Raw genomic sequence first — 144179 nt, forward strand, 5'->3', positions numbered from 1 at the left:
TTACAAATCTGTTTAACTTTCCGGAGCCAGTTGATATATATAAAAAAAGTTTTTGCCTGGAATACCCCTTTAAAGTTGGATGTGTAAATGTGGTACGCCCTGTGTCCTTAAAGGGTTTGTCCGGTGGTACATTTTTATAGTTATATGGTGCAAATCATTATATTTAGCTGACCAGTTCTGTACCTGGTTTCTTTTTCTTGTCTGGTGTTCTTTTGTAGTTATTTTAAAATCTTACTGGAAGATACTGTTTGTTACTGGCTTCCTGTGACTGGCGCTCACATTTTTCACTCAGTGTTGTCGGCCATGTTGTGAGTGCCACGTCACTTACTCAACTGTGATGTTTTCTGCTGTACCTCCACACTGGGGCCAATAAATTATAAAAAAATATGCACGGGGGCATACATTTAGGGTTAACACAGTAGTAATATAAAAATCCTGCCGGGAGCCCTGAATGGCTCAAACACTAATGTAGCCTCCCCAGATGACGGCAGACTCCAGCAGATGGGGAACTATTAGTCCCATCATGGAAACCAGCCTGTTCCATGATGGGAATAGTAGTAGTCCCTCAGCACTGCAGGAGTCTGCTCAGAAGTAAGTCAGTTGCTAAGGACGCTGCACCACAACAAGGAACAGACATGAGCACAACAAGTAAGAAGATAGGTGCTGCGGAGTCCGTTCTGAACAGCTATTGGCTGATCATTAGCCAATGACTGCCACAACCGATGAATCAGTAAAAAAAAAAATGTGCGAATGTGATTACCATATTCATGAGGGTCAGGGCAGAGCGGCAGCTGGGAGGAGGGGCAGCAGAAAACGTCACAGCTGAGTAAGTGATGTGGCATTCACAACATGGCCGACAAACACTGAGTGAAAAATGTGAGCGCCAGTAACAAACAGTATCTTCCAGGAAGATTTTAAAATAACTACAAAAGAACACCAGAAAAGAAAAAGAAACCAGGCACAGAACTGGTGAGCTAAATATAATGATTTGCACCATATAACTATAAAAAAAGGACCACCGGAAAAACCCTTAAAGTACCAGGACGTCAGGGTATACCTGTACACCCTGTGTCCTTAAGGGGTTAATATAGATCCTTAACTTTAATTTTTTAATCTTCGTTTGCTTAGTTACATATTATTTTTGGAAAACATTGTTAGGGTTTGTTCACACGCCGTAATTTGTGCGGAATGGTTGCACGGATATTTTGCTGCAGCAGAGTCCCGTTGATATCAATGGGATTCTGCTGCACTGTGCACATGGCAGAATTTCTACGCCAGATGTTTCTGCTTCGGAAATTCAGATTCTGGCGTTCATAGAAATAATAGACATATCTATTCTGTTTGCGGATACCGCAAGGAAATGCATTGCCATCTATCAGATGGCACATTTCCGTGCGGTCCTAGCGCCCGCTGGATGTGTGGAATGTCCGCACGTGTTTTCCATATGGGCATTCTGCACAAATTGCCCTGTGTGATCCCGGCCTTAGGGTACATTAACATGGGTGCATTACCCACAAATTTACCACAGCGGGTTTTCCGCATCAGAACTTCCCCAGCAAAAAACTATCAGCAGACCACATTGAGGCAAATTTTCCTCTGCAGAAATTCCACTGCTGCCCCATGTGGACAAGCATAAGAAATAATTTGTTATTATTATTATGTCTCAGGCTGCTAAAGAAGAAATCTGCCTTGGAGAGCTAAATGACAGTATACAGAATAGTTTTAAGGCAGCCATGTTGACTGTACTTCACAAGAACATGTGTAACTAAGTAATAGTGGAATAGAATTATTAAAATGTACCTGTCATATCCGCCCCCCCCCCCCCAAAAAAAACTGTTATATGTTGCTCAGTACCTCATCTTGATCATGTATATCTAGTTTTTATGTGTATAAGACCTATATTTCTCTCAGAACCACCTTTATTTTCTTGCCATCATTTCTCAATCAGGTTTCTGTCAATGCAGAGGCATGGGGCGTGTCCCTCTCTTCTTCTCACTGTGATGACTCCTCCCCCTCCTTCCCTCCCTCTACTCTGACTCACAGAGGGCCCTGAACCTGCCTGCAGGCCTTTCAATCACTCATGGTGTCCATGATGTGTTGAGCACTGGACACTGCAGGACTGGTATGTGTCTCAGGAGGCCGGGGGACCCCTAATGGACACTCTTTCGATTAGCTTTTTTAGTATGAAATAAAGAAAATTTTCTGATGAAAGCAATTGCAAAACATTTTTTGCTTTTGTATGCTTTTTAACATATCAAAAGTTATTGTGTGGTGAGGGTGTTGGAAGGACAGATGTTGTTAACCCTTAGGGAAGATGGTATTAACCCTTAGTGTTCGTGACGCCAAGGCGTGGATATCCTTTACACCACCTGAGGTATGGCCGCTGGTTCCTGGGCCAGGCGAGGGGAAAATAATCACTCCGATGCTAGTTACGGAACAACGGCACTTTACTGAGGCAAACAGATGTTAAAGTCTTTACAGCTCAGTTCAGGCCCAAGGAGATGCTCAAACAGATGATGAAGATCCCGGCACATGGTTACGGCTCCCCCCCCCCAAAAAAAAAAACCTGTTATATTTTGCTCAGTACCACATCTTGCTCATGTATATCTAGTTTTTATGTGTATAAGACCTATATTTCTCTCAGAACCACCTTTATTTTCTTGCCATCATTTCTCAATAAGGTTTCTGTCAATGCAGAGGCATGGGGCGTGTCCCTCTCTTCTTCTCACTGTGATGACTCCTTCCCCTCCTTCACTCCCTCTACTCTGACTCACAGAGGGCCCTGGACCTGCCTGCAGGCCTTTCAATCACTCATGGTGTCCATGATGTGTTGAGCACTGGACACTGCAGGACTGGTATGTGTCTCAGGAATCCGGGGGACCCTTAATGGACACTCTTTTGACTTGCTTTTTTAGTATGAAATAAAGAAAATTTTCTGATGAAAGCAATTGCAAAACATTTTGTGCTTTTGTATGCTTTATAACATATTAAAAGTTATTGTGTGGTGAGGGTGTTGGAAGGACAGATGTTGTTAACCCTTAGGGGAGATGGTATTAACCCTTAGTGTTCGTGACGCCAAGGCGTGGATATCCTTTATACCACCAGAAGTATGGCCGCTGTTTCCTGGGCCAGGCGAGGGGAAAATAATCACTCCGATGCAAGATTACGGAACAACGGCACTTTACTGAGGCAGACAGATGTTAAAGTCTTTACAGCTCAGTTCAGGCCCAAGGAGATGCTCAAACAGATGAAGAAGATCCCGGCACACGGTTAGTAGCTTTTTACTCTTTTTTATTAGAGTTTTTCAGCTTTGCGTTACTGCACGCGTTACGGCTCCACCTGAGCCTTTCTCAACAGCTGATTACACACATTGGAAGTGACATCATATAGCATCACATAGCAAGCATGAAAACATGTACTGGATCAGAAAATATGTACTGGATCAAAAATATATAACTTGCTGTTGAACAAAAAGGAAAACAGTATATACCACTATAATCGGATTTTCTTGTAAAGTATATTCAAGTCATTCTCTGCTGGATCTGGAAGTAAGAATAAGACATAATATATCTGATATCATATACACTGTATAATCTCATAATCTCTGTTCAACCCTTTAGGAGATAATGTATCCAACGTATGTATCCAATATGCCTCTCGGCGAAGAAGTTTTTTTGTATCACCACCCCGTCTGGGGTGTTGCACTTGCTCCAAAATTTGATATCTTAATGTTTTCTGATCCAGTACATGTTTTCATGCTTGCTATGTGATGCTACAAGATGTCACTTCCGATGTGTGCAATCAGCTTTTGAGAAAGGCTCAGGTGGAGCCGTAACGCGTGCAGTAACGCAAAGCTGAAAAACTCTAATAAAAAAAGAGTAAAAAGCTACTAACCGTGTGCCAGGATCTTCTTCATCTGTTCAAGTGTCTTCCTCGTGCACCGGGACTTTGCCGCAGTGCCGACCGTTCGCTAATATTCATTGATTTCTTTGGTCCGTGCACCGGCCAGCGCTCATGTCAGCAACGCTCTCCTATACCCAGGAGGGTGCAACAAGGATCTTGCAGCAAGTCACTGCTTCTACGGATTTTCTAAAGATTCCTGCTTGTGAGTACAAACGCCGGGATCCTGAACATGACTCTAAGAGACTTATTGCCTATGACTTACATGGTACCACTCTTGCTGAATACCATAAGTCAGAGAACATACCGAGAGGTCTGCGAGTAAAATTGAGATTTACATTCTTTTCAGCCGATCCGGAATATTATCAAGATTTTGAAAGGATCATCAATAAATGTTCATTGGATGTAATGCTGTTAGCCATTTCATGTTTGCAACGTGCTATTGGCAATATTAAGGAACAGATTAACAGCATTGAACAAAAGTTGAATGACTCAATGAACAGTGAAGAATTTTCTGCTTTAAAAACCTCTAATGATACTCTGCTCAACACATATCGCAGTGAACTAGAGGCTAAGAAGAGGCAAAAATTCATACGTGATACGGAGGATTACCTTCATAATAGAGTCTATAGATGGCAGGAATCTCAAGACTACTCGAGGAAGAGGGAGACAATCGGGAAGAAGAGCCGGGCAGGACGCCATCACCTGAGATCCTTCCGCTTCAGGGACACTAACCAGATCCCAGGTAGGGATACCTCATTGATTGTGAACATTTCATCTAAAAGTCTGACCCCAGAGCAAATGAAGGTTCTTGAAAAAGGACTTTCATTTAGTATGGACTATAAATTTGATTAATTTCAGATGGACATTGATGTAGCCAGATTATTCAGAAATGTGCGTTTGAAAACATACTTTGCCAATAAGGTCGACATGTTACCAATGGTTACGGTTGATAATATTGATAAGTTATGTTTAGAAGATTTACATCTCAAATTTAAGAGCACTTTTAATCCCCCTAAAAATGATCATGCAGTTGAAACTTTTGTACAGTTTGTGAAACTGGATGTAGGGGTAGTTATGGATCATATTGCTAAGGGAGATTTCTCCATACATCATAACTTGACAGCCAATGAGAAAAGTGCCCTTAAAGGGGTTGTGCGCTGCCCTGCAGTTCGGAGCTCCGAAGTTCATTACTCCGAACGCTGTGTGCGGGCTTCCGTGTTCGCAGCCGCCAGGCGTGACATCACGCCCGGCCCGTTCGTGACGTCTTGCCTGCTCCCTCAACGAAAGCCTATGGGAAGGGGGCGTGACCACTGTCACGCCCCCTTCCCATAGACTTTGGTAGAGGGGGCGGGCAAGACGTCACGCCTGGCGGCTGCGAACACGGAGGCCCGCACACAACGTTTGGAGTAATGAACTTCCGCACGCTGTGAGTGGAGCTCCGAACTGCAGGGCAGCGTACAACCCCTGTTTTGATTGTGAAACCGGCTGACAAGGGCGGTGCGGTAGTTATCATGTACCGCCCCGCCTATGTCAGCGAAATACGTAGACAATTGTCTGATCGAATTACTTACAAGAAAGTTGATTCAGACCCAATTCCTTTGATTAGGAATAAGATCCATACTTTGGTATCACACTACTCAGATTTAGGGGTCATTTACTCCAAATTGTCTACTTTTTTGATAAATCATAATCCGGTTGTTCCTGTCATATATATTCTGCCTAAAATTCATAAACGCCTAGTAGATCCACCTGGCTGTCCCATAGTTGCAATGATTCTATCTTAACCCCACTCTCTCTGACCCTAGAAAAAGCCCTGACTCCATTAGTCAAAACTACTAGATCATTCCTACTGAATACAACACATTTTTTGACCCGTATACAGGACATAGAACCTTTGCAGAAAGATGTATGGCAAATTACAATAGATGTAGAAAGCTTGTATACTTTTATAGAGCATTCTAAAGGGATTCAGGCAGTGCGAGAGTTACTTGAAAAAAGCACCTACACTCAGATACAACAGGAATTTTTTCTGGACATGTTAGACTTGATTTTGCATTATAATTTTTTTCTTTATCAAGATGATTTCTACATACAGCAGCGGGGATCGGCCATGGGCGCGAATGTGGCCCCCCCATACACAAATTGTTATATGTCATATTTCGAGGAACATTTAGTTTACAATAATAACTTCACACAGCATGCCAAAGCTTGGTATCGCTTTATAGATGACATATTTTGCGTTTGGGAGGGGCCACATTCATCGTTACAAGAATTTATTATGGGGATTAACGGAGTATGGCCGGAACTCAACTTTACTATGGTAGCCAGTCAAGAACAGGTTAATTTCTTGGATACCACAGTGAGCATAGATGAGAGGGGTAAATTGACTACCGATCTCTATTTAAAAAGCACAGACAGGAATAGTGTCTTACATTATGAGAGTAATTATGCCCATACCACCAAGCGAGATGATACCAAAATCTCAATTTCAGAGAGTGAGACAAATCGTCTCTAGACCAGGTATACAGGAGATTAGGATTAAAGAGATGAGGACTAAATTCCTCAACAGGGGTTACCCCCCCCCCCCCCCCCGCATCTATTGACCAAGGCAGAACAAAATCACATAAAGAACAACGACCTCACATATATTTTATTCACAAATTCCATCCATTGAATTATAAAATTGATGAGGTAGTTCACAGACACTGGCACATACTTACAGAAGCTCATCCTCAGATTGAAGAGTTTTCACATATGCCCATCTGTTGCAATAAAAAAGATCCTAATATTGGAAACGATTTAGTCAGGGCAGACATTGGAAGTGTTCGTAAAGTTTTGCAACAATAATTCTTAAAGGGGTACTCCGCCCCTAGACATCTTATCCCCTATCCAAAGGATGGGGGATAAGATGTCAGATCGCTGCGGTCCCGCTGCTGGGGACCCCCGGGATTGCCGCTGCGAAACCCTGCTGTCATTACTGCACAGAGCGAGTTCGCTCTGTGCGTAATGACGGGCGATACAGGGGACGGAGCAGCGTGACGTCATGGCTCTGCCCCTCGTGACATCACGGCCCGTCCCCTTAATACAAGTCTATGGCAGGGGCGTGACGACCGCCACGCCCCCTCCCATAGACTCGTATTGAGGGGGGCGGACTGTGATGTCACGAGGGGCGGAGCCATGACGTAACGCTGCTCCGGCCCCTGTACTGCCTGTCATTAGGTGCAGAGCGAACTCGCTCTGTGCAGTAATGACAGAGGGGTGCCGCAGCAGCAATCCCGGGGGTCCCCAGCAGCGGGACCGCAGTGATCTGACATCTTATCTCCTATCCTTTGGATAGGGAATAAGATGTCTAGGGGTGGAGTACCCCTTTAACAGCTAATGGAAATGGCACCTTCCCGTGTCTGCATTGTACACACTGCTCCAGTGTTATTAAGGGAGATCAGATCTTTCTTCCGCACAAAGGAAAACCTTACAAAATTAAAGGTCACTTTACATGTGACTCTTCGAATGATGTGTATGCCTTAAAATTTCCATGTGGACTATTATATATTGGAGAGACCTCACAACGAATGAAAGATCGTTTCAGTAAACACAAATCAACAATTTGTTGTAAACATTTATTACTCCCTGTGCCACACCATTTTCATGACAAAGGACACACAGTGTCACAATTAAGGTATCAAATTTTGGAGCAAGTGCAACACCCCAGATGGTGATACAAAAAAACTTCTTTGCCGAGAGGCATATTGGATACATACGTTGGATACATTATCTCCTAAAGGGTTGAACAGAGATTATGAGATTATACAGTGTATATGATATCTGATATATTATGTCTTATTCTTACTTCCAGATCCAGCAGAGACTTGAATATACTTTACAAGAAAATCCGTTGATGCACCTATGTTTTGTTTGGTATATACTGTTTTCCTTTATGTTTAACAGCAAGTTATATATTTTTGATCCAGTACATGTTTTCTGATCCAGTACATGTTTTCATGCTTGCTATGTGATGCTACAAGATGTCACTTCCGATGTGTGTAATCAGCTGTTGAGAAAGGCTCAGGTGGAGCCGTAACGCGTGTAGTAACGCAAAACTGAAAAACTCTAATAAAAAAGAGTAAAAAGCTACTAACCGTGTGCCGGGATCTTCTTCATCTGTTCAAGTGTCTTCCTCGTGCACAGGGACTTTGCCGCAGTGCCGACCGTTCGCTTATATTCAAGGAGATGCTCAGTGAACTTTAGGGAGCTTGTTGGCTCGCTGGGACTTGTAGTGGATTTGGACTGAATGATGCAACCCATGCTGATTTGTTTAATTGATACTTGACTATCTTGACTAGACTTCTGCCCTGTATTTGTGGCTGCGTGACTAGGCCTTGGTCTCCCCCAGGAACACCAGACAACTCTCAGGTCTTCACTTGACTGTACCTCAGCTAAACTGACTAGGCTAGTTCCTCCCTGGTATATAAGGGAGCAATTTGGAGATGTCCCATTGATCACCAACAAGTCACCTGTTCACTTGCACCTTCCTTGGTAACAGAGGTCTTAAAGGGGTTCTCCGGTGCTTAAACATCTTATCCCCTATCCAAAGGATAGGGGATAAGATGCCTGATCGCGGGAGTCCCGCCGCTGGGGACCGCCAGGATCATGCACGCGGCACCCCGTTTGTAATCAGTCCCCGGAGCGTGTTCGTTCCGGGACTGATTACCGGCGACTACAGGGCAGGCGGCGTGTGACGTCACGCCTGCGCCGGCGTGTGACGTCACGCTCCGCCCCTCAATGCAAGCCTATGGGAGGGGGCGTGATAGCTATCACGCCCCCTCCCGTAGGCTTGCATTGCGGGGCAGAGCGAACACGCTCCGGGGACTGATTACAAACGGGTGCCGCATGCATGATCCCGGGGGTCCCCAGCGGCGGGACTCCCGCGATCAGGCATCTTATCCCCTATCCTTTGGATAGGGGATAAGATGTTTAAGCACCGGAGAACCCCTTTAACAACAATATTTAAAGGCACAAGTACCACAAAAGAGTAACCAGCATATAACATAAGACATTATTAAAACTTAAGAGTCTGTAGGAAGGATGTGGACCCAGGGGAACACTGAAAGGGAATCCGCCACACAGGACGGACAGGTGTTCAGGAGGACATCTCCTGTCTGGGCTACCACAATTGTACCTGACAGTGCCCATTTAACAACTTGACAGAAGTGAATAGTCTAACAGTTTTGATGGTGAATTTGATAATTTTACTGTAATTCTATTTAAGCAGGCTTTCTCATTGTATGTGATAGTTTAGCCAGTATCCAGCATTCAAATAAAACACAGCTTTATAGTTTTTATAGCCTTTTTGATGGAAGGATTCAGGTGTTGTGAACAGTACCAAAACAATGCCTCCTTATCTCAGCTAAAAGCAGTGAAGCATTTAATGGATGCAGTGGAACTGCTGATGTTTGCAAGGCTAATGGTTCAGTAGCTGATAGTGAACCAGGCATGAATTAAATCTGGCACAGCCACTGGCTGTTTTTCCAGGACAGCACAGTCAGAACAAGTTAAAGGACACTTTGACTATCTAAAAGATCAGCATGTTCTGGACATCAAGTAGCAAATATGTGATGAAAATCACAGAAAAAAAATTTTTGAGAAAAAAAATTGTTGATACATATAGTAAATCTGTTAACTGAATAAAATTGAATAAAATGTATGGCATTATTTCCTGATCATTAGATGTGCTATACATAACAAATGATCGAAAAAACTGCTGTATTATACACTGCTCAAAAAATAAAAATAAAGGGAACACTTAAACAACACAATGTAACTCCAAGTCAATCACACTCCTGTGAAATCACACTGTCCACTCAGGAAATAACACTGATTATTGACAATCAATTTCCCATGCTGTTGTGCAAATGGAACCGACAACATGAGGAAATTATAGGGAATTAGCAAGACACCCCCAATAAAGAAGTGGTTTTGCAGGTGGTGACCACAGTCAACTTCTCAGTTCCTATGCTTCCTGGCTGATGTTTTGGTTACTTTTTAATACCGGCGGTGCTTTCACTCTAGTGGTAGCATGATACAGAGTCTACAACCCACACAAGTGGCTCAGGTAGTGCAGCTCATCCAAGATGGCACATCAATGCGAGCTGTGGCAAGAAGGTTTGCTGTGTCTGTCAGAGTAGTGTCCAGAGCATGGAGGCGCTACCAGGACACAGGCCAGTACATCAGGAGATGTGGAGGAGGCCTTGGAGGGCAACAACCCAGCAGCAGGACCACTACCTCCGCCTTTGTGCAAGGAGGAGCAGGAGGAGCACTGCCATAGCCTTGCAAAATGACTTCCAGCAGGCCACAAATGTGCATGTGTCCACTCAAATGGTCAGAAACAGACTCTATGAGGGTGGTATGAGGGCCCGACATCCACAGGTGGGGGTTGTGCTTACAGCCCAACACCGTGCAGGACATTTGGCATTTGCCAGAGAACACAAAGATTAGCAAATTCGCCACTAGCGCCCTATGCTCTTCACAGATGAAAGCAGGTTCACACTGAGCACATGTGACAGACGTGACAGTCAGGAGACACTGTGGAGAACATTGTGCTGCCTGCAACGCAACATCCTCCAGCATGACTGGTTTGGTGGTGGGTCGGTAATGGTGTGCGATGGCATTTTTTGGGGGGCCGCACAGCCCTCCATGTGCTTGCCAGAGGTAGTGTGACTGCCATTAGGTACCGAAATGAGATCCTCAGACCCCTTGTGAGACCATATGCTGGTGTGGTCGACCCTGGATTCCTCCTAATCCAAGACAGTGCTAGACCTCATGTGGATGGAGTGTGTCAGCAGTTCCTGCAAGAGGAAGGCAGACCTGAATCCGATTGAGCACAGGTGGGACATCATGTCATCATGACATCTCGCTCCATCCACCACAGACTGTCCAGGAGTCGGCGGATGCCTTAGTCCAGGTATGGGAGGACATCCCTCAGGAGACCATCCGCCACCTTATCAGGAGCATGCCCAGTCATTGTAGGGAGGTCATACGGGCATGTGGAGGCCACACACACTATTGAGCCTTATTTTGTCTTGTTTTAAGCACATTACATCAAAGTTGGATCAGCCTGTAGTGTGGTTTTCCACTTTGATTTTGAGTGTTACTCCATATCCAGACCTCCATGGGTTGATAGATTTGATTTCCATTGATAATTTTTGTGTGATTTTCTTGTCAGCACATTCAACTATGTAAAGATGAAAGTATTTCATACGATTAGTTCATTCATTCAGATCTAGGATGTGTTACCATTATTTTTTTGAGTAGTGTACTACAGTGAAGACCATACTACAGTGGGATCAGAGAAGAGCGGCCGGCTGCCCGCATCTATACATTATACGGCACGATCGCATCGGGTGTCAGGAGTATCTGCTCCATGCTGGGAGCTATAGTAACTGCATTAATAGACAGATCACATTGGTTGTCAGGAGTGACACGAGAAGCGATCTGTCTATTAGTAAATCCAACAGTCTGTTCCATGCTGGGAGTAGTAGTACTACCTAAAAAATGTAAAAAATAAAGAAAAAAGTGAAAAATATTAAAAACACACACACACTTTATTAAACACATTATTAAAATACATTACTAATAAAAAGTTTAGCAAAATGAATTATAAAAAATATATTATTTTTACATTTAAATGGCCCCTTTCTACATTTTTATTATTGTCAGCTACATTTCTAGTTCTCAGCTCGCCCACATAAATTGATTCCTGTTTAAAAATTAATAAAAATATTGTTATAAAAAATAAACATTTCGTTAAATAAATTTTTTCCATCCCTACGGTATCCTTTTTTTTATTTTTTTTGGTACCCAGCTAATTTTGAAAAAAAAAAAAAAACAAACAAACGCCAAAGGGACAAAAGTCTGCAACATCTGGCAGCATTTGAGCTTATCAGCATTGCTGTTCCACAGACTCTGTGCTGCTATAACACCATTTTAACTCTGCTACTCTGTATTCTGCTGTGCAATGCTAATGCCATCTACTAGCTCCTCCTACCTGTGCGGTGTCCACGGGGTGTTAGTAAGAATACCTGATCACTTCGTGATGCCAGGGCACCGTTATCCTATACACGGTCCAAGGTTGGGGACAGCTTCTTCTGGGCCAGACACAGGGAGTAAATGAACACACTGACGTCAGGTAACGGATAACTGTCTTTACTGAGCTGGTGCAGATGGTAATACACATACAACTGGCTTGGGAGCCCTGTTGCCTTGCTGAGACTTGTGGTGCTTACACCAAACAGATGAATACTAACTTGTGAGATGGAAGTATGAATTCTGGTAGCTATGGTCCTGTCAATGTACTGAAGCCTTCTCCGCAGAGGCATGAACTTCCTTCTTGTGATTAATCCTTGCAAGAAGACCAGTTGAGAAATTAGATTTGAGCTAGACCTCTCCTTAGAACACACAACACACAGCACACCTGAGCTAAGCTGTTGCTCAGGAGCCCCACTAGTGTTAACTGGGGTAACTCCTCCCCCACTACACCATAAGGGTGAGAATTTAGGGGTTCCCATTGGCAGGCAGGGTCACATGGGGTTCACTGCTCTCATTTAAAGGAATAGTAACATAGAAAAAAAAATATATATATATACATACATATAACAGTGGAATAATTAATTTAGAAAAATATAATATTTGTGCAATAAAGTACCAACATAATTAATTTAACAGTAAGTTAGTAATTGGGCCTAACACCGTATGCTACCAAGCTGCCCGAGACAGTTCAAAGCCACAGGACTGCTATTGGTGCTGGGACACCACACCAGAATCCCTGGTGCCTGCCACCTATCTTGCACCACTCTTGCGGTAGGGACCTGATATCTCTTCTGCCGCAGAGGTTCAGCATCCGATGTGGGATAAACGGTGAAACCTAGGGAATACTTAAATGCTGCGCCCAGGTTTCACCCACCACCCTTCATATACAAGAAAACCACAGCAGTGCAAAGATCCGTTATTTCCTGATCTACCCATCTACCTTATAAGGTTTTTTTTTGCCTTCCTCTGGATAAAAACAGTAGATTTACAGGTTGAACTTTATGGACTCATTTTGGACAAAGCCATAGCAAGTGTCACTAAGATCTGCAAATTAAAGAGCATCATGAGGGATGTAGTAACCATTTGTGCAGCTCTGCCCGCATGATAAGTGAGCACCAGGGATACAGGTATTTACCAGCCAAAAAGTTTTTACATTGAACCCAATGTGTGCAAGCAAATTATTATCTCATCTTCCACTGCTTTGATACAGTTGCATGGGATAACATGAAGTATCTAAAAAGAAAAGGAGCCAGCAGCCGAAATAGCAGTAAACAATCTTTAGTTCTTTAGCTGTAATTCCAGGATAAAATATAAACAGGTGACATGTTTCGGTCACAGCATGACTAAATGTGCAAATACATCGTACGTATGGTCTGGTCTGGGGTCTGATAATTTAGAAGTCTGGTCTTGGTTAAAATATTAGTGTTGCCAACGTCTAGGTCAGTGTTTCCCAACCTTTTTCGGGTCGGGGCACACCTCAGAAATTTTTTTTTCCACGGGGCACCGCTACCGAGGTTAACGAGCAAGAAAAAAAAAAAAGGAAAAACGGTAAAAAAACGCAATGCACTATACCTATTTATCTGTGGGTATGTAGTTTAAAGTGCTGCTTTATACAGCAACTCACCAATGACGTCTTCTCTAATTTGCATCATTGCCTTCTCTTCTCCATCTGGTCTATGCTATCATCACGATTTCTTACACACAATTCTTTACCGTTAAACCTGCAAAACAAACCTATTAGGTGCCGAACTTTCTTTTCTTTTTTTTTACATGGGTGACAGAGGGGTGTAGAAGAGTGGGCATGGGTGACAGAGGGGTTTAGAGGGGTGTAGAGGAGTGTACAGAGGGGTGTAGAGGAGTGTACATGGGTGGCAGAGGGGTGTAGAGGAGCGTACATGGGTAACAGGGGTGTAGAAGAGTGTACATGGGTGACAGAGGGGTATAGAGGAGTGTACATGGGTGACAGAGGGGTGCAGAGGAGTGTACATGGGTGACAGGGGTGTAGAGGAGTGTACATGGGTGACAGGGGTGTAGAGGAGTACATGGGTGACAGGGGTGTAGAGGAGCATACATGGGTGAAAGGGGTGTAGAGGAATGTAAAGAGGGGTGTAGAGGAGCGTACATGGGTGACGGGTGTAGAGGAGTGTACAGAGTGGTGTAGAGGAGCATACATGGGTGACAGGGGTGTAGAGGAGTGGACATAGGGATGTAGAGGAGTGGACAGAGGGGTGCAGAGGAGTGGACAGAGGGGTGCAGAGGAGTGGACAGAGGGGTGCAGAGGAGTGGACAGATGGGTGCAGAGGAGTGGACAGATGGGTGCAGAGGAGTGTACATGGATGAAAGAGGGGTGTTGAGAAGTGTACATGGGTGACAGAGGGGTGTTGAGAAGTGTACATGAGTGACAGAGGGGTGTAGAGGAGCGTACATGGATGAAAGAGGGGTGTTGAGAAGTGTACATGGGTGACAGAGGGGTATAGAGGAGTGTACATGGGTGACAGAGGGGTGTTGAGAAGTGTACATGGGTGACAGAGGAGTGTACAAGGGTGACAGAGGGGTATAGAGGAGTGTACATGGGTGACAGAGGGGTGTAGAGGAGTGTACATGGGTGACAGAGGGGTATAGAGGAGTGTACATGGGTGACAGAGGGGTATAGAGGAGTGTACATGGGTGACAGATGGGTGTACATGGGTGACAGAGGGGTATAGAGGAGTGTACATGGGTGACAGATGGGTAAACATGGGTGACAGAGGGGTGTATAGGAGTGTACATGGGTGACTGAGGGGTGTAGAGGAGTGTACATGGGTGACAGAGGGGTGTAGAGGAGTGTACATGGGTGACAGAGGGGTGTAGAGGAGTGTATATGGGTGACAGAGGGGTGTAGAGGAGTGTACATGGGTGACAGAGGGGTGTAGAGAAGTGTACAGAGGGGTGTAGGGAGGTGTACAAGGGTGATAGATGGGTGTAGAAGAGTGAACATGGGTGACGGGGCATAGGGGTGACAGAGGGGTGGACATGGGTGACAGGAGGGTGGACAGGGGAGACAGGGGGTCAGAGGGTAAAAGAGGGACAGGAGTGACAGAGAGGGGTGGACTGGGGTGACAAAGGGACAGATGGGTGAACAGGAGGGTGGACATGGGTGACGGAGTAGACTACGGGGGTAGACAGGGGGATAAACATGAGTGACAGGGATGGACAGGGGAGTGGACAAGGCAGACATGGATGACAGGAGGGTGGACATGGGAGAGAGGGGGGGTAGACATGGGTGACGGGGATGATAGGTGGGGGGACATGTGTGAGTGCGGGTGGACATGAGTGATGGGGGGGTGGACATGGGTGACAGGAAGGTGAACATGGGTGACAGGGGGGTTGTGGACATGGGTGACAGGGAGGGTGGACATGGGTGACAGGGAGGGTGGACATGGGAGAGAGGGGGGGTGGACATGGGTGACGGGGATGATAGGTGGGGGGACATGTGTGAGTGCGGGTGGACATGAGTGATGGGAGGGTGGACATCGGTGACAGGAAGGTGAACATGGGTGACAGGGGGGGGTGTGGACATGGGTGACAGGGAAGGGTGGACATGGGTGACGGGGAGGGTGGACATGGGTGACGGGGAGGGTGGACATGAGTGACAGGGGAGGGTGGACATGAGTGACAGGGGAGGGTGGTCATGGGTGACAGGGGGGGGTGCACATGGGTGACAGGGGGGGGGTGCACATGGGTGACAGGGGGGTGCACATGGGTGACAGGAGGGGTGCACATGGGTGACAGGGGGGGTGCACATGGGTGACAGGGGGGTGAATAGGGGTGGACATGGGTGACAAGGATGTGGTCAGAGGGGTGGACAATGGAGGGTGTACATGGGTGACAGGGATGGGCAGGGGTGACAGAGGGCTGGATTGGGGTGGACATGGATGACAGGAGAGTGGACATGGGAGACAGGGGGTCAGAGGGGTGGACAAGGGGGTAAAAGAGGGACAGGAGTGACAGAGGGGTGGACTGGGGTGACAAAGGGACAGATGGGTGAACAGGAGGGTGGACATGGTTGACAGAGTAGACTACGGGGGTAGACGGGGGGGGGGTAAGGATGAGTGACAGGGATGGACAGGGGAGTGGACAAGGCAGACATGGATGACAGGAGGGTGGACATGGGTGACGGGGATGATAGGTGGGGGAACATGTGTGAGAGGGGGTGGACATGGGTGACAGGAAGGTGAACATGGGTGACAGGGGGTGTGGACATGGGTGACAGGGAGGGTGGACATCAGTGACAGGGAGGGTGGACAGAGGTGACTGGGGGGGTGGACATGGGTGACAGGAAGGTGAACATGGATGACAGGGGGTGTGGACATGGGTGACAGGGAGGGTGGACATCAGTGACAGCGAGGGTGGACAGGGGTGACTGGGGGGTGGACAGGGGTGACTGGGGGGTGGACAGGGGTGACTGGCAGGGTGGACATGGGTGACTGGGAGGGTGGACATGGGTGACTGGGAGGGTGGACATGGGTGACTGGGAGGGTGGACATGGGTGACAGGAAGGGTGGACATGGGTGACGGTGGACATGGGTGACAGGGGAGGGTGGACATGGGTGACAGGAAGGTGAACATGGGTGACAGGGGGTGTGGACATGGGTGACAGGGGGTGTGGACATGGGTGACAGGGAGGGTGGACAGGAGTGACAGGGAGGGTGGACATGGGTGACTGGGAGGGTGGACATGGGTGACAGGAAGGTGAACATGGGTGACAGGGAGGGTGGACAGGGGTTACTGGGAGGGTGGACATGGGTGACTGGGAGGGTGGACATGGGTGACTGGGAGGGTGGACATGGGTGACGGGGAGGGTGGACATGGGTGACGGGGAGGGTGGACATGGGTGACAGGGAGGGTGGACATGGGTGATAGAGTTGGACAGGGAGGTGGACAAGGCGGACATGGCTGACAGGGGGGGTGGACATGAGTAGAGGGTGGACCTGGGTGACGGTGGGGGGGTTTAGACAGGGTTGAGAAGGTGAACAGAGGGGTGGAAAGGGTACGGTACCTTAAGCAAGCCGGCCCGCGCAGCTTGCAGTTCCACAGGAGGCACGGGAGTCCGGCGCAGGTGCAGCTCGTTCCGCCCCAGGGCACCATATCCGGCTCACTGCGCCGCAAGGGAGAGGGGGACGGAGGAGGACGCAGGAGACGGAGAGTGAAGGAGGGGGACGCGGAGGACAAAGGGAACAGAGGGGGAACGCGGGAGACGCAGACTTCCCTTCCCCCCTGCGCGGTCAGGCCAGGGCGGGACATTTAAAAAAATAATAATAATAAAAAATAAATAAAAATCACGGCAAAATCCCGCGGCACCACGGGCAGTGCTGAACGTCACACACGTGTGCCACGGCACCGCGGTTGGGAATCACTGGTCTAGGTGCTAAATACCAAAATTCAACTTCAGAGATTTGGTGGAGCCAAAGCCTGGAATGGTCAGAGCCATAATTCTAAGGCTGGTATATATGCTGTATCTGAATATTTTGTGCGTGTGTACACATAAAGCAGTGGAAATAGAAGAACACAAAACAAAAGAAGGACAATTGTCATAGATGAACAAACTTTAAGCACTTACTACATAGCCAATGCCATTAATGTTTTAGCTTTTGAGTATATGAAAGGGATTTACACAGCTAAATTATTAACAAGCATTTACTGCAAGTCTGCCTCATGAAATGTTTCAATAATTAATGTTTAGCATCGAGAACCTCTCTCATACATTGGCGTGGGGTGATTCTTGTGAGTTTAAACTGCATCTGACTGAAGAAGACAGTATACTTTTCATTAAATATCTGCACTGTGCACAGTCTCATGACATATGAAGACACTTAAATGTCAAGGAAGTATTGGATAGACTTCAGACTAAAGTTAGAATTCATAAGTTCTATACAGGTAAAAGATACACTCTATACTTAACAAAAAACCTATTATGTGAGGGTCCCAAAGGTGTAGGAGTCTGTTATTATATAACCAGACCCATTTAGGTCTATAAAAAGTAGATTTATCCAATCAGGCATTCACTGAGGATGGAATCACTAGAATAGGCCAGATGCTGAATAAATAAAAGGATCTCTAATTGTCTTGTTCTGACAATGTAATGTCTTATATAGTGTAAATGTATAATAATATATATGCTTTTCTTATTAAAGTTATAGCAGATAAGTTATTTCCTGGACATATATCTTATTTCAGGAATATAAAATCATGTAGAGTAAAACCGTGTAAAATGGATTCCAGGCACTTTCCTGACAAAAAGTATTAGTTACAGTCGAATGACTAGAACAAGAATTGAGTTTATTAAAGAGACAAATGATTTTCAGATATCATACCACAGTCATTCAACCTTACATGTTGTGCAGTTCTCACTGTAATAACAGGAAACGATCATTGATTGAGATACGTCCACTTTTTCCCGATTCACCTTCCTTTCTCAAAATGAACAATACAATTCTTATATGCTTAAACAGGCATTACAGTGGCCCTTGAAGTTACAATATTAATTGGTTCCAGGATGACCATTGTATGTTGAAACCATTGTATGTTGAAACCATTGTATGTTGAGACTCTATAGAAACCTGGTAATTGGTTCTGATGCCACCAAAATGTCATCCAAAAATAGGAAAAAGTGAGGATAAAAAAAATAAATAATAATAAGTAGCTGACTAATATAAATAAAGCAAGTCCTTACATATAAAAGTAAGAAAGATCTGCTGGGAGCTGTAAATCACTGTCTATGTAGAGGACGGAGGCTTCTTCAGGGTCCTGTACAGTACACACAATGACCTAAAAATGTAAAATGGAGCCGCCCTTACTTGGTGTCCAAAGGAGCAGCTAACTGTGGCACAGGTTAAGAGTAGTACAGAGCATGTAATACCTCCCTGTACTGTAGGGAGGCGCTACCAGACAGGAATTCAGTGCATACACTTCAGTGATACAGATGTTTACCAGTGAAAGCCCGTTCTAATTGGTCAGTTCTTCCAGCCATTGACATGTTTTGCAGATCTGGACTGTCGTAGCATTGTATGTTGAGTCTGGTTTCAAGTTACAATGGTCCAGAAAAGACAATTGTATGTTGAAACTATTGTATGTTGAGGCCATTGTAAGTTGAGGGATCACTGTACTTGAAAGTTTACAATTGCTAAAAAAAGAAAAGTTGTGTACTACTGAAATGATTGTGATATATAGTGTTTTTTGTACTTTGGAGTAATCTTGATTTTGAAGACATTTCATGTAGGGCCTCCGCAAAGAGCTGAAATGTAACTTTAGTCGCTGCTGTCTATGTCTAGATGCTAGAAACAGGGGAGGGGATGCAGTGGCTTCTAGTCATGCTCTTTCTGTAGGAAAAGAAATTACAACTGCTCTGATTTGTCAGATTTTTCCCAGCTCAAATCCCCCACATTTTATGTGGAAACTTTAGTAAATATGTTTTTCAAAACTGTCAGGGACATGCCCCTTTTGTTGGGAACAAGCCCCCTTTCTCCCGTGACCACACCCCCTTTTCGGATTTTTCATTTGGCTGCAAATTGTGCCGCACGGATTGCGCAACACAATATTGGCACAAAACCCTAGAAAAGAGAGTCGGGATCATATTAGTAAATATCCCCCATTGTGTACAAATGAAGCAAAATCAAGACCATTATTACCCTAACTAGGAATGGTTGACCAACACAGATCATGCCAAGAGAAAGGTGTATAGTAGTTTACAAAGTCAAAAAGGAACCCGAGGTATCCTCTAAGCAATTAAATGCCTTTCTACATTAGCAAATGTTAATGCTCATGAATCCACCATCACAAAGACACTGAACTACAATGGTGTGGATGGCAGAATTGCAAGAAAAAAGCTGTGGTCAAAAAAGAACATTGCTGCCTGTCTGCAGTTTGCTAAAGATTACCTGGACAAGCCAGAAGAAGCCAGAAGACTATTGAAACAATATTTTGGGGATGAGTGAGACCAAATAGAAATGTTCTGTTTGAATAAGAAACCTTATACCATCAGTGAAACAATGTGATGGTAGTGTCAAGGTTTGTTCTTGTCTTGTCAATGAAATCTGAACTATACCAGTAAAAGGAAAATGTCAGGACATCTGTCCATGAGTTGAATTTCAAGAGCATGTGGGTCATGCAGCAAGACAATGAACCCTAAGCAGTTCCCTAAGTTGTTTTGCAAAAGAATGTTTAAAAAAAAAAAAAAAAGTTTAGGTCTCAAGCACAAAACTAATTAAAAGACTGGCTTTCATAGTTTTCTTTTTTCTCATGGCTGCCAGGACAGTTGTTTCTAGACTTATCCCCATTTTAAGAAAATTCTCCATTTGCAGCATAGAAAGGAATAGGTGGCAGAACTCAAGATTAGAAGCCTATATGGTAATTTGGAGGGTCTGCCTTGTTTAGCCTCTTCTTTATACAGACCTATTTAATGAAACGTCAACCTTTGATCTCTTCTTAGACCTCTTTATCACTTGTGCCAGCAACCCTTGTTGTTCAACCCTTCTTTTACATTTTTCTTTTCTTTATAATTTCTATTTTTTACTTACTATTGGTCCTTGTGCTACCGGTGGGCTTTTTTGATTTGAGTGTTTCAAGTATAGTAGGACATCAAGTGCTATGGTGTTATATTCACAGTTTTCTGTATCTCTACTTATATGAATCTTGATATACCTTGTTCCTCATGATTGCTGTTGTTTTCTTTGCTGCTCTAGAAAAGGCTGGGTTCACATTACTATTGTACAAAATGTTACATGTATGTGTTGGCAACCTTTCAAAATTGGATACCTATGTGCAGTGCATTTGGACCCTTTAACTTTTTTCACATTTTGTTATATTGCACCCTTGTGCCAAAATAAACAAAATTCTAATTTCCCTCCATCATTCTACACTCAATATCCCATAATGACAAAGTGACAACAGAATGTTAGAAATATTTGCTAATTTATGGAAAAGTAAAAACTAAAATATTGCATTGACATAAGTATTTACACCCTTTACTCAGTACTTAGTTGAAGCACCTTTGGCAGAGTTGCAGCCTTCAATAGTCATGAATATGATACCACAAGGTTTCAACACCTAGATTTCATCATTCTTCTCTGCAGATTCTTTCTTTTTTTTATCTTTTTGTATAAAAAAAATACAAACAATGGAGCAGTCTCATTAAAGCCCATACAATTACATGTAATTGGAGTATACGGTACAGTATGTATGACAGGTCAGAAGTACATAGTATCGAAGCACCTGGCGGTGACTCATGTGAAACATGGACCCATGATCACAAAAAATACAGTAAAATAAGGTGAGGTATAATGTCTCTGTTAGACAAGATACGATTCAGTAAGCTAATAATGAAGTTATGGGGGGGGGGGGGGGGAGAATATAAAGCCATTTGGCTCGCTAGGCAGATTATTTAGTTTTACCCCGGCAATGAAAGGAATTAAAAACATCTAACAATCAAAAATCCACCATTACCAAGGAGCAAGTCAACTAATGTCTGCTGAATCTGCAGATTCTTTCAAGCTCTGTCAGGTTGGATGGGGACCATTGGTGGAAACAATTTTCAGGAGCCATTGATAGGGTTTAAGTCAGGGCATTTGGCTGGGCCACTCAAGGACATTCACAGAGTTGTCACTAAGTCACTTCTGTGTTGTTGGCTGTGTGATTAGGGTCATTGTCATGTTGAGCGGTGAACCTGCAGCCCAGTCTGAGGTTCAGAGCACTTAAGATCAGGTTTTATTCAGAATATCTCTGTAGTTTGATAATGATGATAATATTAAAATTGCAGATTCCGGGCTCACAGTAGCTGGCACACACTGTGAGCTAGCAGTATATTCAAAGTGATGGTAAGCTAAACACGTTTCAGGGTACTTAGGCAAATCACTCTCGACCCCTTCTTTACCGCTACTGAGGAAGGGGTCGAGAGTGATTTGCCTAAGTACCCTGAAATGCGTTTAGCTTACCATCACTTTGAATATGATGCTAGCTCACAGTGTGTGCCAGCTACTGTGAGCTCAGAAGCTGCAATTTTAATATTATCATCATTCACCGTCCTTGCAATCCACCTACTTGAAGATCCACTTGCCGTGAGATCCTCCGTGCTGATCTGCTGCTAACAGTGATCCTGTGATCCATCTCCTGTGATCCACTAGCTGCTAACACCTTCCTGGCTGACATCAGACACCGCTGCCACGAGGCCAGCTACTGTGTGGCATTTTACTGGGTCCAGCGCAGTCTGGACCAGCCGCACTCAGCACCCGCCAGCGCTCATCGACCAGCGAGAGTACTGTACAGACATCACCATCACAGCACAAGACTAAATTCAGGAACGGGTAATATCCAAATAATATTGCAATAACTTTTATGGACATTTAACCAATCTCACTTCACCATATTTAGACTGTTTAACCATCCGGACGTCCAGTAGCTGAACCTGCAACACACTTTATGTTTTATATGGATCTTTTATATTGTTTTATTGTTGTTATATCCGCTAGTAATTTTTCCTCCCACAAGGGCCCTGTATGAGGAATATACACAATTGAAATGACTTTTTATCTAAATAAAAAATTTGTTTAATTGAAGCATGGTCTTGAAAAAAGATATTTATTCAAAAAATTCATCTTATTCTATTCTCCTTGAGGTTTGGGCCACTTTTGTATAATACTTTAGAATCCTCTCTTATACCCAAAGTGATTGCCCTTACAACTCGGACAGTAGTTAAAGGGGTTATCCAGGAAAAAACTTTTTTTTATATATATCAACTTGCTCCAGAAAGTTAGACAGATTTGTAAATGACTTCTATTAAAAAATCTTAATCCTTCCTGTACTTATGGGCTGCTGAAGTTGAGTTGTTCTTTTCTGTCTAAGTGCTCTCTGATGATACGTGTCTCGGGAACCGCCCAGTTTAGAAGCAAATCCCCATAGCAAACCTCTTCTACTCTGTGCAGTTCCTGAGACAAGCAGAGATGTCAGCAGAGAGCACTGTTGCCAGACAGAAAACAACAACTCATCTTCAGCAGCTGATAATTATTGAAAGGATTAAGATTTTTTAATAGAAGTAATTTACAAATCTGTTTAACTTTCTGGAGCCAGGTTATATATATATATAAAAAAAGTTTTTTTTCCTGGAATACCCCTTTAATTTTGAGATGCACCAATCCTTTTCTTTTTAGTACATTCCTATACCTGCATAAGTATTATCATTCAGATTTTAACTTCTTTGTTTAATGGGTTAGAACAGAAACCAGACTGACATTAAGAACTCATAAAGAAAGCTCTGCTCTTGCCTCCTAGACATCCCCAGGCTTCTTAGCTAGAAGCAGCTAAATGGGGCTAATTGTATTTCAATTCCCATTTTGTTTCATGGGAAAGTTTGTTACTGTTTCTTTACTTTTGTGCAGTATACATAAGTACAATGTCCAATTTAGTAAATTCAGGCTTATTTATGAGTATTTATGTTATTGGGGTTTTCCTAATCATGTGTAGAATACCCAAATATAATTATGCAATGGATGAATAAAATAGAAGGTATCAAGTTACTTACTTTTACAGTTTTTTTTAGGTATATGACTCTGATAGACTCCAGATGTACATGATCTACTGTGTGAAAATTCATATGAAAAAATATTTAATAAAGACCATCAGAGTAATAGGGTGAATTCTACCAAAGGGTTTCTCTAACCCTCAGTTCATGTGATCTTTAGAACTGACATATTTTCATCTACTATGATCCATACCATACCATAGTTTGCACCAAATTCCTCTTTATGGCTTTTTTCCCCTTCTCCTATCTAGGGAGGTGTTTCTCTTAAATAACTGTATGTTACCACAGTAGAAACCACTTACACACTGAGATCGTAAGTTGAACTGAACAGTTGTACACATAAGCTTAAAAGGGTACTTCGCTGGAAAACATTATTTTTTTTTTAAATCAACTGGTGCGAGAAAAGTCAAACAGATTTGTAAATTACTTATATTTAAAAATCTTAATCCTTCCAGTATTTATCAGCTGCTGTATAATACAGAGGAAGTTCTTTTCTTTTTGAATTTCCTTTCTGTCTGACCACAGTGCTCTCTGCTGACACCTCTGTCCATTTTAGGAACTGTCCAGAGTAGGAGCAAATCCCCATAGTAAACCTCTTCTGCTCTGGACAGTTCCTGATATGGACAGAGGTGTCAGCAGAGAGCACTGTGGTCAGGCAGAAAAGAAATTCATAAAGAAAAGAACTTCCTCTGTAGTATACAGAAGCTGATAAGTACTGGAAAGATTAAGATTTTTTTAATAGAAGTAATTTACAAATCTGTTTAACTTTTTGGCACTAGTTGATTTAAATGTTTTCAGGTGGAGTACCCCTTTAACACCTAGAATATACAGGCTTCTGTCAACACAAACCACTCTGCTGTAAAATATTTAGGATACATTCACATTTTCTGTTTTTGTAATTTTACTTGCTTATAATTCCATATATTTATCCCTAGAGCTTAGTAGTAATTCTCTGGAATAAGAATCTCTGTTAAGCAAAAAAAAAAAGTTTTTTCAAGCCCCATTACCTGCTACATTCAAGTAAGCAGTGCGCAGCAAGATGCTCTTATATAAGAGATTTTAAAATGCTGATGCCAGGAAATGTTTACCTCTTAAAGGACAACTGCAGCGCTAATAAAGTAGCACTCTAATGTCATTAAATATGAAGTTTTGCAACTTAGTAATTGAGTTTAATTACCTTATTTGCACTGTTTCACCGATATGCCACCCCCGTAAGTTCCTCCCTGTTCCCCTTATGCTCATAGCGTCGACCTGCTATTCTTTATGGGGCCGCCATCTTGGTCGAAGCTATGTTACGATTTCCCATGAGCCGCCGGGTGATCCGCTCACTCCCCTGGCCGCTCATCGTTCCAGTCCCTCTCCTCCTACCTTATAACTATTCAACAGCTTGTTATTCGCTCAGCCCTAAATGGCTGTAGGGGTGTTTCAGGGCCGCAGCCTATCTGTATAGGTTGAGAGCGCCTGCACACACAGGACCCCTTCTCTGCATCATGTCAACTGCGTGCTCACAGCTTATACCAGCCTGTAGAATTGGCTTTTATGCTATGTTTTAGGTTATTTGTGTAACCTTTACGCAAATAACGTAGCAGCCGGGCATGTTATGGGGGTTGGTACGTAGATTGCGCAGCCAGCCCGACATTTATGCTTCCTTGCGTAGGGCTGGCTGAGCAATCTATGTACCGACCCCCATAACATCCCCGGTGGCTATGATATTTGCGTAAAGGTTATGCAAATAACGTAAAACATAGCGTAAAAGACAGTTCTACAGGCTGGTATGAGCTGTGATCACGCAGCTGCAGCCGAAGCTCCCCTATTGGTCAGGGCAGAATATGCGGTGAGGATGGGAGAGGGTGATGACATAGGAGGGAGAGAATGGGAGGGGGTGATGAGCTGGGAGGGGAAGGACAGGAGGGGATAACCACAAGGTAAGGAGCTGTGGGCATCACTTTATTATAATTTCCTTGGGGGGGAGGGCAGCAGCTCACAGGAAGCAGGCATAGGTGGTCATGGGAAATGTAGTCTCTATGCCATGGCTGATTACTGCTTCAGGAGGCATTTACCGGAGAACGGCTGAACTGATTTGGACCAATGAGGCATGGTTGGAAAGGTCTTTCAAAGAGCTATTGGATGAGGTAAACTTTTTTTTTTTAAGTACCAGCGCTGCAGATGTCCTTTAAAGCTTACCACTGCTTTACAAGACAGCAGTACAAACTAAACCCCAAGCTTACCTGTCATTAAAAAAACACATATCAAAAGCTTTTATCAGTTGGGGTCTCAGTGTTCAGACTCTGATGAATCAGTAGAACAAAAGGGGAAAGGAACACGTTGCCACAAGCTTCTCTCCCTGTTCGGTGTCAATGTGAACAGGACGGTCATAAAGACTTACAGTATGAGACTGTGATGATCACGTGATACAGAGCCAGGAGGAAATATGTCTATGACAAATCATACTTTTTTTTATATTGTACACTTTAAGTCAAACCTGTCAGGTCGAGCAAAAATGCTCTTTAGGAATAAAAATATAACATCAAGCATTTTTTGTAAACAGATTTTATTGTGGATTATTTTCTTTTTTTTTATTTAACATAAATGTTGCCAGTGATAACAAATATTTCTTTTGACTTATAGCCTGGGCATGCATTTAGTGAACACATCTAAGAAATGTCGCCTTGTTCCTCTTTTGCTGAAGCACTTTTCTTTTTATACACAGACCCTGAAGAATATGGGTGGGGATGAGTGGAATACACAAATCTGGACTGCCCGATGACCTTCTATAACATGATTGTTAGCTTACTGCAGTTAAGAAAGATTTTTATGTCCAGAGACAGAATTATGGTCTGCTGGTCATGCATCACAAGGTAAGCTATGTGATTTATACTTCACTTCATGTTATTTCATGTGTGCCTACCCTGAAAAAAGGAACACCAATAAAGCATGTCGGCCAGGCACTGTCCTTTGCTTAACATTCATTAGGCTAATGAAACCATTGTCTGTGACACCCTGAAATTTTATTTTGCAGCTTTAAAAATACCTTTAAATCTACTGAGAGGTGAGAAGTATCCTGGGAAAATAGTAAAAGAAGCATACAGAAACCTTTCGTATCATCTTCAATCAGGTATTGCTATGTTTTACAATGCACCAAGTGTGACATGGGATGCTACATTGGTGAAACCGGACGGAAACTCAACGAAAGGTGGATCTAAACAGACGTTCCATCAACCGCCATAAAGAAAATGACTACTGCTCCCCAGTTGGACACCATTTTACCCAAACAGGCCACTCCATACATGACCTTACGATCAAGATACTGAGAGGGAATTTCAAAAACACACAAGAGAAAAAGACATTTGAAGCTAAAATTATACAGTTTTATTGATTCCAAAAACTGGGGACTCAATGTGGATTTGAGCTTTTTATCTCATTATCAAAACTTCTTATAACCTTTACTGTACTGGATTCTCTTTTGTATCTCACTTTGTCCTGCTTAATTACAGTCTCTCCCCTTCTCCCTCCTCCCTCCCTCCCCCCTTTTCTGATCCTTATCTATTTAGTCTAAACCATCATCAAAACCAGTGTAAAGGAAGAGTGGTGCAGTTGCCCATAGCAACCAATCAAATAGCTTCTTTCATTTTTAACAAGGCCTGAAAAGTGAAAGAAGCAATCTGATTGGTTGCTATGGGCAACTGGGCAACCTTTACTCTTCACAGGTATTGATAAATATCCCATTATGTTCCTATAGCAGGACAATTTATGGCCCATCTTAGTGTGAATTCTCCACATCTATTGTCTTAACCCCTGCATATTTGTGAGATGTAACCTGTGTCTTCTACTTGTGAGCGTAGATTTGCTTTGGACTTTATAAAGGGAGGATCCCGAAAGCTTGTCTACAAAATTCTGTTAGTGCAATAAAAAAAGATATAACAAGATACTGATTTTTTTTTAGTTTGCATCTGCATCATTGGACTAATATGGCTACTCAAATTTACTACATAATGTTTTTCAACAAATATTTGTCTTAATCATGAACTCAACAGTATATCTATAGCCTTATCCACCTAGATCAATTACATTCTACAGTTTTTCTAACACTATTCTTTAAAACATAACCTTTTTGTCTGCAGTCAAACACATATTGCTGTGGTGTCCCAGCACCAAAGGCGGTCCTGTGGCTTCGGACTTCCTCAGACAGACCTGCGGACAGGTGTTGGGCCCACCGAGGGACTGATTATTGCTTCTGTTGTGTTCCAGAACTTTACCAAAAGTTTAATATAATTTCATAGGTATCATGTTATATGTTATTTCTATATATGTTATTTATATTTGTTTTTAAGAGTGGAGATGTGTAAACCCATGTGACCCTGCCGTCCAATGGGAATTCCTAAATTCTTAGCCATATAGAGTAGTGTGGGGAGGAGTTACCGCAGTCTAGCCCTAGTGCTAAGTCTGAGCAAAAGTGTGGTAAAGGTGTGAGGTGTGTGGAGAAGCTCTAAGGGAAGGCCCAGAACAAATCTATCTTATCCAGTCATTCTGCAAGGATCTCCCGCACAGTGGAAGTTCATGCCCTGGCGGAGAAGGCTACAGAACCTTGACAGAACCCTAGCTACCTGGATCAATCTTCAATCCTTTCTCAAGTCAGTATCAATCTATTGGGTGAAAGCACTACAAGTCCCAGCAAGGCAACAGGGCTCCAATGGGGTTACGCTGCATCCTCTCCAATCTGTCTGTGTGTATTAACATCTGCACCTTGCTCAGTAAAGACAGTTGCCCATAACCTGACATCGGTGTGTTCCTTTACTCCCTGTGTCTGGCCCACTAGAAGCTGTGTCCAACCTCGGACTGTGTATAGGCTAACAGTGCCCTAGCGTCATGAAGTGATAAGGTATTTCCCTACACCACCCGTGGTACCACATGACTAACCCAGGAGGCATGATGAAAGGCATGACCAACAATTCAGGTCCCGACCAACCAGTTTTGAGGGTAATAAGCCGAGGTTCATCATGTTTGTTGGACTTTAGACTATAATTTTGATATCACACCTGTTTTTTTTAGGTGGGGAGAAAGAGAAAACAAATTTGTGGTGTCCCGAAACAGGACCTGGTCTTGTCCCTTTGTCTAGAGTCCCCACAGCCAGAGTCCCTCCATGACAATAGGGCTCTCCCTAACCCATAGTCGCCACATGTAAATGTTATTTAATGTACACATAAATATATATTTAATATGTTATATAGGAATACCTCTGTATAGGACCTTAGAGGTCACATGCCTTTAATTAATTGTATTATGGTTCAAGGACCTTTGGGTCATGTGATACCCAGAGTTCACTGGGTTCATAACTGACAGGTTCTGCTGACCAATAGTGTTGAGCGGCATAGGCCATATTCGAATTCGCGAATATTCGCGAATATATGTACGAATATTCGTAATATTCGCGAATATTCGTAATATTCGTAATGTTCTCGTTTTATTTTCGCATACGCGAATATTCACATATGCGAAAATTAACATATGCGAAAATTTACCCATTAAAAAATTAACATAGGCTAAAATTCGCATATGCGAAAATTATTATATGCAAATTTTCGTATATGCGATAATTCGCACACCAGTCTCACACAGTACTATTAGAGCCTTCTTACACCACATAAGCTGGAAGCAGAGAGGGATGATCACTGTGATGTGTACTGTGAAAAAAAAAAAAAACGAATATTCGTAATTACGAATATATAGCGCTATATTCGCGAATATTCGCGAACTCGCGAATATGCGATATTCGCGAATAAAATTCGAATTGCGAATATTCGCGAGCAACACTACTGACCAATGAGCTTTGTCCCGCCCTCTTAATATATAATGGGCTGCTGCCACTAAATTCACTCTCTTCCTGCCAGACTAGCAAGCAGCACTAATCTCAGCACAATTATCAATTCAAGCTAGGCCCAAGGCCTAAGAATCTGCAGCCACTAAACGCAGTGGTGTTGCAACCTGGGTGCGGGGGGTGCGGCCCACACCGGGTGACACCAACCTAATGGGGTGACACCAAGAGGGAGCCCCCCATCTGTGCCCGACCGGCCTCCCGTCCTTCAGCACCCCCCTCCGGCCCGCCTTCACCTGCGCTGTGCGGTGCGCCTGTCAATCAGGCGCACCGCACAGCGCTGCCTCCTGCTCCTTTTTGTGCCCCTGAAGTCGCTGCCTCCTGCTCCTTTTTGTGCCCCGCTCCGCTCTGGCTCACCTTCAGTTGGTCCGGGATTTTTATTTCCGCGCGTCACTGCCATCACATGTCCATCATGACGTAACGTGGAATTCAAGGATGCCGGCCCCAGAGCGTGACGTTTCACGTGATGGTACGCAGCTGGCAGGATTACCGCGCTGAGTAAGTGAATGTTATTTCAACCTGTCTACTGGGTCTGGGGGGAGGGGGTTAATCAGGGGGGTACTACCTTCTAACACGGTGGGGGGGGGGGAGAGGGGGTTAATCTGGGGGGTACTACCTTCCTACAAGAAGGGGTGGGTTTAAACTGGGGGTACTACCATCCTACTGGGGGGGTTAATCTGGGGGTACTACCTGCCTACTGGTGGGAGGGGGTTAACTTGCCCCCCTCCAGTAGGCAGGTAGTACCCCTAGATTAACCCCCTCCCTCCAGCAGGCATGTAGTACCCCCAGATTTACCCCCCCCAGTAGGACGGTAGCACCCCGTGATGAACCCCCCTCCTGGATTAATCTGGGGGTACTACATGCCTGCTGGAGGGAGGGGGTTAATCTGGGGGTTACTACCTGCCTGCTGAGGGGAGAGGGTTAATCTGGGGGTACTACCTGCCTGCTAGGGGAGGGGGTTAATCTGGGGTACTACCGGCCTACCGGGGGGGAGGGGGTTAATCTGTGGCCCCAAGTAGGCAGGTAGTACCCCCAGATTAACCCCCTCCCCCCCAGTAGGATGGTAGTACCCCCAGATTAAACCCCCCCAGTAAGAAGGTAGTACCCTCAAATTAACATCCTCTTCCCCCCAGTAAGAAGGTAGTACCCTCAAATTAACCCCCTCTTCCTGCCAGTACGAAGATAGCACCCCCAGATGCTGGGGGCCTCCATGTCTATTTTGCGGGGAACTGTACTGCACCTAATGTGGGGAATTATACTGCACCTAATGTGGGGGAACTATACTGCACCTAATGTGGGGAACTATACTGCACCTAATGTGGGGAATTATACTGCACATAATGTGGGGGAACTATACTGCACCTAATGTGGGGAACTATACTGCACCTAATGTGGGGAACTATACTGCACCTAATATGGGGCTATACTGCACCTAATGTGGGGAGCTATACTGCACCTAATGTGGGGAACTATACTGCACCTAATGTGGGGAACTATACTGCAACTAATGTGGGGAACTATACTGCAACTAATGTGGGGGAACTATACTGCACCTAATGTGGGGGAAACTATATTGCACCTAATGTGGGGAACTATACTGCACCTAATGTGGGGAACTATACTGCAACTAATGTGGGGGAACTATACTGCACCTAATGTGGGGGAACTGTACTGCACCTAATGTGGGGGAACTATACTGCACCTAATGTGGGGGAACTGTACTGTACCTAATGTGGGGAATTGTAATGCACCTAATGTGGGGAACTGTACAGCACCTAATGTGGGGGAACTATACTGCACCTAATGTGGGGAACTGTACCGCACCTAATGTGGGGGAACTATACCGCACCTAATGTGGGGAAACTATACTGCACCTAATGTGGGGAACTATACTGCCAACCTAATGTGGGGAACTGTGCTGCACCTAATGTGGGGGAACTATACTGCACTTATGTGGGGAACTATACTGCACCTAATGTGGGGGAACTGTACTGCACCTAATGTGGGGAACTATACTGCCAACCTAATGTGTGGAACTATATTGCACCTAATGTGGGGGAACTATACTGCACCTAATGTGGGGGAACTATACAGCACCTACTGTGGGGGAACTGTACTGCACCTAATGTGGGGAACTATACTGCCAACCTAATGTGGGGGAACTATACTGCCAACCTAATGTGGGGAACAGGTTTATGTTTACTGTCTGTTCTATGGTTAGTATGTTATTATGTTTTATCATTTATTTTATGTACATTTTGTACAAAATTTTTTCAATACCCTTTTGCACATTTTATTTATGTTCAGTAGCTCTTTCTAAGGGTACTTTGTAAGGGTATTTTCATGTTCAGTACTAGGGGGGGGGGTGGCGCGGCCGGGGGGGGGGGGGGATGTGGCGTCGGGCTGGGGGGGGGGGGGGTGTAGTCAGGCTGGGGGGGGGGGGGGAGCACCGGCACCTAATAGAGTATTGGCACCTCTTTTGGCCCACTTAAAGTACTGTGTGTGACTCTGTGTGTGTGACTCTGTGTGTGTGTTTGTGTGACTCTGTGTGTATGTGTGACTCTGTGTGTGTGACTCTGTGTGTGTGTGTGTGTGACTGTGTGACTGTGTGTCTGTCTGTGAGTGTGTGTCTCTCTGACTGTGTGTGTTTGTGTGTGTGTGTCTCTATGTGTTGTATGTGGTTTTTTTTTGTGGGGGGGGGGGGCGATCTAATGTGGGGAGACTTTGACCCATTGTGGGGAACCTGCAAGGGAACCTGCAAGGGAACCTGCGGCCTAATGTGAGGAAACTACTACCAAATGTGCGGAGTCTATGCTACCTAATGTGGGGAGTCTATGCTACCTAATGTGGGGAGTCTGTGCTACCGAATGTGGGGAATCTGTGCTACCGAATGTGGGGAATCTGTGCTACCGAATGTGGGGAATCTATGCTACCTAATGTGGGGAAACTGCTACCTAATGTGGGGAATCTGTGCTACCTAATGTGGGGAATCTGTGCTACCTAATGTGGGGCAATTGCTACCTAATGTGAGGTAATGGTACCTACCTAATGTGGGGGAACTGGTACCAAATGTGGGGAATCTATGCTGCCTAATGTGGGGAAAATATGCTACCTAATGTGGGGAAACTGCTACCTACCTAATGTGGGGGAACTGCTGCCTACCTAAAGTGGGGGAACTGCTGCCTACCTAATGCTCCCCCCCTGGCAGTAGCACCCTCATCATCTACCAGCAACACCCCCCCCCCCAGCAGTAGCACCTCCATCAGCAGATCCTGATGGTGGATGATGGCGGTGCTCCTGCCAGGAGGATGATCCTGCCGATGGATGATTGGGGTGATACTGCCTGGGGGGATGGCCAGTAGCACCCTCATCATACTCCAGCAACACCCCCCCTGTAGTAGCACCCCCATCATCCACTAGCAACACCACCAATACCCCCCTCCCGTGGTAATAGCATCAGCTAACTGATGTTGAGGGGTGTTACTGCGGTTGTGGTATTATATTCAGAGGGTGCACTGTATGGCAACATTATATTCAGAGAGCGCAGTTTGTGGTAGTATTATATTCAGAGGGCGCAGTGGGTGGTAGTATTATATTCAGAGGGCGCAGTTTGTAATAGTATTATATTCAGAGGGTACAGTGTGTGACGGTATTATATTCAGGGGTACAGTATGTGGCAGATTTATATTCAGTGGGTACAGTGTGTGTTGGTATTATATTCAGAATGTACAGTGTGTGGTAGTATTATATTCAGTGGGTATGGTGTATGGAAGGTTTATAATTAAAGAGTATAGTGTATAGTAGTATTATATTTAGAGGATACAGTGTCTGGCAGGTTTACAATAATACTTGTTCTCATATAGAGGATGAGAATGCGCTGACATAGTGAGGAGACGTCTGGGCGTCACATTCTGCAGAGAGAAGTTTTAGCTGGAACAAGTCCTGGCGGTATGTACCATCTGAATTAGATAAGGGAAGACTATAGAGGAGACGTCACCTGTAGTCACTGATATCATTGTACATTCTCCTCTCTATGTCCTATCAGAGCTGTAGTCGCTTGTCAGTTCTACAGTTATGGTGAGTGAAACTATAACTCCCAGCATAACCTTACCACTACATAAAGGGGTACTCTACTGGAAAACATTTTTTTTAATCAACTGGTGCTACAAAGTTAAACAGATTTGTAAATTACTTCTATTTAAAAATCTTAATCCTTCCAGTACTTATTAGCTGCTGTATAAGCGATTTACAGGAAGTTCTTTTCTTTTTTAATTTATTTTCTGTCTGACCACAGTGCTCTGTGCTGACACCTCTGTCCATGTCAAGAACTGTCCATAGTAGGAGCAAATCCCCATAGCAAACCTATCCTGCTCTGGACAGTTCCTGACATGGACAGAGGTGTCAGCAAATAGCTCTGTGGTCAGACTGGAAAGAACTACACAACTTCCTGTGGAGCATACACCAGTTTATAAGTACTGTAAGGATTAAGATTTTAAATAGAAGTAATTTAAAAATCTGTTTAACTTTCTGGCACCAGTTGATATAAAAGTAAATGTTTTCCAGTGGAGTACCCCTTTAAGTAATTCTGGGAGCTGTATATTTAAATGGTGAAAACTTCTTCAACACTTTCCTATTCTGTGGCAACTGGTATATCTGATTATTATACTGGAATTTCTCACAATGCGCTACAACAGTGGTGTCTGTCACAACAGGCTAAAAACTTACTGGGGGGAAGGGGTAGGTATGGGGGTGACACCATTTTCTACCGCACCGGGTGACACCAACCCTAGCAACGCCACTGACTAAACGTGAGTTACTCAAGCTCAAATTACTTAATCCTGTGTGACTATTAGAAACTCAAATCTCCTAAAAATAGTAGCACAGTGGCTAGCAATCAAAGCTCATTGATCGGGAGTCCCAGTAAACCTGTGAGGGACATCTATCCCAGTTCACTCTTAATAGACTGTTGTGTTACATGCCGTTGCATAAAATAAACAGTAAAGTTACTTAAAGTTTACTTCAGAGAATCTGCTGTAGACATTCCGTTTTTTCTCCCTGCCGTTTGTGGGACGGTTGGCGGTAGGACCATTACATTGAGGAAACCGCACCCTGGCACAAATAAGGGTTAACACCAACATACCCTACACTATCACCTGCACCACCCAGTCACCCCATATCACTCTATAATATTATTAAAAACTAAAGTCTTTATAATGAAAAGTGAAATCATGGGTTTGGATGTTTTTACCCAACACAGTAAAAATAAAGACTTATTTTTAGGTTGGCATCCATGTAAGAAGGATATTTTAGTCGGTACCTTAAGTATTTTTCTAACCTTTCCATCTAGCCCTAAGATTTACTTTACCAAAGTCGTCGAGAAGAATCAGCTGCACACTTGGTAATACTCCTCTAGCTTTGCTTAAGTTTCTCATCTGAAATGATGTTCATCCCAAGTGACTCTGTATCATTCCCATGGGAAAATGGATAGTGGGAATCCTAAGGGGATCTAACATTGGTGTATTCCTTTACTCCCTGTGTCTGGCCCAGGAGAAGCTGTCTCCAACCTCGGACTGTGTATAGGCTAACAGCGCCCTGGCGTCACAAAGTGATACGGTATTTCCCTTCACCACCTGTGGTATCACATGACTAAACCAGGAGGGATGATGAAAGCCATTACCAACAGTTCAGGTCTCGAACGAGCCAGTTTTAAGGGTAATAAGCTGAGGTTCATCATGTATGTTGGACTGCAGATAGTGATAATTTTGGTATCACACCTGTTTTGTTAGGTGTGGAGCACGAGAAAACAAATTACTCTATAATATAAAAAAATGAAGTCTTTATAATGAAAAATGAAATAATAGGTTAGGATGTTTTTACCCCACACAGTAAAAGTAAAGACTTATTTTTAGGTTGGCATCCATGTAACAAGGATATTTTACTCTGTACCTTAAGTATTTTTCTAACCTTTCCATCTAGCCCTAAGATTTACTTTACCAAAGTTGTCGAGAAGAATCAGCTGCACACTTGGTAATACCCCTCTAGCTTTGCTTAAGTTTCTAATCTGAAATGATGTTCATCCCAAGTGACTCTGTATCATTCCCATGGGAAAATGGATAGTGGGAATCCTAAGGGGATCTGCTCTGTGAGCCCGGTGTATCAGTTGTCTATCTCTGAGTATCTCAGTATAGTGTGTGAGCCTAGGCAGCTAAAAAGATTACAGCAACCTACAATATTAACATACATTGAAAAGTATATATACTAAAAATTATGAAGAAAAATAATGCTTTGGTCTTACTTAAAGGGGGTCTGTACCAACTTTAGATCAAATGATAAATTGTGAGCACATGAAGCTCAAGGATGATTGTTCTTATATTGTATTGATTTCTACAGATAAGCCTTGCAACTGCTTGCATAAAAAGCCTTTAGCCAATGTTGTTACTGCTACTTCTTCACATCTGTGTTCTGTAGCTGCTTTCGGACCCAAAATTGGAACGCAGTGTATATCACTTCATGTACTTACATGTTGTTTGCTAAAGGATTACAGAGCCAGTGAGTAATAATCAGTATTACATTTGAACAATGATAGACAATTACCTAGGCCTTTGAACCAAGTTGGTGATTTGTTCCCCTTAGTATACATTCTATGCATTAAATGTGCTTGGATTACTCTATACATTGTTTTAGGATTACATCCAAGAAGCAGATGCTAATTCAGTCATTTTGCAAACCCTAGTACACCCTTAATGTAAGAACTGCTATCTTTGGATACCGTCGCACCACTATATCTCTGTAACACTATGCCAATCTAATTTTGTAGTCCGCAGCTATTCACTGCTCACTCTCCACATGGTGGCCAAAACATTTATGAACCCAGTGCTGCCCAACAACTTCAGGACCTGCCAACAAGGATCCAGTGCAATAGTATTCGGCACACAGTGACTTGACGAACTGCAACTCCAGATACGTGCTCACAAGTCCTTTACAGTTCTGGCTGTCATTGTCAAGTTTTTTTTTTATTTATTTATTTGAGAATGTGACACTTTATACAATCAGATAACATAAGAAAGCCCTGAACGATATATCACATCAGTGTTACATACAGTTACAGAGGCTGTTACATATAATGAAACACTGGAGACAAGGATGTTGCATTATTCATATCATAATGCATTATATGAAAGGAAATGAAGGTGATGCATTATGTTACACGTATAATGTAAAAGTAGAGTTTAAAGGGATAAGGTTCAGTTGATACTGAAAGTAATATTCACATACACAATGTCTGACAGACAAATAAAGTCTGGGGCATAACTATAGGGGCTGAAGAGATAGCAGTCGCATCTGGGCCCTGGTGCCAAGACTGCACAAAGGCACCTCTGCCCCATAATAAAACATCAGTATTTTAAATGGCACAAGGTAGACATGGGGCCCTATTACAGATTTTGCATTGGGCTACAGAAGTGGCAAGTTATGCCTCTGGTGAAAGTTTACCTGTCATTTCAAAAGATTTTTTTTAATTAATCTGCATGACTGTTTGAGTAACCCTTTAGAGTGGTGACAAGATCATTTTAGTGCTCTCACTGCTCTTACTGAACCCCTGAGAGCCACCTCCATGGTGCACAACTATTTCTTATTTTTTTCGTGAGACCTTTCCCTTGCCTCTTTCTCCAATCTAGGCACATATTCCCCTCTGCTATACCATGACATAGTGCTGGAGAAAGTGCACTGGACTGCACAGGCTGACATTGCGCTGGGCTGATGATTTACACAGTGCACAACATGTTGGGTTACTGATGCAGATCGCAAAGAAAGAGCAGTACCATCACAGCAAGGAAAGGGTTCCACTGAGCACTTAGCTGCTACTGTTACTGATGCTGACAAGCTAAAGAGATGGGGAAATTATACTGCAGCCCTGTGGACATACGGCAAGTACACTGGTATTTACACTAGGGACAGTTGTGTTCTAAGCTTTATAGGTGGTGAGGTATGAGAGGGCACATTTGATTTACCTTTGAGGAACAATGTTTCCCATTTTCAGGAGGTATTATGGCTTAGCGTGCAGGTACACAACCCAGGCTTTCTCAGGATCTCTCCCGTGCACACAGCATATTCTATGCCCCAGTCCCCACTTCCTGCACCGTGTCTTGATCTAGATGTTACTAGAGACAGATTTCCCCTGACAACAGGCAGTGGGCAGCAGATTGCAGAGAAGGGAGACACCAAGTGTCAGTTTTTGGCATAAGGAGTCATTTTTGGTAATTCAAGTGATGTATAAACATCCCTTGAACCATTTTTCTCCTCATGTTCCAGTTTTTGTGTCTTTTCCCCTCAAAAAAAGTGCATATTAGTATAGGAATTTTTATTTGGCATTTTATTCTCTGTGTTTTTCTCATTACAAGTCATTGTGTGCCCCCCCCCCCAAAAAAAAAAAAATATATATAAAACTGCCATGTGCAAATGGTGTTTCTTATTTCTGTATTGACTTCTAGCTAATATCTGACAAGTATGGCTTTTTTGGGCATTTTTTTAATTAAACATAGCATTTACAAATTTCAAGGTGAAGTTTGTTTCCTTTTTTTCAGCAAGAGAATTGGAAAAACCATGGGCATGGAGGATTCTATACACTGTCGATTTGCAGGTATTCCTACTTACAAAGCATGTAGAGGGCTGTAATTTTTTATCATAGGTACTCTTCAACTGTGAGAGACGGATTCTAAAGCAATCCAGAAAATCATATTGTATGATTTTTAAAAATATGATTTGCATTTTATTGCATGAGTATTTAATACGTCAGAAAAGCAAAACTTAATATTTGGTACAGAAACCTTTGTTTGCAATTACAGAGATCAAATGTTTCCTGTATCTCTTGACCAGGTTTGCACACATTGCAGCAGGGATTTTGTCCCACTCCTCCATACAGACCTTCTCCAGATCCTTCAGGTTTTGGGGCTCTGCTCGCTGGGCAATACGGACTTTCAGCTCCTTCAAAGGTTTTCTATTGGGTTCAGACCTAAAGACTGACTAGGCCACCCCAGGACCTTGAACTGTTTCTTACACAGCCACTCCTTAGTTGCCCTGACTGTGTGTTTCGGGTCATTGTCATGCTGGAAGACTAAGCCCCAGCCCATCTTCAATCCTCCTACTGAGGGAAGGAGGTTGTTGGCCAAGATCTCACGATACATGGCCCCATCCATCCTCCCCTCAATATAGTGCAATTGTCCTGTCCCCTTTGCAGAAAAGCATCCCTAAAGAATGATGTTCCCACCTCCATGCTGTTACGCTGAGCGCTCCGGGTCCCTGCTCCTCCCCTGAGCGCTCACGGCGTCTCTCTCCCTGCAGCGCCCCTTTCAGACCCGCTGACCGGGAGCGCTGCACTGACATTGCCGGCGGGGATGCGATTCGCATAGCGGGACGCGCCCGCTCGTGAATCGCATCCCAAGTCACTTCCCCATCCCGGTCCCCGGCTGTCATGTGCTGGCGCGCGCGGCTCCGCTCTCTAGGGCGTGCGCGCGCCAGCTCTCTGAGACTTAAAGGGCCAGTGCACCAATGATTGGTGCCTGGCCCAATTAGCCTGATTAGCTTCCACCTGCTCCCTGGCTATATCACCTCACTTCCCCTGAACTCCCTGGCCGGATCTTGTTGCCTTGTGCCAGTGAAAGCGTTTAGTGTTGTCCAAGCCTGTGTTACCTGATCTCCTGCTATCCATATTGACTACGAACCTTGCCGCCTGCCCCGACCTTCTGCTACGTCTGACCTTGCCTCTGCCTAGTCCTTCTGTCCCACGCCTTCTCAGCAGTCAGCGAGGTTGAGCCGTTGCTAGTGGATACGACCTGGCTGCTACCGCAGCAGCAAGACCATCCCGCTTTGCGGCGGTCTCTGGTGAACACCAGTAGCCACTTAGAACCGGTCCACCAGCACGGTCCACGCCAATCCCTCGCTGACACAGTGGATCCACAACCTGTAAGCCGAATCGTGACAGTAGATCCGGCCCTGGATCCCGCTGAGGTGCCGCTGCCAAGTCTCGCTGACCTTACCACGGTGGTCGCTCAGCAATCGCAGCAAATTGCCCAACAAGGACAGCAGCTGTCGCAGTTGACCGCCACGTTACAGCAACTTCTGCCTCTGCTACAGCAGCAACCATCTCCTCCGCCAGCTCCTGCACCTCCTCCGCAGCGAGTGGCCGCTCCTAACCTCCACTTGTCCCTGCCGGACAAATTTGATGGGGACTCTAGACTCTGCCGTGGATTTTTGTCTCAATGTTCCCTGCATATGGAGATGTTGTCGGACTTGTTTCCTACAGAACGGTCTAAGGTGGCGTTCGTAGTGAGCCTTCTTTCAGGAAAGACCTTGTCTTGGGCCACATCGCTCTGGGACCGCAATGATCCTGCCACAGCCACAGTCCAGTCCTTCTTCGCTGAAGTCCGTAGTGTCTTCGAGGAACCAGCCCGAGCTTCTTCTGCCGAGACTGCCCTGCTGAACCTGGTCCAGGGTAATTCTTCAGTAGGCGAGTACGCCATCCAATTTCGTACTCTCGCTTCCGAATTATCTTGGAATAACGAGGCTCTCTGCGCGACCTTTAAAAATGGCCTATCCAGTAACATCAAGGATGTGCTGGCCGCACGAGAGATTCCTGCCAACCTGCAAGAACTTATCCATTTGGCCACCCGCATTGACATGCGTTTTTCTGAGAGACGCCAGGAAAAAGACTTAGATCTCTGGGCACCTCTCCCACAGTATCCTTTGCAATCTACGCCTGGGCCTCCCGCCGAGGAGGCCATGCAAGTGGATCGGTCTCGCCTGACCCAGGAAGAGAGGAATCGCCGTAGGGAAGAAAATCTTTGTCTATACTGTGCCAGTACCGAACATTTCTTGGTGGATTGCCCTATTCGTCCTCCACGTCTAGGAAACGCACGCACCCAGCTCACGTGGGTGTGGCGTCTCTTGGTTCGAAGTCTGCTTCTCCACGTCTCACGGTGCCCGTGCGGATTTCTCCTTCTGCCAACTCCTCCCTCTCAGCCGTGGCCTGCTTGGACTCTGGTGCCTCTGGGAATTTTATTCTGGATTCTTTGGTGAATAAATTCTGCATCCCGGTGACCCGTCTCGTCAAGCCGCTCTACATTTCCGTGGTCAACGGAGTTAGATTGGATTGCACCGTGCATTACCGCACAAAACCCCTCTTAATGTGCATTGGACCCCATCACGAAATGATTAAATTTTTCGTCCTTCCCAACTGCACCTCTGAGGTCCTCCTCGGTCTGCCATGGCTCCAGCTTCATTCTCCCACCCTTGACTGGACCTCCGGGGAGATCAAGAACTGGGACTCTGCTTGCCACAAGAAATGCCTCTCCCCCCCTCCCAGTCCCGTCAGGCAAGCCTCAGTGCCTCCTCCTACACCTGGTCCCCCCAAGGCTTATCAGGACTGTGCCTTGCCTCCTCATGGCCCCCGTCCTGGTGACACCCTGCCCCGTGCCAAGCTTCACCCTCTGCCCTCCCTCCCCATTCCCACTCCTGCCGTACTGCCTGCCTTTGAGGAAACCCTACATTCACTCCCGGTGTCCTCGTCCCAGGTAAAGCAGTTGCCGGACAAAAAAGGGGGAGACCTAAGGGGGGGGTACTGTTACGCTGAGCGCTCCGGGTCCCTGCTCCTCCCCGAAGCGCTCACGGCGTCTCTCTCCCTGCAGCGCCCCGGTCAGACCCGCTGACCAGGAGCGCTGCACTGACATTGCTGGCGGGGATGCTATTCGCATAGCGGGACCCATCCCGGTCCCCGGCTGTCATGTGCTGACGTGCGTGGCTCCGCTCTCTAGGGCGCGCGCGCGCGCCAGCTCTCTGAGACTTAAAGGGCCAGTGCACCAATGATTGGTGCCTGGCCCAATTAGCCTGATTAGCTTCCACCTGCTCCCTGGCTATATCACCTCACTTCCCCTGCACTCCCTGGCCAGGTCTTGTTGCCTTGTGCCAGTGAAAGCGTTTAGTGTTGTCCAAGCCTGTGTTACCTGATCTCCTGCTATCCATATTGACTACGAACCTTGCCGCCTGCCCCGACCTTCTGCTACGTCTGACCTTGCCTCTGCCTAGTCCTTCTGTCCCACGCCTTCTCAGCAGTCAGCGAGGTTGAGCCGTTGCTAGTGGATACGACCTGGTTGCTACCGCCGCAGCAAGACCATCCCGCTTTGCTGCGGGCTCTGGTGAACACCAGTAGCCACTTAGAACCGGTCCACCAGCACGGTCCACGCCAATCCCTCGCTGATACAGTGGATCCACAACCTGTAAGCCGAATCGTGACACATGCTTCATGGTTGGGATGGTGTTCTTGGGGTTGTATGTATCCTTCTTATTCCAAACACAGCGGGTGGAGTTTAGACCAAAAAGCTCTTTTTTGGTCTCATCAGACCACATGACCTTCTCCCAATCCTCCTCTAGATCCTCCAGATGGTTATTGGCACACTACAGACAGGCCTGGGACATACACTGGCTTGCGTAGGGGGACCTTGTGTGCGCTGCAGGATTTTAATCCGTTACTAATGGTTTTCTTGGAGAAGATGGTCCCAGCTCTCTTCAGGTCATTGACCAGGTCCTGCCATGTAGTTCTCACCTTCCTCATGATCACTGATGCCCCGCGAGGTGAGATCTTGCATGGAGCACCAGACCGAGGGATATTGACCGTCATCTTGAACTTCTTCCATTTTCTAATAATTGCACCAACTGTTGTTGCCTTCTCACCAAGCTGCTTTCCTATTGTCCTGTATGCCATCCCAGCCTTGTGCAGGTACAATTTTATCCCTGTTGTCCTGACACAACTCTCTGGTCTTGGCCCTTGTGGAGAGGTTGGAGTCTGTTTGATTGAGGTTGTGGACAGGTGTCCTTTATACAGGTAATGAGTTCAAACAGGTGCAGTTAATACAGGTAATGAGTGGAGAACAGAAGGGATTCTTAAAGAAAAAAGAACAAGTCTGTGAGAGCCAGAATTCTTACTGGTTGATAGGTGATCAAATACTTATGTTATGCAATAAAATGCAAAATTTTTTTTTTTAAATCATACAATGTGATTTTCTGAATTTTTGTTTGAGATTCTGTCTCTCACAGTTGAAGAGTACCTATGATAAAAATTACAGACCTCTACATGCTTTGTAAGTAGGAAAACCTGCAAAATCTGCAGTATCCGTGTATCAAATACTTGTTCAACCCACTGTTCATACGGTAAAATAAAGATTTGGTACACTGTTTTTTTTTAGATACATCAGTGTGAAATTTATAAGCAATCCAAAACAAGGTAACGTTTCGGTCCAGTGAGGACCTTCTTCAGACCAGATTGCTGCGGAGGCTGTGAATGGAAAGCGTAGAACGGCTCCTAGCATGTGAAAGGCATATGTGTCACACTCCAGTGACTATAGGATGCCTGTCCGTATGCCTTTCACACGGCTAGGAGCCATTCTACGCTTTCCATTCACAGCCTCCGCAGCAATCCGGTCTGAGGATGGTCCTCACTGGACCAAAACGTTACCTTGTTTTGGATTGCTTAATACATTTCACACTGATGTATCAACAAAAACAGCGTCCCAAGTCTTTATTATACTGTATTAAGGATTAGGACTCCTACTTGGGAACACTTCACTACTCAGAAAGTAACGTAACTCTACTTAATGTTCATACGATAAGTTAGACTGCTGCCTGTGCTGTTAGGATCTCCATGAAGCACGCCAGGCTTATCTTTCACACTTAATGAAATATAACATAAACGGGTTATAGCAACCTATGGAGTGGATGAACGCTAGTTATGGTTTTTGGTAGATCTTGCACCTTCACAATGAATTAGAGAATATACAGCTTTCTGTCAGTGCTGTTATCTCCAGCTTCTCTTTTTCTTCATCCTGTATTTTCCTTGTCCTGCAAAATAATGCATTGTCCATGCTCTAGTAATCCCACATTTCACCTCCTATATCATCTTCTGTAGAAATGATCGTATTTTACACACACATAAAACCACCCAGCCTAATCCATGGTAATGGAGATGTTTGTGCTCTGTACTCCAAGGCAGATGGCAAAATAAATAAGAATGCAAATCATATAGTTGCTGTCTACATCAGGCTTCTAGAACACATTGTGGAGTGTAACAGCCTGTGACTTCTATATAGATGGTAGTCAAATAACATATATTTAGATAATTGATATAGAATGAATCATTTATGTTATTACTGACCAAACTACAGGAGGTTTCTAATGAAATCAGGAATTACCTATTAACAAACTAATAAGTCAAACAAGAGGTGCAAAGGCCCTGCTCTCAATAGCTTACAGTCTATGAGGAAGTGAGGTAAATAAGAGGTAAAAGTGCTCGTTCTGTACAGTGGTCCTTCCATCTTTCTTAAAAAATAAAGCTCCGGGGGCCAGGTACTATCATCTGTGTATTTATAGAAATGAAGTGCATACGAGTGCATGGATTGTAGGGTATTGTTGAATGAAGGGAAGGTGGGGGCAGACTGATTTAGGAATTTCATATGCTTGACTAAAGAGATAAAGGTATGCTTAATAGTTTGGATTTTGGGACTTAATATGATTGTCTGGGGCAGTGTTTCCCAAAGGCTTTCCAGGAATGCTGGGAGTTGTAGTTTATCAATAGCTGAAGGCACACTGGTTGGAAAACGCTAGGTAGGGTGGTAAAAAGAGTCTAAAATAAAACTTGCTTTTTGATGATGACAATTAATAATATTGTGATTTTTATATATTTTAGGTTTAGGTTTGATGTGAAATCGGAATGTATATTTTATATGATGTTTTATTTGCAGTACAAACTCAATTATGAAAAAGGTTTTACATTTAAGCCCTGATATATTATTGACTACCATATGTTTTGTCTCCAATTCTTGAGCAGTGAATATAGAGTAGTAAATGTAGTTAAGTATGTGCATCGCACACTCCATAATATTTTATGGTTCAGTATCCGTCAGGTTGTATTGAGTCCCTCAGAGATCTTTTACTCTCCATAATGAGTTCTGTCTCTGTACGCTTTAAAGGTCTGTTTTATAGCTTGGCTTTCAGAGTTAGAGCCTGGTCCCTCTGTTCATATAAATCTAATACTCAAGCACAAATTGGATCTTGATTGCATTAAGCGGAATTCTTCCTATTGTTGACTGTGTAGATTTTATTATAGGGCCATGGTAATGAGAAATATACTATACTTACCTGTAAATGGTATTGTGATCCTGTGATACTCGAATACTGAACTTGACATATTCCTCTTCCTGCATGTTAACACAAACAATATTTCATTCATGTATGAATATTCACCTTCAGGACTTTCTGCAGTGGCTGCTGTTGCCTTACAACAACCTCAACATATGTGGCCACCACTTGGCATCAGACAGCATCAGAAATGTCTCATTAGGGTGCTCTTACACAGTGCAGACTTGAAGCAAGAACCATGGGTGATTTAGATCAAATTTAAAAGCGTGGATTAGATGAAATAAGGAACAGATGCTACTTCTACATTTTTTTTTTAATCCATACCACACCAGTAGTCGAAGTAGTATCTGATCTTTATATTTCCTAACTCATTATGGTCCACGCCTGGTTTTCAAAACTGCTGCAAAAACCACACTATGTAAGAGCACCTTTAGGCACTCTCTTTTAACAGGAACTTTTCTTATAACACAATGGATAATCTATTAGATTGCTGATGTGATCCCAGGAAGAGACAGCTGTGCTGAATTTAAAAAAAAAAAATTGGGAGGGGGGGATTTGTCAAACTGTCTCATAGTAAGATTCCCTATGTTGTCCATATCAACCACATATCAAACTTTTACTTCTCATATTGATCTGGCAAAATAAAAGCCAAGCTAGTATTGCTATGGAATCTTACTATAAGACAGCTTGACCCCCCCCCCCCTCCAATATATTTATAAATCCACCTTTTAGAAAGGTGTTTCTTACTTTTAAAATATATATAAGGAGCACATATATATTAGGAGCACTCTGTATTTTTGCCATCAATAAATATAAATCCAGAGGGTAATAGCAGTAATAACATCAGGAAATTCCTTATAGTTACTATATTTATGTTCCTATATATTTCTCTCATTACACAGCATGACATGACACTGATAGTAAGTCTCCCTGCAGAACCTATAATCTGCCTCAGGGTCATCCATATTTTTCCCATATTTCTTTAATGCCAAGCCTTTATTGTCAGATTAGATGGAAATGGATCCATGCTTCTGAAAAAACACAGAAAACGTACAATATTCCTTATGAATTTAAAGGTATAAGTACTTTTCCTTTTTCCTTTCTATAAAAACAAAAGGAGCATACTTACTTTTAAGTACATTTCTGTCTATAAAAACAAAAGGAGCATACTTACTTTTAAGTACATTTCTGTCTATAAAAACAAAAGGAGCATACTTACTTTTAAGTACATTTCTGTCTATAAAAACAAAAGGAGCATACTTACTTTTAAGTACATTTCTCTCTATAAAAACAAAAGGAGCATACTTACTTTTAAGTACATTTCTGTCAGCTCCTGTGCAGCCTGGCAGGTGATGGCTGACATATTAAGGTCACTTTCCGACAAGCCTAATAGGATTACATCTTGCTTCTGTATTATGACTATTAGCTTCAGTGGTCTAGAGAACCGAACTGACGGCATCATAGATGACCAGACCAGATACAAAAATTACGGTCATATTAAGGATAGAATGTTGATCCAGGGATTTATTCTGATCGACATAATGGTGTCGGTAAGGAATGTTTTCTCTATTATAGGGCTATTGGCATCACCCTAATGTTTTTTTTTTTTTTTTTCCTTCCTCTGGATTAACACAGTAGTAGAACAACTCCCAGCTTGAACTTGATGCATTTTTTTTCAAAGTTACAAACAGGTCTTAGAGTGGGTCATGCCATTTTATATAGCAAAGCACAGAAGGACGGTAATAAAGTTGTGCCTATATCCCCTTGCATTGAGCACTACTCTATTGTTCTATTGTACAGGTAAGGATTGAGTATAATGAAGACAATTCATACAAATATAGAACTAATCACAGTAATATTTACAGTGAAATACCCCATAAAATATTCATCAAATCAGGAGAATATGCCTAATTAAGGTCATGCCCTTAAGATGACACTTCATCATTATAAATGAAAAGAGAAACTCCTAACTCATTGATTCAATTATAGGTGCGATTCCGTGGAATTCCATTAGTGTTCCATGGGATCAAGTGATGTGTGGAGGTCAGATAATCAGTAGTATTATAACCAAAAATTCCTCAAGAAGCTTAGATCCTTGTTTACACTGCTCAAAAAAATATAGGGAACACGTAAACAACACAATGTAACTCCAAGTCAATCACACTTCTGTGAAATCACACTGTCCACTCAGAAAGAAACACTGATTGACAATCAATTTCACATGCTGTTGTGCAAATGGAACAGACAACAGGTGGAAATTATAGGCAATTAGCAAGATACCCCCAATAAAGGAGTGGTTCTGCAGATGGTGACCACAGACCTCTTCTCAGTTCCTATGCTTCCTGGCTGATGTTTTGGTCACTTTTGAATGCTGGCAGTGCTTTCACTCTAGTGGTAGCATGAGACGGAGTCTACAACCTACACAAGTGGCTCAGGTAGTGCAGCTCATCCAGGATGGCACATCAATGCGAGCTGTGGCAAGAAGGTTTGCTGTGTCTGGCAGAGTAGTGTCCAGAGCATGGAGGCAGTACCAGGAGAAAGGCCAGTACATCAGGAGACGTGGAGGAGGCCGTAGGGGGGCAACAACCCAGCAGCAGGACCGCTACCTCTGCCTTTGTGCAAGGAGAAGCACTGCCAGAGCCCTGCAAAATGACCTCCAGTAGGCCACAAATGTGCATGTATCCACTAAAATGGTCAGAAACAGACTCCCTAAGGGTGGTATGAGGGCCCGATGTCCACAGGTGGGGATTGTGCTTACAGCCCAACACCGTGCAGGATGTTTGGCATTTGCCAGAGAACACCAAGATTGTCAAATTCGCCACTGGTGCCCTGTGCTCTTCACAGATGAAAGCAGATTCTCACTTAGCACATGTGACAGACGTGACAGAGTCTGAAGATGCCGTGGAGAACATTCTGCTGCCTGCAACATCCTCCAGCATGACCGGTTTGGTGGTGGGTCAGTAATGGTGTGGCATTTCTTTGGGGGGCCGCAAAGCCCTCCATGTGCTTGCCAGAGGTAGCCTGACTGCCATTAGGTACCAAGATGAGATCCTCAGACCCCTTGTGAGACCATATGCTGGTGCAGTTGGCCCTGGGTTCCTCCTAATGCAAGACAATGCTAGACCTCATGTGGCTGGAGTGTGTCAGCAGTTCCTGCAAGAAGAAGACATTGATGCTATGGACTGGCCCTCCCGTTCCCCAGACCTAAATCCGATTGAGCACATCTGGGACATCATGTCTCGCTCCATCCACCAATGCCACATTGCACCACAGACTGTCCAGGAGTTGGCGGATGCTTTAGTCCAGGTCTTGGAGGACATCCCTAAGGAGACCATCCACCTCATCAGGAGCATGCCCAGGAGTTGTAGGGAGGTCATAAGGGCACGTGGAGGCCACACACACTACTGAGCCTTCTTTTTAGTTGTTTTAAGGACATTACATCAAAGTTGGTTTAGCCTGTAGTGTGGTTTTCCACTTTGATTTTGAGTGTGACTCCATATCCAGACCTCCATGGGGTCATAAATTTGATTTCCATTGATAATTTTTGTATGATTTTGTTTTCAGCACATTCAACTATGTAAAGACGAAACAATTTCATACGATTAGTTCATTCATTCAGATCTAGGATGTGTTATCTTAGTGTTCCCTAAGTTCCCTATGTTTTTTTTTTGAGCATTGTATAACCAACTGCAGTCCACAGTACATTTCTGGTTCAAGAGAATACCCACTAATAATAATAACTTATAACAAAAAGAGAAAAATGCGTCTCACCCACAAAAAATGCTGAGTGTCTGTCCTGGTACTACCTGAAAGAGTACCTTAGAGATGAGCGAAGTTACAGTACTTTGATTCTGCACGAACTTCTCGGCATTTGCTGACTTTAGCCTGTATGAATTTGTTCAGTTTCATGTCCTCCGCTGGGCTGGAAAAGGTGGATACAGTCCTAGGAGAATATATCTATACACCTTTTCCAGCCAGGTCCTTTAAAATACAGTGTGAGTTTGTGCGCTGCTCTATGGGCTCTCTGCAGCCAGGGCACCTACAGGGCCACTCTCACTTTACTGTAGTCTGCCGGAATTTGCATGAATGGAAGTATATAGGAGAGAATGGATCAGAGATAGCACTATATAGTACCATTATCCTTGCGAGGCATATTTAAGAGGTGATATGAATAAAGGATGCTCACCTTCATGTGTTGTGCTATCAGGCACAACACTTTAAAAAGCTCTCGGCATCATATTGTGTGTGGGAATCGCTGGCCTGTTGGTACCGATTCCGTTCTGGAGCGGCTGGTAGCGCTTCACCAAATCAGTATAGGACAATGCATCAAGGTGCAATAGGTAGTGGTGTTTATTCATATACACAGGTTCAGAAAGGACAACACTTTTCTAAAGGTATACTCCTTTCTTAGTCAGGTCCATGACAGAAGTGCCCAGATAAGGACCCATGCACATCACTAGCAAATACAGTATCACAAATATGCATTCAATGAACGGACTATGGTACTATTCTATGATCTCTGTATACAGCAACGTTCAGCATCCACGGCAGGTGTGTCAGTGTGCAGTCCCCAGCCCATATATACACAATCTGAATCAGAAAGCACTGCTAATACTGACCATACAAAAAGGTTCCATTGAAAATGTCTTCACATGCAGGTCTTATGTGTGTAAAGGGTGCCCCAGATTGTCAGAATAACTTGTAGTTGTTCTAGTTGTACCTAGTTCCTAATACTTTGTCTCTGAAAAATATGCTTAGACTAAAGAGTTTACCCAATGCATCACTTCTTGACATCAGGGTTGGTGCCACTATCACAAAGTTGCTGTTCTGTCCTGTTTGAGGCTAATGTGACAACACATGCCATTGTATTGTAGGAATGGGAAATGAAGCTAGAAGCTTTGATCAGCAGTGATTGGGCACGGTCAACATAGTAGCAGCAGCCTGAGCTCTTCAAGGAATACTTTTTGACATTGTATAACTTCTTTAAGTTGTATTTACTTCTATTTAAAAATCTTAATCCTTCCAGTAATTATTAGCTGTCGTATGCTCCACAGGAAATTCTTTTCTTTTTGAATTTCTTTTCTGTCTGACCACAGTGCTCTCTGCTGACACCTCTGTCCATTTTAGAAACTGTCCAGAGTAGGAGCAAATCCCCATAGAATACCTCTCCTGCTCTCGACAGGTCCTGACATGGACAGAGGTGTCAGCAGAGAGCACTGTGGTCAGACAGAAAGGAAATTCAAAAAGAAAAGAACTTCCAGTGAAGCATACAGCAGCTGAGGCCCCTTTCACACTATAAAAACACTTCCGTTATGAACGCCAGTTAGGAAATCGGCCGGTAGAAAATCACTAACCGCCGTTAGAAAATCCCATTATAGTCTATGGGATTTTTCTAATAGCCGTTTTAACCCATTATCGCCCGTTATTAATAATGGACGTTATTTTGTGACGGGCAAATGAACAGGAGAAATAGTGCATGCACTAATTCTCCCGTTACTATCACCCGTCACAAAATAACGGCCGTTATTAATAATGGTCGCTAACGGGTTAAAACGGCTATTAGAAAAATCCCATAGACTATAATGGGATTTTCTAACAGCCGTTAGTGATTTTGTACCGGCCGTACAACTGCCGATTTCCTAACGGGCATTCATAACGGAAGTGTTTTTATAGTGTGAAAGGTGCCTGATAAGTACTGGAAGGATTAAGATTTTGAAAAAGAAGTAATTTAAAAATCAGTTTAAATTAACGTTCTGGCACCTGTTGATTAAAAAAAAAATGTTTTCCAGTGGAGTGCCCCTTTAAAGGTTCATATTTAGAATGAAACATGTAGTTCTCTGGATACCAAGCTAGTAATTCAGCAAGAGGCCACTAGAGGTCAATCCAGTATGAAAGATAAGTCTATAATACTAGCCAGAAATGTCAAGATGCGGACAAACAGCTCGATGCTCCACAAAACAGAAGGAATGAACAGAAGGAATGAACAAGCGGGAAAATCTGGGACAGTACATTGGGCTTAGTGGGACGAACTTACTACACTGCAGGTCCAAAAAGTGTAGGTAAGCACTATCTGGGATCTAGCAGGGACAGGAGGATCCAAGACCATGTGTCTTCTATGTACCCTACCAAAATCTTCAACATCTATAAGGAGTACATACTTATTATGGACTATCTGAAGAAGAACCTTTCTGAACTGCTCATACATCTGTCCCAGAAGAGCACAGGAAGGAAGAAGAGTGGGGAAGTGGAGGAGGCAGGGTTACATATGTAGCAAAAGAGCTAACCACTTAATCTTAAATGTGTTCTACAATAAGGGTTAACCTCTTTGTGTGCTGATAGTAAGGATGCAAGGGAATGGTTGTGCTTTAGAGAGTGTGGTGGTTTTATGGTGCACATTGCAGATCTTACATCATCAGGAGAAGCTCCACATAGACAATAAGCATCCAGAGGAAATTCTTCCATACATATGCTGCCCTGCCACCCTGGAGGCACTTACCTCCTGCTGGAGCTACATACCTCCTCTCTGCCTTCCTCTCTCTGCTGCTCACTAACTTTAGCTGCTCTTATCTATGTGATGCCACAGTCAGATCATCCACCTACCTGCACCTTATAATCTGGATCCTACAGAGTCCATCACCCGACCACCCTGGTGTCTGATGTACCATGGGGGATCTGACCGCCTTGCTTTTCGTGACTTCTCTCCTCATGGTAGACTGTGAGTAATGTAGACTTGTTGTTACTGAGAAGAATGTACAGCAGTGTTTCCCAACCAGGGTGCCTCCAGCTGTTGCAAAATTACAACTCCCAGCATGCCCGGACAGCCAAAGGCTGTCCGGGCATGCAGGGAGTTGTAGTTTTGCAACAGCTGGAGGCACCCTGGTTGGGAAACACTGATGTACAGGGTGTCACATTACTAGTGACATGATCCAAGATTTTTAGGTGAATGAAACAAAGCTATTATTTATGTAGAATGCCAATATACAGAGCATGGAACATGCCAGGGCACATAATTTAGTGGGACACAAAACTGTCTAGCAGGTATGTGATCTGTATTAGGGTTTTTGCTATACAGTGTATGTATATATATATATATATATATATATATATATATATATATATATATATAGTTCCCATATACGGTTTCAAGTAAAAAAAAAAACGTACGGAACCGTATAGAAAACCGTATGCATTGACCTAACATTGTAAACTATGTCAAACGCATCATCCGGTTTAGTCCGTTTTGCGTCTTATACGATTTTGTCCGTTTTTTTTTATCCATATCCCAAAACCATAGACAACCACGTTTTTTGTTCCGGGTGAAAAAACGTATAAAACCGTATACGTTTTTTTTTAAACATGGGAGTCAATGGGAACCGTACAGAAGTGTATGTGCGTACGGTTCCATCCGGTTTTCACTATACACTTTTTGGCTTTGCACAGTTTTTTTTTTCTTGGAAATTCAATCAAACAAGTGAAACATTTTTCAAAATGGAGTGAAAAGTTAAAAACTTATACATTTTTTTCTTAAAAAATGGATGCAACCAGACGTAATTTTTCAAACCGTATACGGTTTTTAACCATATACGGGTTGAAATTTGTACACACGTTTTGATACAGTTTAGTTAGGTTTTGAGGAATCCATTTTTCATCAAAAACCTGATATAGGAACTGTATAGCAAAAACGTGGTGTGCATGCAGCCTTATCAATATTATCATAACTTACAGCCTTAGAATATGATCAACCCTATGTCTGTGTCAGGTATTCTGAGGACATTTAACCTGAAATCTCTACGGCTTGGTTAACACCAGGTTTTGTGTTTATGTTTAATGTTCATGTTTTTATACTTTTGAAAAGTCTTTATGTTAATGTAAACATTGATTTCTATTGTGCAGCATAGAAAAACAAACTGTTTCCATTTGTTTTGTATTATTCAGGTTTTTGTTTTCATTCGGAATAGCATAACCTAGTGGTTTGTGTATTCAGCAAAAATAAGTAACTTGGTAGAGTTAATATACTATTAGTGTGGCTTTGTCTTTTTAAGTATATATGGGTTTTTGCATAGACATTTGATAGATATTAACCAGATGAAACATATTCCACACATACTACAAGGGTTATAAAATGCAGAAGATCAGTGGATACCTTGTTATTATGTGTAGACATCAGAAGGGACATAACATGAGTTGCTATTAATAATGGGTACAGGTATATCATTAGAATTGGTGATCTATATATTAAAGGGGTACTCCGCCCCTAGACATCTTATCCCCTATCCAAAGGATAGGGGATAAAATGTCAGATCGCCGGGGTCCCGCTGCTGGGCACCCCGCTATCATTACTGTGCAGAGCGAGATCGTTCTGCACTTAATGACAGGATTTACAGGGGCTGGAGCATCGTTACGTCATGGCTCCACCCCTCGTGACATCACGGCCCGCCCCCGTCAATACAAGTCTATGGGGGGGGGGGCATGGTGGTCGTCACGCCCCCTGCCATAGACTTGCATTAAGGGGACGGGCCGTGATGTCATGAGGGGCGGAGCCATGATGTCACGCTGCTCCGGCCCCTGTATCGCCCGTCATTACACACAGAGCGAACCCGCTCTGTGCAGTAATGATGGCGGGGTGCCGCAGCGGCGATCCCCGGGGTCCCCAGCAGCGGGACCGTGGCGATCTGACATCTTATCCCCTATCCTTTGGATAGGGGATAAGATGCCAGGGGCGGAGTACCCCTTTAAGTGCTGTCCTGGTATCCTTAATGTCCAGTCTTTGATTCTTCAAACTAATCTTGTTGTTTGTCGTCCTAATTTCCCTTCAACTCTCTTGAGCATAAATGTCTTCTTCAGTGAGCTGAGTGTTAATATAATACAACCAAAAATAAGACAGCTCCACTGTTTTCATTTGAGCTTCATGCAGAAGATTATTCTTAATATGGAAAGAATATATTTGTTTTTCATGCCATCCATGGCACACCCAACAGCATCCAGTAACATTAAAGGGGTATTCCAGGAAAAATCTTTTTTTTCTATATTAAGTGGCTGCAGAAAGTTAAACAGATTTGTAAATTACTTCTATTAAAAAAATCTTAATCCTTTCAATAATTATCAGCTGCTGAAGTTGAGCTGTTGTTTTCTGTCAGGCAACAGTGCTCTCTGCTGACATCTCTGCTTGTCTCGGGAACTGCACAGAGTAGAAGAGGTTTGCTATGGGGATTTGCTTCTAAACTGGGTGGTTCCCGAGACACGTGAGCCCTTAGAGAGCCCTTAGACAGAAAAGAACAACTCAACTTCAGCAGCTCATAAGTACTGAAAGGATTAAGATTTTTTAAGTAATTTACAAATCTGTTTAACTTTCTGGTGCCAGTTGATATATATATAAAATTTTTTTTCCTGGATTACCCCTTTAATGTTAACAAGTCTAATGTGACCGGTACACATACATATACCCAATGCTCGGCACACATTTTACATTAAGAATGAGACATTCATGAGTCATTTAATTTACAATAAAGAAGAATAAAATCTATGAAATACACAGACACACACACACATATATATATATATATATATATATATATATATATATATATATTATATCATTATTTAAATTACTTTGTCACAGAATAAGCCATAAGCTATAATTATTTATTATGACTATGCTAAAAGTAATCAAAATCAATCACATATACTCAATGCTGACATCTAGTGGCTTATAGCATGTACAATGCATTTAAAAAGTCTTCACACCCTTTAACTTTTTTCCCCATTTTGTTATGTTGTGGCTTTAAGCTAAAAATTTAACAATTTAACATTTACTCCCATCATGAATGTGAAAACCAGAATTTCAAAATGTGTTGCAAATTTATTTAAAAGAAAAAACTAAAATGTTGTGTGGACATAAGTATTCAGACCCATTGAAATTTAGCTCTGGGTCCTCCCATTTCTCTTGATCATCTTTGAGATGTTTCTCCATATTGACTGGAGTCACCTTTGGTAAATTCAATAGATTGGACATGATCTGAAAGGACACAGCCCTGTCTATATCTATATAAGGTCTCTCAGCTGACAATGTATATCAGGGCAATGTATATCAAGAACTGCCTGTGGAGCTCAGAGACAGAATTGTAAGGAGGCCCAGAACTGGAGAATGGTATAGAACTTTTCAGCTGCACTTAAAGGTCCCAAGAGTACAATGGCCTCCATAATTCTTAAGTGGAAGAAATCTGAAATGACCGGGTCTCCACCCAACTGACAGAACTGGAGAGAATCTGCCGAGGCAGAAAATCCCCACATCCAAGTGATATCATACACTGGAAGACTGGAGGCTGTAATTGCTGCCAAAGGCGCTTCAACAAAGTACTGAGTAAAGGGTCTGAATACATATGTCAATGCAATATTTAAGTTTTTCATCTTCAATGACTTAAAGGAGTTCTCCAACTGAAATCTTTTATCCCCCACTGTGCCCGGGCTGTAAAACTATACATAAGAAACTTTCACTTACCTGCCTACGATCCCCCGTTGTTCCGATATCGCCGCCCGTGCTCCGGTCCCTGTCAGCTTCCTCTTCCTGCGGGTCGGTGACTTCACTCTGCGCTCAGCTTATCAGTGGCCGCGACGGGACATTGCTGCGGCCGCTGATAGGCTGAGCGCAGAGTGAAGTCACCGACCCGCAGGAAGTGGAAGAGACCGGGACGGCGATATCGGAACAATGGGGGATCGTAGGCAGGTAAGTGAAAGTTTATTATGTATAGTCTTACAGCCCGGGCACAGCGGGGGTTAAAAATTTTAGCTTAGAGAACTCCTTTAACAAAGACTTTTTTTTTACTGTGCTCACAGTGCTCTCTGCTGACACCTCTGTCCATGTCAGGACCTGTCGAGAGCAGGAGAGGTTTTCTATGGGGATTTGCTGCTACTCTGGACAGTTCCTGATATGGATGATATGGACAGAGGTGTCAGCAGAGAGCCCTGTTGTCAGACAGAAAAGAAATTCAAAAAGAAAAGAACTTCCTCTGGAGCATACAGCAGCTGATAAGTACTGGAAGGATTAAGATTTTTATATAGAAGTAATTTACAAATCTTTCTGGAGTCAGTTGACAAGAAAAAAACAAATATGTTTGCCACCAAAATACCCCTTTAAGTGGAGAATGATGGGCGAAGACTATTTAAAAACTTTCCAAATACATTGTATATAAGTAATACAATAACTTTTGAAAGAATTCATTACTTTATGTGTTGTTCAAATATGCATTTTCAATCTAAGGAAGAGGAAAAAGCTTGTGATTTACTGTAGTAAAATTGTAAGGATAATAAAAATAATGATATTTACCTATTTTATTAAAATGAAGGATGTTGCATTAGGCAGGTCATATTTTGTTTTATAACCTTTGACACGGACATTGCCATCACGGACATTGCCATCACGGACATTGCCATCACAGACACTGCCATCACGGACACTACCATCACAGACACTACCATCACAGACACTACCATCACAGACACTACCATCACAGACACTACCATCACAGACATTACCATCACAGACACTACCATCACAGACACTACCATCACAGACACTGCCATCACAGACATTGCCATCACAGACATTGCCATCACAGACATTGCCATCACAGACACTACCATCACAGACACTACCATCACAGACACTACCATCACAGACACTACCATCACAGACACTACCATCACAGACACTACCATCACAGACACTACCATCACAGACACTACCATCACAGACACTACCATCACAGACACTACCATCACAGACACTGCCATCACAGACACTGCCATCACAGACACTACCATCACAGACACTGCCATCACAGACACTGCCATCACAGACACTGCCATCACAGACACTGCCATCACAGACACTGCCATCACAGACACTACCATCACAGACACTACCATCACAGACACTACCATCACAGACATTACCATCACAGACATTACCATCACAGACATTACCATCACAGACATTACCATCACAGACATTACCATCACAGACATTACCATCACAGACACTGCCATCACAGACACTGCCATCACAGACACTGCCATCACAGACATTACCATCACAGACACTACGATCACAGACATTGCCATCACAGACACTACCATCACAGACATTACCATCACAGACACTACGATCACAGACATTGCCATCACAGACACTACCATCACAGACATTACCATCACAGACACTACGATCACAGACATTGCCATCACAGACACTACCATCACAGACATTACCATCACAGACATTGCCATCACAGACATTGCCATCACAGACATTGCCATCACAGACATTGCCATCACAGACATTGCCATCACAGACATTACCATCACAGACATTACCATCACAGACATTACCATCACAGACATTACCATCACAGACATTACCATCACAGACATTACCATCACAGACACTGCCATCACAGACACTGCCATCACAGACATTACCATCACAGACATTACCATCACAGACACTACGATCACAGACATTGCCATCCTTAAATGGTATCTGTCACCATCAATGAAATTTAATATGGTATAGATTAGCCTATTTGAATAACTTTTCTAATATACTTCTTAATAAAAGTTTGTAACTTTGTGTTAAATTAACCCCTAAAAGTTTGGCCACCAGGGGTCCTCCTTCTGGTCCTGCTTGCAGACCTGCTAGCAGATTGTCTCCCACAGCAGCCTGGCAGAGACGAAAGTCAGAGAATGCAGGTGGGACCTCAGCTCAGCACAGTGTATAGAGTGTATAGTGCACAGAGTGCCTCCAGCTGTTGCAAACTCCGAAGGCTGTCCAGACATGCTGGGAGTTGTAGTTTTGCAACAGCTGGAGGAACCCTGGTTGGGAAACACTGCTGTAGAGTCATAATAATAGAGTTAAATATTGTGCTAAACATTATGCTGGATATTTCAGCTCCCTTTTGCAGCTGCTGGGAAGACCTGACACATAGTAGAGACAGTAAAGATCATTGCACAGAGCTGAGGGGTGTGTGCATGGTCTCAGCCAATCACAGTCCATCACAAACTGAACTGCTCTATGCTGTGTGTTCAGAGCAGCATAGCAGATGATGTCACGCCTGCTGGGTAACGCCCCTTCCCAGTCTGTGGAGCTGACTGAGACTGAGCAGAATATACAGCACAATATCAAGGTAGAAAACTAACAAATAATATAAATAAATGGTAGGTGGTGGTTTATCATGAACTGTGAGGTTTAAAATTTTTCATTAAGATCATGACAGGTACTTTTTAATGTGTTATTCCACAGACTAGGTTTCTTTTTGTTTTTTAAGTAATTGTTGTTGTTTTTTTTTAAATAAAGTTATATAACTTTGTAATATATCTTTATTTAAATTTCTTACACCCTTTGTTTAATCTTTATTTAGATGTAGGCTTGCAGTAGTAACACAGGGCTCTCTGCTGCCTGAAAAGTCCATGTTGGAAATGAAAGGGCTGCTCATGCCCTGTCCCCGACACAGTTACTGATCGCTATGCTACAGCGCACACAGCACTAGTGATAGTGAGCCACCCCTAATGTATAGTCAAATGCATTTAGGAATTAGAATATAAATTACATTGTAGGAGACTCTGTGTCCCCAAGGGCACAAAACCAGTATAATATGTGCCACTCCTATGTCACCAAGGGGTTAAGCCAGTATAATCTGAGCCATTTCTTACTACACTGCTTTTTAGTCATCACCTCAGTATATTATGAACAATTTCCCTTCCATGTGAATATCACAGCTAGAATCGAGATTAATCTGACCAGGCAACATTCTTTCAGTCTGGCATTGACCAATTTTGGTGTAGCCTGTTCAAAGTGTAGCCTCAGTTTCTGATGTGGTCTTCTGCCAACAGAAAAAGCCAGTAGTTACATAAACAGCGTAGATCGAAAGGCTACACCGTTTGCACAACTATCATTATAGTCAATTATGGAATTATGGAAATTGACTAATTGTGTAACTTTCCCACTTCAACAGCTTTCAGCTCCCCGACCACCTCCGACAGCTGCAAACAGGCCGGAGGGGGCTGTAAGATATGTTTTAATAAGGTGGAAAGACCCCTTTAAGGAAAGACTTACATTGGTTATCCAGGGGGCAGAAATCACATGCAATCATCACATGCAGCTGAAACTACCCCCACATGCAGTAGACAATATCCGCATGATGACGTATGTTTTGTCTACATGTGATGATCACAATAGAGTACTTGTCCCCTGTCTCAGAAGTTATACTTCAGAGACAACACTGAGGTAGAAATTGAGGGCTATGGAGCTGAAAGGTAATCATTGTCCTGATCCTTGGATCCTTTAAAGAGCTGAAGCCCAGATTTACTAAAACTGTCTAAATTGTACACACTTTATTCATCTGATTTGGCCAGGCAACCAATCACAGCTCAGCTTCTGTTTTATTAGAGCAATTTTAGAAATGAAAGCTGAGCTGTGATTGGTTGCCATGGGATAATCACACATTTAGAAATCTGGGCCACTGTCTTTAGATGCACAAGATTTATCAAAGGGTATTGAGCTGATAAATGTGGCGTATCTGAAGTCCAGCAATCCTTACAAACCAGAATCATGTGCCAACATATTTGCACATTGTTGAAACATTTAGGCCACATCCCTTTTTACAGACACCCTGTCTTGTTTGTCTTGATGGAAATGTGTCCAAAAAGTATCTAAAACTCATAATATATTTGGGGTGAGTCAGGTATAAAAGTTTCTGGTGGATTTGCATTGGTAAATCTGGCCCTTTTTTTCTAAAGAAAACAGGGAAAGGGAGAACATGATTGAAACCTTTGAATATGGTAAAGGTGACCAATCCTTAAAAAAAACAAAAGCAAAAAACAAAACAAAAAAAAAAACAACTTCTGACATGTCATAGCAGCATGTGAAAAATAGTTTTCAGAGGGGGTCCATCTGCTGGAACCCCCAACAATTGCTAAAAGGAATAGGCAGCAGCACCCAGCTGTTTCTTGTAATGGTCGGATATAAACAAAATTGTTCTTACCTGTAATTTTGATTTCCTTGAGTCCTAAGGCAGCACACACCATTGGGATATTTCATCCCCCAGACTCCACCCTAGGACTGTCCACCTAGCAAGATAATCAAGAAATTAGCATAGTTAATTGCTCACCTGATAAGAGCCCTCTCCTACAGATCACACCTGTGTATTAAAATAGAGACGAATTCCATAAAAAACTAGAATTGGGAGGGTATTTGTGTGCTGCCTTAGGACTCAAGGAAATCAAAATTACAGGTAAGAGCAATTTTGTTTTTCCTATTCGTCCTAAGGCAGCACACACCATTTGGATCTAAAATAGAATCCATATGGAGGGTAAATCTTAAATGACAACAGCATTAAAGGCTGAATTCTAAGCCTATACTCAAGAATTTCACACGATAACAGTGGACCAAGAGGCTGCTGTCACGATGCCGGCTGGCAGGTAGTGGATCCTCTGTGCCAGAGAGGGATTGGCGTGGACCGTGCTAGAGGATCGGTTCTAAGTCACTACTGGTTTTCACCAGAGCCCGCCGCAAAGCGGGATGGTCTTGCTGCGGCGGTAGTGACCAGGTCGTATCCCCTAGCAACGGCTCAACCTCTCTGGCTGCTGAAGATAGGCGCGGTACAAGGGAGTAGACAGAAGCAAGGTCGGACGTAGCAGAAGGTCGGGGCAGGCAGCAAGGATCGTAGTCAGGGGCAACGGCAGGAGGTCTGGAACACAGGCTAGGAACACACAAGGAAACGCTTTCACTGGCACTAAGGCAACAAGATCCGGCGAGGGAGTGAAGGGGAAGTGAGGTGATATAGGGAAGTGCACAGGTGTAAAGACTAATTGGAACCACTGCGCCAATCAGCGGCGCAGTGGCCCTTTAAATCGCAAAGACCCGGCGCGCGCGCGCCCTAGGGAGCGGGGCCGCGCGCGCCGGGACAGAACTGACGGAGAGCGAGTCAGGTACGGGAGCCGGGGTGCGCATCGCGAGCGGGCGCTACCCGCATCGCGAATCGCATCCCGGCCAGAGGCGGTATCGCAGCGCCCCGGGTCCGTGGAACCGACCGGAGCGCTGCAGTGAGAGGAGTGTAGCGAGCGCTCCGGGGAGGAGCGGGGACCCGGAGCGCTCGGCGTAACAGTACCCCCCCCCTTGGGTCTCCCCCTCTTCTTGGAGCCTGAGAACCTGAGGACCAGACTTTTGTCCAGGATATTGTCCTCAGGTTCCCAGGACCTCTCTTCTGGACCACAACCCTCCCAATCCACTAAAAAGAAGGTTTTCCCTCTGACCTTTTTAGATGCTAAAATTTCTTTGACGGAGAAGATGTCCGAGGAGCCGGAGACAGGAGTGGGGGGAACAGATTTGGGAGAGAAACGGTTAATGATAAGTGGTTTAAGAAGAGAAACATGAAAGGCATTAGGAATACGAAGAGAAGGAGGAAGAAGAAGTTTGTAAGAGACAGGATTAATCTGGCGCAAAATCTTGAAAGGACCAAGATAGCGTGGTCCCAACTTATAGCTAGGGACACGGAAGCGGACATATTTGGCGGAGAGCCATACCTTGTCTCCAGGGGAAAAAATGGGAGGAGCTCTTCTTTTCTTATCCGCGAATCTCTTCATGCGTGAAGAAGCCTGTAAGAGAGAATTTTGGGTCTCTCTCCATATGATGGAAAGATCACGAGAAATTTCATCCACAGCGGGCAGACCAGAGGGCAAGGGGGTAGGGAGGGGGGGAAGAGGGTGACGGCCGTACACCACAAAAAACGGGGATTTGGAGGAAGATTCAGAGATTCTGAAATTATACGAGAATTCGGCCCAAGGTAGAAGATCTGCCCAGTCATCCTGGCGGGAGGAAACAAAATGTCGTAAATAGTCACCCAAGATCTGGTTAATTCTTTCTACTTGTCCATTGGATTGAGGATGGTATGCAGAAGAAAAATTTAATTTAATCTTGAGTTGTTTACAGAGAGCCCTCCAGAATTTAGACACAAATTGGACGCCTCTATCCGAGACGATCTGCGTAGGCAACCCGTGAAGACGAAAAATGTGTACAAAAAATTGTTTAGCCAACTGAGGCGCTGAAGGAAGACCAGGAAGAGGGATGAAATGTGCCATTTTGGAGAATCGATCAACGACCACCCAAATAACAGTGTTGCCATGGGATGGGGGTAAGTCAGTAATAAAATCCATACCAATCAGAGACCAAGGTTGTTCGGGGACAGGCAGAGGAAGAAGAAAACCAGCGGGCTTCTGGCGAGGAGTCTTATCCCGGGCACAGATAGTGCAGGCTCGCACAAAGTCCACCACATCAGTCTCTAGAGTCGGCCACCAATAGAAGCGAGAGATGAGTTGCACAGATTTCTTGATGCCCGCATGACCTGCGAGATGGGAGGAGTGACCCCATTTGAGGATTCCGAGGCGTTGGCGTGGAGAAACAAAGGTCTTTCCTGGAGGAGTTTGCCTGATGGAGGCTAGAGAAGTGGAAATCAGGCAGTCAGGAGGAATGATGTGTTGAGGAGAGAGTTCAATTTCAGAAGCATCTGAGGAACGAGAGAGAGCATCGGCCCTAATGTTCTTATCAGCAGGCCGAAAGTGAATTTCAAAATTAAATCGGGCAAAGAACAGAGACCACCTGGCCTGACGAGGATTCAGCCGTTGGGCAGACTGGAGGTAGGAGAGGTTCTTGTGATCGGTGTAAATAATAACTGGGAATCTTGATCCCTCCAGCAGATGCCTCCATTCCTCAAGTGCTAATTTAATGGCTAGAAGCTCTCGATCCCCGATGGAGTAGTTCCTCTCCGCCGGAGAGAAGGTCCTAGAAAAAAAACCACAAGTAACAGCATGCCCGGAAGAGTTTTTTTGCAGAAGGACAGCTCCAGCTCCCACTGAGGAGGCATCAACCTCCAATAGGAAGGGTTTAGATGGGTCAGGTCTGGAGAGCACGGGAGCCGAAGAGAAGGCAGACTTGAGTCGTTTAAAGGCGTCTTCCGCTTGAGGAGGCCAAGACTTGGGATCGGCATTTTTTTTGGTTAAAGCCACAATAGGAGCCACAATGGTAGAAAAATGTGGAATAAATTGCCTGTAATAATTGGCGAACCCCAAAAAACGTTGGATGGCACGGAGTCCGGAGGGGCGTGGCCAATCTAAGACGGCAGAGAGTTTATCTGGGTCCATTTGTAGTCCCTGGCCAGAGACCAAGTATCCTAGAAAAGGAAGAGATTGGCATTCAAACAGACATTTCTCAATTTTAGCATAGAGTTGATTGTCACGAAGTCTCTGAAGAACCATACGGACATGCTGGCGGTGTTCTTCTAGATTGGCCGAAAAAATTAGGATATCATCAAGATATACAACAACACAGGAGTATAACAGATCACGAAAAATTTCATTAACAAAGTCTTGGAAGACAGCAGGGGCGTTGCACAGGCCAAAGGGCATGACCAGATACTCAAAGTGTCCATCTCTGGTGTTAAATGCTGTTTTCCACTCATCCCCCTCTCTGATGCGGATGAGGTTATAGGCGCCTCTTAAGTCCAATTTAGTAAAGATGTGGGCACCTTGGAGGCGATCAAAGAGTTCAGAGATGAGGGGTAAGGGGTAGCGGTTCTTAACCGTGATTTTATTAAGTCCGCGGTAGTCAATGCAAGGACGTAGAGAGCCATCTTTTTTGGACACAAAGAAAAATCCGGCTCCGGCAGGAGAGGAGGATTTACGGATAAAGCCCTTTTTTAGATTCTCCTGGACGTATTCAGACATGGCAAGAGTCTCTGGGGCAGAGAGAGGATAAATTCTGCCCCGGGGTGGAGTAGTGCCCGGGAGGAGGTCGATAGGACAATCATAAGGCCTGTGAGGAGGTAGAGTCTCCGCTTGTTTTTTGCAGAAAACATCCGCGAAGTCCATATAGGCCTTAGGGAGGCCGGTTACTGGAGAAAGCACAGAGTCACGGCAAGGGTTACTGGGAACCGGTTTTAGACAGTCCTTGGAACAAGAGGGCCCCCAACTCTTGATCTCCCCAGTGGACCAATCCAGGGTTGGGGAATGAAGTTGAAGCCAGGGAAGTCCAAGGAGAATTTCCGAGGTGCAATTGGGGAGGACCAAAAGTTCAATCCTCTCGTGATGAGATCCGATGCTCATTAGAAGGGGCTCCGTGCGGAAACGTATGGAACAGTCCAATCTTTCATTGTTTATACAATTGATGTAAAGGGGTCTGGTGAGACTGGTCACTGGGATGTTGAACCTGTTGACGAGAGAGGCCAAAATAAAATTTCCTGCAGATCCAGAGTCCAAGAAGGCCACAGAAGAGAAGGAGAAGGCAGAGGCAGACATCCGCACAGGCACAGTAAGACGTGGAGAAGCAGAGTAGACATCAAGGATTGTCTCACCTTTGTGCGGAGTCAGCGTACGTCTTTCCAGGCGGGGAGGGCGGATAGGACAATCCCTCAGGAAGTGTTCGGTACTAGCACAGTACAGGCAGAGGTTCTCCATGCGGCGTCGTGTCCTCTCTTGAGATGTCAGGCGAGACCGGTCGACCTGCATAGCCTCCACGGCGGGAGGCACAGGAACAGATTGCAGGGAACCAGAGGAGAGAGGAGCCGAGGAGAAGAAACGCCTCGTGCGAACAGAGTCCATATCTTGGCGGAGCTCCTGACGCCTTTCGGAAAAACGCATGTCAATGCGAGTGGCTAGGTGAATAAGTTCATGAAGATTAGCAGGCATTTCTCGTGCGGCCAGAACATCTTTAATGTTGCTGGATAGGCCTTTTTTAAAGGTCGCGCAGAGGGCCTCATTGTTCCAGGATAATTCAGAAGCAAGAGTACGGAATTGTACGGCATACTCGCCAACGGAAGAATTACCCTGGACCAGGTTCAACAGGGCAGTCTCAGCAGAAGAGGCTCGGGCAGGTTCCTCAAAGACACTTCGAATTTCCGAGAAGAAGGAGTGTACAGAGGCAGTGACGGGGTCATTGCGGTCCCAGAGTGGTGTGGCCCAAGCCAGGGCTTTTCCAGACAGCAGGCTGACTACGAAAGCCACCTTAGACCTTTCAGTGGGGAACTGGTCCGACATCATCTCCAAGTGTAATGAACATTGGGAAAGGAAGCCACGGCAAAACTTAGAGTCCCCATCAAATTTATCCGGCAAGGATAGTCGTAGTCCAGAAGCGGCCACTCGCTGCGGAGGCGGTGCAGGAGCTGGCGGAGGAGATGATTGCTGGAGCTGTGGTAGTAACTGTTGTAGCATAACAGTCAGTTGAGACAGCTGTTGGCCTTGTTGCGCTATCTGTTGTGACTGCTGGGCGACCACCGTGGTGAGGTCAGCGACAACTGGCAGAGGAACTTCAGCGGGATCCATGGCCGGATCTACTGTCACGATGCCGGCTGGCAGGTAGTGGATCCTCTGTGCCAGAGAGGGATTGGCGTGGACCGTGCTAGAGGATCGGTTCTAAGTCACTACTGGTTTTCACCAGAGCCCGCCGCAAAGCGGGATGGTCTTGCTGCGGCGGTAGTGACCAGGTCGTATCCCCTAGCAACGGCTCAACCTCTCTGGCTGCTGAAGATAGGCGCGGTACAAGGGAGTAGACAGAAGCAAGGTCGGACGTAGCAGAAGGTCGGGGCAGGCAGCAAGGATCGTAGTCAGGGGCAACGGCAGGAGGTCTGGAACACAGGCTAGGAACACACAAGGAAACGCTTTCACTGGCACTAAGGCAACAAGATCCGGCGAGGGAGTGAAGGGGAAGTGAGGTGATATAGGGAAGTGCACAGGTGTAAAGACTAATTGGAACCACTGCGCCAATCAGCGGCGCAGTGGCCCTTTAAATCGCAAAGACCCGGCGCGCGCGCGCCCTAGGGAGCGGGGCCGCGCGCGCCGGGACAGAACTGACGGAGAGCGAGTCAGGTACGGGAGCCGGGGTGCGCATCGCGAGCGGGCGCTACCCGCATCGCGAATCGCATCCCGGCCAGAGGCGGTATCGCAGCGCCCCGGGTCCGTGGAACCGACCGGAGCGCTGCAGTGAGAGGAGTGTAGCGAGCGCTCCGGGGAGGAGCGGGGACCCGGAGCGCTCGGCGTAACAGCTGCATTACAGACTCAAAAATTAGACCCTCCTTGCCGGTAAGGAAGAAGTCGAACTGGCAGAACAATCTGAAGAATATGGAAAAAAATTCCTTTTCTTTTGCTCAAATCCAAGAGATGGAAGAAATCAAATACAATTTGTTCACAAGATTCCATAAGGTGATGAGAAAACATGGAGACTTCACATACTGTAGTCATTGTATGACAAATGGTTCTTCAAGAAAGGAAAACAATTCCTAATGGAGACTCAAGTGTTGCTGAATCTCCTTAGCAAGGGATCAACCATGAAGGGATTTTTTGACTATTAATCAATTGAAGCAAGTTGCAAAGATAATAGGAATCTTGTCTACAGCAAAAATCTTGGTGAAGAAGAAGCGTAGAGAATTCTCTCTCAAATACATAATGGTTTGAAAAACCAGACACTGAAAAGCAGACAGGATGACCATCACGATGGATACAGTGGAAACCAGACAGGACGACCATCACAATGGATACAGTGGAAACCAGACAGGACGACCATCACAATGGATACAGTGGAAACCAGACAGGACGACCATCACAATGGACTCAGTGGGGTCTTCTGTAAGATTTCTTACTGAAGAACATCGGTGAAAAACAATTTCCCTAAGAGAACATCTCGCCCTGGTTGATCGGCATCCTGCGGAGGTGCAATCTCTCCAATAACCGGTTGAACTCAGAGGCACCAGACTATTGATGGTATAGTCTCCTCTGTCACATAAGATCTTCCACTATGTAGCTTTAAGATTCTAGGATAAGCTTTGCTGAATCATAATACACTTGTAGAATGGACTGGTTTTTGTTTTTTTGTATGGATCAGGACTGGATTTCTTTGATACGGTTAAACTGCTACAAAGTCAACCACATCTTCAGTGATGAATGGTTATACCATTTTAGGGATGAAGATAGCATTGCTGAATATTACCGCCTTTCTACATGCCAGAAGGAAAACCAACAACCTGACCTGGAGATCTCTGAAGTGGCTCTTTGTCTAACACACAATCTATGTGGCTGAAGGGAGATGGTGAATGTCTCTTCAATAGAATAGACACTCAAACTGCAATCTTCAATGAGAGACCTGGAGCCGATGGTTGGGATTATTCTGGTGGTAAAAGAAAATAATTAAAGGATCCATTTTCTGGTTAAAGAAGAATTACTGCTTGTAAATAGCCATACTTCAAAGTACATCACCACACGAACGATCTGGAGACAGATCTGCTACTACCACAATAGACACTTCATAAGATCATTGGAATCAGAGACAAGGAAGAGCTTGGACTTATGGAGATGAGTATCACTTAGACAACAAACCTGATCCTTGGGTTTAGGTGACAGATCTTATAGAAACCATCTGAACTTCTTCCTCCAAGTCTGGACCTGGAGACACAGAAGACGACGAAATCTTTTAGTACAGTAAAGTCTAACATATAAAGATGTGAATATCTTCTATCATGTTGACTGCCATGTGCCAACTAGAAGCTGTAGCCTTATCTGATAATGTACAAGTCATCGCCCGATGTAAATCATACCCAAGGGAATGTAACTAATTTAGTTTGATGCCTACAATGTAGTGACATTTCTGGCACATACTACATGCCAAGGATCAGACCTATGTATTCTTACACAGAGGCTCCATCTGAAGTGTCTGATATCTGTAAAATAAACATATATTAGTACATTATAGTGATGACAACCACAGAACCACAAGCAAAAAGGTGGTATAACATATTGATGCCAGGTCCAGCTACAAAAATAAGAGACCCTGCACCAGGGCCTTATACACAAGTCCGTGATACACATAACAGTATACAGAACACTAAAAACAAGGCAATGGCTCCACATGACAGTATACAGAGCACTATACACAAGGCAGTGGATACACACAATGGAAGCGACTACATAACTGTATACAGGGTGCAATGCAATATGTCTCTAGATGTTACGGACACCATAGATCGACAACAAGAGCCGCACTACTGAGTATAGGCAGAGACCTCTCCAAACAAGGGTGATAACAGCTAAAGTTAATAGCTAAATAGCTTGTATCTATAAACCCAATAGATTTATGTAGTCTATGGCCAAGAACATGTATACACAATCCCTACAGGCTTTAACAATTAATGACTGAGAGTAATAATCTGTATATCTAAGTACTAAGCTTCACCCAAGTATATAGCAGACAACCGGAGCAAAGGCTGGAATATACAAGCACTACAGGTTCCATGCAGACTATAAGGCTGACAACAGGAACAGCTTGTATTCACAGGCACTATAGGGTTAATACAGTCTATATAACTACAGTGAGCAGTAGGGAGCAAAGCTTGTATACACGAGCACTACAGGCTCTATGAATCTGACTGACAACAGGGAGCAATAGCTTATATTACCTAGTACAAGAGGCTTCATGCATATATTGCTACCGGAGAGCAATAGCTTATATACAGGCATTACCTGCTTTATACACAAGTACTACATGATATAAGCAGACTAATGGCTGACAACTTATATTTACAAGCACAAAAGGGCTTATGCAGACTATATGGCTGACAACAGAGAGCAATAGCTGGTAACTACAAGCATAACATACTGTATGCAGATAATCTGCCACAAGCATAACAGACGTTATACAGAGTAAATCAGTGTCTCACAACCAGGGCGCCCCCAGATGCCGCAAAACCACAACTCCCAGCATGCCAGGACAGAAAGGCCGTCCCAATACGCCAGGAGCCGCAGTCCAGCAACACCCAGAGGTACCGCAGACTATATGGCTTACACAGAGAGTAACCGCCTGTATCCACAAGCGTTAATACTATATGGTTTACACCGAGAGCAGACTATATGGCTGCAAACAGAGAACAATAGCTTGAATTCACAAGCACTATGGCTTATATAGACTATATAGCTGACAATAGAGAGCAATAGCCTGTATCCACAAGCACCACAGACCCTATGCAGTCCACATGGCTGACATCAGAGAGCAATAGCCCGTATCCACAAGCATTACAGACCCTATGCAGTGCATATGGCTGATATCAGAGCAATAGCTTGTATTCACAAGTATTACAGGATATATACAGACCATATGGCTGACAAGAGAGAGCAACAGCCTGTATTCACAAGCATTACAGACCCTATGAAGTCTATATGGCTGACATCAGAGAGCAATAGCCCGAATCCACAAGCATTACAGGATATATACAGACTATGTGGCTGACAACAGAGAGCAATAGCTTGTAACCACAAGCATTACAGGCCTTATATAGCTTAAATGGCTGACAACAGAGAGCAAAAGCTTGTATCCACAAGCATTACAGGCCTTATATAGCCTATATGGCTGACAACAGAGAGCAATAGCTTGTACTCACAAGCCTTACAGGCCTTATATAGCTTATATGACAGATAGAGAGCAATAGCTTGTACTCACAAGCCTTACAGGCCTTATATAGCTTATATGACAGAGAGCAATAGCTTGTATCCACAAGCATTACAGGCCTTATATAGCCTATATGGCTGACAACAGAGAGCAATAGCTTGTATCCACAAGAATTAAAGGCCTTATATAGCTGATATGACAGACAACAGAGAGCAATTGCTTGTACTCACAAGCGTTACAGGCCTTTTGCAGTCTAAATGGCTGAGAACAGTATAGATAATACCGGATACTTATCTGTATTCCTGACATGACGTCACTGCGTATGTTTTACATACCCAGAATGCAGTGCAAAAAATGGTCGCCATGATTCTAATGCTGGATTTAAACAGCAGCAAGATAGACAGTATATATATAACATATGGTATAGACAGTATATATAACATGTGGTATAGACACAATGTATAACATACTGTACATGTCAGGTAAAGTAATACAGCGACTATAGTCAGAATTCTGGTCAGAGAAATCTGCCAAGGGTTAACACATCTCTGCTGCCCGGACCGCACCTCATGTGATGTACTGGATAAAGCAAATTTTATTTACATATCGCCAGTATATATAATGCCAGGGAACCCCCCAAGCATGAAACATACCTGCATGCGGTGCACTCAGTATTCACCAGGCCCCGCACTGGATATATACTGTAATAACAGGCATGAGGTGCACTCACTCTTCACTAGGCCCCCGCACTGGATATACTGTAATAACAGGCATGAGGTGCACTCACTCTTCACTGAGCCCCGCACTGGATATACTGTGGCAGCAGACATAAGCGTACTCTGTATTTACCAGGACCCTGCACTGGAAATACTGTGGCAGCAGACATAAGCGTACTCTGTATTTACCAGGACCCTGCACTGGAAATACTGTGGCAGCAGACATAAGCGTACTCTGTATTTACCAGGACCCCGCACTGGAAATACTGTGGCAGCAGACATAAGCGTACTCTGTATTTACCAGGACCCCGCACTGGAAATACTGTGGCAGCAGACATAAGCGTACTCTGTATTTACCAGGACCCCGCACTGGATATACTGTGGCAGCAGACATAAGCGTACTCTGTATTTACCAGGACCCCGCACTGGATATACTGTGGCAGCAGACATAAGCGTACTCTGTATTTACCAGGACCCCGCACTGGAAATACTGTGGCAGCAGACATAAGCGTACTCTGTATTTACCAGGACCCCGCACTGGATATACTGTGGCAGCAGACATTAAGCATACTCTGTATTTACCAGGACCCCACACTGGATATACTGTAGTACCAGACATTATGCGCTCTCTGTACTTACCAGGACCCCGCACTGGATATACTGTAGTAGCAGACATTATGCGCTCTCTGTACTTACCAGGACCCCGCACTGGATATACTGTATACAGGCGCCATATACTGGTTATACTTACGGAACCAGTATGAGTTGGCCAGGACCCCGCGCTGGCTTATGACTCATAAGAAGACACTGGTTCAGGTATTACCAGGACCCCGCACTGGCAAGGCATGAAGCTCAGAACATACTCTGAAACCAGGTCACTGCCAGGACCCCACACTGGCACTTCAAACGTTGCAGCCAGGACCCCGCACTGGCACTTCAAATGTTGCAGCCAGGACCCCGCAAGGCTGATCAAAAACATCCAAAACAAAATGGAGACAGGAGCAGGTGGAACACATCCTACTGGTGGAATGAGGACAAAATTAAACACAGGTGTGATCTGTAGGAGAGGGTTCTTATCAGGTGAGCAATTAACTATGCTAATTTATTGATTATCTTGCTCGGTGGACGGTCCTAGGGTGGAGTCTGGGGGATGAAATATCCCAATGGCGTGTGCTGCCTTAGGACGAATAGGAAATATATATATATATATATATAGATATATATATTTTATAATAATTGGTACCCTTAAATAAGATTCAGAAGGAAAGCAGGTTTAATAAGATGATTATTTCAGAGGTATAAAATATATTGATCTAGAACTCCAAATGTACAAAGAATTGTAAAATATGTTATATGTCTTTCTCTGAAACGGGGAATTATTTTATTTATGTAAACTGAATGCATGGCTATGTAAATCTTTTTAAGTGCCCTTTATTGAACTTTGTATAATGTGTGGTGCAAAGGTTACTGAGCTCTTCACGGACCTCTGACTCATTGATTTAGGATAGCCAGACCTTTGTGCACTTTTGGAAAATCCTCATTAAATCTTAGTTTTTATTTATTTATTCCATTGTTACATAAGGGTCATATTTGTGCTACCAAGCAAACAAGCATCTGTTTATTAGAAAGGGGTTTCCAGGTTTTTCTTAAAATAGAGAAAACCCCCCAAAAACCTTTACTAACCTGTAAATCCAACACTACTCTAGTAATCCCCAGCGTTCTGCAGAAAGGGAGACATTTAGGGACATTGAATAAGGGCAAAATGTGTGATGCATATGTTACTACGACTATATAATGAAAACTTCCTTGTCCCTCCCTATAACACACTGGTTAAAGGGGTATTCCAGGAAAAAATATATTTTTATATATCAACTGGCTCCAGAAAGTTAAACAGATTTGTAAATTACTTCTATAAAAAATTCTTAATCCTTCTAATAATTATCAGCTGCTGAGGTTGAGTTGTTCTTTTCTGTCTGACAACAATGCTCTCTGCTGACATCTCTGCTTGTCTTGGGAACTGCACAGAGCAGAAGAGGTTGGCTATGGGGATTTGCTTCTACTCTGGACAGTTCTCGAGACAGGTGTCATCAGAGAGCACTTAGAAAAGAACAACTCAACTTCAGCAGCTTATAAGTATTGAAAGGATTAAGAATTTTCAGTAAAAGTAATTTACAAATGGGTTAAATTTCTGGTGCCAGTTGATATATATATATATATATATATATATATATATATATATATATATAAAAGTTTTTTTCCTGGATAACCCCTTTAAAGAAACCTTTTTATTATGAGTTCACTATATGATATTTTTAACTATTAGGGTATGGTCACACATGCAGTATTTTGCTGCATATTTTCTTCTGCTGACTTTGATAACCATTGACTTTAATGGATAGAAAAACACGCAGCAAAATGCTCAGCAAAAACAGCACGTATGACCCTACCCTAAAGGGAAACTGTGCCCAAACAGATGCAGTAAGCGGGGTTACAGAACACTTTGATCCACTATGGAACGCTCAGGCGTTTCAGAGAAATCATAGTTTAAAAAAGCCGCCTGGACCTGGCAAAGTAGTCACAGGGGGTGGTCCCAGCAGCTGCTCCCCACCCCTCCAGAGTTGGACCACCCCACTATGACTTGCACATAATGTAATGTGTAATAGCAATGAATATTATTTATGTTAAAGTAAATAATAATAATATATTGTTGTTATGTTGTTTCAATATGTAGATAGTAAAGCAGCGGATGCAGAAGAGAGATTAATGGACACCCTTTTAAGGAAAGATAGATATAATAAACTCATCCGCCCGGCTTATAATAATACACAGCGGGTCTCCATCCTGCTCCAGTTGTCACTGGCTCAACTCATCAGCGTGGTAAGATTCTTCATAAGTGTTTTTTTTATGTCTAGAAACACATTACCAATATCTTGTTTTCCTTTTTTATGTATTTATTTATTGTTGTTTTTTAAGTGTCAACAAATTTAACATTGATATACAAAGATTTCACACAAATCTGAATTTGTTACAAATTTCAGGAAAAATTCGATTTATAACGAATGCAAATATCGTCGTGATTCGATCGCGCGAATCGCTTCATTAAACTCCATTTAGTGCAGTCCAGGCTCCAGGGGCCCGGCATCTAAAATGGCAGATCCACATGTGAGGACATGGGGCCAGGAATCCTGGGAAGGTGGGAACAAGGATCGGCAGGATGACCCTGAATCACATGAAGCATGCAGCCTATCAGCAGCCAGCCACCCCTGTGATATCACAGCCCTATATAATCAGCAGCCATCTTGCGGCCAGTCACATCAGCATTCTATTACAGAAAGAGAGGGACAGACAAAAGTGTGTGTTGAACAGAAAAGCATTTTTACAGCAGCGATTCACCTCCCAGTCACATCAACATTCTATTGAACAGAGGGACAGAGAGCAGTGTGTGTTGCACAGAAAAGCTTTTTTTTACAGCAGCGATTCACCTCAAGCCCAAATCCAGCCTAGAAGCACTGATAGGGAAGGGAGTGAGATTGAGAGAGAGTGAAATTTTGGGTGTAGTACCCAGCGACTGTGTGCTGCAGCACTGGTGTGTACAACAACTAAAAAGCTAATAGTAGCCAACAAGTTAGGGTGAGCAGAGCACTAAAAGCGTATTGTCCTCTATTAAGTGTAACCTGTGCGTACATCTAAGTGGTGTACCATTTTGTTCCTGTTAAAGTCTTAAGGGCCTAGATACTTTGAAACGCCAGCCAAAAGTACACACCTGCTGGTGTTGTAGACAACACCAGCAGGTATGCTTACTGGAGCATATTGTATTCCCTTAATATATGCACTAAATATGTCAGGCAGAGAAGTGCAAGGACGTGCACAGAGGAGTGGCAGAGGCCTAAATTCTTCAGGCAGAGGTTGCAGCAGACTAGGGGCGAGTGGCAGCAGGAATCGCAGTGAGAGGCCTGTGCTCCCAGTATCAGCTAACTGTCGTGTCTCGACCAGCAACCCACCTGCCATTGATTGGTTAACACGGTCATCCACTTCATCACAAGTGACATCTGACACACCCAGTCAACAGTCGGTGGGTTCCTAAGACCCAACCCTCAGTTGGCATGGCCCGGGAGCAGTCCCATTGTCTCTGTCCTATGCTGTTCCCTCCCCACAGAAGTATCTTCTGCTGTGGGTTCAGCTATTTAGTGAGGACGATCTTGAGGACAGTCAACAGCTACTGCCTAGCCAAGAAGTGGAGGAGACATCCGCTGCTTCCTCTGCTAGGCGGGCAAGTAGTGATGAGGAGAGTGGCGTGGGAGGTGGTGTTGCGAGTGTTCAGGCTCCTGAAGCAAACACTGTTGAGGAACCTGAGGAGGACATCAGTGACGTACAGACACAACTCGATGATGAAGCTGATCGCACTTGGGAGCCAGGTACAGAAGGGGCTTCATCATCATAAGGAAAAGTGGGTTGCAGGTTGCCCGTGAGGCAGCAGCTGTGCCAGCAAGGTGGTAGCATGGTTGGCAGTCAGCATGGTGGCAGAAGTGGAAGATCTGGAGCCAAACATGCCCAGGGTTGACCACCTGCTTCGCGGCAGCCTACCTTCCCGGGAGGTAGTGGAACAGGGGTTCCTGGAGTCAGCGGCGGTAGCAGTCAATCAGTATGGACTGTTGGTGGGAAAATCAGCTACTCAACGGTGTGGCAGTTTTTACCAAGCATCTGGAGGATGTTAACCTGGCCACATTCAAGATGTGTCGGCAGAAGGTGAAGCGTGGCCAGGGTCCCATTGTTGGCACCACGGCCCTGAGTCAACATATGCAGTGTCACCATAAAGCGACCTAGGAGAACCGTGGCTCCAATGTGGTGGTCCAGCCTGCTGCATCACTTAGTGGCACGCCGCTCCCAGTTTCAGCCAGCCAAGGCTCCACGAAGTCAGCTGAAGGGAGCTGTCTGTCATACCCATCTTCTGTCACTCAAGATGCTCCTGCTCCTCCTACTTCGAGTCAATCATTTCGCCAGCAATCCATCGGCGAAACCATGTCCAAGAGACAACAGTACGCGGCACTCATCCAACGGCACAGAAAATGAATGTGCTCCTGTCCAAGTTGCTGGTGCTGCAGTCCCTCCCTTTTCAAGCGGTGGACTCTGCACCTTTCAGAGAACTGATGGCTTGTGCCGAGCCGAGGTTCCAAGCCATAATTTCTTTGCAAAGAAGGCAGTACCAGCCTTGCACAGTTTTGTGGAGCAGATGGTGGACCAGTCCTTGAGTCTGTTGGGGTGTACCAAAGTGCACAGCAGAGCCGACGTGTGGAGCTGTAACTATCGTCAGTGACAATACATGTCCTTTACGGCCCACTGGGTGAATGTGGTTTCTGCACAGCCACAACAGCAACTTGGACAGGTCACACCGCTTCCGCCTCCACGCTCTCATGCCGTTGGTCCTGTGACAGTGTGCAACTCTGCCTCCTCCGTGTCCTCAGCCTTCACTGCACGGACAAGTCTCAGCCCCTCCAGCATACGATGTGTGCAGGACACGGTGGTGTCATGCTGTTCTTCACATGGTTTGCTTTGGCAAACTGAGTCACACAGGGGAGGAACTGCTAAAAGTCATTCATCAAGAAATCGAATCATGGATTACTCCACGAAAACTGGAAATGGGAACCATGGTGACCAACAACGGGAAGAACATCTTGTCTGCACTATGACAAGGAAGCCTTAGACATGCACACTGCATGGCACACGTGTTCAATCTGGTTGTCAAGCAGTTCCTGAAGTGTTCCCCCATTTACAAGACATTCTAACAATGGGAAGGAAACTTTGCATGCACTTCAGCCACTCGTACACTGCAAAGCCCACCCTCCTTGTGCTGCAGCGTCAGAACAGTGTCCTCCAACATAGTCTGATTTGTGACATTTCCACACGTTGGAATTCCACCATCCATATGTTGGGCCAACTATACGAACAGAGAAAAGTCATCATCAATTTCTTGATGATCCAAGAGGGTAGGGGGACTCCCCTGTGTAACTTCAATGTCAACCAGTGGCAGCTCATACGTGACACCTGCCGTTTGCTCAGGCCCTTTAAGAAAGCCACCTTATTAGTCAGTAGCCAGGATTACGGGAAGAACATCGTCATTTCACTGCCTAGTTTACTAAAACACATGTTGGAAACGATGGCTTGTCAGGGTACTGGAGACATGGCGCCTACATCTCACGGCCACATGAGCCCTGTGGAGGCTGAACTGGAGGAGGAGGGGCACAGGGGAGCACAGTTTATGTTTCGCGAGACGGGTGGTTTTTAAAGTCATCTCACAGGAGAGGAGGAGCAGGAGCAGCTAGAGGAGCTAGAGAGTTATGAGGAAGAGGAAGAGGACCCAGACACATCATGACAGTATGCAGTGGAGATGGAGGCAGGGAGCTCCTCCGAGTCACTTGCACAAATGGCACGATGCATGCTCACTTGCTTGCGTAGTGACCGCCGAATGGTCCCCATTCAGCAGCGGGATGACTTCTGGCTCTCCACCTTATTGGACCCTCGCTACCAACACAAAATGGGGGCCTTTTTTACACCCACTGTGAGGGAGAGCAAACTGACCTACTACAGAGACATCCTACGTAGTCAGTTGGCCGATTATTATCTGCGCCATTGTCCATCCTCTCGCAGGTCTGACTCGGGGAGGGAGGCCCTCTGCGCTCACCTTCCACTGCCATGGCTACTGGGGAGGGGAATGGTGGCAGGAGCAGTACCAGCTCCATCTACAGTTGCTGATGAGTAGCTTTCTTCACACGCATAGTGAAGCAACTCATCAGCAGCAGGTAGACATGGAGCAGGACCTGAACCAGCAGGTGGTGGCATACCTTGACATGGCCATGCCAACAACCATTGAAGATCCACTGGACCTCTTGGCAGCCAAACTTGATTTGTGGTCGCAACTAGCAGAGTTTGCCCTGGAAAAGCTGTCCTGCCCGGCCAGTAGTGTGCCATCAGAGCGGGTGTTTAGTGCGGTGGGGCATTAGTAACCCCAAGGAGAATTCATCTGTCCACGAAAAATGTGGAGAGACTGACCTTTGTGAAGATGAATCAGGCATGGATCAGAAGATATGCATTAGCTAAAACTTAACTTTTCTTAGGATAAAATATGTGTAAAATATGTGTTCTCAAAATTTTTGGGAAATCAAACAAAAGGAAAAGTGTGCAAAAAACAGCATGTGCCACCTACACCACCAATATTAATGTGATGCGAAGACCCCTGAAAGGTGAAAGGGAACAACGTATGGTCCATTGTAACCGGTGGAAAGTGTTACTCGCCCTAAAATAGGTGGCCCCACATAGGAACCTCTCCCTATTTCCAGCTGCAAACACTGCAATTTCAGAGGGTTTTTAGGTGGAAATAGGGAGAGTTTCCTATGTGGGGCCTCCCTTTTTAGGGCAATCCTTTTTCACCCACCTTTGTCACCGGGAACTGGTATTGCCGCTCACTGCCCTACTAGGTCACCGGTTCACTTTCAGGGCTCCTAATGCTGCTGATGCCACCTCCAGGGTGTCTCATGCTGCCACCATATGTTCTCCTCATGCTGATGCCATCTCCAGGCTTTCTTATTCTGTCATCATATGTTCTCCTCATGATGCTGCCACCTCCAGGCTGTCTCATTCTGCAACTATATGGTCTCCTCATACTGCCGCCAACTCCAGGCTGTCATTCAGCCAATATATGGTCTCCTCTTGCTGCCGCCAACTCCAGGCTGTGTCATTAAGCCACTATATAGTCTCCTCATGCTGCTTCCACCTACAGGCTGTATCATTCAGCCACTATATGGTCTCCTCATGCTTCCGCCACCTCCAGGCTTTGTCACTGTACCGCCATGTGGTCTCCTCATGCTGCTGGCACATTAGATAAAACATTTTAGGTTCATCTATTTGAAATCTTCAATTTAAATGTAAAAAAATACCTTTAACCCCTTAAGGACCGGGGGGTTTTCCGTTTTTGCATTTTTGTTTTTTGCTCCTTGCCTTTAAAAAATCATAACTCTTTCAATTTTGCACCTAAAAATCCATATGATTGCTTATTTTTTGCGCCACCAATTCTACTTTGTAATGACGTCAGTCATTTTGCCCAAAAATCTACGGTGAAACGGAAAAAAAAATCATTGTGCGACAAAATTGAAAAAAAAAGGATTTTTTGTAAATTTTGGGGGCTTCCGTTTCTACGTAGTACATTTTTCGGTAAAAATGACACCTTATCTTTATTCTGTAGGTCCATACGATTAAAATGATACCCTACTTATATAGGTTTGATTTTGTCAGACTTCTGGAAAAAATCATAACTACATGCAGGAAAATTAATACGTTTAAAATTGTCATCTTCTGACCCCCTATAACTTTTTTATTTTTCCGTGTATGGGGCGGTATGAGGGCTCATTTTTTGCGCCGTGATCTGAAGTTTTTAACGGTACCATTTTTGCATTGATAGGACTTATTGATCGTCATTTTTAAATTATATAAAAAGTGAACAAAAATGCACTATTTTGGACTTTGGAATTTTTTTGCGCGCACTCCATTGACTGAGCGGTTTAATTAATGATATATTTTTATAGGTCGGACATTTCCGCACGCGGTGATACCATATGTGTTTATTTTTATTTTTATTTACACTGTGTTTTTTTTTATGGAAAAGGGGGGTGATTCAAACTTTTAATAGGGGAGGAGTTAAATGATCTTTATTCACTTTTTTTTTTCACTTTTTTTTTTGCAGTGTTATAGGTCCCATAGGGACCTATAACTCTGCACACACTGATCTTCTATGCTGATCACTGGTTTCTCATAAGAAACCAGTGATCAAAAATTCTGCCGCATGACTGCTCAGGCCTGGATCTCAGGCACTGAGCAGTCATTCGGCGATCGGACAGCGAGGAGGCAGGTAGAGGCCCTCCCGCTGTCCTGTCAGCTGTTCGGGATGCCGCGATTAGCCGCGGCTATCCAGAACAGCCCGACTAAGCTAGCCGACCACTTTCGGTTTCACTTTTAGCCGCGATCGGCGCTGCGCGCTATTAGAGGCGGGTCCCGGCTTCACTATGACGCCGGGCCCGCCGTGATATGACGCGGGGTTACTGTGTAACCCCACATTATATCAGGAGAGCAGTACCAAGGGCGTACCTGTACGCCCTTGGTCCTTAAGGGGTTAATATTTTCAATTGTGAGGCCCTATGGTCTCTTCAGGCTGTTGCCACCTGCAGGCTGGGTCATTCAGCCACTATATGGTCTCCTCATGCTGCTGTCACCTTCACACTGTGTCATTCTGCAAGTATATGGTCTCCTGACACTGATGCCACATCCAGGCTCTGCGATAGTGATTCTAATAGCGACGCCTCAGATCTGCATGTCATACTGAAAAACAGTGTTATTTCACTAATCCAGCACACACCCTATGCGTGCTACAGCAAGGAAAAGTGTTGAGGCTCTCTGTAAGCCAGAAATAGCCATTTTTAATACAGTTTCACCATGAATAAATTCGGACCAAACTGATTTATTTCCGGAAAACTCAACTAATCGGCTGAATCGAATTTTTCAAAAATTCGCTCATCTCTAGTAGAGATCCAGGCAAACCTTCACTTTTCACTACCAATAATCTGACCTTCCTTGGACACAATATTGATTACTTACTTGTATTATTCTACCAGGTAAACAAACAATAGCTCATGACTGAAATAAGCCATATATTTCATATTCAGGTATTTTTTTAACTAATTTAGAGAATCTCATGACCAACGTAAAACTTGAACTCTGCTCACACTTTGTTCTATGCTGTACAGCAGATGTTGCAAGACTGCAACGCCCATCCTGGGAGTTGCAGTTTTGCAACATCTGGAGGTCCACAGTTTAAAGACCACTGTCTTATCCTATTTCATATTTCTATTAAATCTACTGTATTCTTGAAGAAAGAAGAACACAACCTGGTATAAGTGACTAACTGTTTTATCCATGAGAAATGCGTCTAGCAGCATAGGATGAAGAAAAGAATAATTAATATATAAGATTTTTATACCACAAATGCAGTATATTAAGTGTACAGCCTGATGAGTTCATGTGGAAATCTCTGGAAATACACTTTAATGTGTCCCGTATATATGTTGTATGACTCAATGAATGTTATCTGGGCAAGGTATAATCCGATTAGGAGCATCCTTTATTATGTTAGCCTCTAGTACATATTCCACTCAGTGAGAGATTGCATCTGTTTGCTGTCATATTTCGTGTTCTGTTCTTTGCTATCCAGATGTCCATGCTTGTTTCATTCCTGCCTCTGTCACTGATAACTATGTATGTGGTGACAGTGTGCGGTATGAACCTAGATAGAGTCTCCATGTGTCACGTAAACAGAAACCCCGAAGGCATCGGCAAAGAAACATGCTGTGACACTCTGTACCTTCAATAACTTGACACAAAGATAGGGTAGGTTAAAGGCTAAACCCAACTTTCTAAAGGATTATGTCTTACTTCTTTATTTGCCAATAGACTTGTCACTTGTCACAGTTTCAGCATTACAAAATATAGTGGGGATTTTAGGTCTTTTCAATGTCACATTTAAAAGCGCAACTGTTGTGAATTTTGAGACATATAACTTATATGTGAAATGTATTTAAAAATATGAATCCAACATTACCTTTGCCTTACTTATGGTAGGTTTGATGATCCCCAAAAAAGATTTTTTTCTGCAGCCACCAACAGTCGTATAGGCAAGGCCAGGGGTTCGCAATGCCTGGGTGCTGCCACACCTACTACTCCTCTACTTCAGTGCTGGGACCACTGTGTGATTGACATACAGGTCCTCAGCACATGCGCCCTTCATCCAGTCTTTGTGCGCGTGGCCAGTTTGCTGACGGGTGTTTGCTCCCTTCATGATCTGGAAACAGTGCTACAAATGCTTAAATGAATATAGGCCCAGATTTATCAAATCGTGTGATTTTCCCACAGCAACCAATCACAGCTCAGCTAACGAGCTCTGGTAAAGTGAAAGCCGAGCTGTGATTGGTTGCTGTGGAAAAATCACTCTATTTTTTGCTCTCACACAGTTTGATAAATCTGGGCCATAAAGATCCAAACATAACAATTTTCAAGGTATAAACCTCTTCTTCAGATGCATAGGAATACCTACGTACCCCCAACCCCCATCCCACCTGGTGAGAAGTCACTGCGCTAATCACTTCTATGGCTAGGTTTCCACTTTTTTTCAAAAACGTTAATAAGAATGCCCATTCTGCCGCATGGCGTTTTTTTTTGTGAAAAAACGCTGTGGCCAGATGTTAGCTGCAAGTCAATAGGGAACTGCAAAGGGCTATATCCACTTGGTGTTTTTCAGTTTGGCCTATTTTTTTTTAATCCTTTTGGCGTATTTTTATCTCCTTGGCAGTTTTTCAAAAACTATCTCTTGTTGAGACTTTTTTTTTTTTTTTTTTCAAGAGAATCTTGTTGTTTTCCTCCCATGGGAGTAAAAATAAATGCAAAAAAAAAACACCAAAAAAACGCCATGAGAGTTTTAACTTTGGCATTTTTGCAGGCGGTTTTTAATCTTTTTTTGGACTTTAGCGATCCCAAAAAAGAGATGGAGATACCTTTATTAATAAAATTTCGTAGGCTACCATTAAAAAAAAAAAAAAAAATGAAAAAGATTCAGTAGGGATGGAAATATTTGTATCTAACTAAATTTATTAATTTATGTGGCCAGGCAGGGAACTAAAAATATAGCCGACAATAATAAAAATGTAGAAAGGGGCCATATAAATGTTAAAATAATATATGTTTTAAAATTAATTTTGATAAACTTTTTATTAATAATGTATTTTAATAATGTGTTTAATAAGGTGTGTGTGTTTTTGTGTTTTTAACTTTTTTTCCCTTCATTTTTTAGGTAGTACTACTACTCCCAGCATGGAACAGACTGTTCCCGTGATGGGAGTAGTAGTACCTGTACTAATATACAGATCGCCCCGGGTGTCACTTCTGACACCCATTGCTATCCTCCCGTATAACTCCTTAACGACGCAGGACATATATTTACGTCCTGCGCTGGCTACTGCGATATAACGCAGGGTCACGCGTTGACCCCGTGTCATATCGGGTCGGTCCTGGCGGCCAGGGACCAGCGGCTAAAACCGGACATCACTGATCGCGGTGATGCTCGGTATTAACCCTTCAGAGGCGGCGATCAAAGTTGACCGCCGCATCTGAAGTGAAACCGAAAGCATCCCAGCAGCTCAGTAGGGTGTCCCGAACAGCTTGTAGGACACCAGGAGGATCCTTACCTGTCTCCTGTCCGATCGCCGATTGACTGCTCCGTGCCTGAGATCCAGGCAGGAGCAGTCGAGCAGCAATAACACTGATCAATGCCATGTTAATGCATGGCAGTGAACAGTGTAAGAGATCAGTGTGTGCAATGTTATAGCCCCCTATGGTGGCTATAACATTGCAAAAAAAAAGTTTAAAAAAAAGTGTTAATAAATGTGATTTAACCCCTTCCCTAATAAAAGTCAGAATCACCCCCTTTTCCCATAAAAAACTATGTCAATAAAAATAAATATGAACATATGTGGTATCGCCGCATGCGTAAATGTTCAAACTATAAAAATATATTGTTAATTAAGCTGCATGTAAAAAAATTCCAAAGTACAAAATAGCGATCAAAAAGTCCAATCAAAAAAAAAATGGTACTGATAAAAACTTCAGATCACGGCGCAAAAAATGAGCCCTCATACATCCCCATGTGCGGAAAAATAAAACATTAATAGGGGTCCGAAGAGGACATTTTTAAACGTAGAAATTTTCCTGCATGTAGGTATAACTGGCACTCTGACGTCAGTGGGGCCTGCCGCAGCGCCGCCCAGCTCATCAATATTCCTCCCCTCTTTCTTCATTACAGAGCGGGGAGAAGAGGGAGAGGCGGAGGGAGGGGAGGAATATTGATGAGCTGGGCGGCGCTGCGGCAGGCGGCACTGACATCAGAGTGTCGGTTAGCCAGGCCAGTGCCAGTTAGCATCTCATTAGCATATTCCGAAAATAGAAGATTACGGACGAACGGCGTGGCGTATCCGAACACGGTAAGCATCAAACTGATCAGCGTCCCCCGCACTACCAGCAAGTACCATTGGTTAGTGCGGGGGGAGCAAGCTGACAGTTTTCCTTTAAAGGTGACTGATATTAGACAATAGATCTACAGAGCCAATACCAGACACAGCCCATGGACAAGTGTGATGTTTCTGGAAAATAAAAAGCTTTTTTCTTTCTTAGATTCTACAAGAGAGGGCTAGTCTCTGTAAATCTTTTCTGTGAAAATAATGTACATACCAGGGGCATAGCTATGGAGGTGCAAAGGTAGCAGTCACATCGGAGCCCTGGTGCCTAAGGGGGCCCCAAAGCACATTTGCCCCATAAGAGATCAGTATTGAATTTGGCATATGGGACCTTGTTGTAGATTTTACATTGGGGCCCAGAAGCTATAAGTTTTGCCTCTGGTACAAACGTAACTGTAGTGGTAATTTTTGTAAGCGTATTTCAATGTGTCAAGTCCACTGCAAGTAATCTAAGACACTGTAATGTGTCCTGTGCTGGAAAGTGACTGTATAAAGAGAAAGCCGTACAATTAATGTAATGGGGTGTTTTTTCAGGATAGCTTGAAATGTGCTCCAAAACAGTAAGTTGCTTTCAAATGAAATTACAAAGTCTATTAGATTTCATCTGCATTATGTCCTTTATCGGATTTAACTACAGCTGTGTTCTCTGACTCAGACAACACATTATCATGTAACTATAAAGCCCAACAACATGGAGGTCATTGCCTGGTATATATTTACTTCCTTACAATAAATGTCAAAGATGTATCTTGCTTTTAGACCTTTGGGGGAATTTAACATAATTTTTGCCCAACTTTCTTTTCTTTTCTTTGTTCTCTGAGGTGTTCCATCTTGTTTTTTATTGTGCCTTATGTATTATTGTTTTTGCACCATTTATTTTTTTGCATTTTGTGATTTTTGTATTTTTGCACTTGTAGGCGTGGTGACTTAGTGTGGACACCCACAGGTGTTGCATTTATCATCTGCATAAAAAGATTTTTTCTGTTAGGCTAGGTTTTTTTTCTGGAAGTTTTTGAGCCAAAGTCAGAAGTGGATCCATAAGGGAGGAGAAGTGTAAGTTCTTCCTTTATATGTCCTATTCCTTTTGAATACATTTCTGGCTTTGGCTCAAAAACTGCAGTGGCGGTTTTCCAAAAACTGCCAGAAAAAAAACCAAGTGGAAACCTAGCCTTAAAATACATAAGTATACTCCACTCCTTAGGTGGTGCTGATGTGAAAAGTTCATTGAATGTGTGTCCTTTTCCCAACTTGCCCATCCTTTTAATTTCTTAAATTATACACAAAAAACACTGCTGGAAAAAGGGTGCAAATTAAAAGAAAAATTGTGCAAATGTTCATGCAAATGATTAATCCTCTTTGTGGCTACCTACAAATTTTCTAATAAATTCAACTGTATTATCATAGATAACTATTTGAAATGTCTGAATATTTCATTAAACAACATTCAGTTGAGAGATGTCACTTGTAACGTTTTACTGTCATACAATTTTCACTTTCAGAATGGTGTTAGTCTGGGTTCACACAAGTGTCAACGAACTTCATATAGCTGAGCCCAACGGCAATGTGAAAGAGGCCTTAGATAATGATTAAAAATTATTGATCACAAAACCTTTACAGAAGTTATGCATTGAGTATGCAGATATACTGTATTAGCTAAGCTGAATGATGAATATTACATCCGTATATTATTTTCTGAATCATCAATTTGTTCCTATTGTCCTAGAATGAGCGAGAGCAGATCATGACAACAAATGTGTGGCTCAATCAGGTAAGTACAACTCACATTCATTATTAAGATCCTGGTATATAGCAACGTGTAATGGCTAAAGAAAGTAGGAAAAATGTATGTCACAACGATGCTGCATGAAGCACTATCACAAAACTAATGCAAATGTTCTTAGTAAGTTTAACATTTTCACAAATCCTTATTTCTCACTGCTGATATATACCTCTAGGAACAGAAGAGGATTTGCGAGGGACATTGATGACAATGGTTTGACAGCCTTTGGGGTTGTAGCAGATGGAACTGTCATGTGAATATCTGGCCTGATATTTTGCCCCATAACTATTTCCTCAAGGCTGTCTATGGGTGGTCATCCAGCTGTCCCTTTTCTGCCCAGTTATATTTATTGGTGGACAGATATTAATCTAGAGATATCTATAAGGCTGTCATTGAGCACATAATTTACCGCTTTAGTACAGCCTGCTTCCTAGACATGAAAATGGAGCACATATTTGCTATCCCACAGAGCTTCTCTAATAGCAAACACTGCAAATACTCACTTTACCAAACAGATTTACAACTAGGATTTGGGGATTTTTCATCTTTGCTTCTTTTTTAATGCACTTACATGTTTTTTGTGTGCAGTCTTTATTGTCCTTTTATGCAGTAAGGCTAGGTTCACAACACAGACTTTTTGTGTGGAATTCCATGGGATTCAACGGGTGTTGTCCACATTGCTGAACATCTATGCCAGATGTTTCCGGCACAGAAATTCCGTTTTCCGCATCCGCAGAAAGAATGAACCTGTTCATTCTTTCTGCTGAGACACCACACGGCATGCCTAGCCATCTATGAGATTCCTGTGCGGACCTATCTCCAGCATGTTATGCCGGCACCCACAGTCCGTAGTGTGAACAGAGCCTAGGAAGTAAAGAATGTTAAAGGGGTACTCCAGTGGAAAACTATTATTATTTTTTTTAAATCAACTGGTGCCAGAAAGTTAAACAGATTTGTAAATTACTTCCACTAAAAATTCTTAATCCTTCTAATACATTTTATGGGTTGTATACTACAGAGGAAATGCTTTTCTTTTTGGATTTCTCTGATGTCATGACCACAGTGGTCTCTGCTGACCTCTGCTGTTCATTTTAGGAACTGTCCAGAGCAGCATATGTTTGCCATGGGGATTTTCTCTTGCTCTAGACAGATCCAAAAATGGACAGCAGAGGTCAGCAGAGAACACTGTGGTCGTGACATCAGAGAAATCCAAAAAGAAAAGCATTTCTTCTGTAGTATATAGTATATAGCAAAGTATCTAAGATTTTTGTGTAATATTAAACCTAATGCCTTAGCACACTAAACATGGCTGATTTACATACAAGCTATTATAAAGCAAAACACGTTTTGGTTTTCTTTTTAGGAGTGGGTAGATTATCGCTTGACCTGGAATCCAGCTGAATATGATGGCATCAGGAAGCTTCGCATTCCATCGAAACAGATCTGGCTCCCAGACATTGTGCTTTACAATAAGTAATTTGCATATTATTTGCATTGTTCATTCACTCCAATCTGAAATAAAGTCTAATATGCAGTCACCATGTTATAGAGCAGGAAAAGCTGAGCAGATTGATACATAGTCTTGTGGGAAACATTCCAATAAAACTAATAATTGATTTATGTGATTCTCTGCTCAATCTAGGCTAAGTAGTCAAGTGGGTGGTTCTACTAAGTGATTGACACCCTTCAATGTATAAGTGTGTATGCAGAGTTAGCTGTCAATCACTGAGTAATAAAATGTATTTAATACTGGAGTTATTACTGATTTTAGTGCTATGTTCTATTTGTCCTGTTGTCTAAAATGTGCTATTTGTATTATTAGTGCTGATGGAACATATGAAGTCTCCCTGTTCACCAACGCCATTGTTCAGAATAATGGAAGCATTGCTTGGCTTCCTCCAGCCATTTACAAGAGTGCATGCAAAATTGAAGTTAAGCATTTCCCCTTTGATCAGCAGAACTGCACTTTGAAATTTCGTTCCTGGACCTACGATTATACAGAAATTGATCTTGTTCTTGGCACTGACTCTGCCAGTATGGACGATTTCACACCAAGTGGAGAATGGGATATTATTAAACTTCCTGGAAGGAGAACCATAAACCCTCTAGATCAAACCTATGTTGATGTCACCTATGATTTTATTATCAAGAGAAAGCCTCTGTTTTATACCATTAATTTGATCATACCCTGCATCCTTATTACATCATTAGCAATATTGGTGTTTTACCTGCCATCTGACTGTGGACAGAAGATGACCTTGTGTATCTCTGTTCTTCTAGCACTGACTGTTTTTCTGCTTTTAATTTCTAAAATTGTGCCGCCAACTTCTCTCGATGTCCCACTTATTGGAAAATACTTGATGTTTACTATGGTACTGGTGACATTTTCCATAGTGACTAGTGTCTGTGTCCTCAATGTCCACCACAGATCTCCTAGCACGCACACAATGCCTCAATGGGTAAAAAACTGTTTTTTGGAAAAACTTCCAGCCTTCCTGTTCATGAAACGTCCAGAACAAAACCCATCTGGTCAAAAACCACGAGGACAACTGTGGACAAAACAGACGGACCCATGTAAAAACTCTTCTTGTCTTGTTAAAGGTGCAACATCAAGGCCATATGATCAGAGGGTTAATGAACAGGCGGAGCATCATAGAAGCCAAGATTTCCGATACAGACAGTCAAGGAAGTTCTCTCCACAGGTTCAAGAAGCAATGGAGGGTGTGAGCTTTATAGCAGATCACATGAAAAGTGATGATGAAGACCAAAGTGTAAGAGCCATATTAGTATATGTATTTTTACACATCTAAGCATCTACACATCTAAGTTCAACACTAGCCAAAAGTCAGCAAAAATTATTAAAAAGTACCCGTCACCAAATAAACTGTTCTAAATTAACTCAGGCTATGTTCCCTAACTACTCCTAACACCCCTCCAGCCCTTTAAAAAAAATTCAGAGCTTTAAAAAGCTGTGTATCTTACCCTTCTTCTTGCTCTCTAATTTCCAGCAAGAGAAAATGGGCGTTTCCCAGCAGGCATGACATCACTGAAGCCTGCTGGAGGAGCACTTCTGCCCTCACATGGTTGCAATGCTGTGATGAATAGAAGACCTCAGGCTCTGTGCATGTTTCAGTCTGTGTTGCTTTCAGTGAGGCTCTCCTGCAGGTTTCAGTCTGCGCAGCTTTCTGTGAGAATCTATGGAGCTTTCACTTTGTGTTCAGCTGTCAATCAAGCTCAGTGCAGAGAAATACTGCCTGAGTTTGGACTCCTGCCAGGCTGGGAGGAGACCAAACTCACTGTATTAAATGTGCCAGGGAACAGAACAGTGTTTCTAATTACACAAGGAATACTATATTAAAAGTTTTATTTGGTGACAGGTACTGGGGGGGGGGGGGGGGGGGGGTGCAAAAATAATAAAAAAAATGATTCACCCCTCCTGGTCCCCTAAAACTGCTGCACCAAAGCTTTTGGTCCTCCGTTGGTCACGTCTTGTTCCTGGGCCCTGTGACATTCCAACTTCACAGAAACGGACCCCATTCAGTAGCTCCAGCAGTGTTCTCCCTTAGCCAGTGATTGGCCAAGTAGGACAAGTTCCTGTAGAGCCACAGGACACAGAAAGATGCTATGATCAACGGAGGGCTGGGAGCTTCAGTGCAACTGCTGTGGAAGACCGCTGCTATAGCTTCATTTTTATTTTTACCCCACCTACAGACATGGAAAAAAAATCTCCCCCCCAGACAATCCCTTTAAAGACAGTGTATTAGAAAATTACTATTTGAAGCCACTCAAGGTATACTGAAAAATGCTGCATCAAGAATACATATGACATTGCTCACAATATACCGTATTTATCGGCGTATAACACGCACTTTTTAGGCTAAAATTTTTAGCCTAAAGTCTATGTGCGTGTTATACGCCGATAAGCCGCTGCAGTTCAATGATTTAAAGCGGGCGCTTTAAATCAATGAACTGCAGCGGCTTTGCAGGTGCAGAGACAGCCAGCGCTGCCGGCTTCTCTGCCCCTGTCTGTCCTGGGGTCTAGAGCCCTGCTGCCGGCCCTTCTCTCCCGCTGGCTATTGGCGCCGATAGCCAGGGGGAGAGAAGCGGCGCCGGCAATGGGGCAGCGGCGCCGACAGACAGGGGGAGAGAAGGGGCAGCGACACCCATTGCCGCCGCCGCTGCCCCGTTGCCTCCCCCCATCCCAGGTTGCATAATTACCTGTTGCCGGGGTCGGATCCACGCTGCTTCAGGCATCCGGTGTGTGTCCACCGCGTCGTTGCTATGCGCTGCACGGCGCGGCGCATGACGTCAGTGCACTGCGCCGTGCAGTGCATAGCAACGACACAGGGGATGCACGCCAGAGGCCTGAAGCAGCGCGGACCCGACCCCGGCAACAGGTAATTATGCAACCGGGGATGGGGGGAGGCAACGGGGCAGCGGCGCCAGCAATGGGTGCCGCTGCCCCTTCTCTCCCCCTGGCTGTCGGCGCTGCCCCATTGCCGGCGCCGCTTCTTTCCCCCTGGCTATCGGCGTCGGCAATGGGGCGCCGGCACCGATAGTCAGGGGGAGAGAACGGGCAGCGGCGCCGATAGCCAGAGGGAGAGAAGCGGCGGCAGCAGGGCTCTAGACCCCAGGAAAGGCAGGGGGAGAGAAGCGGGCAGTGACGGCCTCTCTCCCCCTGCCTTTCCTGGGGGTGTATCGGGGTATACACGCACACACACACGCACCCTCATTTTACCATGGATATTTGGGTAAAAAACTTTTTTTACCCAAATATCCTTGGTAAAATGAGGGTGCGTGTTATATTCAGGTGGGTGGTATACCCCGATAAATACGGTATATCAAGGCCCCTTGCAGGACATAAGGGCAAAGAACAGAGGTAATGAAATATTTGAGTGATTCGGAGTTCCTCCATAGGCCAACCTAAAATAAATTCCTTCTTATTTGTGATTTTAATTATCTCCCCAAATTTGATTACCTTACCGTATTGATCATAAAGAGTAAATCAGCATAAAAGCCTTCGCCTTCTTCAGTGGGACCGTAAATATTGACTAGTGTGAGATCAACTTACTTTATTGCTTGTGTATCCAACACATATTACCCTTGACAGACTAAAGCTGTATTTGTACAACTGAATGACCATGCTGTAAAATACTATATTAGGGCATTGTAGAGTTGTTATAAGAGTATGTACAGAAGGGCAAGACAATATGAGAGGGTTAACATGGTAGATAATCCCCGTAATTAAACCAAAATACTCCAATAATTTACTGCAATGGCCGCTAATAAAAGGTTGATGTAGGTTTCAAGAGTTCCTTGGTGTTTTATGTGTTCAGAACCATCTTATAATATTTTAAGCATAGAATTTTTGGAATTATAATCACCAATGTAGGGTCTGTTCGCATTTAGGGTCTTTTCTACTGGATGCCTAAGGCTAAGTTTCCACTTTCCACTTTTTTTTTCTGGCAGTTTTTGGAAAACTGCCACTGCAGTTTTTGAGCCAAAGCCAGAAGTGTATTCAAAAGGAATAGGACATATAAAGGAAGGACTTACACTTCTTCTCCCTTATGGATCCACTCCTGACTTTGGCTCACAAACTGCAGTGGCAGTTTTCCAAAAACTTGCAGAAAAAAACTTTGCCTTAATGTGTCAAATAGCAGGATCTGTTATGCTATTAGACCCAGTCAAAGAAACAGAAATCTGTAGTAACCATAGCATTTTTGACAATTTTTTTTAACTGTGAAATGGCTGTAAAACATCTGTTCTATTGAACCCAATGGTAAAGGGACATGTTTGTGCACACTTGTATACATTTTTTTACAGTAAAATTAAGTGCTGGGCCCTTTTTTGTGACCTAAATGACCCAAAATTTATCTCAAATGTAAGCAATTTTGTAGGCTATAGCTTTTGCTACATCATAAAAATCGGCTAAAAGTACAGCTATATAAACTCTGTAAATTTTTTTAAAAAAAAGGGCCCAAAAGTGTCCCAAAAGCAAAACATTTCTAAAATGATTGTAATGTCCATTTATTTGTTTTTGTATTTTTCTGTTTAGGTGTGTATTCACACACTAGTTTGTTATGAGCAATTTGCTATTCTCCCTGGATTGGGAATGGTTAATGCTCAGAACCAATGATATCTCGGGTGTGTCTCCTGCATTCTCTGCTGGTTATTTTTTGCAATAATGCTACTATGATATCTGTTTGTGCAATAATCTTTGTCTGCTTTAGCATTTACCTTGTCTTTATCTTGTGATTTTATCTGAGTTTTAGCCATGGTTAAATAGTCTTGTTTATTGTAGATTTTAGTCTGTTATATTTGTCGGTTTTAGGATTAGTATGTCCGTTCTGCTTAGTCTGTGTTCATACTGTTTGTACTTATTCCTGTATGGTATCTTGGAGTCTGTTCAGATTTGTCCAGTTTTAGTCTTGCTTGTTAACTGTGCTCTGTATGTTATAATTCCTGTTTGGTATCCTGGAGTCTATTTTGACTCATCCGATTCTAGTCCTGTGTTTCGTGTTTTAATATTTCTGTTTCCTACTAGGTAAGCATCTTGATCACAAGGTGGTGTGTGCCCCGCTGGCTAGTACTCTATTTGGCTTTATTATGCCGTCTACTCCTTTTTTTTGGAGTGGGGTGTCCAGTTTGTTTGTTCTGTGTCCCAGTGTGAACAGTGTCCTATCTTTCTGATCAGTTTAGTGTCTAGCTTTCAGTTCTTCTGCTCATCCTCAGCAATTCCTGGTTTCTGCTGTATACCTGGTTTCTGCTGTGTACCATGCCTAGTCTTGTTCATTTATTTATGTCTGCCGTTTAGCTGGATTCCGGTTTGTGTTCCTGTTTGTGTTCCTGTTTGTTTATACACTATATTCTGCCCTGTTAGTATTTGTATCCTGTCTGGTTTATCTGCTCTGGTATTTGTATTCCCGTTCTGTTTCTGGCCTGTGATCGACTATGTATATTATTTGTTTTTACACCACTGCACTGTAGCACAGGGAGGGACCGTCTCCAAGTTTTCGATTCACCACTTAGGACAAGCATGTCAAACTGAAAGGCTAACATGGGCCAAAAAAACAAGGTTTAACTCCTTGGGGACGGAGGGCATACCTATACACCCTCAGCCCACTCTCTTTCTATAACACGGGGCCACGCCGTGGCCCCGCGTCATAGCGGGTCGGACCCGGCCTCTAACAATGACCGGGACCCGTGGCTAATAGCGCGTGGCACTGATCACGGTCTGGGGAGCTGTTCGTGATTGCCGCGAAATCGCGGCATCCCGAACAGCTTACAGGACAGCCGGAGGGTCCCTACCTGCCTCCATGCTGTCCGATCGCCAAATGACTGCTCAGTGCCTGAGATCCAGGCATGAGCAGTCAAGCGGCAGAATCATTGATCATTGGTTTCCTATGAGAAACCAATGATCAATGTAAAAGATCAGTGTGTGCAGTGTTATAGCCCCCTATGGGAGCTATAACACTGCAAAAAAAAAGTGAATAAAGATCATTTAACCCCTTCCCTAATAAAAGTTTGAATTACCCCCCTTTTCCCAATAAAAAAAAAAAACTGTGTAAATAAAAATAAACATATGTGGTATCGTTGTGTGCGGAAATGTCCGAATTATAAAAATATATAGTTAATTAAACAGCACGGTCAATGGCGTACGCGCAAAAAAATTAGCACAAGACCCCATGCCCACCCTACACAAGACCCTATGCCCCCCCTTCACAAGACCCCATGACCCCCCTTCACAAGACCCCATGCCCTATTATAAAACACTCCATGCACACTTGGCACAAGACCCCATGCCCCCCCTGCACAAGACGGTGCAGAATAGTTCCCCCACATTAGGTGCAGTATAGTTCCCCACATTAGGTGCAGTACAGTTCCCCCAAATTAGGTGCAGTACAGTTCCCCCACATTAGGTGCAGTACAGTTCCCCACATTGGGTGCAGTACAGTTCCCCCACATTAGGTTGGCAGTATAGTTCCCCACATTAGGAGCAGTACAGTTCCCCACACATTAGGTTGGCCTGTATAGTTCCCTACATTAGGTGCAGTATAGTTCCCCCACATTACGTGCAGTATAGTTCCCCACATTAGGTGCAGTATAGTTCCCCACATTAGGTGCAGTACAGTTCCCCCACAGACATACAGCCTTCAGCCATACACAGTGTATGGCTGGAGGCTGTATACCAGTTTACTACCCCACTTCAGTGTTCAGACCACCACTCCTCCGGTCCGGGGTCACGATCTACTGCTATGGCCTATGGGCCATAGCAGTAGGTCCCAGGACTGGAGGAGCGGTGGTCGGAACACCGAGGATGACGTGCTGGTGAGTGGTGACTTACCATACCCGTGCGTCCTCCTCACTGCTCCACTCTGCTCTGCTCTTCTCCAATCAGGCGCACGCACGGGACGTCAGTGACGTCCCTGCGTGCACTACCTCCCAGCGCCCCCTGCATTTTTAAAGTTAACGTGGGGCCACAGAAAGGTAACCAGGGCATCCTTGTGTCCTGAAAATATGTGATGGGGGCCCCCTGCGGGCACGGGACCCAGAGCAGGCTCTTTAGGAGCGCCAATGATGATCCGGCCCTTACCAGAGCAATGAATATCTTTGCCGGTCTGCAAAGATATTCATTGTGGGCCGCATGCGGCCCGCGTGTTTGACACCCATGACTTAGGGTGTATGGGCAAATAGGCAGGGAGAGTGTCACTAGGGACAGCTTAGGGCTCACTCTCCCTGTATGTACACCTAGTTGGTCATGACAATTATGTCTCTAATGTCTGCAGTTTTTGATTAAAAAAAAAAAAACACATAAACCACAACCATTTTTTAGCCATTTTTATGATCAATGCTATAAGATTCACATTGCTAATTTGGAGAGAGCCTTAAAGGGGTTATCCAGGAATAGAAAAACACAGCTACTTTCTTTCAAAAACCGCTCCCTGTCTGTCTCCAGGTTGGGTGTGGTTCTGCAGCTCAGTTCCGTTGAAGAGAATGGAGTCAAGTTGTTAAACCACACCCAAACCACAATCATGTGCTGAGAGGCAGCACGATTTGTTATTTTTGAAAACATTTTTTGTTACCATAAATAGGGATTTACTATAATAAAGTACTATAATAAAGTCAGCCCAGATCTGATATTAACCCACATACATATGTTTCTTTCAGATTATTGAAGATTGGAAGTATGTAGCCATGGTTGTGGACAGACTCTTTCTATGGATTTTCATCATTGTATGTGTCGTAGGGACTGTTGGACTTTTCATGCAGCCACTTCTACATCACCAGGCACCAACTGGAAGTCACTAGAGGGCTGAATGCTGGGCAATAGTTCTTCAATAATGACAATGCTTCCTAAGTTCTATCCTTGCTGGAGTCCAAAGGATAACTGTTATTTATTTTCTATGACTACATCCATGTAGATTTCTCATATAGCTTACTTTGGAATGTCTGAACTTGCTTTTATTTATATCCAATAAAGATTTTTTTATGATGAAACTGTAGCATTCAAATAGTAATGCCTTTTTTCCTGTTTGAAAGGATTTCATTCAAACATATCATATGTGTCAAGTCATAAGAGTCTGGCAGATGGGAATCCTAGCCCTGTTTTTAGTCATAGTTGCCCTACTATTTAGTGTGACTACTATATAGAGACAAATTGGCAGATTGCTGGTGGACCCATTTAAGTAAACACTTTAACCCATTCCCGAGCCATGACATACATGTACGTCATGGGTCGGGTGGGCAGACATGACGGGGGCCCGCAGGTCGGGTCCGCGTCATGACGGGAGATGTTTGCTTCTATCAGCAGCTGACATCTGCCGGTAATGACGGACTTCGGCGATCGCGCCTTGGCCTGTAATTTAACTGGTTAAATGTTGGGATTTATACAGATTACGGCATTTAAACATGAAATTCCGTGTGTATTCCTGGTGTCTAGTGGTCCCATAGCCCCCCAACGATGGGGGGGGGGGGGGTCAATGGTTTGCTAGGGAAGCCCGGGATCTTACCTGCTCCTCGGCGTCTTCCCTGGCTCTGTGATTGCTTAGGGCTCACTTAGGCAGCCCTTAGCAATCGAGCACAGATTTCATGGATCAATGTAATGCAATAGCATTACATTGATCTATGTAAGCCATCTGATGCTGAAAAAAAAGTGTACAAAAAAAAGTTAAAACATTTTTTTTATTTAAAAAAAATCCCTCCCCTAATAAAAATTCAAATCACCCCCATTTTCCCAATTGTTAAACACTGTACAAACAAAATAATACACATACTTGGTATCGCCGCGTGCGTAATTGTCCGAACTATTAAATATTTATGTTTCTGATCCTGCATGGTGAACAGCATAAAAGTTAAAAATTCCAAATGCCGAAATTGTTGATTTTTGGTTACATTACATCCCCCAAAAAATTATCATAAAACCATAACTACACAAAAGAGATACTGTTAAAAACTACAGCTCATGGTGCAAAAATCAAACCCTAAAACAGCTCTTTAGGTGGAAAAATAAAAAAAGTTATAGGGGTGAGAACATGGTAATGAACAAAGATTTTATTTTTATTTTTTTTTATATTTCAAGGTTACATTTTTTTTTTTTTACAATAAAATGAAACAAAAATTATTCAAGTTTGGTATCATTGGAATTGTACTGACCCATAAAATAAATATGGAATGTCAGAATTACCGTACTTTGAACTCTGAAAAAATGATTGCCCTACAAAATTGTCAATCATTGGAAAGTCCAACTTGTCACGCAGAAAATAAGCCCTAATACAACTTTGTCAGTCGAAAAATAAAAAAGTTATGGGTCTTAGAATGTAATGGGGAAAAAAACATGAGCCAGAAATCAAAATTTGCTGAGTCATGAAAGGGGTTAATGGGTGCATCGGCAATCTGCAAATCTGCCACTATTGCAGACTTTCGGCAGATCCATTGAAGAACAGTGCCACCCTTCTTCATATGCTGTGTGCGGTATTGCAGCTTACATCAATTCACTTCGATGGGGATGAGCTGCAATATCAAACACTGCCAATAGGCAGGTGTTGTGTTTTTTCTGTAGAAACAATTAGACTTTTTTTTCTAATCTTAAAGGGGTACTGCCGTGGGAAACTTATTTTTTAAATCAACTGGTGCCAGAAAGTTAAACAGCTTTGTAAATCACTTCTATTAAAAAATCTTAATCCTTCCAGTACTTTTTAAGGGCTGTATACTAAAGAGAAATCCAAAAAAAGAAATGCATTTCCTCTGATGTCATGACCACAGTGCTCTCTGCTGACCTCTGCTGTCCATTTTAGGAACTGTCTAGAGCAGCATATGTTTGCTATGGGGATTTTCTCCTGCTCTGGACAGTTCCTAAAATGAACAGCAGAGGTCAGCAGAGAGCACTGTGGTCATGACATCAGAGGAAATCATTTCTTTTTTTGGATTTCTCTTTAGTGTACAGCCCCTAAAAAGTACTGGAAGGATTTAGATTTTTTAATAGAAGTGATTTACAAATCTGTTTAACTTTCTGGCACCAGTGGATTTAAAAAAAAAAGAAAGTTTTCCAACAATTTTAAAGCATCTGACAGAATTTAAGAGGATGGGAAATAAAGAACAGAACACTCATGATCTCCAGCTTTGTAGTAGCTAATTAAACGGTGGTATCATGAAGACATCAGGCTTTGTGATAACTAAAGAGTTGGGAAGAATTTCTCATATCAATTATGCGAAAAAGAAGACAATAGAGAAAAGATTGTTTTGAATGATTTAAATCTCAACTTTGCATTAAATAATGATGCATCATTTTCATGAATTCTAATGTGTTACAATTGTCTAGACTTATAATATCTGGTCTTAAAATAGTTTCAGTTAAATAGCTGAATATGTATGAAGAGCTGTTTTATCATAGCGTATAATAATAAAAGTAAGACAACGCTTTTCTGAAGTACATTTTTTTTACTCTGTACTGGCCTTTGTTTAGAATGCTGAGCAGAACAATGTAAGTGGAAGTGAAAGTATGGGCCTAACGTATGTTTCCCTGTTTTGCCCCTTTTTAAAGTGAATTTTTATGAATTAATCCCTCATGTATGTATATATATATATATATATATATATACATATATATATATATATATATATATATATATATGTGTGTGTGTTGTGAAACTTTGGTGATATTGATTTACTTAAAGGGGTAATCCCGTGCTCCAGCGTTCTGAAAATTGTGCGATGTCACAACAACGCCCTCTCGTGACATCACGCCACACCCCCTCCATTCATGTCTATGGGAGGGGGCATGTTGGCTGACACACCCCCTCCCATAGACATGAATGGAGGGGTGTGACATCACGAGGGGTGTGGCCATGATGAAACGACCACTGCTACAGAAATCCAGTGTTTGTTTAGAATTCTGGGTGCTCCAGGAAATCGTGGGGGGGGGGGGGGGGGGGGGGGGCAGCAATCAGAAATCTTATCCCCTATCCTTTGTCTAGCAGCAGAGTACCCCTTTAACATCTCTGTTGAAAGTGAAAAATCATAGCCTGAATAGATGCCAAAAACTGGGTTAACAATTTTAGAAAATTAACTGAAAATGGGGAACAGGGGGAAGAAACAGGGATATTATAGAGGACTACATAAAAAAAAAAAATGCATTTCCCATCTTTTTTTCACCTAAATTTACATGGTACTTCAATAGCACAAGGCACTTTTGGTCAGGTTATATACCACAGCTCTATGTTTAGAGATCACTACTCACATCTAGCAACAGTGTTAAGCTATGTTCACACAGGGAAATTTTCCATACCAGAGCGCTGGCAGAACATGCGCTATCTTATAGACAACAATACATTTGCGAGTGGAATGTGCAAAAACATTGAACAGGTTCAATGTTTTGGTGAATACCGGAAACAGGATTTCTGCAGCAAATGTGCAAATTCTGCCGCCTGAACAGAGCAGCAGAATCCCATTGGAATCAAAGGGACTCTGCTGCTGCGGAATATTCATGCCGAATTCCTTTTGGGAATGTTCATACAGCGGAATTTCTGCAATTCTGCAGAAATTCCATGTCCGTATTCATTTTGCAGAATTCTGTGTTTTTTTTTTCACATTTGCGGAATCTGTGCAGATTTGTCTGCAGAGTTTCCTTCCGAATTCTGCAGGATTCCTAAGTAGACCTATAAATGTGGGTACATAACGTTACTAACATGCAAATTCTGCGCCAATAGTGTGGTGGCTGTATGATGGGCACAGAGACTACTGTACCACAATCACTATTAAATGAAGCTGGTAAATAAAGGTGCTTGTTTAAGGCTAAAAAACACACAGAGAATACAGAAAACAAACACTCTATTAAAACAACACTATAGAGCAAAGCTTTCTTTTCACAGACACAATGGAGGAGATTTATCAAAACCTGTGTAGAGGGAGATTAGTACAGTTGCTCATAGCAATCAAAGTTGCTCCGATTGATTGCTATGGGCAACTGCACCATTTTTTCTCAACATGAGTTTTGATAAATCTCCCCCAATATTGTTACATCATCACAAAGTGCAGCCAATGAGTACACAAACAATATTGTGAAAATCCGACAAACCCGACATACACTGTGAAAAGCCCAAAAAAGGGGCTTGTCTGTTGCAAACGGGGCATGGCCGACACAGAAAGGGGCGTGGGTTTCACGACCCAACCTATTTACTATTGAAATCATAGAAAATCCTGAGAATAAATGGCTGGAAATGTCTACCTAGAAAAAGCTGGTCTGAAAATGTTCCCAACTTTTCCCTATAGTAAATAGAGAGGAATCCTACAAGTCTGAAACATTTCCCACTAGTAAAAACCCCCAACACTCTTAGTAAATGAGGCCCATTGTGTGGCAATACAAAAGAACGCATTAAGACATACATAAACAGTATTGCGACATCATGACAATATGCTTAAAAACCTAATTGTTACAATATCATAATATGGCCTATAAATATACACATAGCAGCAGGGCGTAAACACAGCTACATAATGTAGTCTACAGCATGCTCTCTCAGCTACAAGTCAACATCAATCATTTATACACTGCTCAAAAAAATAAAGGGAACACTAAGATAACACATCCTAGATCTGAATGAATGAACCAATTGTATGAAATACTTTCATCTTTACATAGATGAATGTGCTGACAACAGAATCACACAAAAATTATGAGGTGGCGGATGGTCTCCTGAGGGATGTCCTCCCAGACCTGGACTAAAGCATCCGCCAACTCCTGGACAGTCTGTGGTGCAATGTGGCTTTGGTGGATGGAGCGAGACATGATGTCCCAGATGTGCTCAATTGGATTCAGGTCTGGGAACAGGCGGGCCAGTCCATAGCATCAATGGCTTCCTCTTGCAGGAACTGCTGACACACTCCAGCCACATGGAGCCAGGGCCAACCGCACCAGCATATGGTCTCACAAGGGGTCTGAGGATCTCATCTCGGTACCTAATGGCAGTCAGGCTACCTCTGGCAAGCACATGGAGGGCTGTGTGGCCCCCCAAAGAAATGCCACCTGTCTTGCTAACTAACTTGAAACTCCTCTAAACGCTCACTGTTATACAAAACAGGCACACTTCTAAGCATAAGACATATTTTATTTACCTAATTGCTAAAATCTAAACTTAATGAAATATAAACAATGAATCATGGAAGTAAGAATCAATACATTTACCGGATATTGTATCATCACTCCGTGATCGGGGGACTCATCATCGATCATAGGAGGTACCCGTTTATGTCTGCATCACACAACGCGTCCGCTGTGGCTGGAAATCCCATTGATTCGGGGAGTTACCAGAGTTTTTGTCCCTTATTTACCACGCCTTGGGCAGTCCCGTATATGCTGAATAATTGGACGCGGTGATCACATGTGCTACTAGTTAGGGTTAAGTCTTTTTTGTGTGCGCGTACGGTTATGCGCTTTTTACACAACATGTTATATAAGTGTGACATATCACGCATGCCCAGTAGTTGTTTACCAGAAGGGGTGGCGTGGGATCAGTACTGTTAAACCAATCACCATCCATCCTCCTCATGTGCAGATAAGTCATAGAACTTGTTGTTCTGAACTTAAGTAACTGTCACGATGCCGGCTGGCAGGAGGTGGATCCTCTGTGCCAGAGAGGGATTGGCGTGGACCGAGCTAGTGGACCGGTTCTAAGTCACTACTGGTGTTCACCAGAGCCCGCCGCAAAGCGGGATGGTCTTGCTGCGGCGGTAGTGACCAGGTCGTATCCACTAGCAACGGCTCTACCTCTCTGACTGCTGAAGATAGGCGTGGTACAAGGGAGTAGACAGAAGCAAGGTCGGACGTAGCAGAAGGTCGGGGCAGGCAGCAAGGATCGTAGTCAATAAGGTAATAGCAGGAGGTCAAGTACACAGTAAGGACAACACAGTAACGCTTTCACTAGGCTCAAAGGCAACAAGATCCGGCAGGGGAGTGCAGAGGCAGTGAACAGATATAGTCAGGGAGCAGGTGGAAGCCAATTAAGCTAATTGGGCCAGGCACCAATCATTGGTGCACTGGCCCTTTAAGTCTCAGGGAGCTGGCGCGCGCGCGCCCTAGAGAGCGGAGCCGCGCGCGCCAGCACACTACAGCAGGGGACCGGGACGGGTAAGTGACCTGGGATGCGATTCGCGAGCGGGCGCGTCCCGCTGTGCGAATCGCATCCCCGACGGCCATGACAGTGCAGCGCTCCCGGTCAGCGGGACCGACCGGGGCGCTGCGGAGAGAGAGACGCCGTAAGCGCTCCGGGGAGGAGCGGGGACCCGGAGCGCTAGGCGTAACAGTACCCCCCCCCTTAGGTCTCCCCTTCTCTTTGTCCGGTAACTGCCTCCCCTGGGATGAGGACACCGGGAAAGAATGGAGGGATTCCTCAACAACAGGCAGTACAGCAGGAGTGGGAATGGGGAGGGAGGGCAGAGGGCGAGGCCTGGCACGGGGCAGTGTGACACCAGGACGGGGGCCATGAGGAGGCACCGAGGCTTGCCTGACTGGACTGGGAGGGGGGGAGAGGCACTTCTTATGGCAGGCAGAGTCCATAAAGACTTTAGGGAGACCGGATACAGGGGAACACACAGGGTCACGGCAGGGAGTACTGGGAACCGGTTTAAGGCAGTCCTTGAAACAAGAGGTACCCCAGCTCTTGATCTCCCCTGTGGACCAATCCAGGGTTGGGGAATGGTGTTGAAGCCAGGGTAGTCCAAGGAGAATTTCGGAAGTGCAATTGGAGAGGACCAAAAACTCAATTCTTTCGTGATGAGGTCCGATGCACATTAGGAGGGGCTCCGTGTGGTAACGCACGGTGCAATCCAACCTGACTCCGTTGACCGCGGAAATGTGGAGTGGCTTGACGAGACGGGTCACCGGGATGCGGAATTTATTCACCAAGGACTCCCGAATAAAATTCCCAGAGGCACCAGAGTCCAGGCAGGCCACGGCTGAGAGGGAAGAGTTGGCTGAAGGAGAAATCCGTACAGGCACCGTGAGACGTGGAGAAGCCGACTTAGCATCAAGAGACGCCACACCCACGAGAGCTGGGTGCGAGCGTGCGTTTCCCAGACGTGGAGGACGGATAGGGCAATCCACCAAAAAATGTTCGGTACTGGCACAGTACAGACAAAGATTCTCTTCCCTACGGCGATTCCTCTCTTCCAGGGTCAGGCGAGACCGATCCACTTGCATGGCCTCCTCGGCGGGAGGCCTAGGCGCAGATTGCAATGGAGACTGTGGAAGAGGTGTCCAGAGATCTAAGTCTTTTTCCTGGCGGAGCTCTTGATGCCTCTCAGAAAAACGCATGTCAATGCGAGTGGCTAAATGAATGAGTTCATGCAAGTTAGCAGGAGTTTCTCGTGCGGCCAGAACATCTTTAATGTTGCTAGATAGGCCTTTTTTAAAGGTCGCGCAGAGGGCCTCATTATTCCAGGATAGTTCAGAAGCAAGAGTACGGAATTGTATGGCGTACTCGCCAACGGAGGAATTACCCTGGACCAGGTTCAGCAGGGCAGTCTCAGCAGAAGAGGCTCGGGCAGGTTCCTCAAAGACACTTCGAATTTCCGAGAAGAAGGAGTGTACAGAGGCAGTGACGGGGTCATTGCGGTCCCAGAGCGGTGTGGCCCATGACAGGGCTTTTCCAGACAGAAGGCTGACTACGAAAGCCACCTTAGACCTTTCAGTAGGAAACTGGTCCGACATCATCTCCAAGTGCAGGGAACATTGCGAAAGAAAGCCACGGCAAAACTTAGAGTCCCCATTAAATTTGTCCGGCAAGGACAAGCGGAGGCTAGGAGTGGCCACTCGCTGCTTAAGGGGTGCAGGAGCTGGCGGAGGAGATGGTTGCTGCTGTAGCAGAGGCAGAAGTTGCGACTGAAGTTGCTGCACCGTGGTGGACACTTCCGACAGCTGGTGGGTTAGATGGGCGATCTGTCGGGATTGCTGGGCGACCACCATGGTGAGATCAGAGATATAAGGCAGGGGAACCTCAGCGGGATCCATGGCCGGATCTACTGTCACGATGCCGGCTGGCAGGAGGTGGATCCTCTGTGCCAGAGAGGGATTGGCGTGGACCGAGCTAGTGGACCGGTTCTAAGTCACTACTGGTGTTCACCAGAGCCCGCCGCAAAGCGGGATGGTCTTGCTGCGGCGGTAGTGACCAGGTCGTATCCACTAGCAACGGCTCTACCTCTCTGACTGCTGAAGATAGGCGTGGTACAAGGGAGTAGACAGAAGCAAGGTCGGACGTAGCAGAAGGTCGGGGCAGGCAGCAAGGATCGTAGTCAATAAGGTAATAGCAGGAGGTCAAGTACACAGTAAGGACAACACAGTAACGCTTTCACTAGGCTCAAAGGCAACAAGATCCGGCAGGGGAGTGCAGGGGCAGTGAACAGATATAGTCAGGGAGCAGGTGGAAGCCAATTAAGCTAATTGGGCCAGGCACCAATCATTGGTGCACTGGCCCTTTAAGTCTCAGGGAGCTGGCGCGCGCGCGCCCTAGAGAGCGGAGCCGCGCGCGCCAGCACACGACAGCAGGGGACCGGGACGGGTAAGTGACCTGGGATGCGATTCGCGAGCGGGCGCGTCCCGCTGTGCGAATCGCATCCCCGACGGCCATGACAGTGCAGCGCTCCCGGTCAGCGGGACCGACCGGGGCGCTGCGGAGAGAGAGACGCCGTAAGCGCTCCGGGGAGGAGCGGGGACCCGGAGCGCTAGGCGTAACAGTAACCCTTATATTTATACAGTTTCATAGAGAACAAGAGCCATTACTATTCTTTATACAATTCATCATGATTCTAGTTATGCTAAATCAGACATTCACACAAACTTGTCAGAATCGTATCACAATCGGTCCTTAATGACTATTTTTTGCATATGAAACCATAACAACCTTTTGCTTTTTACAGCATATTCTGCAGGCCATATAACAATTCCATGCAGATAACATCACCACTAGAAGAGGATGGATAAAGAAGTTCAGGGCTTGAGTCGCGGAAGGCGACCATCCCATAAACACATCCCACCAATGATGGGAGGTGGCATCTGCTATAGCAGAACCCACCTTTACCAATTTTCCTGCCACCACAGTAGTTCTGAGCATGTGCATATTCACACTCCTATTCAATTGTGTAATCAATATTTCCCTTCATTAGAATCATTGAGCAATTTGTGTAGTTGAGTTAAATTGAAATCCCAATTTGGTACATTTAAGTATTCTGGACTCCAATTTACATTTGCGGACACAAATGATACCCTATACAGGTTTGATTTTGCATTACTTATGAAAAAATCATAACTACATGAAGGAAAATTTATATGTTTAAAGTTGTCATCTTCTGACCCCTATAACTTTTTTATTTTTCCAAGTACGGGGTGGTAGGAGGCAAATTTTTTGCGCCATGATCTGGACTTTTTGATAGTTTTTTTATTCATTTTGTTATGGTATAAAAAGTGACCAAAAATACACTATTTTGGACTTTTTTTGCACGTACGCCATTGCATTGACCGTGCAGTTTAATTAACAACATATTTTTATAGTTCGGACATTTCCGTACGCGGAGATACCACATATGTTTATTTTTATTTACACTGTGATTAAAAACTTATTTATTTACACTGTGCTTAAAAATTTTATCAGGAGAGGTTTTAAATGATCTTTATTCACTTTTTTTTCCCAACCTTTTTTATGCAGTGTTATAGCTCCCATAGGTGGATATAACACTGCACATACTGATCTTTTACACTGGATCTCAGGCGCGGAGCAGTCATTTGGCAATTGGACGTGCAGGAGGCAGGTAGGGAACCCTCCTGATGCTTCCTAGCTGATCGGGACATTGTGGTTTCACTACGATGGTCCGGATCAGCCCGACTAAGCAGCCGGGAGTGCTTTTTAGACGTGGTTATCAACTTTGAACACCGCGATTGGTGACGCCCGCTATTAACCGCGGGTTCCGACCCTGTGCCCTTAAGAGGTTAAAGTATTTGGAAGGGTTTTCTTACTGGTGTTTTTACGCACAAGTTGTGTAACATTTTATTTGGAATACTTTCCACAATCGTGTACCGTAGAGGATTTCCTAGGCCGATTTATGCAGTGGTGAGGGATTTATGATCTGAAACTATTGCCAAATTTCACAATTACTGGACGCATCCCTGTTTAAAAAGACACATTTCACGCAAACAGCAACCACACTTAGAAAAGGAAGGACTTATACTTCTCCTTCCTACTGGATCCACTCCTGACTTTGGCTCTGTGGTGTCCCGGTACTGGATTGCATCCGTTACCTTGTGGTGAGGTCCCCAAAGTCAGAGTCCCTAGGTACCGGTGGGGTCCTCATCAATAGTTAGCCCCTTGTCACCCCTTTAATAGTTAAAATTATTCAACATCAATGTGTAAATATGTAAATAAAGTGTACTTACCTTGTTGTGGCGTTGCAGGACCTGCGGGTCACGTGATGCGTTCCAAAAATGTATGGTTTTCTGGTTCAAGGACCTTTGGAGGAAGTCAGGTGATCGCCCACCATGCATTGTAACGGTGAGTGACAGCTGACACGGACCAATCCAAAACGGCCCTGCCCCTGCCCATATAAGGGACCGGCGGCCATTACTCGTTCTCTTTTCCTCGTGGGCTGCTGATGGAGGAGGATCTGCGCAGCTGTCATCAGCAGTGACTAGGCCCAAGCCTTGTGGCAACGGCCATCTTTACAAAACTGTGAGTTATCTCAATCCCTGTTAACTCAGCAAGATCACCGGACCTAAATAGACCCCTAAATCTGGACGGATCTCTGCACCAATCCTAATTATAATAATTCTTTGGATAAGTCAATGGTCCTCAGCATCTGTCAATCACTGCCGTGCTGTATAGAGACTGTATTACTAAGACTGTTGCTGTTAATTGGATGTACCGCAAGTACCTCAGTAATGCAAGTTCAAGTTCATCTCTATTGTGGACCTTCATTCATTTAAGCACGCACCTATCGTTTCTGGGAAGGGTGGCGATGGGCCGAAGATTTACCTCAGCGTATTAACCCCCACCCTGGCATCATGAGTGACAAGGGTTAAATTAACCCCTCATATACCGAAGCAACACCCCAACTACACTACTATAGGTAACTAGGGTTACCTATAGCAACCAATCAGATTGTGTCTTTCATTTTTCACAGGCCTTTTCAAAAATGAAAAAAAGGGAACTGATTGGTTGCTATAAGCAATTCAGCAACTTTTCCTCTGGACAGGTTTTGATAAATCCCCCCTATAGAGTTTGTAGGGCCATTGCCTGCACCATGTCACAACCTGTGTACACATCAAGCCTCTTCTATATTGAAATCAGTAACTTCAATATAGAAATATACCAGTGAGGTAAGGTTGATGAAGTTAAGGTGCTTGTGTAAGGCTGAAAACACACACAGCGTTTTTGTAAAAAAAAATATATATATTACGCTGTTCCTTCCATAGATTTCTATATGTAGAAAAAAACAAAACGGTATGTGTACATTTTTTATAGAAATCCTTAAATCACAGGATAAATCACATGACTTGTTATGAAAAAAACTTAGGGAACAAAATGCTGAATAAAAAAACACCTATACAAATACACACTATTTTTTTTTTAAATGGCAAACAAGAGTTGTGTCTGTTTGCGTTCTAAGGCTAACTTTCCTAAAGAAAAAAAAAAAGGATACAGTAGGGGCGGAAAAAATTTAACAAAATGTATATGTTTTAAGAACAAAATTTTTATACATTTTTAAACAGGGACCAATTTATGTAAGGGGACAGGGACCTAAAAATGTTGCTGACAATATAAAAAATGTAGAAAGGGGCCATTTAATTGTACAAATAATGTATTTTTATAATTAATTTAGTGAAACTTTTTATTAGTGATGTATTTTAATTATGTGTTTAACCCCTTAAGGACCAGGGGGGTTTCCGTTTTTGCACTTTCGTTTTTTCCTCCTTACCTTTAAAAAATCATAACCCTTTCAATTTTGCACCTAAAAATCCATATGATGGGTTATTTTTTGCGCCACCAATTCTAATTTGTAATGACATCAGTCATTTTACCCAAAAATCTACAGCGAAACGGAAAAAAAAATAATTGTGAGACTAAATTGAAAAAAAAATGCCATTTTGTAACTTTTGGGGGCTTCTGTTTCTACACAGTGCATATTTCGGTAAAAATAGCACTGTATCTTTATTCTGTAGGTCCATACGGTTAAAATGATACCCTACTTATATAGGTTTGATTTTGTCGTACTTCTGAAAAAAATCATAACTACATGCAGGAAAATGTATATGTTTAAAATTGTCATATTCTGACCCCTGTAACTGTTTTATTTTACCGCGTATGGGTCGGTATGAGGGCTAATTTTTTGTGCCGTGATCTGAAGTTTTTAGCAGTACCCTTTTTGTATTGATCGGACTTGTTGATCTCTTTTTATTCATTTTTTCATGATATAAAAAGTGACCAAAAATACACTATTTTGGACTTTGGAATTTTTTTGCGCATACGCCATTGACCGTGCGGTTTAATTAACGATATATTTTTATAATTCGGACATTTCCGCATGCGGCGATACCACATATGTTTATTTTTATTTACACTGGGTTTTTTTAAATGGAAAAAGGGGGGTGATTCAAACTTTTAATAGGGAAGGTGTTAAATGATCTTTATTCACTTTTTTTTTTTTGCAGTGTTATAGCTCCCATAGGGACCTATAACACTGCACACACTGATCTTTTACATTGATCACTGATTTCTCATAGGAAACCAGTGATCGATGATTCTGCCGCTTGATTGCTCATGCCTGGATCTCAGGCACTGAGCAGTCATTCGGCGATCGGACACCAGAAGGCAAGGTAGGAGACCCTCCTCGTGTCCTACAGCTGTTCGGGATGCCGCAATTTCGCCGCAGAATTCCTGAACAGCCCCCTGAGCTAACCGGCATGGTTTCCCTTTCACTTTAGACGGGTTTAGACTAAAGGGTTAATAGCGCGTGGAACCACGATCACTGCCGCGCGCTATTAGCCACGGGCTATGACGCGGGGCCCCGTGTTATAGAAAGGGAAAGGACTCAGGACGTACTCGTACGTCCTTGGTCCTTAAGGGGTTAATTAAGTGTGTGTTTCCTGCAAAAACGCCAAAGTTAAAACCCACAAGGGATTTTTCTTTGCACTTTTTCACTCCATAGACTTCTATGGGAGAAAAACGCCAAGATTTTCCCCCAAAAAATGCCAAGTCTCAACAAGAGGACCCAAAAAGTAAGAAGTCTACAAAATTCTACACCCACGAAAAATCTCAGGAAAAGACCCTGGCGCTCAGGTGAATTGGTGGTAAGCAAAGCTCTTGGGGAAAATGTCTACTTCAGTCAGTCAAGTTATGTTTTTCAAGTCAGCATGTACTTCCACTAACAACCACTATAACTCCCAGCATTGGGCTCCCTGGGTTCCACTCTGCTCAACCCTCTGCAACCAAAGCCTGTATTGTTTAAGTTCTGCTACCTCCAGCGAAGTAAAGAGACAGTTATCCGTAACCTAGCATTGGTGTTTTATTTATCTGGCCCAGGAGAAGCTGCCATATCCTCGGACTGAGTAGGTTAATGGTGCTCTGGCATCACAAAGTGATAAATCCAACAACCCTGAGTCACGAACAGGGTGATTTCCAACCATGAGCTGCCACCACACCTTTAATGCAGTATGTCCCAACTTTGCTTTGGATCTCGTCAATACAGGCATACTGACGTATACTGTGGCCCCCTCACCTTTATGGCCTGAACGTAGTCAGCTAGTGACTAATTTTGGGCTGCTTCTTGCTCATATTCCTTTAATATACTCACTAGCATGGTCTGCTGTGTTATTGAGAACAGCTACCGTATTTATCGGGGTATACCATGCACCGGCCTATAACACGCACCCTCATTTTACCAAGGATATTTGGGTAAAAAAAGTTTTTTACCCAAATATCCATGGTAAAATGAGGGTGCGTGTGTGCACGTGTATACCCCGATACACCCCCAGGAAAGGCAGGGGGAGAGAGGCCGTTGCTGCCCGCTTCTCTCCCCCTGCCTTTCCTGGGGTCTAGAGCCCTGCTGCCGGCCCTTCTCTCCCCCTGGCTATCGGCGCCGCTGCCCGTTCTGTCCCCCTGACTATCGGTGGCAGCGCCGACAGCCAGAGGGAGAGAAGGGGCAGCAGCACCCATTGCCGGCGCCGCTGCCTCGTTGCCTCCCCCCATCCCGGTGGCATAATTACCTGGGTCGGGTCCTCGCTGCTGCAGGCCTCCGGCGCGCGTCCCCTGCTTCGTTGCTATGCAACTGACGTTGTACTATGTACTGACGTCATGTGCCGCGCCGTGCAGCGCATAGCAATGACGCCGGGGACGCACGACGGAGGCCTGCAGCAGCGCGGACCCGACCCAGGTAATTATGCCACCGGGGATGGGGGGAGGCAACGGGGCAGCAGCGCCGGCAATGGGTGCCGCTGCCCTTTCTCTCCCCCTGGCTGTCGGCGCCACTTCTCTCCCCCTGGCTATCGGCGCCGGCAATGGGGCGCCGGCACCGATAGTCAGGGGGACAGAACGGGCAGCGGCGCCGATAGCCAGGGGGAGAGAAGGGCCAGCAGCAGCGCTCTAGACCCAAGGAAAGGCAGGGGGAGAGAAGCGGGCAGCGATGGCCTCTCTCCCCCTGGATTTCCTGGGGGTGTATCGGCGTATAACACGCACATAGACTTTAGGCTAAAAATTTTAGCCTAAAAAGTACGTGTTATACGCCGATAAATACGGTAAATAAATGTCTACGGGCGGTAGTGGTTAGAACAATTAACTTTTTTTGTGATGCCCTCATTGCCAAATAAATAAGAACTGATGAGGCTTTCTGATGTGGGGGATTTTTAACTTTGAAAATTATTTAAACCGCAAGGATACTATCTTGACACTTTATACCATTATTTCTCCAGAAGTCCATTATGACACAAGCACAAACAACATAATAAATAAAAAAAAAAGTAAAAATCTAATTATAATGATAAACTTTCCGGAAACCTACTGCTACAAAAAGAAACCAAAAAATATTTTACCACTGTGGAATAGCATTGATGCGAATGAAAACGGGTGTCTTATTATTTCATTAATGGAAGCAACTCAGAAAAAACATTATTATCTAAGGCAGGAAATCGAGCTAGAGTTTAATTGAGGTCTGGAGGTGAAGCATTAAAGGCTAATACACAGTCAAGGTCTGCGGGAAAAAAACTAAAACTTTATAAACATTCACTATGGGAAATACTGCAGTTATTCGTTCAACAAAAACATTTTGCTGTTAATGAACTATATTTCATTTATGTTTCAAATACTTAAACTAAATAAGCTAGCACAGAACAGACTAGATATTCTTACTATAGTTGGAACAAGGCTCAGCAAAAAAAAAACTTTATTTCTGTGGACAAAATCATTTTTTGGAGGGAGATCGTCCAGGGAGAATGTTGGTGAACATTTTTAGAGCACAGATGGTATCAAGGCCGGAGGAGGTTTGCGATAGGGTGGTATGAGTTTTCAAGGAGTTATATGGGTCTGAGGTATGTGTAGAAGAGGGGCAGGTGTTAGAATATTTAAATGGGCACACTCATTAAAACTATTGTTTTCTATTGCACTCCTTATGGTAAATAAAATATATTTACAATATGCTTTGTTTAAAATAAATGAAGTTTTCTATGTTTTATTTGTGCTTAAAAAGGCTCAAGAGCACATTTTCCCCCATCTCATTCACAGACTTTGGACCGAAGTCCAAACACAGGAAGTGCAGCCTGGAGTGCTGAGGAGGGGGGGGGGGTGTCCAACCAACAGCATACGGCAGTTAAGTGTGAGAGGAGCTATGATTGGATGATTGGACACCCCCCCTCAGCACACCAGGCTGCACTTCATGTATTTGGGCTTCGGTCCAAAGTCTGTGTATGAGATGGGGGAAAATGTGCTCTTGAGCTTTTTTAAGCACAAATAAAACTTCATTTTTTTCTTAAAATAAAGTATATTAGAAATATTTTTATTTACAATAATGAGCGCAATAGCAAAAATTAGTTTTATTGAGAGTGCCCATTTAAGGGATTTGGGACTCCCAGTGTTATCCACAGAGCAGATCCAAAAGTTAGATCGTTCTTTAAATGCAGCGGAGATTAAGGAAGTTTTCAGATCCTTGTCAGGTTCTTCTACCGCCGGATCAGACAGGTTGCCAATAGAAGTATATAAGGAATGGGAAGAGGTATTTGTCCTAATCCTTCTCCAAATTTATAATTAATCTTTAATAAGCAATGGCCTACCTCCATCGATGATGGAAGCGGGTATTGTTCTTATCCCAAAAAAATAATTAGCAGAACACAGGCATAAATGTTAATATAAAAATACTGACTAAACTACTGGCGCGTAGGATTAATAAAATTATCCCTGATTTGGTTAAAAAGAGCAGACTGGATTTATGTCAGGTCATCTCATTCAAGATAATATACATAGAGCCATGTTAAATTTGAATATTCGGGGAGACCCGTTAAGTTCCACCCGGTCATTGGACGCGAGGAAAGCCTTCGACAGGGTGGAATGGGAGTTTCTTTGAGGTGTGTTGAAAAACTTTGGTTTTGGCAAAATTATTGTAGATTGGATTAAATTGTTATATAAAAATCCTATTGTGGGGGTTATTTTGAATGGAGAATTGACTGAACCATTTTTGCTCACTCGAGGCACCCGATAAGGGTGCCCCCTTTCTCTGATTTTATTTGTTCTGTATATAGAACCATTGGCAGAGGCTATTCGAAAAAATTAAGGGATAGTGGGTTTTGGAGTAAGTGGAGAAAGAGAAAAAACTTTACTATATGCTGATGACATTACTATTTTTAAAGGATCCAATTGTAATGTTGCCTAGAGTAATGGATATAGTGGAGGAATTCGGGTCCCTGTCCGGAGCAAAGATAAATTGGTCAAAATCGTTTCTGTTACCAGCGGTAGAGGGAGTAACACCAGGGGTTGAAGGTGTAAAGATAGTAGGAAAAGGTGAATCCATGAGATATTTAGGTATAGAATTGGGTAATGCAAATAATTTTTTTGAGGAAAAAAGTCTTAAGCCGTTAATAAATAAACTAAAGGCGAAAATAATATTAAAAAAACATCACCAATTGTAATAAGTGACTTCAATTTGAACAGTTAAGAGTGGTGTATCGATTATACTATTCTACAGTATTCTTATGGATGGCAAAATTTAGGGAAGACTCCACATGTCCTAAATGTAGTGAGTACAAGGCAAATTTTTCTCATTTAATATGGAAATGTAGGGAGGTGGAAGGATTCTGGGCCCAGATAAAGAGTTACCTGAATAACAAATTAAAAATTCAGTTAGAACTATCCATGAGAATGGTAGTATTGGGGGATTTTATGGAGCAAAGCCCATTGAATTGTTTATTATTAAGAATATTTATGCTAGCAAAACATCTGATCTTAAAGTCTTAGTTTGCACTGAAACCTCCTGGTCTACAACATTGTTTAAATTTAACAGAAAGGGTAAAGAAATATGAAAAATGTTTGACAGTAAAATCTAAAAAGAGAATGATCAGATGAATGGATGTAGAAAATACACAAGGTCTCGGCGCAATTCGTTAGGTAAAATCACAATGCGTGATGTATAAATAAAAAGTCAATTTATTGTAGTGCCAGACAAACAAACACGTTTCGAGGCCTACCCAGCCTCTTTTTCAATATTACAATGGCCAAGGCTTCCTGACTGCTGATACCGGGGTGGCTTCCCCCGTTACTATATGCTGTCATAGGTGGTTGTGTCTGGCACACAACCACAAAAGGTGAGCGAGATTTCCCCTATTGTCCCATCAGCACTTAAGAATACATCCATATCTTAAGGACTACTATCCCATGAGAAGCTCTGCTGTTTTTTTGCTAAATAGATACAAAAAAGAGAATGAGGCAGTTTGATAGAAGCTAGGCATTGTGGTAAAAGGTATATAAATGTTTTTCCCTTCCCCCTCCTAGGTCCAGGATTCCATTTGGGTGGGGGAGGGATTGGGTTTAAAATGTGATATAATTATGAATTTGGGAATTCTTTTTATATTGTAATGTGTTAAAGTAAAAAATAAAATAAAAACATAAGCTAGCATAAATTATGTTAAATGTGATTGCCTAGTAACTCAAGGTCTAGAGCAGTGCTTTCCCAGTGGTGTTGCGATGGGGGGTGGAGGGGGCGGACTGCACCGGGTGACCCCCCCCCGTGGTGTAATACCCCCAAGCGGGAAGTCATCCCTAAATGGTGTCACACCAGCAACGCTCCCGCTCCACCATTCACTCCCACATGCTGTGACCCCTTCATGCTTGCAGCGTGTGAGCCGCAGGGATGCGATCCCTGGCAGGCCGGCACGATGATGTGATGTCATCACACCTGCCCGAGATCTGTCCCTGCGGCTCACGTGCTGCAAGGATGTGGAGAGGGAGGGACCTGCTCGTAAAAACGTGGATTAGATGAGTATTTTTGTTGTTTTTTTCTATGTTTGTGGCACTGGGGCATTGTATGCAGGGCCACCATAAGGGGGTATAACCTATAGCCCTGTAAGGCTTTTTTCTTTTTTCTTCTTCAGTGTCAGTGAGTAACTTTCACCCACTGACCGCGTGGGCAAACACATTATACACTGACTGACTGACTGTACTCTGTACAGCCAGTCAGTAACAGACTGTCACACACTGCAGCAGCACAGCACATACCTCTGGGGTCGGTGGCCGCTTCGTAGTTAAGACAGCAATGGCCGCCGGGAGGTACGTCTGCTGCGCTCTGTACCCTGCCACCGACCCTTACACCATGTGACCTCAGTAGCGCCATGGCAGAGAAAGATAAAAGGAGGTCAGCGCCTGGGGACTCGGAGCAACGGTCTGCTGGCTGCAGGAGAGGGTAGCAGCGCAACAACAGAAGAGCCTGCCCTAAGGAGGACAGTGGACGGGACACAGGTTAAGTGTAAAAAAATAAGTAAATATATGACTGGGGCCGGGGCAGAACAAAAAAATGCTGGGGCCTGTAGTCTGGGGGGCAAGAGCTGAGGCCTACAACTATATGGGGGCAACAATTAGCAACAGAGAGCGGCCTACAACAACTATATGGGGGCAAGTTGCCCCGTATAGTTCTTGTAGGCCTCTCTTTGCCAATAGTTGCCCCCATTTAGTTCTTGTAGTCCCCTCTTTGCCAAAAGTTACTCCCATATAGTTGTAGGCCCCTCTGTGAGGGTCCTATAACAACTTTATGGGGGCAACTTGATCAGGTGGGCCTACCCAAACTATATGGGGCCCCCATGAAGTTTGGGTAGGCCCCTATTTTCATAGTTACCCGCATATAGTTTGGGTAGGCCCCTGTGTTAATAGTTGCCCCATATAGTTTGGGTAGGCCCCTCTGTTAATAGTTGCCTCCATAATGGCGACAACTATTAACAGGGGCTTACCCAAACAATGTGAAACAATGCGACCAATTAATATATAGCTTATATTGCATAACCCCTTAAGGACGCCGGGCTTCTGCAGTTTGAAGCACACTCAAGAGCTAAGCGTGCTTCATAACTGGTGGCTGCTATTAAAGGGAACCAATCAGTAGATTGTAGCATATATAACACTTGGCAATGTGTTATACAGTGGGGCAAAAAAGTATTTAGTCAGCAACAAATTGTGCAAGCTCTCCCACTTAAAAATATGATAGAGGCCTGTAATTTTCATCATAGGTATACCTCAACTATGAGAAATATAATGAGAAAAAAAATCCATAAAATCACATTGTCTGATTTTTCAAGAATTTATTTTCAATTTATGGTAGAAAATAAGTATTTGGTCACCTACAAACAAGCAAGATTTCTGGCTCTCACAGACCTGTAACTTCTTCTTTAAGAGTCTCCTCTGTCCTCCACTCGTTACCTGTATTAATGGCACCTGTTTGAACTTGTTATCAGTATAAAAGATACCTGTCCACAACCTCAAACAGTCACACTCCAAACTCCACTATGGCCAACCTTAGACCAAAGAGCTGTCGAAGGACAAAATTGTAGACCTGCATCAGGCTGGGAAGACTGAATTTGCAATAGGCAAGCAGCTGGGTGTGAAGAAATCAACTGTGGGAGCTATTATTAGAAAATAGAGGACATACAAGACAACTGATAATCTCCCTCGATATTGGGCTCCACGCAAGATCTCACCCCGTGGTGTCAAAATGATCATGAGAACGGTGAGCAAAAATCCCAGAACCACACGGGGACCTAGTGAGTGACCTGCAGAGAGCTGGGACCAAAGTAACAAAGGCTACCATCAGTAACACACTATGCCGCCAGGGACTCATATCAAGCAGTGCCAGACGTGTCCCCCTGCTTAAGCCAGTACATGTCCGGGCTCAAGTTTGCTAGAGAGCATTTGGATGATCCAGAAGAGCATTTGGAGAATGTCATATGGTCAGATGAAACCAAAGTAGAACTTTTTTGGTAAAAACTCAACTCGTTGTGTTTGGAGGAGAAAGAATGCTGAGTTGCATCCAAAGAACACCATACATACTGTGAAGCATGGGGGTGGAAACATCATGCTTTGGAGCTGTTTTTCAGGATGACCAGGGACCAGGACGACTGATCAGTGTAAAGGAAAGAATAAATGGGGCCATGTATCGTGAGATCGTATCGTGAGTGAAAACTTCCTTCCATCAGCAAGGGCATTGAAGATGAAATGTGGCTGTGTCTTTCAGCTTGACAAAGATCCCAAACACACCGCCCGGGCAATGAAGGAGTGGCTTTGTAACAAGCATTTTAAAGTCCTGGAGTGGCCTAGCCAGTCTCCAGAGCTCAACCCCATAGAAAACTTTTGGGGGGAGTTGAAAGTCAGTGTTGCCCAGTGACAGACCCAAAATATCACTGCTCTAGAAAAGATCTGCATGGAAGAATGGGCCAAAATATCAGCAACAGTGTGTGAAAACCTTGTGAAGACTTACAGAAAACTTTGACCTCTGTCATTGCCAACAAAGGGTATATAACAAAGTATTAAGATGAACTTTTGTTATTGACCAAATACTTATTTTCCACCATAATTTGAAAATAAATTCTTGAAAAATCAGACAATGTTATTTTATGGATTTTATTCTCATTAGTTTGGATTTTATTCTCATTTATTCTCATAGTTGAGGTATACCTATGATGAAAATTACAGGCCTCTCTTATCTATTTAAGTGGGAGAACTTGCACAATTGGTAGCTGACTAAATACTTTTTTGATCCACTGTATATGCTAAAATCATTATCCTCACCATCCCAGGGAGACGTTTGTGCCCCCAGGGATGGTGAAGATATTAAGTTATAAAGTCCCCCCGGGCCACCCATCAAGTAGTCCCCTGGGCAGGGACTTCCACTTACCAGCTCCGTTAGCTGCGGCTGTGGCCTCATCCCGACGGCTTGAATGGCGGCTCGCGTCATCGCTCTGCTCCCCAAGGCATAGGGAGCAGAGTGATGACGTGAGTTGTTGGGGCAGGGCCACGGCCACAGCTAACGGAGCTGGTAAGTGGAAGTCCCCGCCCAGGGCACTAGTTGCCGGGCGGCCCAGGTGGACTTTATAACTTAATGTCTTCACCATCCCTGGGGGCACAAACGTCCCTCGGGGATGGTGAGGATAATGATTTTAGCATATATAACACATTGCCAAGAATTATGTATGCTGCACCAAATGAGAATGTGATGGACCAAATATGTATGTGATGGACCAAATGAGAAATGGTATATCAAAAGGTTGTGTACCCTGTACAACCTAAAAATGAATATACATATAGGGTTCATACTGTTCTCAAGTAAGGGCCCTGTAAGTGTATATGTTATTTATGAATGGGGTTCTGTATGTGTCTGACTGTCTATATGTAGTGAGTATCCAATCAGTGAGGACTGGTATTAGTATATAAAACAAGTATTGTTTATTTCACGGAATACACCAAAACAACTGGTTATACAACTTGAACTGGTTAAACACTATGAGCTAGCTGCAGGGCCCGTGCAGGTCACCCCTATAGTGGTATTTAAAAGTATATATATAATATATCATGTATACAATATATAAAAAAAAAAATCTTAAAAACATTTTATGTAGAGGCATGCACCTTAGTAGATAAATAGTTAATGCAAATGTAGCTGTTACGCCGAGCGCTCCGGGTCCCCGCTCCTCCCCGGAGCGCTCGCAGTGTTCTCTCATTCGCAGCGCCCCGGTCAGACCTGCTGACCGGGTGCGCTGCGATATTACTCCCAGCCGAGATGCGATTCGCGATGCGGGACGCGCCCGCTCGCGATGCGCATCTCGGCTCCCGTACCTGACCCGTTCCCCGTCTGTGTTGTCCCGGCGCGCGAGGCCCCGCTCCTTAGGGCGCGCGCGCCGGGTCTCTGCGATTTAAAGGGCCGCTGCACCACTGATTGGCGCAGCAGGCCTAATCAGTATTCTCACCTGTGCACTCCCTACTTATACCTCACTTCCTCTGCACTCCCTCGCCGGATCTTGTTGCCATTGTGCCAGTGAAAGCGTTTCCTTGTGTGTTCCTAGCCTGTGTTCCAGACCTCCTGCCGTTGCCCCTGACTACGATCCTTGCTGCCTGCCCTGAACTTCTGCTACGTCCGACCTTGCTCTTGTCTACTCCCTTGTACCGCGCTTATCTCAGCAGTCAGAGAGGTTGAGCCGTTGCCGGTGGATACGACCTGGTTGCTACCGCCGCTGCAAGACCATCCCGCTTTGCGGCGGGCTCTGGTGAATACCAGTAGCAACTTAGAACCGGTCCACCGATACGGTCCATGCCAATCCCTCTCTGGCACAGAGGATCCACCTCCAGCCAGCCGAATCGTGACAGTAGATCCGGCCATGGATCCCGCTGAGGTCCTGCTGCCAGTTGTCGCCGATCTCACCACGGTGGTCGCCCAGCAGTCGCAACAGATAGCGCAACAAGGCCACCAGCTGTCTCAACTGACCGTGATGCTACAGCAGCTACTACCACAGCTTCAGCAATCATCTCCTCCGCCAGCTCCTGCACCTCCTCCGCAGCAAATGGCCGCATCCAGCCTGCGATTATCTTTGCCGGATAAATTTGATGGGGACTCTAAGTTTTGTTGTGGTTTTCTTTCGCAATGTTCCCTGCATTTGGAGATGATGTCGGACCAGTTTCCAACTGAAAGGTCTAAGGTGGCTTTCGTAGTCAGCCTTCTGTCTGGGAAAGCCCTGTCATGGGCCACACCGCTCTGGGACCGCAATGATCCTGTCACTGCCTCTGTACACTCCTTCTTCACGGAGATTCGAAGTGTCTTTGAGGAACCTGCCCGAGCCTCTTCTGCCGAGACTGCCCTGCTGAACCTGGTCCAGGGCAATTCTTCTGTTGGCGAGTACGCCATCCAATTCCGTACTCTTGCCTCCGAATTATCCTGGAATAACGAGGCCCTCTGCGCGACCTTTAAAAAAGGCCTATCCAGTAACATTAAAGATGTGCTGGCCGCACGAGAAATTCCTGCTAACCTGCATGAACTTATTCATCTTGCCACCCACATTGACATGCGTTTTTCCGAAAGGCGTCAGGAGCTCCGCCAGGATATGGACTTTGTTTGCACGAGGCGGTTTCTCTCCCTCTGGTCCTCTGCAATCCGTTCCTGTGCCTTCCGCTGTGGAGGCTATGCAAGTTGACCGGTCTCGCTTGACACCTCAAGAGAGGACACGACGCCGCACGGAGAAACTTTGCCTGTACTGTGCCGGTACCGAACATTTCTTGAAGGATTGTCCTATCCGTCCTCCTCGCCAGGAAAGACGCACGCTGACTCCGCACAAAGGTGAGACAGCTTTTGATGTGAACTCTGCTTCTCCACGTCTTACTGTGCCTGTGCGGATGTCTTCTTCTACCTTCTCCTTCTCTGCTATGGCCTTATTGGATTCCGGATCTGCTGGAAAATTTATTTTGGCCTCTCTCATCAACAGGTTCAACATCCCGGTGACCAGTCTCGCCAGACCCCTCTACATCAATTCTGTTAATAATGAAAGATTGGACTGTACCGTGCGTTACCGCACGGAACCTCTCTTAATGTGCATCGGACCCCATCACGAAAAAATTTTATTTTTTGTCCTCCCTTGATTGGACCACAGGGGAAATCAAGAACTGGGGTACTTCTTGCCACAAGGACTGTCTTAAACCGGCTCTCAGTACTCACAGTCAAGACCCTGTAGTTCCCCCGGTATCTGGTCTTCCCAAGGCCTATCTGGATTTTGCTGATGTTTTTTGCAAAAAACAAGCAGAGACTTTGCCACCTCACAGGCCTTATGACTGTCCTATTGACCTCCTCCCGGGTACTACTCCACCCCGGGGCAGAATCTATCCTCTGTCTGCTCCGGAAACTCAAGCCATGTCGGAATACATCCAGGAGAACTTAAAAAAGGGGTTTATCCGCAAGTCCTCCTCCCCTGCCGGAGCTGGATTTTTTTTTGTCTCCAAAAAAGACGGCTCCCTACGCCCTTGCATTGATTACCGCGGACTTAATAAAATCACTGTAAAAAAACGCTACCCCCTACCTCTTATCTCGGAACTCTTTGACCGCCTACGAGGCGCCCACATCTTTACCAAACTGGACTTAAGAGGTGCTTATAATCTCATCTGCATCAGGGAGGGGGACGAATGGAAGACTGCATTTAACACCAGAGATGGACACTTTGAATATCTGGTTATGCCCTTTGGCCTTTGCAACGCCCCTGCCGTCTGCCAAGACTTTGTAAATGAAATTTTTCGTGATCTTCTGTATACCTGTGTTGTGGTTTACCTGGACGATATTCTGATTTTTTCTGCCAACTTAGAAGAACACCGCCAGCATGTCCGCATGGTTCTTCAGAGACTTCGGGACAATCAATTATATGCCAAAATGGAAAAATGTCTCTTTGAATGTCAGTCTCTTCCTTTCCTAGGATACTTAGTCTCTGGCCAGGGACTACAAATGGACCCAGATAAACTATCTGCCGTATTGGATTGGCCACGCCCCTCCGGACTCCGTGCTATCCAAAGTTTTTTGGGATTCGCCAATTATTACAGACAATTTATTCCACACTTTTCCACTATTGTGGCTCCTATCGTGGCTCTAACCAAGAAAAACGCCAATCCTAAGTCCTGGTCTCCTCAAGCGGAAGACGCATTTAAATATCTCATGGCTGCCTTTTCTTCTGCTCCCGTACTCTCCAGACCTGACCCATCTAAACCCTTTTTATTGGAGGTAGACGCCTCCTCGGTGGGAGCTGGAGCCGTTCTTCTACAAAAAAATTCTTCCGGGCATGCTGTTACTTGTGGGTTTTTTTCTAGGACCTTCTCTCCGGTGGAGAAAAACTACTCCATTGGTGATCGAGAATTACTGGCCATAAAATTGTCGCTTGAGGAATGGAGGCACCTGTTGGAGGGATCCAAATATCCAGTTATTATATACACTGACCACAATAATCTCTCTTATCTTCAGTCTGCCCAACGGCTGAACCCCCGCCAGGCTAGGTGGTCGTTGTTCTTTGCCCGTTTTAACTTTGAAATCCATTTTCGCCCTGCTGACAAGAACATTAGGGCCGATGCCCTCTCTCGTTCTTCAGATGCCTCTGAAGTGGAAGCCTCTCCGCAACACATCATTCCTCCGGACTGTCTGATCTCCACTTCTCCAGCTTCCATCAGACAAACTCCTCCAGGGAAGACCTTCGTTTCTCCACGCCAGCGCCTCAGGATTCTTAAGTGGGGTCACTCCTCCCACCTCGCAGGCCATGCTGGCATCAAAAAATCCATTCAACTCATCTCTCGATTTTATTGGTGGCCTACTCTGGAGACAGATGTTGTTGATTTCGTGCGGGCTTGTACTGTCTGTGCCCGGGATAAGACTCCTCGCCAGAAGCCTGCTGGTCTCCTTCACCCTCTGCCTGTTCCTGAACAACCTTGGTCACAGATTGGTATGGACTTTATTACTGACTTGCCTTTATCCCATGGCAACACAGTTGTTTGGGTGGTCGTTGATCGATTCTCCAAGATGGCACATTTTATCCCTCTTCCAGGCCTTCCTTCGGCGCCTCAGTTGGCAAAGCAATTTTTTATACACATTTTTCGCCTTCATGGGTTGCCCACGCATATCGTCTCGGATAGAGGCGTTCAATTTGTGTCTAAATTCTGGAGGGCCCTCTGTAAGCAGCTCAAGATCCAATTAAACTTCTCTTCTTCTTATCATCCCCAATCCAATGGGCAAGTAGAAAGAATTAATCAGGTCCTGGGTGACTATTTGGGACATTTTGTTTCCTCCCGCCAGGATGACTGGGCAGATCTTCTACCATGGGCCGAATTCTCATACAATTTCAGAGTCTCCGAATCTTCTGCTAAATCCCCATTCTTCGTGGTGTACGGCCGTCACCCTCTTCCTCCCCTCCCCACTCCCATGCTCTCTGGTTTGCCCGCTGTTAATGAAGTGACTCGAGACCTTTCCACCATATGGAAAGAAACCCAAAATTCTCTTTTACAGGCTTCATCCCGGATGAAAAAATTTGCTGATAAGAAAAGAAGAACTCCCCCCATTTTTGCTCCCGGAGACAAGGTATGGCTCTCCGCTAAGTATGTCCGCTTTCGTGTCCCCAGTTATAAACTGGGACCACGCTATCTTGGTCCTTTCAAAATCAAGTGCCAGATCAACCCTGTCTCTTTCAAACTCCTTCTTCCTCCTTCTCTCCGTATTCCCAATGCCTTCCATGTCTCTCTCCTTAAACCACTCATCCTTAACCGCTTCTCTCCCAAGTTGTTTCTCCTACTCCAGTTTCCGGATCTTCTGACGTCTTTTCTGTGAAGGAGATTCTAGCATCCAAGACGGTCAGAGGTAAAAGATTCTTCTTGGTTGACTGGGAGAATTGCGGCCCAGAGGAGAGATCCTGGGAACCTGAGGACAACATCCTGGACAAAAGTCTTATCCTCAGGTTCTCTGGCTCCAAAAAGAGGGGGAGACCCAAGGGGGGGGGTACTGTTACGCCGAGCACTCCGGGTCCCCGCTCCTCCCTGGAGCGCTCGCAGCGTTCTCTCATTCGCAGCGCCCGGTCAGACCTGCTGACCGGGTACGCTGCGATATTACTCCCAGCCGGGATGCGATTCGCGATGCGGGACGCGCCCGCTCGCGATGCGCATCTCGGCTCCCGTACCTGACCCGTTCCCCGTCTGTGTTGTCCCGGCGCGCGCGGCCCCGCTCCTTAGGGCGCGCGCGCGCCGGATCTCTACGATTTAAAGGGCCGCTGCGCCACTGATTGGCGCAGCAGGCCTAATCAGTATTCTCACCTGTGCACTCCCTACTTATACCTCACTTCCCCTGCACTCCCTCGCCGGATCTTGTTGCCATTGTGCCAGTGAAAGCGTTTCCTTGTGTGTTCCTAGCCTGTGTTCCAGACCTCCTGCCGTTGCCCCTGACTACGATCCTTGCTGCCTGCCCTGACCTTCTGCTACGTCCGACCTTGCTCTTGTCTTCTCCCTTGTACCGCGCTTATCTCAGCAGTCAGAGAGGTTGAGTCGTTGCCGGTGGATACGACATGGTTGCTACCGCCGCTGCAAGACCATCCCGCTTTGCGGCGGGCTCTGGTGAATACCAGTAGCAACTTAGAACCGGTCCACTGACACGGTCCACGCCAATCCCTCTCTGGCACAGAGGATCCACCTCCAGCCAGCCGAATCGTGACAGTAGCACATATATATGTTTAGAAAGAGTATGTGGCATAGACTGGAAAATAATCTTATAATATGTGGCATCAATATAACATCTAGATAAATAGGTTTGGTGGCAGCTGAGGAGAAAAATTCAGAGATTGTCCAGAAATCCCATATAATGCTGGGCACACACTGGGAATACAAGATGGCTTTTAACTCCTATATTGTCTTCTATGAAGACTGGTTCCTGCAAAGGAAGATTATGGCAAATATCAGCAGTGTGGGCCTTTCCTACAATGCTTCTATGACGCTTGTGTCTGTCCTTGTTATGTCTTCTATGAAGACCAGTTCCTGGAAAGAAAAGGTAAATATCGGTACTGTGTGCCGTTCCTGGATAGCTTCTATGAAGCTCAGTGTCCGTTCCTATGGGGTAAAAGAATTGTGGTGCAGGATCCCGCGGCGCTCTCACTCTTACCCGCTATGACTCCAGCCGGGTCCTGCACTCGCTCTCCGGTTAGCTGGTGCTGGATCTTGATGTAGATGTCCTGTAGCGTGTGATGTTGGCATCCTCCTCGTGTTTCCTGCGTGCCACCAGTGAAGTTTTCTGTGATACTTTCCATGATGCCAGTTTTCTGTATAGAGCTATATGTTATAAGATCTGGTGGTGCAATAGATTAGATTATGCAATTCTAGACGCGTTTCAAGGCTCTGCTCAGCCTCTTTTTCAACAGCTAAGCCTAGCTGCATTAAACTTGATTTCTGCTCTGGTGCGTTGGTTTAGGTAGGGAGTCAGCAGCCATCGGCTCAGTTTGTAACCATTGTCACCTGGGTGAAAAATGTTTATATTTTATTTTTTGTAAAAACAACCATTGTCATGTCAAGTTAACACTTACTTTCTTAAAGGGGCATTCCTGTTGAGAAATATGTGAACTAAAATTTGCCTATAAAGTTAGACTGCTTTGTCTATTTATTATATTTCTTGATCTTAATTCTTCCCATACTTATCTGCTGATGTATGTTTTTTTTGTTTGTTTATTGTATCACCACATTGCTGCCACTTCTGGCCATGTCAGAAAATGTCTGGAACAGGAGATGTTTTATATGTGGATTTGGACAGAGGTGTCAGCATAGAGGACTGTGGTCATGCTGTAAATAAGTTAAAAACTCCCTGTGTAGCATCCAGCAGTTGTTTTTTTTAAATGATTTTATCACTTAAAATAGTATAATAAGACAACTTACCTAATAAGCATCCATCTTGGAACATACCCTGTTGAAAGCGGTTGTACAGTTCTGTGTTTTTCATAATGAACGCATCATGGCATGAGCCTGGGAAATTAGGTACCACATCAGTTATGCTTAAGAATGGTTCCACCACAATTTGAACATTGATTGATCGATACATCTTCCTGTTTCTATATTGCATCTCTAGTCTTGCTGGTGGTATTAGGGTGACGTGGGTGCAGTCCAACAATCCAATGATGTTAGGTATTCCTGCAATTTTAAAAAACTCTTCCTTGCAGGACAGAATCTCCTCTTGTGTTTGTGGAAAACTGTAAGCATGGCTTTTAGAACTTGTTTAAGGATGCGTGAAAAGGATGGTTGGCTCATAACAAAGCGATCTGTTGTGCAGCGTTGGAAGATACCACTTGCTAAAAATACAAAATTGATAATAGTTTGGTGATCCCACTGAGGGCTTTGGAACGTTGGGTTTGATTACAAATTAGATTTTCTATCTTGTTCAGAAGTTCCAGAATAGTGAGCTTACTGAGACAGAAGTTCCTATGAATCTCTTCCTTCAGGAAAAAATCAGTGGTATAGGATCAATAAGTCATGACAAAGAAACGATAGCATGCACTCACCGCTCCAACAGTGTCTAAACAGGTCCGGAGTCACGGGACAGCATACTGGGATGGAATAGAAGCGCTGAGAGGCCTGACATGCTGAAGTATCCATGGTTGGACAGTCAAAAGCCTCATTAATTTCAATGGCCTGAATGTAGTCAGCTGGTGACTACGTTCAGGTCATTTCCCGACCAAGCATATACACGTTTTGGCCCAGACGGAGAAATGTGGCTTGTAGCACTTTTCAGTCCAAGACAAAACTTGAATATTTATCAAAATTATGCAAATGTAGTCACTAGCTGACTACGCTCGGCACATTGAAATGAATGGGAACCCTGTCTGTTGGAACATGAATATGTTAGCATGTCATTTTCCCTGATGTATTTGTGCCTCAGAGGCACAAATCGTGGTGTGAACCTAGCCTTATTGGGAAATATGGACTTGTGCTCTTAGAACTTGTTTCATGTCCTTCCTTGTCCCACTCCAATGTCTACTGACTTGAAGCAATATGAATTTAATCAGGAAATGTATTTAGTTTTTTAAGGAATTTATGTAAATAAACACATTAAACAGCATATATGATATGTAATGTACTTTAATCTTCACTCCAAGCTACAGTAAAGGTCAGCAAAATCTTAGTATTTTAATTCATACAAAGCACATGTATAATTCACATTCCAAAGAGCCCATCCTATGTATTAATACCCATCTATCTGATGCTCACAATGAATAAAAGGAACGTTTGTTCTCAACCTCGAGTCCTGTGGTCCCTCTGTTTTCTGAAAATAAAGTTCTGTTATTTAGCTTTATATTGTACACTCTAAAAAGCAAATGCATAGTAACAGTTAAAGAGCAAGTCTACCGCACCAACCATATTTCTAACTGGTTACGTGAATTTAAATAGAAAATAAATAAGTGATAAATTGTCAAAATGATTTTGTGTTGAAGATCTGTGTGTATACCACTACAAGCAAGCCCTGCATTGTCTCATTCTATAGCCATGTTCTCTTGCATCTGTACCCTACTTCTTGCTAGCTTTCCAAAGTAAGAAAAAAGTGGTGGGCAGATGGTACGAAGACTGCAGGATCAGCCTACATCAGTGGTCTCAAACTGTGGCCAACGGCTGTCTGGGCATGCTGGGAGTTGAAGTATTTCAACATCTGGAGGGCCACAGTTTTGAGACCACTGGCCTACACAGAGTTTTACTGTTAATATAGAGACAGTTATAATCTTTACAATTTTGCAAATTACCGACTTGAAATAAACAATAGTTTAAGGCCCTTTACACATTGCCTCTATAGCTTCTGTCACATGACAGCAGTGTCAAACCCATTGAACAACAGACACCTACTGTGCCTGATGGACCCCATTGACTTATAATGGGGTCTGTTAAGTTCTGACATGTTGTCCATTGTTTTGTCAGGAATAAGACACTCACTGACAGTAAAAAAAACACTGCATCAAGGATGCAGTTGTTGAAATTGAATGAAAAACTAAGGGGGAGATTTATCAAAACCTGTCCAGAGGAAAAGTTTCTGAGTTGCCCATAGCAACCAATCAGATCGCTTCTTTAATTTTTCAGAGTCCTTTTAAAAAATGAACAGCACTCTGATTGGTTGCTTTGGGCAACTCAGAAACTTTTCCTCTGGACAGGTTTTGATAAATCTCCCCCATGAATGTAATAATGATGTAAAAGTGATTACAATATTAGAGTGAAGGAATTAGTCTAATTGGGAAACCTGTACAATGGAAAGGAGGCTCTAGTACACTGTTGGGCTACCATAAATGTATGCCCTGCTCCCGATCCCAGTCTATAAAGTGTACTCAGGAGCGAAGTAGGCTTCATAGCTGGCTGGCTGATGTCCGGCTTAAATGGGAACTATCATTAACCCCTTAAGGACCCTGGGCGTACAGGTACGCCCTAAAGCTCTGGTACTTAAGGACCCAGGGCGTACCTGTACGCCCGGGGGAATTCTGCTCCCCGCCACTCGTTCAGCAGGCACCCCGTCCTGAGACCCATCGCCAATCAATTCAGATTGGTGATTTGTGGCGATTCCGGGCTGATCGGGTCTCTGATGACCCGATCGCCCGAAAAATAGGGATGACAGGAGCTTCAAAATCCTTTGGAGTGTTAAGGAAAAAAAGACCTCCAAAATTTGTAACACAATTTCTCGTGAGTATTTAAATATTTATTTTATTTATTTATATAGCGCCTACAGATTCCCCAGCACTTACAATTATGGGGTACAAACAAAGACATAATATTACACAATAACTATTCAAACAAGAGGTGTGGGGATATGTTGAGGATATGTTGATGCCAATTAGAGAATGTTATAGGCTTGTCTGAAGAGATGTGTTTTTAGGCCACGTTTGAAACTATGGATGTTGTTGTTGAACCGATACAGCACGAGTGAAGTCTTGGAGAAGGGAGTGAGAAGTTTGGATTATAGAAGATGTTAGTGTGAGATCATTAGCAGATCGTAGAGAATAGACATGTGCAATTCGGTTCGGCACGAATGTCTAAATTAACGAATTTTACCGTTTTCGTGCATTCGGACCGATCTGAATGCACGAAAACATATTTTGAACATTCCCGAATAGCCACGATAATACGAATAGCAAAGTAACGAATACATTCGTTATTTCCCAACCATATTGCTGTAAATAACGAATGCATTCGTTATCTGTAAACGAACGTGAAGAATTCATTCTGATAACAAATATAATAAAAAGGATATAGATAGTTTGATTTTTCGGATACATTCGGTATTCGGGTACATTCGGTAAATCTTTTTATTCTTTTTTTGGACTTTAGCGATCCTAAAAAATTATGGAGATACCTTTTTTATGAAAATTTCGTAGGGTATCATAAAAAAATCAGAATAAAAAAGATACAGTGGTGATGGAAAAAATTGTATCTAATGAAATGTATCATTTTTATTATGAAATGTTTATTCATTTTTAAACAGGGATCAATTTATGTGAGCGGGTAAAGCACTAAAAATGTAGCCGACAATAATGAAAATGTAGTGTGTGCGTGTTTTTCACTTTTTTTTAAAACATTTTTTAGGTAGTACTACTACTCCCAGCATGGAACACACTCTTCCATGATGGGAGTAGTAGTTACCTGTACTAATTGACAGATTGCTGGGGTCCCTTGCGATCCTCCTGTATAATGTATAGATGCGCCGGCTGCTCTTCTATGGTCCCCTGCACTCACGTATATGTACACATATTCATATTTCCCGCAGAGCTGTGATTGGCCAGATGGTTCCAGCCAATCACAGCTCTCTGTGAGAAATAGGAATATGTGTATATATACGGCCGTGCAGGGGACCATAGGAGAGCGGCCGCCGCATTCATACATTATACTGGAGGATCGCAGCGGGTGTCAGGAGTGATACCCGCAGTGATCTTTCCTTTACTACAAGTACTAATACTCCCAACATGGAGCACACTCTGCTCCATGCTGGGAACTGTAGTACCTGTATTAATAGACAGATCGCAGCGGTTACACTCGCTGCCATATGTCTATTAATGCAGGTACTACAGCTCCCAGCATGGAGCAGAGTGTGCTCCATGTTGGGAGTATTAGTACCTGCAGTAAGGGACAGATCCCAGGGATGTCACTCCTCCTGACACCCGCTGCGATCGTCCTTATGTGAATGTCGGGATCAGCTGTTCTCAGGGCTACAGAGCCAGGAGAACAGCTGACGCTGAGCCGTAGGTATACATCGTATATCTACTGCCCAGCAAGAACTTACAGTGAGCTTGCAATGTGTATACAGTATACACATTGCTGGCTCACTTAACCCCTTGCTGAGCTGTGCGCTATGCGCAAGCCCAGCAAGGGAAGAGTTAACTTACACTGCTGGACAGTGTAGGTTAACCCTTTGGGCGGTATACACTATATACAGCTATCTATAGATAGCTGTATACAGTGTATACAGAAGACGAAGTCCAGCTTACTTCCCTCGAGTCCCGGGCGGGGTTCGTGTAGCTCCGCCCCCTAGTGATGACGTCATTAGGGGGCGGAGCTACAGAAGGGAACAAGGCTAATTAATCTGATGCTCTGTTCACATTGTACGTTATGTATAATGTGAACAGACCCTTCTGGCAGTGTCTACCCAGACAGGGAGACTCCAGCTGTTGCTAAACTACAACTCCCAGCATGCCCAGACAGCCAAAGGCTGTCTGGGCATGCTGGGAGTTATAGTTTTGCACCAATTGGTGACTCCCTGTTTGGGTAGACATTGCATCATGGGTGCTCTCCCCAGCGGACAGCGCCAAAAATGTCATAACCAATTTTTTGTGTTTTTTTCTTCTCGTTTCAGATCCGTGTATGCAGAGGATTACTGCGGATTCGATGGATTACGGCGGATTATTTATTTTTTCCTTTAATAAAATGGTTAACGAGGTCTGTGGGGGAGTGTTTTTTTAAATAAAATAATTTTTCCAATGTGTTGTGTTTTTTTTTTTTAATTAAATTTTCAAGGTTAGTAGTGGACGCTGTCTTATTGACGGAATCCATTACTAGGCCAGGGCTTAGTGCTAGCCCCAAAAACAGCTAGCGCTAACCCCCAATTATTACCCCGGTACCCACCGCCACAGGGGTGCCGGGAAGAGTCGGTACCAACAGGCCCGGAGCGTCAAAATGGCGCTCCTGGGCCTAGGCGGTAACAGGCTGGCGTTATTTAGGCTGGGGAGGGCCAGTAACAATGGTCCTCGCCCACCCTGGTAACGTCAGGCTGTTGCTGTTTGGTTGGTATCTGGCTGAGAATGAAAATACGGGGAACCCTATGCGTTTTTTTATTTTATTTTTTAATTTAAATTTAAAAAAAAAACGCATAGGGTTCCCCGTATTTTCATTCTCAGCACAATACCAACCAAACAGCAACAGCCTGACGTTACCAGGGTGGGCGAGGACCATTGTTACTGGCCCTCCCCAGCCTAAATAACGCCAGCCTGTTACCGCCTAGGTCCAGGAGCGCCATTTTTGACGCTCCGGGCCTGTTGGTACCGGCTCTTCCCGGCACCCCTGTGGCGGTGGGTACCGGGGTAATAATTGGGGGTTAGCGCTAGCTGTTTTTGGGGCTAGCACTAAGCCCTGGCCTAGTAATGGATTCCGTCAATAAGACAGCTTCCGCTACTAACCCTGAAAATTCTATAAAAATAAAAAAAAAAACACAACACATTGGAAAAATTATTTTATTTAAAAAAACACTCCCCCACAGCCCTCGTTAACCATTTTATTAAAGGGAAAAAAAATAATCCGCCGTAATCCATCGAATCCGCAGTAATCCTCTGCATACACGGATCTGAAACGAGAAGAAAAAAAAACACAAAAAATTGGTTATGACATTTTTGGCGCTGTCCGCTGGGGAGAGCACCCATGATGCAATGTCTACCCAAACAGGGAGCCACCAATTGGTGCAAAACTACAACTCCCAGCATGCCCAGACAGCCTTTGGCTGTCTGGGCATGCTGGGAGTTGTAGTTTAGCAACAGCTGGAGTCTCCCTGTCTGGGTAGACACTGCCAGAAGGGTCTGTTCACATTATACAAAACGTACAATGTGAACAGAGCTTCAGATAAACTAGCCTTGTTCCCTTCTGTAGCTCCGCCCCCCTAATGACGTCACCACTAGGGGGCGGGGCTACACGAACCCGGCCCGGGACTCGAGGGAAGTAAGCTGGACTTCGTCTTCTGTATACACTGTATACAGCTATCTATAGATAGCTGTATAAAGTGTATACTGCACAAAGGGTTAACCTACACTGTCCAGCAGTGTAAGTTAACTCATCCCTTGCTGGGCTTGCGCATAGCGCACAGCTCAGCAAGGGGTTAAGTGAGCCAGCAATGTGTATGCTGTATACACATTGCAAGCTCACTGTAAGTTCTTGCTGGGCAGTAGATATACGATGGATACCTACGGCTCAGCGTCAGCTGTTCTCCTGGCTCTGTAGCCCTGAGAACAGCTGATCCCGACATTCACATAAGGACGATCGCAGCGGGTGTCAGGAGAAGTGACATCCCTGGGATCTGTCCCTTACTGCAGGTACTAATACTCCCAACATGGAGCACACTCTGCTCCATGCTGGGAGCTGTAGTACCTGCATTAATAGACATATGGCAGCGAGTGTAACTTCTGACACCCGCTGCGATCTGTCTATTAATACAGGTACTACAGTTCCCAGCATGGAGCAGAGTGTGCTCCATGTTGGGAGTAGTAGTACTTGTAGTAAAGGAAAGATCACTGCGGGTATCACTCCTGACACCCGCTGCGATCCTCCAGTATAATGTATGAATGCGGCTGTCGCTCTCCTATGGTCCCCTGCACGGCCGTATATATACACATATTCCTATTTCTCACAGAGAGCTGTGATTGGCTGGAACCATCTGGCCAATCACAGCTCTGCGGGAAATATGAATATGTGTACATATACGTGAGTGCAGGGGACCATAGAAGAGCAGCCGGCGCATCTATACATTATACAAGAGGATCGCAAGGGACCCCTGCAATCTGTCAATTAGTACAGGTAACTACTACTCCCATCATGGAAGAGTGTGTTCCATGCTGGGAGTAGTAGTACTACCTAAAAAATGTTTAAAAAAAAAAGTGAAAAACACGCACACACTACATTTTCATTATTGTAGGCCACATTTTTAGTGCTTTACCCGCTCACATAAATTGATCCCTGTTTAAAAATGAATAAACATTTCATAATAAAAAAGATACATTTCATTAGATACAATTTTTTTCATCACCACTGTATCTTTTTTATTATGATTTTTTTATGATACCCTGCGAAATTTTAATAAAAAAGGTATCTCCATTATTTATTAGGATCGCTAAAGTCCAAAAAAAGACTAAAAAGATTTACCGAATGTACCCGAATACCGAATGTATCCGAAAAAAACAACACGAATACCCGAATACCGAATGTATCCGAAAAATCTAAACCGAAAATATTGCCGAACCGAAATTTTTTTCCAAAACGAAAAAACGAAACGAAATTAAACGAAAATTTTTCTAGTGCACAAGTCTAGTAGAGAACGTGTAGGATGGTAGACAGAGATGAGAGAGGAGATGTAGGGAGGTGCAGCATTGTGGAGGGCTTTGTGTGTGAGACTGAGGATTTTGTACTGTGTTCTGGACTGAATTGGTAACCAGTGTAGTGACTGGCACAGGGAGGAGGCGTTGGTGTAGCGGCTGGAGAGGAAGATGAGTCTGGCTGCGGCATTAAGGATGGACTGGAGAGGAGAGAGTTTGGAGAAAGGAAGGCCTATTAGTAAAGAATTACAGTAGTCGAGGCGGGAGTGAATCAAAGCAATAATGAGAGTTTTAGCAGTTTCAGCAGTGAGAAACGGGTGGATTCTGGAAATGTTTTTGAGATGCAGGTGACAAGAACGTGAAAGGGACTGAATATGGGGAGTGAAAGACAGATCAGAGTCAAGTATAACTCCAAGACAGCGAGCCTGCTGCCTGGGAGTTATGGCAGTCCCACATACCGAGATGGAAATGTCAGGGTTAGGTACAGTATCTGTTGATGGAGAAAAAACAAGAAGTTCTGTTTTAGAAAGATTTAGTTTCAGATATAAAGAGGACATGATGTCTGAGACGGCAGAGAGACAGTCACTGGTATAAATACCCCATATGTGGATGTAAAATGCTCTGCGGGCACACAACAAGGCTCAGGAGTGAGAGCACCATGTACATTTGAGGTGAATAGCACAGGGTTGGCTGATCGTTACAGCAGTTCTGACACAAACGCAAAAAAAAAACACATATGTGACCCCATTTTGGAACATAACAAGGGGTATAGTGAGCCTTAACACCTCACAGATGTTTGAAGAATTTTCGTCCCAGTTGGACGTGAAAATGAAAATTTTTTATTTTTTCACAAAAATGCTGGTGTTATCCCAAATTTAAGGGGTAATAGGAAAGAAGCCCCCAAAAATTTGTAACACTATTTTTTCTGAGTATATAAATAACCCATATGTGGACCTTAAGTGCTGTGCTAGGGCACTACAATGCTTAGAAGAGAAGGAGCGCCATTGGGCTTTTGGAAATAGAATGTGTCTGATATTGAAGGCCATGTGTGTTTACAAAGCCCCCATGATGCCAGACAGGGCCCTCCCCCCCCCCCCCACATGTGACCGCATTTTGGAAACTGCACCCCTCAAGGAATGTAATAAGGGGTGCAGTGAGCATTTACACCCGTCAGGTGTCTGACAGATTTTTGTAACAGTGGTCCATGAAAATGAAAAATTTTATTTTTCATTTGCACAGCCCACTGTAGCAAAGATCTGTTATTACACCTTGTGAAAATGAAAAATTTGGAGTAACACCAAAATTTTTGTGAAAAAAATCTAATTTTTCATTTTCACGTCCAAATTTAGCAGAAATTTGTCAAACACCTGTGGGGTGTAAAGGCTCACGATACCCCTTGTTATGTTCCTTGAGGGCTGTTGTTTCCAAAATAGTATGTCATGTGAGGGATTTTTTGCTTTTCTGGCACCATAGGGGCTTCCTAAATGTGACATGCCCCCCAAAACCATTTCAGCAAAATTTGCTTTCCAAAAGCCAAATGTGACTCCTTCTCTTCTGAGTATTGTAGTGCGCCCGCAGTGCACTTGACGTCCACACATGGGTATTTCCATACTCAGAAGAGATGGGGTTTCAAATTTTGGGGGACATTTTATCCTCAACAACCTAAAAAAAATCCTATATACTGTGGTCTAAATAAAATTGGGGAAAACCCAAAACAACCACTAAAAAAACTATAAATACGCCACTACAGCGTATAGGGTAAACCCACCAAAAATAAAAGATGTATATAATAAAATGAATAAGAAATATATTAATCTGATAAATCAATAGCCATCAAGTTTAATAAATATGATTTTATTTTACAAAAAATACATATGTCATACACAAGCAAAAAAGATTGGTAATAATATATAGCTATATAACATACGTAAAAATAGTAATCATTAGCGCAATTTGATAATGTGTATAATTATTTAAAAAAATATTTTATATATACATATATATATGTAAATAAATGAACTTAAAAAATGCAAAGGATAGCAGGGACGGGAAAAGGATGTAAAAAAGGATGTAAACAAGAAAAGCGTAAATGTCGGGGTCAACTGATCACCAATGGATCATAAAGGCACCTGTTGCTATAAAATACGTGCAGTGTGACACTCTGTTTAAAGCATAAAAAGTGTGTTTAACCTTAAAAATAAATATGCATAAAGTGCAATGTGCAACACAGAAATATACGTGTATACAATAGATGTAAAAAAGCAAAAAAGCAGTGCAAGAAAACAAAAAATAAAAAATAAAGTGCTAAAAGTAAAGGTGTCAGAATGTAAATACTTGACCCCACATGTAAAAAGAAGATAGGTTCCACGTCCCTGCAATCACCTCCAACGCGTTTCACCGTGACCGGCTTTGTCAAGGAGTATGCATATACTAAATAGGAGCAAGGATATATAGGGTATTCAATAAAAAAACTATTAACACACCTGTGGTATCAGGAAGCGCCTCAGCTAACTACCGGAAATGACCTACAACGCCAAAGATCTCTAGTGTCTAAAGGAACGCACGGGCTACACAAAAATGGCACCCGACACCGTTCCTGCGCATGCGCGTCTACATAAGAAAAATATAAATATATGTATAGTAGGGGGAACAGAGGCTCTGAAAAAATGGCGTCCGTGGTCTATACTGCGCACCATGAGCAACGGCTACAAAAAAATGGCGCCCGACGCCATTCCTGTGGATGCACATCTACATAAGGAATAATAGAGGGAACAGAGGCTCTGAAAACATGGCGTCCGTAATCTACACTGCGCACCAGGAGCAGCGGGATTAGATGGTTAATTTAGTATAATATATAATTCTAAACAGAATAGATAATGAATAGCAAGCTGAAACCGGACCATAATTCATAGAGTAGATATATAATTAAAAATTAAAAACTGGCCAAGGAAGGGGAAAAGGGAAAAGGGGAAAAACAGACCATAATGAATGTGGTGGTGACTTGATGAAAGTAATAGGTGAATTAGTGAAAAAAATCATGATTAAGATAAAACATGATAAGGAAAAATATATAATAATAATAATCATAATATGTGAAAAAGTGAATAAAATAAACATATATATGTGTATATATATATACACATACACGCCCATATATATATATATAAACAATACATAGATAAATATATATGTGATTCATACATGTGAACTCACAATAAATATGTGAGTGAATTCAAATAAAGAATATAATGGCAAGTGGAAAATAAACATAATTATCCAACATGATTAAATACCAGAAAATATATATACATATATAGAGGATGAAATAAGAAAAAACAGTATAACATAAATAATAATAGAATGAAAAATACATTAATACATAAAAATAGGGGGCCCCCATAAAAAAAAATGGAAAATAAATAAAACAGAGTAAATGTATATACATATGAGTAAACACACATAGTGTAATGTCCATGTACATGGGTGCAGTAATTGCATCCATATCTATGGATCCATATTACGCATACAATTAAAAATAATCAATAAATTAGTGTAAATATGAATTTGTGATCGGTGGCTCAAATGCGTAGCGTACCTACCTAACAGCCTAACCACTGATATACAAACTAACAGGCAGTCTGAGTTGTGCCATATACTGCCGCGTGTAGGTACACCTGAATAAAATAGAGGGCATACCTTGATAGAAAAGACTCCTAAGAGATTAAATGAATTTTTTTTTTAAAAGAGGGGGGGTTGGGTGGGACGTGAAGAACCCGCGGCGTATTGTGCTAGGGGCACCGCGGGTTCTTATAGTGATTAACCCCGCCCCCTCTCACAAATACAGGCTAACTGCGTTAGCCTTCACACTTGTGATCGGTGGCTCAAATGCGTAGCGTACCTACCTAACAGCCTAACCACTGATATACAAACTAACAGGCAGTCTGAGTTGTGCCATATACTGCCGCGTGTAGGTACACCTGAATAAAATAGAGGGCAAAACTTCAATATTTGAAACAAAAACGCTTTATGAAATAAGACAACATTACAAAACCAGAAACTGGAAAGCATGGGACCTTCCAGACTTTGGATAGGGGATGGGCGCATGTATGAGCTAGAATTCAGCGACTCAAATTACGAATCACACGTCACACGGGCTGGCATCCCCTGACGTGACGCTGATGAGGTGGCACCGATGCGAAGGGGGTGTCCAGATATCACAGTTGAGTCACCCCCCAAAGCCTATCACTAAAATGCGTACTTTAACGAATTGCGGAGTGGTGAGAGCAAAACCTCAGAATAATAATAACGGCTGCGACCTACTGGCTCCCTGGCGTGTGAACAACAGGTCACGTAGCAGACGAACCAGGCACTACCTATGAAATGAAATGTGGAAAAGCAGCAGATGGTAACGCCTTGCCCGGGTAACGATGTTTTAGTAGCGCTCAACTCAAGCTAATAGTGATTGGAATTCCATATCAGTTGGCTCAGTCTCCAACAAATATCATTTTACATTTTACTAGAGAACTCACCAGGTCTGAGGAAGCCATAGTAACCCAGGGATAAAGCTGCTTTCCAACACAGACTATCTTTGTAGCTGAACGGGGGTCCTGTCTAGAACATCCACTAACTGTCTGGACGAGTCGGCCGACAAAGGCTGACGGGAAGAAGGCTTGGATCCTTAGCGCACCTTACAGCGCCGCTTTAATTGTATCGAATGAAACAAGGAGGCCAAGTCGGAATGTGCCAAAGAGATGTGGAGCTGAACCACCGCTAGGTATGACTTAATCGTGCTTGATGAAGAGAAGAGTGGCAAAAACCCAATAAAACCAAGTAGGAAAGTAAAGTGTGTGTGTAAGCTCCTCCGAGTACATGTTACAAACCAAACCCTGACCGTATGCTTAATCCCAAGTGCATATGTACAGAAAACATAACTACCTAGTCGTCAACCTAAAACCGTGTTAGGTTGTGACTGTAACCGACCTGTGGACGTGACAGGTGATGACACCACTCATGCGGCAAGCCTGATCATGACACTCAACCAATGTATAACCAAAATAATGATCAACCTGAAGCTAAGACAGCCCAAACTCCAACTGAAATCAAGCTATTTGCATGACCCCGATGCTAAATGACCTTGTGAGAACACATAAGATTGTCGTCAACCCGAAGCCGTGTCGAGTAGTAACTGAACCGACCTGTAGACGTGACAGGTCTGAAAACTCAATTAACTATGAAACAACGTATCACCACCAAGCCGCGACAGATCGTGACCATGATTGACGTATATACGTGGCCCCCGATGCTAAATGAACTTGTGAAAACACATAACATTGTCGTCAACCCGAAGCCGCGTCGAGTAGTAACTGAACCGACCTGTAGACGTGACAGGTCTGAAAACGCAATTAACTATGAAACTAAAAGTATCACCGCCAAGCTATACCTGTAGCCTGAACCAACTGCTACCTAAACACAACGTATGTGATGACACTGTCGCCAACCTGAAGCCGTGACAGGTTGTAACCGGACCGACCTGTAGACGTGACTGGTCAATCCGCAATTGAAAACCTCAACCAAAGTAACGTATGTGCTGAATGTATATGAACATGTACCGAGTATGAACACCGTAAGCGTATACCAAGCATAACTCCTTGGCACATATGCTGCACATGACACTGAATGTGGGCCCGGCAAACCAACCAGACCATGTGTTGATCAATAATACCCAGACCACATGTCCAAACCAGACACCTAGGCCGTATACACCGACCAAACTAAATGAGAGCCTGTGCCGCACAAACTATAAGAACGCGAGCTGGAATGAACTACACGAGCGAGTGTATGCACCAATGAAATATGCACATAACAATAACTACTAGCAGAAACATTTAACAACTTAACCGATTACCAGAGCAAGTCCACGGAACAGACTAAGTAAGTGAATGCACAAGACTTTATGAGCGAGTGCGCTTGGCAACTACATAAGCGTAAGCACAGAACAAACTATTTGCGGGTATGCACAGGACTAACTGAGTGAACGTATGCCAGAACAAACTATGAGTGTGTCTGCATGGGCTAACTAAGTAAGCGTATGCCGAAACCACTATGCGCACATGCATAGAACTAAGTGAGCATGCCGAGAACGAACTGTGTGCGCGTATGTACAGCATGAGTCTACGACCGCAAAGAACAAGCTATACGGGCATATGCACAAACGAACTATGTGAACATGCAGGGAACAAACTATATGTTGGTATGTATGGAACACACTATGTGAGCACCTCACAATTATGTGGGCGTATGCACCGATCAAATTGTATGCGCGTGTGCAGAGAACGAACCATACGGACGCATGGCCGAACCACTGCACGTGTCCACCGAATGACCTGTATGCATAAGCGAACTACATGCACAGAACGAACTGCTTAAGTAAACACCCAGAACAAGTTATATGAGCGTATGCACAAAACTATATGGCCTCTAATAAACTGGGCAACTGTCCAGACCAACTGGATGAACATATGCACAGGACAGACTATATGAGTGTATGCACAGAAACCCTGAGCGTATAAACCGAATGAACTAAATGTGTGTACACGAATGCCCAGAACAAACTATATACGTAAGCCCGGCCCCACTATACACAGATATGTACGGAACAACTATGTGCATATGTATAGAACTGTGCCGTCTAACAGCTATGAGTGACTCAACCAACAAACGTGATGAACCTATACTCAGGCCAACTATATGCGCAAATGCATGTGCGTATGGCCAATGACAACCGATAACCAATACACGCATGCAGTAATTCTATGACCACGTACCCATGCACAGAACAACACTACATGCGCTGTACGAGCACACGCGCGGAACAAACGCTACAAGCGCAAGAGCCGCACAAGCACCGCATGCACATGACGTATGCCACGAGCACATGAACAGCATGGTTCTCATGAGCACATGTACAATACAACCGTACGAGCCTGCACAGTATAATTCCTACGAGCGAGTGTGCAGCACAGATCCTACGAGCCCGTGTACAGCACAAATCCTACGAGCGCGTGTACTGTATAAATCCTACGAGCGCATGTACTGTATAGATCCTACGTACAGCATGGATCCTACGAGCGTGTATAAATCCTACAAGTGAGTGCACAGTATGTATCGAGCGTACAGTATATATCCTACAAGGGCATGTACTGAACAAATCCTACGAGCGTGTGTACAGTATAAAACCTGCAAGCATGTGTACAGTATAATTCCTACAAGCGTGTGTACAGTACAAATCCTACGAACGTGTACCGTACGAATCCTACGAGCGCGTGTGCAGAATAAATCTTACAAGCACGTGTGCAGGATGATCCTACAAGCCTGTGTACAGTATAAATCCTACAAGCGTGTACAAGCGTGTGTACATTATGAACCCCACGAGCGCGTGCACAGAATATATCCTACAAGCGCGCGTGCAGCACAAACCCCACACGCACGTACCAGTGTGCACAGTTTAAATCAGCAAATGCGTGCACAGTATGGATCCTACGAGTGTGTGCAAGTGTTTGTACAGTAGGAATCCTATGAGCGAGTGTACAGCATGAATCCTACAAGCGTGTACAGTATAAATCCGACACACGAGTGTACAGTATAAACGCTACCACCGTGTGTACAGCATAAATCCTACAAGCGTGTGTACGGCATAAATCCAACAAGCATGTGTACAGTATAAATCCAACAAGCGTGTGTACAGTATAAACCCTACCAGCGTGCATACAGCATAATTCCTACCAGTGTGTACAGTAAAAATCCAACAAGCGTGTGTACAGTATAACTCCAACAAGCATGCACAAGCGTGTGTACAGTATAAACCCTACAAGCGTGTGTACAGCATAACTCCTACAACCGTGCGTACAGCATAATTCCTACAAGTGTGTACAGTATATATCCAACAAGCGTTTGTACAGTATAACTTCAACAAGCATGTACAAGCGTGTGAACAGTATAAACCCCACAAGCGTGTGTACAGCATAAATCCTACAAGCGTGTGTATAGTATAAATCCAACAAGCGTGTGTACAGTATAACTCCAACAAGCATGTACAAGCGTGTGTACAGTATAAACCCTACAAGCGTGTGTACAGCATAAATCCTACAACCGTGCGTACAGCATGAATCCTACAAGTGTGTAAAGTATAAATCCAACAAGCGTGTATACAGTATAAATCCAACAAGCATGTACAAGCGTGTGAACAGTATAAACCCTACAAGCATGCATATAGCATAAATCCTACAAGCGTGTGTATAGTATAAATCCAACAAGCATGTGAAAGCGTGTGTACAGTATAAACCCTACAGGCGTGTGTACAGCATGAATCCTACAAGCATGTACAGGCGTGTATATCGCACAAACACTACAACCGTGTGTACAGCACAAACGCTACTACCGTGTGTACAGTATAAACCCAACAAGCATGTGTACAACATGAAACCAACAAGCGTGTGTGCGGTATAAACCCCACAAGCGTGTGTACAGCATGAATTCTACAAGAGTGTAAGGCATGAATCCCACAAGCACCTGTAAGGCCCAAATCCCACAAGCGTAAGGCACAAATGTTACGAACGAGTAAACAGAAAAAATGCCATGAGCGTAATCAACGTGCGCGAGCGCATGAATCGTACAAATACCATGAGTGCATGTACAGAATTACCAGCGCCCATACTACATGCGCCTGAACTGCACCAATGCTACCAGTGCATGTGCCTTGACAAACACATGAAATACCCTCCTTGTGATCAGGAGGGCCGTGTCGTAAACCTTGAATAAACTAAAATGTGTACGTATATATACATATATAATCATATACATGGAGCAAATTAAGGGGGGCGTGTGCAAGGAACCAATTATATGGTCGTATGCGTAGAATAATTATAGGGGGGGGGATTTCCCTTTTTTTTTTTTTATGAGCCTGCACAGATCAACTATATGACCGTGTCTGAGGAATAAATTATAAGAGTGTGAACACCAACAACTACATTACCGTATGTGTAGAAAATGAATCGTGTGCTCGGCATAACTATCTGATCGTATGCGTGGAAGGAATGACCGAGCAGAGCAGTCGAGAGTGTGCTGGCATATATTAACCCCTTATAGTAAAATGCAGAGCTGAGCAGCCAGAGAATCGTGCTGTCATATAATTAACCCCTTGTAGAAAAATGCACAGCTGAGCAGCCAGAGAATCGTGCCGTCATATCATTAACCCCTTGTAGTAAAATGCAGAGCTGAGCAGCCAGAGAATCGTGCCGTCATATAATTAACCCCTTGTAGTAAAATGCAGAGCTGAGCAGCCAGAGAATCGTGCTGTCATATAATTAACCCCTTGTAGAAAAATGCAGAGCTGAGCAGCCAGAGAATCGTGCCGTCATATCATTAACCCCTTGTAGTAAAATGCAGAGCTGAGCAGCCAGAGAATCGTGCCGTCATATAATTAACCCCTTGTAGTAAAATGCAGAGCTGAGCAGCCAGAGAACGTGCCGGCATGTGACTAAACCCCCCCCCCCCCCTTCCCCCGTTTAGAACGAACCCGGTAACCGACACACACAATATACACTACATAACCATGACAGGTGGCGGGGGCATGATGATAGCCTAAGCTCCCCGATACCACAACAGGGGCCAGTACCCTGGCAGAAAACCCTAAGGTGACAGCACCGACCCGGCTGTAGAAATGCCGGTACCGTACTGCCACGGGGGTTCGTGGGGGAGCGGGAGGTGCCGTGCCAAACCCGCCGGAGGAAGAGAACGGGCCACGTGTCCCACTGTTAATGAAACCGGGGCCGGGGCCTGGCCGAGGGTACACCCCCGGACTCCGGCTTACCTCCGGAGAGGTGGTTGCGGAGAAACGCCGCCACCAAGGCCAGCCCCGGCCACTTACCCGTACCGCACCGCCGGAAACAGCTTCCGGTCAGCTGACTGGTGTGTCAGCTGACCTCTCATCACGTGAAGAACCCGCGGCGTATTGTGCTAGGGGCACCGCGGGTTCTTATAGTGATTAACCCCGCCCCCTCTCACAAATACAGGCTAACTGCGTTAGCCTTCACACATAGTGGTAATGAAACCACAAAAGAAAAAACAAAAAGAAAAAGGAAGGACAGGGGGTAGAAAAAAGAAGGAGGGAAATAGGCCAGATGGAATTCCTGAAAAAGATCAAATAAGGAAAAAGACAAAATTAATAACATACATAACAACAATTAGCAACACCACAAAAAGCGCACATTACAAAAGGGAGAATAAGATAAAAATAAATATGAATAAAATATGTATGCATATATACAAAAACAATTAGAAAAAAACATTATGAGAACTGCCAAAATGAAATAATAGTGATAATAATAATAGTAATAATAATAATAGTAACTATATATAGATGCATATATATATATATATTATATTACACGCATGTGCGTAGAACGAATGGTTAATAAATATAGCATAAAAGTGTATATAAAGAAAAAATATATATACATATATAAGGAAATATAAGTAAAAAATGAAGATGAACAAAAAATAGAAAATAATACAGCAAGACGAATTAATACAAGAAAAAAGAAGAGAAGAAAAGAAGGATTTGTACTTACAGGTAAGATGCAAAACTGTTGATCTCATTTAATCCAGCTGGTACTTTGGTGCCCAAAACTTCAATCCATCTGCATTCTTTTTGAGCGAGACGTTTTTTCCAATCCCCCCCACGGACTCCAACATATACTCGATCTATTCCCTTAAAACGTAACAAAGAGGGGTCACTATTGTGGTACTCTTTAAAATGTCTTGCCAAAGTTTTCTGATAGAAAGGATCAGGGCCATTTTTAGCAGATTTTATATCGAGTACGTGCTCCCGTATTCTTCTACGGAATTCACGAGTAGTGAGCCCTACATAAATTTTGCCACACGGACAGATAGCAGAGTATATAACACCTTTGGTAGTGCAGTCAATGTGATGCGTTATTTTGAAACTTCTTGTGCCACTAGCATTCTCAAAAGTGGTACATTTTTCAACATTTGAACACGCTACACATTGACCGCATGTTGTAGTACCCCACTTCGGTTTTGGTACCTTAGACCCAAACAAAGTAGAAGAAGGATTTAATCCAAGATAATTACTATGTACCAAGGTGTCCTTAATATTTTTCGCTCTCCTGTATGTTGCAGTAGGTTTGTTGGAAATATACCCCGAGAGTACCTGATCTGTTTTATCCTGATTTTTTCCTGTTACTCCTTGTAAAAATGTAAATTTGGGGGAAATCTGCATTTTAGTGAAAAAAAAATTCATTTACTTTAACGAAAAGTTGTCAAACACTGTACCCTTTGTTACATTCCTTGAGGGGTGTAGTTTCCAAAATAGTATGCCATTAGTGTTGAGCGGCATAGGCCATATTCGAATTCGCGAATATTCGCGAATATATGGACGAATATTCGTCATATATTCGCGAATATTCGCATATTCGTTATATTCTCGTTTTATTTTCGCATATGCGAAAATACGCATATGTGAAAATTAGCATATGCTAATTTTCGCATATGCGAATTTACGCACGCCAGTCTCACACAGTAGTATTACAGCCTTCTTTACACCACACAAACTGGAAGCAGAGAGGGGTGATCACTGTGATGTGTACTGTGAAGAAAATAAATAAATAAAAAACGAATATTCGTAATTACGAATATATAGCGCTATATTCGCGAAATTCGCGAATTCGCGAATATGCGATATTCGCGAATAATATTCGAATTGCGAATATTCGCGAGCAACACTATATGCCATGTTGTTTTTTTGTTTTTTTTTTGCTGTTCCGGCACCATAGGGGCTTCCTAAATGTGACATGCCCCCCCAAAACCATTTCAGAAAAACTCACTCTCCAAAATCCCATTGTCGCGCCTTCTTTCTGAGCCCTCTAGGGCACTCACAGAGCACTTAACATCCACATATTAGGTATTTCCTGACTCAAGAGAAATTGGGTTACAAATTTCAGGGGGATGTCTTTCAAAAGTAAAAACATGTCAACTTTATGATGGAAACATAAAGTAGACATATTGTATATGTGAATCAATATATAATTTATTTGGGATGTCCATTTTCCTTATAAGCAGAGAGTTTAAAAGAAAAAAAAATGCAAAATTTTAAAATTTTTCAAACAAATTTTAAAATTTTTCACAATGAAATGATGCAAGTATTGACAAAAATTTATCACTAACATAAAGTAGAATATGTCCGATCGGTACTCCAATACTGCAGGCAGCCTCAGCAGCCTGTAGTAAAGGAGTGCCAATAACACTGCACAATGCTGTGCCATGGCATAGCATTGTTCAGTATATGCAGTTAAAAGATTGCATATAATAGACACTGCAGGGACTGAAAAATATTACATTTAATAACAAAAAAGGTAAAAAAAAAAAGCCCCTTTTCTAATAAAAGTTTGAATCACCCCACACCATTTTATCATTTTTGTTAATAATATAATGTAAACAAAAATTAATCTTAACATATCTGGTATTGCTGCGTGCGTAAATGTCCGAACTATTAAAATATGTTAATTAAACCACACGATCAATAGCATAAATATAAAAAAATATGCAGTGATATAAGCATATTATTAAGAGGGGCAGGCAGAACGGGGAATACTGAGGAGGCAGGGGAATAATGCGAGCTGGCTCCCCGCCTCCATTGTGCACAGCAGCACAATAGCAAGAGGAGGTTAAAGTGACATAACTCTGACAATACTGTACCTATTACAGTAGGTGACTGCTCTTTTTAAAGATGTTCACCCGCACCATAACCAGTATATTGGGTTTAGCGCGAGTGAACCGACTGTCAGTTTCCCTTAAAATCTGTGTCTATTCAGGGGATAGAGAGCTCTGTAAAAAACTAACGAAAAAAAAAGCACTGACTAAAAAATATTACATTTTGAACCTAAAAATGACATGATGATAAAAGACTGAGCTCTTTTAAGGTTGTCTCAATGCATCAGCTTTACTTTAAAGGGGTTATCCAGGAAAAAACTTTATATATATATATATATATATATATATATATATATATATATATATATATATATCAACTGGCTCCAGAAAGTTAAACATATTTGTAAATTACTTCTATAAAAAAATCTTAATCCATTCAGTACTTATGAGCTGCGGAAGTTGAGTTGTTATTTTTTGTCTAAGTGCTCTCTGATGTCTCGAGAACTGTTCAGAGTAGAAGAAAATGCCTATAGCAACCTCTTCTACTCTGTGCAGTTCCTGAGACAAGCAGAGATGTCAGCAGAGAGCACTGTTGCCAGACAGAAAATAACAACTTCAACAGTGTTACGCCTAGCGCTCCGGGTCCCCGCTCCTCCCCGGAGCGCTCACGGCGTCTCTTTCCCTGCAGCTCCCCGGTCAGTCCCGCTGACCGG

General features: G+C 43.8%; 1 protein-coding gene and 1 long non-coding RNA gene across 5 annotated transcripts; both read left to right on the plus strand.

Moving 5' to 3' along the window:
* Window positions 1–25545: 25545 nt before the first annotated feature.
* On the plus strand, window positions 25546–28296 carry LOC130368769 (uncharacterized). The gene is made up of 3 exons (XR_008892565.1): window positions 25546–25668; window positions 26247–26394; window positions 26556–28296. It is a non-coding gene; the product is annotated as an uncharacterized LOC130368769 (long non-coding RNA).
* A 22298-nt stretch (window positions 28297–50594) lies between these two features.
* CHRNB4 (cholinergic receptor nicotinic beta 4 subunit) lies at window positions 50595–94297 on the plus strand. 4 transcript variants are annotated; one of them, XM_056572956.1, is made up of 6 exons: window positions 50595–51306; window positions 72514–72659; window positions 84612–84656; window positions 86032–86141; window positions 86491–87439; window positions 93837–94297. In XM_056572956.1, exons 1-6 carry the CDS (start codon window positions 51255–51257, stop codon window positions 93975–93977), a joined length of 1443 nt encoding a protein of 480 aa, XP_056428931.1. In that variant the 5' UTR covers window positions 50595–51254; the 3' UTR covers window positions 93978–94297. The 4 variants fall into 4 exon arrangements, with proteins under 4 accessions (XP_056428931.1, XP_056428933.1, XP_056428934.1 ...); XM_056572958.1 differs by having other exon boundaries at window positions 50604–50650; XM_056572959.1 differs by lacking the exon at window positions 50595–51306 and adding an exon at window positions 57253–57338 and having other exon boundaries at window positions 93837–94296.
* The last annotated feature ends 49882 nt before the right edge of the window (window positions 94298–144179 follow it).

Source organism: Hyla sarda, chromosome 4, assembly GCF_029499605.1.
Source record: "Hyla sarda isolate aHylSar1 chromosome 4, aHylSar1.hap1, whole genome shotgun sequence".
In the NCBI taxonomy this organism is placed as follows: Eukaryota; Metazoa; Chordata; class Amphibia; order Anura; family Hylidae; genus Hyla; species Hyla sarda.

Coding starts and splice junctions, on each gene's coding strand:
- CHRNB4 (XM_056572956.1), top strand. CDS start 51,255: ATGGGGGATCTGACCGCCTTGCTTTTCGTGACTTCTCTCCTCATGGTA. Junction 84,657..86,031: donor CAAATGTGTGGCTCAATCAG/GTAAGTACAACT, acceptor TTTTCTTTTTAG/GAGTGGGTAGATTATCGCTT. Junction 87,440..93,836: donor GTGATGATGAAGACCAAAGT/GTAAGAGCCATA, acceptor TGTTTCTTTCAG/ATTATTGAAGATTGGAAGTA.